Genomic DNA, 144,179 nt, shown 5'->3' on the forward strand with positions numbered 1-144,179 from the left:
GTAAGTATATTTTATATTTAAAATACAAAAGGCTAAATTGGGAATCCGTCTTAGGGTTTACCTGTATTAGGATGTCTCAAGATACACTTCAATACGAATGTAAAAAATAAGTAAACTGAGACCAGATACGAAACATACATAATTATATTCCTGAAGATAAAAATTTGTTTAATCTCAACATGTCGCGCAATCAAAATAGACTGAGAATAAATAGTACTATTAACAAAAAAATACATCTGGATTATCATAAAACTGGTCCGCCGTGCGATACTATGGGCAAAATAAACTTCAGCCATGAAAACGCGTTACTGTGATCGAACTGTTCATCCTGTGGGATAAAGAACCACACCTTGCTTAAGTATCCTCAGGAATGCCATTACCTAAGCCTATTAAAATGGTTGGTAATTTTTCAATTGTAAAACTCCTTACTTTCTCAATTTTTCAGCATGCTCACGATGCAATTCCCAACGAAGCGCATACGTGCGTGAACGAAGCTGCCTATTTACATTCCTCTCTATGCAAACAGAACCACAATAACAACGGACGAAAGATAGTATCGCCGGCCGGCGGCCGACCGGTGTGGTAACCCGCGACCTTCCGAAGGCGGACAGCGTTCGCTGCTGGTCAAAGAGCAAAATCTGATGGGCAATGAAGAAAGGAATCGGGGACAAGCGGCGATATTGTAATTTCACACGGTGCCAGTCAAAGGCTGAGTGAAAGAGAAGCAGAGAGAGAGAGAGAGACGGATAACTCGAATGCTCAACACCGCCGCCGTGTCCGAGTTTGCTACGATTAGCTATCCGCTTGCAGATCTAGTACCAACCGAGGTTTTATTGCCATCGACTCGGGGGCAAGGGAAATGGTAGGAGTCTGACGCAAAAGATAGATATATTCGTAGTCACGAATATAACAAAAGAAGATCCTGAAGTGGCCTCTAAATGTGTTGTCAACCACCGTGCATTTAATTAACTCTTTATAACCCAATGTTGTTTCTAAGCAACATCAAAAATGTTTAATCTTTTAGCTCTACCCAGGAGATATCTTAACTACCTATTATTTTGTAGAGTAAATTTCAATAACGAAATATTTAGCTACCAGGATAATTATCATTGAGTGTAAAATTTTCAAGATTTCAAAATGAAACATCTTGAAATTTGATTTTTCCCAGAATCAGCTCTAGGTTAGAAAGGGTTAAGTCTACAAAAGTCGCCACTCGCGTCGTAATTACTGGTTTTAACTGATATTTATATATACATAATTATGTGATCTATCTAATGCATAAAAATACAATGCTATTCCTCACAATTGCAACCATCATACTGAAAAATATTGGAAAAACGTGCATCGCAATGTACTCGTCACCACGCCGCGGCCATTTTTGAAAACCGATTAAACTGCGACCGAAGTGGCATCATAAATCTGTCTTCTATAGGATGCAATCGGGCCCCCTACATACTGTCGCCTTGTTCGCAGGAATGGGTTCGTTCATTAATTTATTTTTAGAAACTATCGATTGTATTTAAATGTAAAAATTGAGCTGACCTCAATTTTTAATTTTGATCAGTGTCTTGGTATGTGAGTATTTAAGAGTTAAGTGAAAAATTTTTGGCCAACGTTTCTGTATATTTTAACGCCTCCATCGGAGTTATCAATGAATATGATAAGTTTGGTATGAAGGCTTCCTCCTGGGTGACTTACAAAAATGATTCCAAATTCTAAAAAATTGTTCACATTATTGACATCGATTAATATCTGCACTCGTATTTTGGACCCGAAAACGGGAGCTTGAATCCCCCCGAAACTGTCGTCCACAAAATGAGTCAACGCGGCGTTAACCCGAAAAACAATTATCAATATGACAACATTAATCGAGTAGCTGTCCGTTCGCGGATCCAGTACCAACCGAGGTTTTATTGCCATTGACTCGGGATCAAGGAAAGGGCTGAGAGTTTGAGGCAAAAGATACATACATTCGGAGGAATGAATTCGTTCACCATGTTTTTTTTACTAGCTATCGATTGTATGAACTGAGTTTTTTCTACCTCTTGACCACAATTTTAACATTGATTAGTCTCTTGGAGTTTTGGTATTTAAGAATCAAATTTTATATTATACTTGGATATTCAAACACAGGGATATGAAGGTGAATTTTATTTTCCAATATCGCGGTTCCACAAAGTGAAACCTGTAACTTTTTAAGTGAGTAAACAACCCTTTTATGACCACGGTTTACTGGAAATGTTGCCTTAAATTGGGGCCTACACAAAGTTATTATATGTACCGATGAAAGTAATTTCGTAAAGCACATGCATTACTAGGATGCTTAAAATTATTGTATTATTGTACTTAAAATTATCATACAAGATTGTTCTTTCTGTCTCATTTGCCAAATAGTGAAGCAGGTTATGAGGAAATAGTGTTCTAAACTTTTTAATTGGGCACAATATGGTCAATTTTATTCAAATTTTACAAGGAATATTTTTCTTGGTATTAAAGCGAGTTTTGAACTCCAAACTAACTACCTGAAAAAATCCGTTTGTTGTTTATCCGAAAAGGCATCTTTTCCACATAGTATCGTCTTACCAAGCATCTTCAGAAAACTTGGAAAGCTATCGACGTATTCCGTATGGATTTACGTGGTGTAACTTAGATATTTTCGTGAATGGTATTTTGGAATTGCGAGATCCTGCCGAAAATCTTACGTAATCTTTGTTGGTGTGATATCACTACCTTGGTTTGACAAGGTTCTAACCGACATTTTTGCAAAATTTGGTGTTTTCACTCAAGATAACTAAGTTTATGTTTCTCTATGTGTTCACCGGTTTTTATTCCTCCATGTAAAATAATAACAGATTTAGAACAGTGACTAAGTTCCAACTGCAAGGAGAAAAAACTAATATTTGGTGTGACAAGGTTCTAACTGCATTTTACTTATTTTATTACTCATATAAACATGTAAAAAAATAAAATAAATAACATATTTTCTTAAAGTAATAATTACTAGTGTATCTAGTGGATCACTAGTGTATGTGCCAAAAATAAAAAATAAATGCCTATTTATAATAGAAATAGAGCAGTTTAAAACTTTGACAAGGTTTTTCTCAAAACCAGCTGAAGGTCAGTTAGAACCTTGTCAAACCAAGGTAGCGAAATGTTGAGACTAAACTAAAGAGTGCTCCTTGTTTTAATCGTAGTAGTAAAAGACAAAATTATACAGATATTAATAATAAATCACCAAAATACCTGTTCTTCAAGAAATAGTATTGATGAATTGAGTCATGATGACTACGACGGTGATAAATTGCATGTCCAGGAAAAATTAGGAAACAGGTAAAACCCGTATTTAGCTTCCATTTTCCTTTTTAGGAAATGTTGAGTTTTTAGACAAAATAATATTCTTTAACAACAATTAATAGCATTGAGCACTACAATTGGAAGGACATTTACATTTAAAGCAATCTCATTCATTTTAGTATATTAAGTTCAACTACCAAACGTCAATACATTTAAAATATCGACTTTTCGATGTATTCACGTCATAAGCGGGGGGCTAATGCCTTAAACAAGAAAGAAAAGCCATAGAAGCTAAGAAAGAATTCCATTTAATTTCATCATGAACGCCAAATTCTACGAAGTACCTCCAAGCGAGTTTAGCAATCCTTCTCCCCACATCCCTAATCTGAGTCGGATCACCTGTCTACTTGCAGATTCAGCACGGATTTTCTATTTCTAACCGACCCGGGAGCACGGATGGAAGGGATAGGTGGACGTCCATAGGAGATATGGATACCTTGTCACAGCACGTACCTTCCCGCCTGCCTACCCACTCAGATCGGATCCGCCCTTTTCAAACAGCGCCCGCGAACCGTGACGCTTAACAAATTCAGAGCGTCGCTTCCCCCGACCGCGATCGGCAGCTGCCTCGCGAACTCACGCTGCACTTGCAATGAGCTCGATATCCTCCCCCACCCCCCCCTCTGTGCTTATGCACGGGATTGCACTCGACCCAAGTGATGCAGTAAGCAGTGCGTCTCTCACGCTTTTGCCCCCGAGGTGGACTACTTCCGCCAGCCGAACTCTCTTCCGCAGAGAAGACGAGATAATGGGCTCCGGGAATAAGTTATATCATATTCCCGAAATGGAAAGGCATGGCGACAAAGTCACTGCGGCGGTGTTTGTGAGACGAGTCGGAGGGAAACAAGGAAAAATAGCGAGTCATGAGTTCAGTGGAAAGCGAACAGACTTGAGCAATGCTATCGTTTTATTTCTCCCGAACTAAAACGAAGTTTCCACTGCACATTTTGACAGCACTCATTACTTGATATTCTCTATCACAACATTCACATTTGTAGACATTTTGATTATTTTCCTCAAAACTAATAATATCTATGCCATCCTGGCAATTGTTCATATTATATAATGTTAATTATGTTTATTACCCAAATTGTAAATTAAAAACAGACAGAGACAAAATTTTAGGAACTTTACGTAACCTTGAATAAGAACCTGTGTTTAGGTTAGTATCTGTTAGGTTAGTATAGTATTACATAATAACTTCCAACTATTTTTAATATAGTAATGGGAAAAATACATTTTCTAACATTAACAAAAATGGCCACCATTACCATTACCAATACGATTGGCTAAATATATTATCATAATCATCAAATTTGATTTTAAAAAGCATTTATTCAATTTAATGATAAATATACAGCCATTTTTTTGTAAAAATATGAAGATTACTCCGCCCTGCTGTATTGAACTGGAAATAATTTGTAGACTTTTGGCCTAATGTAAATGAAACTTTTTCTGAATGGTGACAATTTGGGCCTCAGTTATGTCTCACCACCCTAAGATAAATCACATTAGCTAAGGGAACATCATGTATATGCATATCGGATAACAATATTCTATGTTTAAGCCATTTTTTGTATTTATTTTTTAAGAACAAATATCACATACTATACTGTAAATGTATAAATTTTCAAGCTGTTACAGCTTTATTCACGGTTTTCAAGGTGTAAGGTGGCGTATCGGAAAGCATTATCAAAGCACAGTGATCAAGATACTGAAGGAAATACAGTGCAGAACAGCTACAACTCCTTGTTTAATGCTACGAAAATAACCTCAGCTATACGAAAGTTGCTATTATTTAGGGTAGCGTACGGATTGTGAACTAAATTTTCTCGACAAGGCCAAATTTGCGACAGAGATGGATTCCGCGTGACGTTTCACCACAATGATCTACATTATATCCGTGGTAATACGGAGCTCAGTGAAATAAAATGCTATAAAGGCTTGACAAAGATAAGTAGGTATCTCGTGATTTCCACTGGAAACTTATTTGCTGAGAATAGGTTCGTGCCTGAATTTCATTTGAAACTCTACCACTTAGTACTAAAAAAATAAATAGAAAAGAACTAATCCAGAAATATACACTAAAGCGTAATTTCTTTTTGGATTTGGAAATTATGACAGAAAAAAAATTCTGTTCACTATCCCTAAGAGACACCACACAAAGTTAGCGATAAGTCTTTCTCCATGCAATACAACAAAAAATTTTAAGTATCAAAATAAGCTGTAAAAAATACAGAGCATAAATAATGGTACCATTTCAGTAACCAAAAAGAAAATACAAAAAAGTTTGACGATTTTGTTTATCTCATTAGGGAAAAATAAAATCTTCGGAGACGTTTATAGAACAATATTTAACACCGCAATAAAGAGATTTCAAGATTCAAGGTTTGTCGCATAAATCCGGAGTAATTAATTGACTGATGTATCTTTAGATGAAGTTTCCCAGTGCCGCCTTATTTTCTTCTTTCAGCACATCAATTTCAAAAGTTTTAAAAATCTTCATCTAAACCATACTCTTAAGAGACGCCTGAGATATACATTTGAATGTATAAATGTTATCATGAAAAATTAGCAAATTTAGCGTAACATTTCACCCTTAAATATTTAATGATGAATTCCCTCAAAGGAAAAAGTTATTTGTGATAGTAATTTTAACTCAGAATAATGAATCCCCAATAATGTATCCATGGGCGAACTCACAGCGAAAAAAATAACCACAAAAATTCAGGTCCAGATACAGACAGCAAAACGATCACTTTCACTGAAATTCTTAGTCAGATATTTTCGTTTGATAGCAATACTTTCCCACAATATCGCATCGAGAGAGTAAAAAATGAGGATGAAGAGGACCGGCTCGGGTTTTCATAACCAAAAAAACAGGTAACTCAAGTCTGCAATTGGAATCAGGAAACTTCTGGAACCTTGCAAGGAAAAAAATCCATTGCCATTGAAAAAGGACGAGGCAAAAATTTAATTGCACGCTGAGTCAACTTAGAAGAATCTTTTTCAACAGTTCCTCATTTCACTGACGTTACTCGGACCACTTTTAAAGCGCATCATTTATTTTACGAAACGAAGGCATAAATTACATGATTAACTGAACGTGCATGGCGCTCTTCCGACATTTTACGAAACATTAAATACTAAATCTCAGTCAACATCAAGAAAGAATTATTTGTACAGGAAATGTTGCTCTGTAGCACGGAAGCATAAGTTCATCATCTCATAAATACTGTGAAATTTTCAAATAAATACTAATTAACAGTGATTAAGGTGAAATTTTAAAAATCAATGTTAAAAGGACTCGTGGCAACTTGCCGATTTCTAACTTTTCAATTCTGCCGCCTAAACGGCGATAAACTTCTCATTAATTGCCATGGGAAAAAATCTCTGGACCGGTGAACGAACCACGGACCTTTGATTTCTGAGCCACAACGAGGAAGACTAATACGCTATCCCAGTCCAACTTTTCTCATGGCAATTATTCCCAGTCCAATGATGTATTTACGTGAACTGGTACCTAAGTAAAAATACAATCACATCACTTGAAATTCATTTCACACAAAATGCGAATACAGGCATATTTTGATTACAGGTGGTGCCAGTATCGCGGAAAGGGACTTAGACGAGACAAAAGGTCAGTGACATTGCCTGCAAAGAAGCAATGAATGGTAATAATTTTTCATGGCTCCCTCCTGACTACCCGATATGTAAAAAGAGAGAGTGAGATACCGTAACTGCTGTCATGGAAGGTTCACAGCGGCTACTATGAAAGCGCAGTTCAATTCAAAGAACAAAGCCACCAGTTAATTATAAGTAAAATCATGTGGTGAAGAATATTAATAGCCATTAATAGAATATCAAGGGAAACATGACAGTCAAATAATACCAAATTGGCTTGCAATTTTTTATATATTATCATTTTTTAAGGCAAAATTTGTTTTTTGTAAGTTTGGTAATAGAAAACTTAAGTGAATTCTGTTCGGGAAGCAAACTACATTTATTTCAAAAGACTGTTATAATTATATCTAATATATTGAAGTAATTCACCAAGATAAGGCAGTAACTGGTACGGTATCAAAAGAACCAAGTGTGATGGAGTGGAATTTTTCCATATTGAAATAAACGCTTGCAATTTTCCACATTTATAAACTTTTATTCCGCTCCAGGTATCATCTACGTGTACATACTATTTTGTTACAATGTCACTACATCATTTTCAAGGTACAAAATGGTACAAAGCGGAACCATTTTGTACCTTGAAGGTGACTTAGTGGCATCGAAACCTATGTCGGAAAAAGAGTTTATAATCCCTGAGAATTGCAACTGTTTCTATTGAGAGAGTAACTGTCGAGAAGATACTTATATATTTACTCCTCGAATTATATAGTTTCAAAAAATATTACATACTCATATTTAAAACCATCAATTAGATATTTTAGTACCATAACTCGATTAGTATAAAATAATTGGTATGCACTGGGCTTATGCTACATTTGCTTATTTTTTCATCATAAAATTGGCACATCATGGATTTGCTTGACCGTTTATTCAAACTAGGTATGTCTTTGATCTAACCATTTTTACATGAGCCAAATTTGAATCATAGGCATTATCAATAAGTTTGTGAAGTCAATGAGACTTTTGTTTTAAGTATATAAGAATTTCTCGCGGTTTTATAACTAAGATTTGGGATGCACTTACTTTTGCAAATTACCGCGTTATCAAAGAAAAATGAGAAGGCAGCTCATACGATGTAAGTATTCGGAGTGGTGGAAGAAGGAAGATCAGGGGCCGTATTCTGTAACTCCAAACCGATCGGTGCGGCACCGATTCGTCGGGTGCGACGTCACACCGACTCCCGGTAAGAAGTCGTGCGATTCTGTACGAACCCGGTCGGTGCGGCACCGACGAGAGGACGGGAGATCGTCGGTAGCCGTACCGACAGCAAAGAGGTGTCGGTACGGCCACCGACTAGTGGGTTTCATGAATTCCCCGGTGCGCATTGTACGTTTTATTTTGTTTTTACCTCATCACCGAGTAAATAATGAGATTTTCTCCAATGTTATCTTTTTCTGCCCCTTCGAATACGCCTCTATAATTCACTGTGTCATCATCTATATTAATTACCTTGACAGAAATATAAGATAATGGTTAATAAAAATGAGGTTTGCTAACATATAATGACTTTCTCTCATTTATGTTACCGCACTTTCACTCGCTTGTAATAGGCTTTATTTCTCTCTATCATCATTTTTTTGCTCCTTTGACATAAAAAAGATATTTTTGATTAAATATGAGTTTTGCCGCAATGTTATCACTTTATATCACTCTGAATAGGCGACTGTTATTTCACTCAAGCATCAATTTGGCGTTTCTCTCGGCATAGAAATAAGATCTTTTTATTTAAGTATGAAGTTTGCCACAACGGTATCAGTTTCTTTCATTTGTAACGGGCAACTATATTTCATTTCATCGTCAGCCATTGATTCCCTTGACGATAAAAGAAGATATTTGTTAATAAGTATGAGGTTTACCGCAATATTATCATTTTCTCTCACTTGGAATGCGCAACTTATACATATGTATTTCACCCAATCACAATTTATTTACTTCCTCGTCATTACACTTCTTTTAATTGCACCCAGCTCCATATTTTTATAACAATTTCCTAACTTGTTCCTCTAATATTACATTTGCATTTGAATCCTACGTTCACGTTCCATAGTATGCTATTTTCGTCTGCTACGGTGCCAATGGCATACCATTCCGTTGATAATATTTATACGGAACTTACTTAATGACAACTATATTACCAAATCATGAATAAATAGCATTATACGGAACCAATATTTAAAAAAAGAAACTACGATCTCAAGGATAGTTTCAATAATTCATTCCAGCAACAACAATCTCCATCACATACAAACTTTATTGTGATGTTGTAATATTGTTTCCTTCGATTCTGTAGGTACAGCATTACTACCACACATTATATAAGCATTGTCAACAACTTATCCAATATCGTTTATCTTAATCTAGCAATAAGTCGTAATTTCCGCAAATAAAAAGATTGAGAATGACGACAACAAACTGTGCCAATGAGTCTTCACTTGTTTTTACCCTTCTTTCATTGGTGGAGACACGTCAAACTTCGGATATATTCGGATTTTCCCTGTTTGGGAAGGAAGGGGAACCGTACCGACTGGGTTGAAACCGACGACCTTACAGAATCGCTGAAAGTGTCGTCGTCGGTGCGGAATCCGTTGTCGGTACGGTTTGATGTCCAGTCGGTGGGCTTGAAAGGGAAACCGACCGGTGCGGCACCGACGAAATACAGAATACGGCCCCAGAACCCGTTGAGCAACACTGAGAGAGTGCGTCGATCGATGGGAGGAGAGGAGAGGCCTACTCCGGAGATGTGCTTAAAATGCCCGAAGCGACTCAATTTCACTTCGAAGTCCGCCTGATTACGAGGTCGGATTAACAAACACTGACATGGCAACGGAGGCAGATCCGCCAAAAACGAACGTAGGGAAATAAATCTGCGCTCAGTGACGGGAAGATTATACCTATCGGCGCTGCCTCCGCCTATTTTTTTATTATTTTCTAACAAAGAAAAATCAGTGATGTACTCCTGGAAAAGTTTCATAGAATCGTAGCTAGGATATACGTAGGAATTTTCACGATGAAGGATGCTTTTGAGTTGGATAGCGAAAAACACGGCAGTAAATTTAGCTTTGACCAGTGGGATGTTCAAAAGAGCAGCCTCAATCAATTCGCATGGAAACGTTATGCTGTTCATGAACAGATGTAGGCAATAAAAGACACGGGAAGTCATTGTAGCTCAAGAATTCCATAATTACCACAGCTTATGCACTGAACCATTGAGAAGATTAACCAAAAAGAATAAGAGTCTGAACTCCCATAGAGTCATACATTTGACTTATTAGCATAAAAATAATAGTACAAATGCATTAAATAAAGCGTAGCTGAACATAACATTTATGCATAAAAAAATGACGATAAAATCGGATGAAAAAAAGAGCTGCCCAAAAACATATAGCATGACAGATTGAATAAAAAAACTATCATAATACAAGTTTTTCTTCATAAACTAAAAATTTGGTAATAACTTCCCTGTGAGCCTAACAAGAGATGTGAATAAATGATCAACGGATGAACGTTGGGTGCATGTAGTTGTATTTTACTTCATATGATTATAAATATTCTCAACTCTTGGAACCTCAAAATTCTTCCACAACCAGCAAAAACGATTACAAAAACATATATACTTTCCAGGATAGTTAAGTATTAAGTTGGAGTTCGTTTCGGAAAGCAACGGCATTGAACAAAACTAGACTCTAGTCACAAGACCAACTATGCTCACATAACTATCAATTATTACTTTTTACACATACTTTTCTTATTGGGGTGGCTTGTAGGAAGCGCAGAAGAGACATCAGGAGGGAAAAAAACGAAAATCTCACAACAACAGGCGTGAAGAAGCAAATTAAAACCGATCAGTCCACTCAAAACTACTTTCTCCACTGCAAAAAATAAAAAATGGGAGCCCATCCAGATGTTTTAACAAGCAAATTGAAAGTCAATGGTCCGTGCATACTTATTTCCAAAGTATCGATTCCGACTCTTCCCCATGCTGAGTACGGGAAACGTCCTTCTGCCATGGAAACACCGGTTTTCGCTCACTCCTCAGTCATTGACGTAATATGTGAGTCAAATTGTGAGGGCTAAGGGCTTTTATTCCTCGCTTATGAACCAGAAATTAAGATATGGAGGATCAAACTAGACCAGAATGTTTAACTGAAATATATGCACTTGGCTCAGCTTTCCGTGAGATTTAACAGCGTAATGAGAGTCCTTATATGTCAGATAATTATGCTCAAGCAATCACTGACACCACCAGATGGGTTAATTACATTAGCAATGGGAAATGTGTCTTTGTTTACACGGTTAAAATTGTGTGGTCGACTAGCGAATATTTACACAAATATTACCTTTACGAATAAATATTCACAGATGATTCATCAGGTTCATACAGGCTATGTATTATTCTTGGAAATATTACCAAGTGCTTATACTTAACTGGACAATGATTATATTTCATAATCATCTACACCAGGCCATAGCCAGGAAAAAATATTGGGAGGGGAGGTTGAAAATATGGTATATTTCTGGAGGGTCGGTTTTAGGTAATGCACGTAAGACCGTATCTTCCAAATATTTTGGTCGCATAAATAAATCGCAGCGGTTACTTCGGACTTAATGTAGATATTACACCAAATTTTGCAGAAGTTGACCAATGTGAAACTATATAATTCAAAAATGAAGAGAGAGCATATACTCACCACGAAAAAATACCACCAGACTGATTATGTTTACACTACTTTCATATCACAATACTCAATTCAACGCCTCACTTATTGACGCTTTGAGTCAGTATTAAAAGATACTTTTGATTTATGCGAAGATGAAAATTGAATTTACCTGAATCTTTTTAATAAATTGCAATAAGAGAATGAATCAAGTAGGCCACAACTTTTTTCGAGATGATTTTGTTTTGGTACTGATGTTATCTATAAACACTTTTGACCTGAGTTTATAATGTTTATCCCCATTAGGTTTCAACTAAAAATTCAATTAATTTTAGAAGTCGGCATCGTTTAGTAGTTCAAATAAACTATGAAATAACATTAACATATTTTCTATCAGCACTAATGACATCTCAACTGGCCTAGAAAGTTAAAAGATTTGGTCTTATACTCGTAACGGACTTTATTTAAGCATATATAAGGAATCTAGTGCAATCTACGCAGTTAACCTACATAACCGTCACTAAATGAAATGCTAAATCCCAGATAGTCAATATATAAAATAAAAAGCAGTAAGGTTCAATGTCGTCAACGATTTTTCTTTCCATTACGATTTTTCTAGGACAATTTATAAATGTCAGTCACAATCATGAATTCTTTTGAAAAGAAAGACGTAGTTTAACACGGCAGGATTAAAAATAAAACGACTTAGATCCATCATAATCATTATAATTAAATAATCCAAACATTTGGATTCTTACTTAAGCTACCTAAACGGAAGTATTACTGGAGTACATAAATAAGATTCCTGACCCGATTGAAGAATTTGGTTAATCAAAAATCAATCTCCAGAATAATTTTGAACCTTTTTAAGACTGAGACCGAGTTTTATAGATGCTCGGATTTATTCAGTGCAAATCAAAAAGCACAATAATTAAATTGACCCACATACATTATGACAAAAACTAATTAAATATGAAAAAAATACATTTATAGATACACTGGATCAGATTCATTTACGGTAAGAAACGAGTGTTCGATAATTCCAAAGATTACGCAGTCATCTCCAATTCATTTAGGTCAACCCAAGTCTTCGAACCATTGAGTGGCGTGTTTGAATAAGATAATAATAACAGTACATCGATGGCTAAGTTCTAACAACACGTATCTCAAAATTTGACCGGTCTGATGTAATACTGTTAGTACTTTTAATAAACAATAAAATTCAAGCAAAACACAACTCTTTGCAGAAAAGTTTCTCGCGTTTTCCACCGGTTGATGTCGTCCATGTCTCCCCGGAGACATGGACGACATCAACCGGTGGAGAACCCGAGAAACTTTTCTGCAAATGATACGCCGGGAAAACCTAAGTTCATACACACAACTCTTTGTTTGCCAATGTATGCTTTTTTCCGTTTTATGTATTTTTGGTTTTTAATTTCAATGAAAATCATATTCAATTAAAAAAATGAATCGTTTTTATCGCACTTCTGAAAAGTTGTTATTTTTGAGATACGCGTTGTTAGAACTTAGCCATCGATATACAGAACTGCATATAACAAGTGACCTCTAACGCAGTCACGGGCAAATGTGCAAATTTAATACACCAATTAGTGTAAATAAATAAATAGTATAGGTGAAATTATACAAAACAAAAATCATTTGGCTTAGTATAGAACAAGGTGTTGACGCCTCCAGTCCACATTATGTTGGGTTAACGCAGTCTGAGGATAGTCATAAAATAAAACAGCTCAGTGGTATAACTAGTAGCATATCTGAACGGGATATCCGGGTTCGAATTCCGGAGAAGCGAAACGATATTTTCACGGCGAATTTCATCCTTGGTACATAACAGTATAGACCAACGGTTCTTGACCTTTTTATTTTTCTTGCCTTACCCCTCTATATGTATATAACTAATATTGTACCCCCAAATATGTAACGTGCATATTTTATTGCATAATTTCACTGAGGGTACGTGGCACTTTTAGTTATAAATCATTGTTTAAACGGAAACTTTGTCTTATTTCCCCATATAATATGCATTCATATATCCTGGTTAGGAGATACATAGTTCCTGGCGTCCCCCATTACCGATTATTTTCAGCGTACCCCCAACTGTTTCATCGAGGATTCCCAAGTGGTATGCGTAGTACCGGTTGGGAACCGCTGGTATAGACCTACCTCAAAGCTGCTTACAAGTAAACTCTATAGGTCACTAACATACGAAACATATCCATCGCCCTTGCGCAACGGTGAAAACATCGGATAAGTGGAAATTCAGAAAAGAATGAGAGGCAACATCCATGACGGATCGGAAGATATCGGCCATCGCACCGACACTGCCCCAACAGCACGCTCTCAAGCACTATCCTTCAATTAGACGTAATGTAGGCCGAAAAAGGATTTCCACCGCGGTCAGTCACACCGTGGGTTTACCTCGGCCCCAATGGGTGAGTAACATGCGTTATATCAATTATTCATGTATATTACTCTCATGCATTATTAATACGTACAATTACCGGAAATGTTACTTTTTGAGTAATTTTTCTATCATTTTTCCCTAGGATGCATGCTTGGTTCCTGTTGCTCACTCACTCAGTCATTAAATTCCTGGTAAATAGGTGAGGGTAAAATTCCACCCGAACTTGGTCCCAAGCGTGTTAAAACCAGGGTGGGAGCCATTCGCTTTCCCTGAGACCATTATTAAATTTTTAATTTAAGACTACGATTTACACATTGTAAAGTTGATAACAATTAACCTCATTTCCATTATACTTACCGTCTCCGAACTCAAAAACTTACTTTCAGAACCTAATCGACTTATCATTGACGCATCCTTTCGGTCCAAAAATTAGCTTTCCATAATCTAACCACAGGAAACCTTTAGGGAGACAAAAAATTAACGAATTAGAAAAAGGAAATAGGTTCATTTACCCAGGCGGGAAATCCTGAATACCCCAAATAATAGACTATACTACAGGGTAATGATAGACTATCGAAAAACGCTGATCATGAAAGCGGAACAACCAAGAAAATTGAGATTGAAGGATGAGTGATGCGCACTAGAATTTGTTTATGAGCTCTCGCTTTCCAAAATTTCTCCTAAAACGCAATGCAAAAGGTTAAATCCATTACTTGCGTGAGTAGCCTCTAATGCAAAACATCAAATTGGGGCTGATTTTTGGATTGTCCACCATCACGTATACGTAAAATTAATGAAAAAAATAGAACTAGGAATCACTCGTAACACGTACTTGGTTGCGTTAAAACTGATCACGCACGTTTAAAAACTCTCACCTGGCTAAATACCATTCTAAATGCATTGCTTTTTTTATTAAATCCCTGACTTTTTGCTAGAGTCCTTGAATATAAAAATATTTCGCTACTCCTTGATACATCACTTATGCATACATGGGCGTACCCAGGATCATAACTGGGGGTGGGGAGACCAGCCGTGGTCGTTCAAGTTGTAACTATTAGATACAGAAAAGGTTAACGAAACCGAAATTCAAGAAAATTATGGCACCGCCTTATTAGTTTATAAAATTATTTGCTTGGAAAAGAAAATGACTTTTATTATAGTTCCATGTCTTCCACTAATACCATTTTTCTTCAAAAGAAAATTTATGAAAACTTTCGTTTAGAACTAAATTCATTTCTTATAATCTAAATTTCTGGGGGGGGGCTGATGCCCCCTCCTGACCTACGCTGGGTATGCCCATGTATGCATAGTTAGTAGTGATGGGTTCCAAATTTTTTGTTCCGATTCGATCGCCGATTCGTCGGTCGATTCCGATCCCGATTCTGACATTTCGATTCCGAGTCTACCAACGCTCGTCTTCCGAGTCTATCAACGTACCTTCCGTCAATTCTGATGCTATAGGCTACAAGAAAATTAATTCCATTGAATTAACTTACATATGGCTATTCAAAGCATTTCTTCCTCCCGGTTTAAACATCAACCGATAATCCCTTAATTGCCTCAGCTCACTCTTTTCCCCCCCTCTTTGGACCCTACCTCCCCTCTATTTCCCCTTCCCTCATCTATCCTTTACCCTTTACCTACAGTCTTTTACCTAACTCCGAGGAAGGTGGTAATGCCACCGAAAATTCCGTTATTAATGTGAGTTTTTATTCATTATCTTGTGTGTTCTGTGATACGGCCTATCCTAGGGTTTTTTGCGTTATATATTATAAATTATATATATTATTATAAATATTGGTTAATGATTTTTTAAAATAAATTTGAGGCAGATTTTGAAGTTCCTCCTAGGAAAATTCTTACGTGGCAATGGATACACGCGGAAATTTGGTCATGTATTAGATCACTATGAAAATGATTCCACCCAATCGACATTAACCCATTATAGACTGAATTAACTTACTGTTGTTTTATTATTTTTTTCATATCCTATTCATTAATTTACAACTAATTAAGAGATATTATGAAATAAAACCCGAACAAATAATTCTTAAATACGTTTTCAAGAATGATCCCAAAATCGGAACACACCGAAAAATTTGGTATTACTTTATAACTAAATGTTCGATTGACTAAAAAACTAAGAGGGTTGCCCAGAAAGTTATGCACCATATTTTTTTCTTCGACATTTATTAAATGAACGTTATAAGAATCACATCCCGTTTACAGTGGTGATCCTGCGTGGAGGGGCCTAACGAAGCGGTTAAAAGGACCAAGTTATCTGGGGAGGAGGGATCATAATTATAAGATTAAGACCCCAAGGCAGCTGACAGGTAGACTAAAATTTTCATTCCTACATCGGGGGATAGAGGATTGGAATGGTATACCTGAGGAAATTTTTTTTGAGTCCTTCCCAATCCACGCCACTATATTTATCGATAGGATAAATAAAATTGAATTTTGAGGGCTTTATAAACGTATATATTTTTAATTTGGTGTTTCTTGTATTTTTTACTTTGGCCTTCGTTTGTTACTGCGTAAAAATGGATTTTGAGGGCAATTTAAATGTAGACATGTGTTGTTTTCTGCTGATTTGGTGCTATGTACATGGGGACATGTATTGCGTAAAAAATGGTATTTTGAGGGCTTTTTAAAATTTTTTGCATTTTATATTTTTGTCTTAATGTGCTTCCTAACTTTATGTTAACACCCGACTTCATGGTCAACTTGTAACAAATTATGTAATAATAATAATAATCTCCGTCCCGTTCTATGGTCCTCCTCCAGCGGGAAACAAGGGCATGTTTGCCCTGTTGGTTCGAATCCTTCTTCTGGTGACGGAGCCATTTCTTCACTGAGTAAATCACATCCTCATTGCCCTCAAAATGTCTTCCTTGATGGTACCCTGTCATGGCCCAAGCAAGTCGAAGTTCGAGGGAGCCAGTTCAGGGCTGTACAGTGGATGGGGTAACACTGTCAAACCCTGTTTTGCCATGTGTTCAGCAGTCCTCGTACTTGTGTGTGGCCGAGGGTTACCATGTTGAATCAAAACATCTCCTCGGGTATATGGCACCGAAATCGCTGGAAGCACGTCTTGAGGCTTGTTAATGTGTTGGCATTGCTTTGGAATTGATGGTTCTGCCTCTTGGCATTAATGGCAATGCAATAGCAACATCAGCTCGCTGCTACGTGTCAGGTGCGACAGCCGAGGATAGTCTCCCTGAGCGCTGTAAATCTTGGACCACCGCCGAACTGCCTTCTGATGTCCTCGTCTTCTGAACCCAGCGACTATACGAGATACGAAATACATTTTCATGAATTTTTACAAATCTGTTCCCAAGTGGGAACATTGTACTGTAAATGGTTAAAACGATCAGAAAACAACGCATTCGTATGTGTTTTGTTTTGAGGATTGCATTGGGCGAAAATTCAGATTACCGTTTGAAGAACGGTCGTACATAAATTTGTGGTTTGAAGTAGGTACTAGTGTAAATCGGATTCGATTTTTCACATTGGTAAATACTCATTTTCGATTCCATTTCTTGGTCTAACATCGAGAAGTCGAGGAATTGAGGAATCGAGGAATTGAGGAATCGATTCGATCAAACAATAATAGTTAGTTTTTGTCGATCAGAGTAGGTACCATTGGCATGAAAAATCACAGCGACTAAACATTTCTGATAGATTTGGTTATCAGAAGAAAAGAATTAACTTTTTCGGCTCCTGGTTCAGGTTCTATCCCTGAAGCACGCGGGATAAAACCTGAACCACGCGATAAGACACGAAAAAATTAAATTTTTTTATTAACCATGGACTGCGAAACCTAAATGAAGTATTAAGAATAAAAAATTGATATCCTTACTATTTTTTTCATTCGGAAAATAATAGCATGAAATTAATTTTATTGAATTGTATTAAGAAGAAACATGTTAGGTTTAAGGAGTAAAGCGCTGTAAAAATTGAATAAGCGAATGTTTAATGGTGAGCAGCGGAAAAGCATTGAAAATTGTTAGAACAATATAAAAAAATTTTAATCAAAACATTTCTGGTTCCTTTATGATACATGTAGCATTAGAAGAAGTGCTCATTTGAGACGGATATGAATTCGTCAAAACAGATTCATAAAAATTTTGAAGGTAAAATATAAATAATTGCATAGTAAATGGCTTTCTAAAGACTACAATTTTATTTTTGCGTCCTAAGTAACAATAGGATCAGTACTTAAACTGAAGTCAATCCAAATAAGACGCAATTTTCAAGTTTTGACTTAATTTGAGCAGTAAATGAAGTTACTAGCAATAATTCAATAAAAAAAGCCATAAAAAAGCAATAAAAATAATATGAACTAATTGAAGTAATAATCAAGTGACAACACAAAGAACTCCTTTTCGCAGCCATAAAAGTAAAAAACTAATACTTTCGGCGCCAAATCAAGCCAGAGAAAAATGCTAATGGAATATTATGGGGATATCGCTGCTTCTCGAGAATTTAATCCAAAGGTTCTAAAACACGACGGTTGCATATCTTTAGCCCATATTTTCATTAACACCGAGATATATTTTTTGCAATGACATGAAACTGTCGTAAAAAATCAACCCATAGGTTTTTTCTCAGTTGAATATTCATCGGCAAAATTTACATTTGCGAAAAATAGGTGAAATATGAAATTAATTCAGCATGATTTCAGGAAAGTTCTCGTTTTAATGAAAAACCTATGCATCAACAAGAACAGGACCTTCACTGGAGTAACATTGACATAGAGCACGGATATGGAAATCCTTATAGTGTGTGATAAAGAGAGCATAACATTTCCAACGACTTTTTTAGACTCTGGTCAAGAGTAAATGATTTCATTTTCCAAGTGTGGGCATTTTCATTCGACAACTGACATCATATTTCGCAAATCATCACTTTTCAATCAAGGTAGGTATCATCATCTCCGCACCTATCTAATTTCAAAATATGTGACAGTTCTCTCGTGAGCTATTGTCTGTAGTAGAATTGATTAAACGGTAATACAATCATAAATTTTTTCTCTACTATGTAGCGGACATTATTGACCTAGTAGGAAATTCAAATAGAACAAAAACATTTGATTTGCTCTATTACCATGACTACAACTTTTATGTGGTGGTTTCTAGTCTGCCGGAGAAACTGGATCATTATTTATTTATTTCCAACCTACCCGTAAAGAACACATTAAGGTATTTACGTTAGAGGATTAACAGTATCAATGCTCTGAATAGGGACGACCTACCCAAGTGGAATTCGAACCCACGACCTTGGGTTTGACAGGCGAGGACTTTACCCCACCGCCACCGAGGCCGAAAAATACTGAATCAAATCATGGACCTTAAATTAAACATTAACTTCAAGCCATAAACGAACTCATGGTGCTTTGTGGAGTAAATGATTAGCATTTTCTCAAACACTTAATCGAATAATGACGACTGCCGTTGCATTGTAGGCTGCGACCATAATATCCTTTGTTCGGAGTATCCTATATACCGCTTAACTATTAAAGACAACAGAAAATAATAACATTGCAATTCAAGAGTCCTTTTTGCATCTTTAAAAAAAACTGTGAAATACAGGGAAATGAACGGCAAACGTTGAAGACTTCATCACTAACATTCTAGTTGGAAAAATACAAGCCAATAAGAATCGTATTTTCAATGCAGGAGAAAATTCAATGCTAAACGATGTGCGGTTGAATTCAAAAGTATTGCAACGAAATGAACGACGCCACTTTCGTAAATGGAGTTTCAGTATTTTCTGTGGTACCAGATGGGGAAAAAGTTGTAAAAAAAATTCCCTTTCCCGCAATATTTTTACGAGTACATTATTTATGGGAAATTTACGCGGGATAAGTGAAATTTTCAATAATAAATAGCTTATGCTAGATACTAAAAAGTCCACCTTTAGAACTTATATTTCCTTCCTCTTGCAAATTGCCCGATCCATCGAAGGATATTTTCTTCCCATTAACGCTGTAGTTTTTTTTATGAGACATGGCGAACTAAAAATATAAAAAAGACCTACCTCTATATAAACCTACCTCCTACCTCCAACATAAAATATTTAAACTCTAAATCCTTCATTTCTGAGCAACGAAAAAAGAGGCGCCACTCAATTCGTGGCAATCTTTTAGTGGCAATCTCGTGGCAATACTTTTGAATCCCACTGTGCCACTATTTTAGCGCAATCGAAAATTACACATGTGAATTATATAGCCTAAATTGAAAATATGATTACAAAGAAAACTAATGAGATAAAGAAAGCCCAAAAGCAGGTAAAATAAAACACACTTAGTGTGCCTTACAATAAAATCTCCGGCAAAGTAATCACAAAAAAGACCATATTTTATATTTATTTTCAAAATATGCATATTCTATAACATCAGTATTAGTTTCAATTTCAAATACATCTCTGATGTGAGATGAAATTAAAATCAGTAATAATAATGAAATGTAACTTTCAGTATTTAAATCGAGATTTTCTAATAACTTATGTAAGTTCAATGTCAATTTGCAGTCGGCTACGTCTAACGATGAGCTAAAGTCGTTTTGCAAGCAATAAAGGATCCCTAAATAGAATACCTATTTCCATACTACTTGATTACTATACATTATATGGTACATCTGCTGGCCATATTTATTCACATGGGACCTTAAGAGAAGATTAACTTGACGTGTTTGTGGCGAGAAAACCTTATTGAAACAGTTAAACCGTTAGGAACCCACAATAGCAACACCCTTTCCAGCATCACGGCGATATCTTCTACCTCAAGAAACAGGGCGTGTTTGCCTTTCAATTTGAACACATTTATCAACGGGATAACGTTCACCGCTACTGTTTACAAACACTACGGAACGGAACAAATCGGCGGCCAAATCCAATGCGAAGATATATTCGACCAGAGAACGAAGTTCGAGAAGTCTCCCTTAGGAACATGTGCAACAACCGTTAGAAGCATTGCCCCGTATGACTCTGCTTGGCTTTCAGCTCCACCTGACACGGATAAGTGAACAGTGTGAATGCCCAATAACGGTGAATTTCGAGCATTCTAGGGCGAAGGATTATTGTGGCTCAGAATAAAAGGGAAGCAATCGTTACAAGTCCAAATATCCTTTCATACCAAATGTGTACCACTTTCGTAATCTGCGTTTATTATTTATTTTCTTTTTGCTGTCATTAACCACATCAACATGGAAAAAAATTTTGTCTAAACAATAAAATACACTAACATAGGAATTGAATTAGAAAGCTCATGACTTCATAAAAAATCAACAAATATTTCCGGCTTTTCAGCTACCATCTATTAAAAAAACAAAAATCGATCGTTAGTAGGAATAAAATCTGTGGAAATCACCAAGTTCCAAGTTTATCACTATTGTGGAGTCTTTCACCTAGCCAAGGGTTTTAGTTTACACGAAAATAAAAATTGAGAACTTATTGAAGCGTTGGTTAAAATATCTCATTAGTAAATCAGTAATTATTTTACATTTTAGTATCATACAGTACGATCATGAATTTACACGCAGCTCTATTAAGACATATGGTGGGAAAACGATAGTATATTAGGCCTCTAATTTAAATTCATGGTGCATTCTTTGCTATAGCATTTTTTTTGCTTATTTAGTTTAGAATATGTGACTTTTATTTGTGCTTTTAGCAAGTCCGGCTTGGTGCATACCTGTATTTGCCGCTTTTTACTTAGATGTCATGCTTTTTCCATGTTTGGTTAAGTCATGAAATGGAATAACATTATACATAGCAATTCCGAAAATGTTCGGTATATCATCATTGTAATCGTCTGTCTTGTATTTAATGTGCTAGCAAACTGTCATTTATTCAAGTAATTTATTCTTATTTTTGTTCTTATGGATTCTTCCCTGAACAATATATATTTTTATATCTATCGGAATTCCTCCTCTTATTGGAAATTGAATTTAACCTTCCAGCATAGGTATCACATGAATTCAAGCTATGCCAATAAGGTTTCCTGAGAACTGAGAAACGGGCAAAAGCAGGACGTTCCCACGCATACTTTTATACTCGCTTTTATGGTTTTATAAACCACATTGAAACTCAACCCGCCCGGACAGTGTAATTCGTACACTGGTTACAAATAACCGAGAGACATTAAACTAAGCATTACGATTTCCTCAGACCAGAATTCTCAGTCCGCTGACTCAGCATATGCACTACCTTACAAATGCAGCCACCCTCAGCCGGTGCGACGAATCTCATATTCAGAATAGTAAAATTTTCCAACTGCCAACGCTTCGTCACCGCCTTTCCCTTTCACTTAAAACGGCCTAAAAGCCGTGAAACCTCTCGTTTGCCACCTTTATTACCAGCTCAGCCGTATCTACGACAAGATCGTTTAAGCTTAAGCACTGGCGCTGAAAAGGGAAGTGGGGAGAAGGTTTAAGCAGGATTGCGTTAAGTTGAGCCTATTCAAAGCAATTGCCAAACCTTTGGCCAGAAGGCAGGTCGGAAAATCGCAATTTCTTGTACCTCAGCCAGAAAAACTCTGAATAAACTCTGAACTCCGTATAAAACCTATATCACAAGCAACCCCAAATGTTTGGATCAATGAAAATGATACTAACTGAAACAAGGAGTGAGTTGCTCTGTCAAATAAAGCCACGCTTATTTTCTTGTAGAACTTGTGGAATTAGTAAAATAATAGGTTTTAATAAATTAATAATAAAAATAATAGGCTTGCATAAATAGTTAGGCTCGGTGATAGCCACAAGAACGAGCCAACCTTTTACCATCAAAAGCTCCGAAATATGCAATGGTGTTATACCCAAAATGTGATATGTATTTTTTTTATTCAAATCTGAATATCCATAACATTTTTTCTAATATAAAAACTTTATGACCACCTATGACCTGCAAGTATGAGTGATAAAAGGATAAATCAACTGCCAAAACTGTAGAGGGAGGAATGGTTTAGGATTCACAAAAATTACTGCTCACAGTTTAATTGTCACTGAGACGGTATTTCAGAAAAATGAGAACATTTTTCAGAAAAAAAATGATGACAGGATTATTTTCAAAAAATACGCGAACACAATTTAACCTTTTCCATGCTTGTCGAAAGAGTAAACTTTAAAATGTAAGAGGATACCGGAAAATAAATATTTTAATGAGGCGAACTCCACAATTTTGGGCCAATTATTTCAAAAGGTATACTTAACGGCATTTCACTGCCACTCTGTTCTCCATGGGTATCTTACAATTAGCAGGCGCAGCGAAGGTCTTCAATTGAGGAGGTTTTAAAAGGCACAATAGGAGAGCGGACACGCATTTTCATTTTCCTTTCCGAGCACAAAAATGAGCCTTTCTTCAAGACGGTAATGAAACATGGCCTTATTCGATTCCCTGCCTCGTGGTTCCTCCCTATTCACCTTGAACAAACGCATGACTGAAAAGTTTACGGATCGAGAGGCAAGCATTTCAAGTCTTCCTCTGAAATTATTAGCCACCTCCAAACCCGCATTACAGCCTGAAGCTGTGAATAGAAATTTCACTTTCAAACATCTTCAAAAATGCTGAAGGATTGCCAGATTTCTCTATCATGAATTTGCTGTGAACACCTTCCTTTGAAAGAATTCATTAAGATAGGGCTCACATCAACACAGTAGTTAACTGGGAAATAAAAGAGTAACACCTTGGTTGGTTCACTTTTATTTTTAAATAGGTTTGACCCGGATTTTATAACATTACTACATCTTCAGGATATGCTATTATGAACGGAATTATGTTATGAAACCTGGGTCTTGACTAATTAAATATACAAGTCAACCTAACAAGCTACATTCTTTTATTTTCCACAATGGAAAGGTTCCACATATTTAAGTCTTAAGTTACCATTTATGGTTAACTGGGAATTTCAGTTTTGATTATTTCGCTAATCTTAATATTTTTAGTCAATTATTACGATAATGAATAAGATAGATTAAGCACCTTGATAGAGGCACTACGTTTCGGAAGTGTAACCGGTGGATGAGTTACTAAATATTTTCCGAAGAAGGTTTAATATGAATAATTTTTGACACATGTACAACAAATTATCAAAGTTTTAAGCCTATTACGCTTAACAATACGCTAGCAATATAAATTGATAATCACGAAAATGCATCAATATAATGTCATTTGAGTAATTCAAATGCGAGCGCGCCGCATGAACTATGCTGCAGCAGCCACTTTTTGATGGACCAATAAATTCGATTAATTTTTGTATTTCGTGACCATAACGAGATTTGCATTCATCCTGGGGAAAATCCTTGCATCCATAAGGAAAAAATATCCAATAATTTATCCACAACAAAAGATTGAACAATAATACCTCTTACAACACTATTATCTCTGACCACATACTAAGAACAATAATATCTCTTACACTAATGTTCACCTGCCAAAAGCTATACAAGAGGGAATTAATACTTTACTTCGATCCAAATCGAATAAAATCGGCTTACATTGGCATAACAAATACTCTCCCGCCTCCATTTCCCAGAATCACTATTTATATGGCGTGTCAGAAAATCCAGTACTACCGTGGACGCAAAGATTCCGAATGAAATAAATCGGCCTCAAGCTCGCATGCAACTGAACCTGCTTCCTCCCACTGAACAACATTCGGTCTCCTTTCCAAGCCCGTTTCCTTTGAAAAATATTCCGCTGTCAACTCCACGCTGACCGCGAGGCCAAAAACACAACGCAAGTCTCGAGAGAGCCGTGCTCCTCCACTGGTTGGTTGGCGACACAACAAGGGAGTCTCAAAAAAAGTCCTTTTTACGCCCGCATTTTTTGACTCACCGCCCCGAGCAAAAGCAAGGTGCAACACTTTCCGTTTGCCGGGTTGATTCCGAATGCACTTCTAAAAAATGTTTCCACTTCTTTCCAATGCCCCATTTCCTTTTCTCGTTCGTTAAACTACTTTGATCCATGAGCGATTGCTTAAAAAAAGCAGTGCAAGACGAAATTCGGGTTTTTCCACTTAAAGAGGGAAAAGGGGAGGCGGGAAGACATGACTTTGGGTGCAAGTAAAACTTCTTCCATGTAACGTATTCTGAAATGAAACCATGATGGAAAGAATATCTTTTACAGCTACCTCCAAGTCCCGACCATAGAGATAGCTGGTTTTTCGGGTTCACTCCCACGTTGTTTAACTATAGAAGACCTCATATTTTGATTTTTCTAATTCTTTCAATTTTTCAAGCCTTTTACCATTTATTTATACTTAAATGGCTTTTCTACTTCTCACTCTCCATCTTTGAGTAGCTACTACAAAAATTCGAGACGACTAACTCCCTATGGAAGTATAAGGCATCGAAAATGTTGCAAGACTTGACTTACAAAAACCTTATCTGCTAGTAAAAAGCAAGTACTCAAGAGTTTTGGATATAACTTCCTAAAATAAAACTGACTATCCAGTAGTTACACTCCACAAAGCCACTCGTAGGCTAACTAGAGGTACGAAAAGTTCACCGGGACTCGAACCTCAAATCTCTACGTAAACGAGAGAATTCTCCAAGAGACAAGAAATTAATTCCACATTTCAATACGATGGAGAATTTGATAACATTAATGTTTAAATTGATAGCATCAACTTCGTTTTTAGAGGCGGAATATATCATGAAATTCAAAACAGTAAGTAGGTAGTGAAGCAAAGGACATTTTTTATCTTGAATCTATTTTGACACGTTGCGTACGGATGGCGAGAATTCTCGTCATTTTCTTCCCGAACGTGCCGGACGGATGACGAAGATTTTCGTCATTTAGGCGCGTCAACCTAAACAATTTTATAACGTACAATACGTATTCTTTAGTGCGATTTCAGTCGTTGTTCGTTATTGATAATGAATTGATGCATCATAACGTTTGATTGGGTAAAGTTATATTCTAAACATTAGCTTTTTAACCATGTTTAAACCAAAGGCATATTTTCAATCTCAACACCTCCACCCAGAATCTGCGTTCCTAGGAATTTAAATACCCCGGTACGCAACGTGATGAATGATTTTAACTATCCAAATACTCCCTAAAAATACCAAAAATGTTCAAAATATATATGTTAAAACTTTTACTGCTCTAAGGCTCACGAATGGTATCCTATCGCACCCCATAATGCGTCGATTGAGGTTACTGGAGGAAAAGTATGTTTATGCAGATGTATTTAAGAACATTATTTGCGTCGAAATTTCGGTATATCTTCCCTCTACCATAGCGAGTGTGTTATATTATCACAAATTTTAATACAACGTATTCTTAAAATTTCTCTTGATAAAAAAGAAAGTAGAAACTTGTGAAAATGCTTTCTCTCTGAAATTGTAGCATGAGAGTCAAATGAGATGATAACCAAAAATCTTACGAATAAAAATGTTTACATGAATTCCCACAGAGCCCGAAAAAAAAATAAAAAGAGCAATCAATGAAGAAAAACCTTTCCACAGATAATTTTATTTAAATCAACACCGTGTACGTTCTTCTACGGCTTTACAATTTACTCGCAATGGAGATGCAATTATCCGTCAAGCGATGAATGAAGGCTGGACCCGATAAATTCATTGTTTTTTATGACGCCAACTCTTCATTTACGTTCGCGTGCTGTGCTTACCGGAAAAGCAGAAGGTTTTTGTCAACGTTCTCTCGCCGCGATAACTGCCTTTGAGCGAATGTCCGCGTGCCAATTGACAATAAAAAACCGTTAAATCTCCCAACACCTTCCTAGCTATACCTAATCGGTGCACTATTCCCACTTAAGCGAAAATTTAGCCGTTGGAATCAATCCTTTGCTGCGAATAGTAACTCTGTCCGTGCGTAGTTGGGCCGCGAGACCACCATGGAAATGAGACCTTTTTTGTAGCGTAGCAAAGTCACATAAGGAGAAAGAGAAAAAAAAAGTTGATACCGTAAATGCTCTACACCTGCGACGAATATCAATAGGGTGATCAACAAACCTTTCGCGTAGCTCTAACTTTAGCGTGGCAAAGCGGTTTCCAATAAAAAAGCCCAGCAGAGAAAGAAACTTTTTCGCACGGCTTCAATACTAGGTAATACAAGAAGATAAATTACACCACAAACCAAAATGAAATACGTCCCCAGACAAGCAAAGTGTTTGAGAGACGGGCCATTAAATAAATAGGGATACATTGCGCATGGATAGCACTACAGACGATAAATTGTAATCGTTTCTGAGAGATACACATGAAAGCAATCTTATCAGAGCAAATAACACAAGAGGTAGCTATTGACATGGCGACGCAACCAGAAAGAGAATTATGCATCAACGTAGCTATTGAACTACACTGCTCCACAGGTCATGAATTGCCGCATTAGACAAGACCAAAAACAGCATTTTTTTGTAAATTATACTCTATATACCACTGGATGAACGATGGATGGCTATTAGCAGTTCATCAAACCTTCTTCTCTAATATCGCCTACTGCGACTGCACTGTACCGTAACAGTGAATCGACTGCTTAAACAAATTATTGGCATCGCAAAAATTAAACACCTAAGTCAATAAGGCAAACGAGTTTAAGAATATATCTAACACAAGAAGCGACTCATTATTAATGCTGAAAAATGCGGAAGAGAAAGAGTTCATTTTATGAGTTGATAACACTATTTCCAGTATTTATATTGCTCACTTAGTTCCTAAAAATATAAGAAGCCAGTTTGTATTCAGTAAAATCCAGTTTCCAAGTTTGAGCGCTACATACTTTCTTAATTTTCGTTTCAGTGGCTAAGACATTAGACAAAAGCAACCAAAATCCTTCTGCTATTGCTTGCATAGAACAGATAGAGTCTATGGCAAAAATTAAACAGGTTTATCTTCAGTGATAGAGTTTACTGCGTGGAAATTCGAGTTGTTGGGCATATAAATTTACTGAAACTTTATAAACCTTTGTTTGAAATTAAATCTCGATCTAACTTCCTTTAAAACGTTTTTGCTTAGCCACTGATTGCTAAGGGAGGAGGCGACGAATGATAAAATGGTATAATTAAGCTAACTTCGAATTTCAAGCATCTTAAGGATGCGGAATAGCAAAAGTGAACGGTCCCTAATGGTACCCATAAGAACGGCAATAAAATAAAACGTAATGAATTAGTCTAACCTCGTCACTATTAAAGAGAAGAGGTGCCGGGTGGCCGACAGGGTACTTAGTACATGATGAAAAAATGGAAATGAAAACACTCAGAAATAAATCACAAAGCCTGGAGTAAAATGGCTCATTGAATATTTTAAAATGTTGGAAAACTCATCTACCTACCAAGCTTACATCTCAGTCACTAAACAGAAAACCTTTACTACTTTACGTTACTGAAAAACGGGAAAATCAAACTTTCTTATTGATCAGCGGACACCAAAATTGCATGGCATGGCAAAACGGCATGCAAAAAGTAAGGGTAGATATTTTTTTTCTTTCAAAGATAGAGAAGTTTCAAGAGATGGAGAAGTAACATAGCAACAGCAGTTTCCATTTTATTGAGGTCAGGTAACAATATAAACATCTGCGGATAGCCAAGCAATAATACAAGTAGAAAAAAGAACTAATCTTCACTCAAACAATCACTTCATAGTGATTATTTTTATCTGACCCTAAAATTTTGTCGCAATGTTTCGTCTACACATCTTCCACGAAAATTTGCAAAAATTGACGTTTGCGCCATACCTTTTAACTCCGCCAATGCTTGCAAATCATCCCAACCAAAGAAGGAAACCATGAGGGATGCAAGGAAAATTTTCATCCCTGTAATCATCGCCAGGCACACGCGTGCAGCTAAAAGGCGCTTCGCCCTTCTCTCTAGCTCCCCATACCAATATGAAGTCGAAATTCGAATGTCTTCCCTTGTGAAACATTCATGCCGACAAGTAGACTCGGCCAGCTGTCAGACCGGTCATATCGCCACCTCAAGACAACGTGCATATTCCCACAAAACTCGAATGAAATAAAAGCACCGAGACATGAGTGGGTGCGCATAATCAGAATCCGCCTTCATACTCTTCCCGAAATAAAAGGTTCCCTCACACGAAAAAATATCTGCAATCATCTTCTCAAGGGACGAACATGTTTCAGGAAAAGGACTACCAAATAACAACCTTTTGTTACAAAATTCGTGATTGTGCCATTCCCATTGGATGCTTCTCAGTTTTAAAACCGCAAAATATTTTTTGAGCCGCTCATCAAACTAGGCACACGAAAGGACAGCCCAAAGGGTTGGAATTTGAGTGGAAATGATTGCTTTGAGGAATGAATCACTCCGTAAGAGGACGTGTGATAATCAAATCTGACCTTCCGACGCGACGATTGATCCCTGTTACATCCACGAAAAATCCTCAACACGTCAATAACCGTCCTTTTATCGCCTGAAAAGGCAGAAAAACCTTTGATCACATACAAGGGAATAATGTGGATGTTTCAACAGGTAGTCGTGCGAGGTTTTGCAGCAGCTGAAAAATAATTACACATTACTCGCAGAGCCTTCTATCAAGGAAAAAGAGCATACATTTAAATAGAATAATATTGTATAATATGGCTGTGACGTGATGGCCAAAAGCACACCCCGAAAGGCTGCCAAATTAAATATGTCTTTCGTCAAATCAATGATATTTTTAAAGGTCAAAATTTTTAAAAATTCTGATACCAAGAAATCTGGAGGGGCCAAGGGCGGATCCCGGATTTTTTCCGGGGTCACAAGGGTCTTACAGGCAAACGAAATACTTGAAAATTATAAAACATACTTGCAATAAAAAACAAGATATATACAACAAGTACTGTTCGAAATATTTTCTTTACTTTAATGTGAAAGGTATTATTATGAAGTTAAATGATTGAGGTTCCGTATTACACAACATAAAACGAACGTAATGATAACCGTATTTAAAATTTTATCTATTACTTAAGAGCCTGGGGGGCACGTGACCCCGTACCCCCCCTACTAGAAGTGCCCCCTTAGGGGGTGGATTTTTTCCGAAGAAAGATCAGCGTTTTGAAGCCTATATTTATAGAAAATCGCCACATTTACAGTCATTACCAGGAAATAAAAGAAACAGGTAATTAAAACGAGAGCAAATTATATCTATGGAATTATAAATATCGAGGTATCAAGAAATTAACGTCAACGCAGAAACAACATTATGTGGCACGAAAGTGAAAAACGTTTTTGAATATGCACCTAAAATTTGGGCACGAATAATGGAGGAACCACATTTTTCCGTTTTTATGAATGTCAACCTGTTTTAAATAGGAAATTTTAATTCTATTAGATGATAAATTAAAGTTTAAAATAACGAATTTTTCCAAACTCAAAATCCAAGAGATTATGCTTATAATTATTCATCCACTTTGTCTAAAATCCACTTAAATAAAACGATCCTATACATACATTTTTATTCCCTCATCCACTCTGATATAATACCCAAAGGCTGTTTCCGATGCGTGAGGCTAGAGCTCGCCCCGAACAAAGTCATTGGCGTGTGAATTATAATAGTCTATCTCCCAGGCTAACCCGTGAATTGCAGAGTTTCAATAACCAGGAAGGCTTATCGCGTGAATTTCCTGAGGAAGAATTCAGAGGCTTTTCTGTCCAAGGTAGAATCCTAGGATAGCTTATGGCTATAAAATGGAAACTGCTGTATGCGGTTCTCTATCACTAAAATAAGATGAAAAGTATCTAACCTCGCATTATTTATTTGCGCATTATTTATAATTTTAAACAGGAATTTCTGGACAAAGCTCTACTTTGGGAATATTTTTATCCTCATATTGTGTTACAGAAAGCGGATTTCATTGCAACCAAAAAGTTATAAATGTCGTGAGCCACAAATTAAATATTTTCCGATTGTGTCTCCCTTCCAAGTTCAGGAGACGTTATTTTATTTAATACTTGGTATCAATAAATTTATCAGCACTTGGTTAAGCTTAAAACTTAAACTATAATGATAAACAAACAACTGCTAAAAGCAGCAAAAGGAATACTTCGATCAAGATATAACTGAATATAAGGGTAAGAATAATCTCAAAATAGATATATTTCAACATATTTATTTTTAAATTATAGATAATGCGCAAATTTAATAAGCACCTTCCGGAAGGAATAAACTGTTTTCATCCTATTCATGACACAAATTAGGCATTTTAAATAAACATATAAATTAAACAATACATAAACGAGTTTATAAAAAGAATATAATTAAATACTTTGCTCATTTAGAAAGGGTATATCACCGAAAGATGACACCTTTCGAATCTACATTTTACTTCGCTTTTCCCGCGTGGAGAAAGGAAGATTAATCCTGGAATTCTGACACCTCTCAAAGACACGCTTTTTTCCGGAGTTATCAAATTCTCGCATCACATTCTTTAGGATGGAGACAGCGAACTCATCTTCACAACAAAGTTCCCTTTCTGAGCGTGGAGAAAGCTGCACGTATTCGTCGCCGAAAGGGATCTCATCCTCTCAGAGCAGTATCTCTCGCCGAGCCAAAGCTGCGGAATGTCATTGAGAAATGTGGCGGAACGATGCCACAAAACGACCCCGATAAGCCAGCAAGAAACTTCATCATTATATACTCCTCTCTGACTTCCTTGTTTCTAAACGAATGCTACATCATAACGAGAATGGAGAAATGCTAATGTAAAGATTGATGGAATCTTACAGCCTGTATACAATATACATTCATACGTACGAGTTGATATCTGATTGCTTGAAATTTTTTGATGGACCTGAACGGAATACCTAAAAATACATTAATCAAATTAGAGCAATTTCTAGTTTCTGTTCATGCATTCGCAAAATTTTGGTGGTTATACGATACACTTCGGCGTTCACTCTCGCGTTCATACAATTGGGCATTAACTTGTACGAGTTAATGTATCTTGTAAACAGGCCTTGAGGAAGAAGCATCACTCCCCGTCGTCTGTATCGTCGTATTTTATTAACAATTTAAGTGTTTAAAACTTATGATATCATCTTGAAATTCCCAAAGTGTAAAGATAAGACCCTTTTTAATATTTTCTTACAAGTCAAATTTTAAAATTTAACATAATAATTTTCTCAGATGAAAAATACTAAGTTGAAATGCTAGTAAATGTTAGCAAGATGTCACACTAAATATCCTGAACATTTATAGATATCAATAATTTTTCGGAAAGCAATATGCCAATCAAAAATGAATAATATGCCCAGTCGATCTTATGCTGTCCGCTGAATGGAGTTCAATACATGGGTAAAGAGCTTTAACCTCAAAAGCAGAAGTTATCTCGTCACCGAACTAAAACTATTTGAAATACTAGAATACCATTAGTGTCACCATAAATCGGCATCTTTAATTCCAATTACATCAAAAGAGGAAAATCGTTCTTTCGAAAATCCAAATCCATATGTAAAAGGGATATCCCATACCGCCTCTATGAAATAGAAGTGCTAAGACCCACCAGGAAAGATATGATCAGTTTCTAGGAACCACGAAATCCAACGATTTAAGCTAGTGCTCAAATTCTTCTTTCAAAAATCCAATAGTATGAAAGGGATATCCCATACCGCCTCCATGAAATAAATGTTCTAAGACCAACCAGGAAAGACATGATCAGTATCTATAGACCGCGCAATCCAGCGATCTAAGCTGGGACTCAAAAAACAATAAATGTTCGCCTTCTGTGTTTCAAGACCGGAAGCCTAATTTAAATTTCGTGTGTGTGGTCGCAACAGTGGTTCCTGTTCCCTTGGCGAGCGTGGGCAAATGAGGTAAGGAAGGATCTTCCACGGCGATTCTTCGTCGAGACGCGGAAGTCTGCCCATCAGCCATGGAGAGAGAGAGCCTCTCTCGTGGGAAAGGCGCCACGATGTAAGAAGAGTGTGGAGTGGCAGTCGCAGGGGGAGGAGGGCGAAGCATACGAAGAGATCTGCAAAATGGGAACGGCTGCGTGAGACAGGGCCCATCGGTCACGACCCCAAGGGGCTGAGACGTGTGGGATAAATGCCCGCGTTTCGTTAAGAAGGCGCATCTCTCCCGCTCGAACCGTCATGGATAAGGCCGTTTTACACGGTGTACGGAATTGCGCAGGTTAGAGCTGCATTAATTTCTAAAACGGCGTGGAATTGCGCGAATGCATGAACGATATTAGAACAGGGGCTATTTTGCCGCCTCGCATCCACGCCTTCTCGCTGTGTTCTAGCAATTCACCGCTTTACGCGACGCAGTTTTGATTGCGCCTTCGCACGTACGTCAGATTGCGCAATTCCGTGTACCGTGTAACACGGCCTTTAGAGTTCTCCTGAACAGGGAGTCGAACCATGGACTTTTGACTTTCTGCTGGCATCAATTTATTCCCATTCCGCAGAAAATAGAGCATATCGATACCTCCACTGCAAAAACGCTTAACAATCGCCCGGCGAATCAAATCCGCTCATCTAATAGCCCTAATAGTACTAGATGAGAGGATTTGATTCTGTGGGCGATTGTTGAGCGTTTGTGCAGTGGAGCATGGGAGAACCCGGCGAGGAGCAGGAGGGGGCAGCTGCCCCTCCCCCACCCTAGAAGCAAAAACCGCAAATGTCTCTAAGGAAAATAATATTTTTTCAAGCAAATAATTTTAAAAACGAATAAAGAGCTGCTGCAGTTTCCTTAAAATGTTGATTTCATTCACCTTTTCCATGCTTAAATCTTACCTTTAACATGAACATTCATGGATTTCTCCCTGGGTACACCCTTGCAGTGGAGGTATCGATATTGGCCTTTTACGTCGGGTTTTTTCAACAACTTTGAATATGCATGAACACGAACAGCATGCCCTAGATAGGGGTTACCAACCCAGACGGGGATCGAACCCGCGACCTCTTGTTTGGTAAGCGGGGACTTCAACCGGTAGCCACAAAGGCCAGAAAATGAGTGCCGGTACAATTGTCACATATTGCCATGGATAGGGTAATATGATTAAAGTATTCTACCGATTAAGGTGGTTTTGCAAGGAGTATTTAAGGAGCATTCTGGCAGTCTCCTTTTCTTTCATGTTCTTCCCTCTTTAATTCACAAAAAGGCCTATTCCCTTTCATTCTATCTAAAATTCCTCTATTCTATATAAAAAAAACCTCTAACACCGTTTTCAACATCCACTCCCCGCTCAATACCCTCGCGGGGAAATCCACAACTTCTCTTTCTCTTCCGTATCTCACCTAGAAGCTGCCTCCCCACATCCACCATGTTCAACACTTCGTAATTCCTCTTCCTCTCCGTCTACTTCATCTTCCCTTTTCTTCTCCATAAAGCGTTACACATCAGATCAAACTTTTCACTAACCTTTTCATTAAACTTATACATCACGCTTCTCGCATTAGCTCCTTCCTGTCAATCGAGGCCTCCTTTGCCAACGCGATCATCTTCTTCATATCCCTACTGCTACATCCGTTTTCTTCTAAAGTGCTCCCCAAATAGCTGAATTGCCGGCTCATTTATTTACCCAACTACTTTTATCTTGTGTCTCACATTCATAGTAAGCGATGCTTTACAAAATCCCTTCACACTGGTCTTGTGATTTATCTTCATCCCATATTCCTCGAAATAATGGCTGCATTTCAGCTTTTAAAAACATTCGCATTCGTCTTCACATAAATTGGCATGGGAAAAAGATCCCCTAAACCGGTAATCGAACCATGGAATTTTAACTTTCGACTGACAGCTATTACAATGAGTGTCGGTACAATTGCTATATATTGTCAACGAGCATATATATAGGTAGTGGCCTGCGAAATGGCCCGGCCTGAAGATTGATACATGGGGCAGGAGAATTTTTTCCCATTGATATTGAAGTCAATATCATAGGGAAAGCTTGAAATATCGTGAAAGCTTACACGAAATCGTCTGTTCTTTTTTAACACATGGAGATGGTTCTTGTCAACGACATTCGTTTCACAAATTTGAAAATTGTACAACATTCTTTGCTCAATTCTAAAAACTTAATACATAAGACACAGGGAAATGTTGGTTATCGTCTCCTCTTTACACCCCGAAAATTTCAAGTTGATAGCATTGCTTTTGAACGAGTGATTCGTCATAAAAAACTATGCATCTCGAAGAGGTGTCCTATCAACCAGATGTAGTACTAACTCAGCGCGAACTGTTACGCACGAAAATGTGATAGCAGCGATAACTTTGAATAAAAACAATACTTTATACTGCATGTAAAATTCAAATAAATATGCAATTAATGCAGGTTATGAGTATTCCTTCTCCATCGCCATGGTATTATAAGTGAAATATCGCAAAGTACATGTTGTAACTTTAGGTATTCATCTATGCATTATTCCATCTAGTTTTCATTAATGGAGATATTCAACAAATATCTGAGCCAATGCCCATTCGTTATTTTGGTACAACATTGAATAAAAGCATGTTGAAAACAGAAAAAAAAACTTTTTCAATTGGTTTATCCTCAATTTTAGCAATAAAATAAACTATGTCACGTAGTAATCGAATAGATTCATCCTTTCCTGGAACACGCTGAAACTTTCCTGTGCCTCGTCGCTTACGTTAGGGTACGGAAAGAGAAATCTTGACATCATAAGGCGCGCTCTTTGGCGAGGTGGCGTATCCCCTTAAGATTTGGTAGAGCGAGTGCTCATTTGGGATGGATCCGTCGTCTTGGTTATGGATGGGGTGGGTACTATCGAGAGAGGAGGGGAAATTGCAACGTTTGAGCGTGTGGAAATGATCTCCAGACTATAAGGCGTCTTGACCATAATTGCGAGTTCAGCGGGCGAACACGTTCCGCGTCTCGATTTTGCAGCGCGAATGCCATGGGTTCCCACGAAACATAAAATAACTGATGGGTAACATGAATATGCATTAGCTGCATTTATAAGGATCGCTTCGTTACTTAGTTACGAAAAATGTTTCCACACATTGTGTAATCATGATAGGGTTGCAATCCTAGGGTTGGTTTGAGGCAGCACTCCATTCTTCTTGATCTCTTTTAAGTTCCTCTACTTCCTTATGGATAAGTTCACGATAAAGATATGATGTTGGAAAATATATGCCTCTTATTGCTCCTTGATTTCACAGCAAGGCTACGCTAGTTCCCGCTAAAATAAAATAGGAGATGGTAAATATGGATTTACCTAAACAGCGGATGTTACAAGAAGATGATATTTGAAAAATGGTCTGCATTTGATACTTATTATGGAGCAAGGGAAATGAACTGAGGTATGGTTAAGTATGGAATGACAGCTTGACTTTTTCGAGCACACATTCAATGACAGAATGAAAAGAAACAGGCTTTTGCAATGTTAAGTAATAATGAGGCAATTGAATAATATGAAGATAATTTATGGTGATGCAAAGGTCGGATTGAAAGTCAGCTGTGTTTAGAATGACTAGATTAACGACAGGCAATGCAAATGCTTTTCATCGCAATGGCATTAAAATACATGTAATGAGTAAAAGTGATGCATATTAGGCTAGGGATGTGAAAAAAAAAGTTTGGTTCCTGATGCTGAGGTTGCGTTGACACCAAAAGTATGCGTGTTGGTTACGAATTAATTGAATAAAGTAGAACGAGATCAAAATCATCAGTTTATTTGAGAAATATCCGACAATGGGTGATTATTTAACAAAAATTATAATAGATCTAGTGATATAATAATGGCAACAAATGATTAATAAAATGAAAGACTATTGCAAATTTAAAAAATAAAACAAGATCAAATGTAATTGTTAAAATGGAGCTGAGTTGGTACATCAACGGCAATTTTTGTCGTAATATATGAAACAATAGCATGCATCAGGATGGGGGAATTCGGCCGATATAATCGGTTTGGAATTTTTGCAAATAAATTCGATAGAATTCGATTACTGACAACCAAGAGCACCTACACGAGTTTCAATTCTGGATATTTATATACTCACTCAAAGATTCAACCCGTTGGCTGTTTCATAAATGAAAAGGAAGTGTTTACTCCAATAGGGGTGCGATTTCACTCCTTTGAGAAAGAGGGGCCACCTGTTTTCTATGAACTACCTCGCACATCTACGAATTTTGTGAGGACTGTCCAAGACTTCACCCAGGATCATTCCGTCAACAGTCCAACGATCTGACCAATAGACCACCATCATGGTTCTAAGTATTTTATGATCGGTAAAATTTCTATCTAAAGCTTTCAAGTTTTTTAACTGAGCTTTCTCAAAAAAACTGTTATGAACTACGATTGCCGAAGTCAATAGTTTTTACTTTCTCGATAACACCACTAAATCCTTCATGCCAGAAGAAGGAAAGAGATCCCCTAACCCTTCCAAGATCTTACAATGCACTGCAGATGCACTTTATACCACGCCATCCTGATTATTCACATTGAGGATATTATCTCAGATAAGAACAATAGGATGTGATGCTAATGAGCCAAAAATATAAGCTAATTCTGCGCATTAATTTTTGACCTGGTCAATTAAAAATACTAGCAAGATGCATCAATAACTACCATTGAAAAATGTGCAATAATAATGTGAAGTGGATGGCTAATACCAAAGGTTCTAAGGAATATTAAATATATTAAACATGACGGCAACATCCGAATTAACTCGCTTGAGAAACTAATGAAAGCTTCAAAATCAAAACCAAATATTAATGATGATTGATTTTACACATTAATTGGCAAGGAAAGTAGAATTATGACTGCAAATTAACGCAATGCGTCATAGCTAAGCTTACCTACGCATATTTTTCTCACAGTCAATTTCTCATTAGCATCATAAAGCGTTTAAAATAAATTTAATTACAATCTGGACAGGAAGAAGTGATTTCCCATGAGACATTGATGAAATATTTTTCTCTCACTTTTTGTGGCGTAATACGATCCAGATAGCTGAAGGAAGCACACGAAGAACTCCATTTGTCGGGTGTTCCCTGGGAAGTGATTAGCAGTAAATAACCATCCTCCTTTTGAATACCAGCTGCCAGTAGGCTGAGGGATAATTTCATAGGAGAGAAGGGCAGAGAAGATTTCGGTAAAACACTGAACCAGCATTCAACACAGGCCGCAGTCTAACGTCTAAAACAAAGTTACGATTTACTTGTATCTCTATAACTCACATGGGAAGATAATACTATTACACTCAAAACAGATTTAAAATTACAAGTCATTTCATTTTTTGACAGCGGCTAAAAATAATATTTCAAAGCGTAAAATATCTAATGTGAGAATGAGGTGAAGGAATCAGTCAGTTTTTATGGGATGTTCTCTAACGCATTGATTACAGAGTTGAATTGTTCCTCATTAACATTATGCACAGATACATTAGAATATTAGCAAAGTTATAATTAATCTCAGTCAACCTACAATCGCGAAAGATAGACAACTTATATTTTTATATTTTTCTTCTGCGTACCTAATTTAAATTTACAAATTAAAAATGATTCAGAGCTGCACTATTTTTGTGTTTAGCATTCTGAAAGTCAATGCTATTTTCAGTATCTATCATTTAATTTTATTTTATATGTTCGTGGACTGAAGTTTGGGAGTGGAATTCTTGACTATGTTGAATATGTGAAGGAGATTCTTGAGAATGTTGGCGGTAGATCTGCCAACCATTATGTATCCTCTCTCTTCACGGTGGTGAAATGTATCGAATGACAAGAATCGTGTGGGCGTACTGAGATCTAGGGCAAGCAGATGAGGTAGCGGTAAGCAGCTAGATTTATCATCCATTCTCGAAGAAGACGCGCTCCGATTTTTCCGTTGTTCCTTCGCTCCATAAGTTATGGAACATATACCTTACCAGGCTATTCCATCGGTGTCAAATTGCTCGGAGAAATATCGGAGAAGAACGTTCTGCATTTCAAAATTGGAGGATTTAAGATGGTAATCATGTTCTGAATGGATAATTAAATTTTAAATAGAAATTGAACATCCATTGCTAGTGGAAAACGTTGTATGTGAATGGGAAGACATCAAAATATGAATAAGCATGCAAATTTTTGTGGAAAAAATGAATGACGCTGAAATCTGATTATGTTTATCCATGTAGAGTGAACTTTTAATAAGCTACATTAGTTCGTACAAGTTAATGTCTAAATGTATGATCGGCAAAATACCCAACCCCACGCCGTGTAACTACCCAACTTCTACATCTACATACCACCCCGCAAGCTGCCTAAAAGGCGTATGGCAGGGGGTGTTAGGACACCAGCCATTTGCACATAAAAAGGAAAACTTGTGCGAATGCATGAACAGACAATAGAATCTGTTCGTATTTGAAAATACATTTGTACATCTACCCGTTCCGGTCCGCCAAAATCGTTCGAATGCAATCAGACGTTACCTCGTACGTGTTAATATATCTCGTATATAGGTATATATACAGCGAGTGAGTGACTCTATGCCACTAGGTATTGAAATCACCCACTCGGAGATCTCCAATAGTACCTACCTTTTCAATGACCTTTAATTTACTTTCCCGCGGATTATAATCTTTGCATGGGTTTAGATTCCCCCAATTCAACAGTCTGCCAAAATTTTCATTTTCCCCGTTCCCTCCTTAGAATCGACATCCAGGAGTTGGTCATTTGGAAATTTGTGTCGCTACTGAATTTTTTCTTCTGCGGGCGGATTTTAATGGTTTTTTCGGCTAATAGATCCCAATGCCATCTTCAACACAGGCGGAAAGAGTAGTTAGCGGAAAATTATTGATGTACTTATCGGAAGTTATAGATGCTTATTAATCGATAATCTAGATATTGTCGATACTCCAAACGGTGAGTCTCTAAACCGATGAAGACGAAAGAAAAGCCCTTAAGCTTAACTTATACGTCGGGAAAGCGTAATATATTCTCGGTATTTTAAAATTCGCTGATAATTCAGTAAGTACCCTTTTCAATGTAATATTTGAAGAATTTAGTTAAAAAGTAAATAATAGTTGTTTTTCCCACAGTATAATGAATTCGTAATAAAATGCAACATCTCGCATGGCAAGAATTTCATTCACAGTAATCCTCATATATGTTGGCATATGCTTTGAAAGCCACATTTTTTGACATAATTTAAAAGTGTGAAACAAGAGCTCCCCAGTGAATTTTTTATATCTGAAGTGAATATTCGATACCTCCACGAAGTGCATCCTAAAGTTGAAACTGCATTTGTTATCAATATCTCTTTCATCTAGCAATGCAATGACTTTGAAAAAGTATTGCCATTGCAATCCTTCAAGAGGTTCAGTATGTCGAATATTTTGTACACCATACACTGTGAGAATTAAATTTCAAAGATGCTAATTGTGTGAGCAAATACCATTCAGTTTTGGGTCATCATCACGATTCGGTTTGTTAATAGTTACCGCCCGCAGAATTCCCTCTGATACGAATGGAAATTACTGATCAGATGCAGTGCGAGCCCATATGAGTTTTCTATTGAGCACCATGTTTGCTCTTATTCGAAGTCACTTCTCACGCTTGACACAAACGCGCTCGAAAGGCCAAGCGGTGCTATAATTGGGACAGAATTTATGAACGCAGGTGACTCTGGAATCACTATTCTTCCCTCGTATCCATCGACCCAGCTATTCTCACGATGAATTGATTTGATTCATCGTAATTGAAACATGTGCTCCTTGTGGCATTTGAGATTTGAGCAACGTAATCGTTCGGGACGGCCGGGCAAAGTTATCCAGGTTTTCAGACATTAAGTAATTCCCCCAGTTTTTCATGCTGAGAGCATTTGAAGCACTTTTCGAAAGGTTAACTCTGTCATGTGTCCACTTGAGGAATATCTAAACATAGGTTTTGAATTCGGTGCTGCAAAATGCTTTTTTTGTAGTACCTTCTGGAGAATTCTGTCAAGTAAGAGGAGGATTGTCTTAATGTCTGATTTTACTCTTTCCCGGCGAACAACATGTAAAAACTCGAGAAGAGTTTCTAATGTCCGTGCTTTGCGAGTAGTTCAAATTACTGTCAAATTCGAGCTAAGCCCAATGATATTCATTATTATGTCTGCTAAGTGACTACTTCAGCACAAAAACATATTTGGGAGGCTTTATGTGAAATCAAAATGTCTTCAGACTGTGATATACCTGGTTATGCATTTTGTGGTCATTATGTTACCTTCAAATTTTCTTACCGGACAATAATTTTATTTCTCCAATCATTGTCTATGCTTTTTTTGAATTACTATGTAATTTATTTATTTCAATGATAAGTTCCTGTTTTTCTTTTCTGAGTTCAAATCTTTTAACTCAAATTCAACCCATCCAAAATATTAAATTAACAATTAAGTAAATCTGTTCTGGAAAAGATAAATATAGGATAGGTAAAGATACACAATTTTTTACATTTCAGTAAACTCATTTATTTTGGAAGAATCTTACTTTTCTGAAAATATGATCTGTTATCGCTACTTTTCGTTTGTCAAATGAGAGGTAGCTACCTTCCTACATCTCGACCGATAACCCCCTGCGCCCAAACTGTCAATAAATACCCATGGGTGAGACAAGACCATAAAAAGCATTCCGTAATAGTTCACTCACTCAGTGATTTAACTTAAAGGTTGGTTTGGAAAGGTGGGGGTAGAGCTCATCCCAGACTAAGTTACAGTCGTGTTAGTAACAAATTTAGGGCCGAAGGGCCTGTTCATTTCACTGAGCCACCTCCCATTTGGACCTCCTCCCATATATTTTTTCTAACTTTATGTTACCATCCAACTTTATTGTCAACTTGTAACAATTTTTGCTGCAGTAATGATGATTTTATAATGCACTATTTAGGAAACTTGGTTGAAATTTTCTGAACTGTTGGTTTACTTTCAAGAAGCGACGGGAAAGTTTTCAAGCGTAAAATGGACCTTTTTTTGCATGAATTTAATGTCACCTCTTTAAGGAGTAAAAAGTATTTCAACGGATTTATTTAAAAATCTCAATAATAAACAGGTCGGTCTCCAAAGATCGCTCATGAAAATAAGTATTACATGATCGGGGGTGTTTTCCTTAATCAACTCCTTCACTAGCCTACGCCAATTAAAAGCAGATGTTAAAAACCTTTTCATTACGTATTCTCGCTCTAAATATTGTACCCAGATTTTACGATCCCGTGGTATGTTTTTTACGGGAAAGGAGAAAGTTTTCTCGAGTAAAGGCTATTAAGATGTATTAAACTAGACTGCATGCTATCAATCATGGTGTTTTGGATGTAGTATGATTATGTTGACGACAAAAATGGGATGATCTTTTTTGCAAGTAATACAGATTAAGGTAGCATTTACCTCTTTAAAAATAACTTTCCTGTAGTTGAGCTCATGAAGCTTTATAGACATAGTATCTAGTGCAAAAACGATTGGGGGGGGGGCTATTATGTTTGTGGTGGGCTTCTATTCAGTAAAGCCCATAAAGGAAAAGCCACCTCCGGTTGTACGTTTTCCGGATGTGTTTTTTACTTTCATCTCTCAGGTTTTTTGTTTTATTATTCTCCGCGAAAAGAGAAATTTTTAACCGAATGTCGCCAACCTCAGACTTATACTATATGCATGAAATTTCTATCTACGTATTTCCTGTTTCAAATTCTCAAATTTTCACCTCGTCCCCGAATAAGGTTAATTACATTTTTTTTAAATGATGTTTCTTGGAGTTTAGGTCTAATGAAACCAAGTTATAACCAACGTTTCGATTTATGTAAAATCATCTTGGAGTTTAGGTCTAATGAAACCAAGTTATAACCAACGTTTCGATTTATGTAAAATCATCCTCAGGGCTCTTAACTTTATTAAAGTTAAGAGCCCTGAGGATGATTTTACATAAATCGAAACGTTGGCTATAACTTGGTTTCATTAGACCTAAACTCCAAGAAACATCATAAAAGGTTAATTGAAGAAGAATTTTAATTGAAGATGCTGATTCGTAATTTTAAAACAAATCCATTGGTGTTCTCAAAAGCCAGCCTCTTCAAAGAGTTTTTACCGTCTTCAGGGATGGAAGAATGCGAGGAGATGCTACATTGAAGACAGGGATTGAACGACAGCGGTGGATTCTATCACAAACTTTCTTAGCCAAATGATGCCAAAGGGTTAGAAATTTCAGTGTTTATTCGCTGAGAACTCGAAAAATGAGACCTTTAAAATAAGGCTCTTCTAGTTTTTTTTATGCTTACGGAATATAAATTTAAAAACTAAGTGAACGAGCCCAATTAACATTCAACTGAATATTTTTGTCGCTACTTGGCGACAAAATTGAAGAATATTCGAATCAATTTATACTGGTTAAACCTCTCTGGATAATGCGCCGATTGGAATGATTAAGTGCATTAAGACCGAGAACCATTCGAGCATAAGTTTCACGATTTCAGCAGATTAATACAATACCGTATTTTCTTGACAGGAGGGACCTCATGGGAGTATCGTTATGTAAAAGAGTTTAAAGAAGAAGACATTTAAGGGTCTTAATCTGGAATGTAGCCATGGTGCAGAAAAAGGGACACTTAGGAAAGAAGAAGAGAGAAGACAAGCTGTTCGAGATGTGAGTCTGAAGAAGAATGGAGAAATTGAAGTGAATGGAGAAGAGAAGGGACAGCAAAGTGCTGGACATGGTGGGTGAGGATAGGCAGAGCCTCTAGGTGAAATACGGGCGAGATGAAGGAGTATGGATGGAACGAGTACTTAGTGAGGAGGGGATGTTGAAAATAGTGTTAGAGGGGAGAATGCTGAGTTAACGAGGGAGAGGCTTGGACTTATAGATAGAATAAAAGAGAGAAGACCTTATTGTGAATTGAAAATGGAATACAAATAGGTAGGGGAGGTTTCCAAAATGCTTCTAAAGTACTCAATAGAAATCGAAACTTAATCGGTAGATTACTTTAGTGATAGTTTTTTAACTTATTTTTTCATGTTTAGACAATAGTGTGGTTATGCTCGAAACTCCATTTACTAGCATTATTCCCTCATGTGCTTTAATCGTTTCATAATTCCTAATGCTACATTTACATTTACATAGGTAAAATAGGCAGAGTTTCTGCGCACGGTACACTGTGCCCCTCTACCCCAGTCTTGATAAAGGTGTCACGGTGTACGGACACTACAGTATCAGTTTTGCGGCGAAGGCTAGACCGTGAAGAAAGCGTTTTCGTTCCGGTAAGGTAGTTTGAACCGAGCTAGAATATATAAACGAGGTAAGTCCCCAAATCATGCATGGATTCTTTTTTTGTTGGACAATTAGTTATCAATTTAATTATATTAAAACTATCTCTAGACAGGAAACTCTCTAAACTAGACAGGAAAAATTCCTCCGGCATATCTAGTCTCGGCTATTATATAATCGGAAGTCGAAATAATTTTCAGTTCAGTACCAAGCGAGTAAATCAAAGGGTCAAGGGACTCTTAATCAGCCTATTGTTCTACCCATGCTCTTCTTACTTTTGATTATAATTTCTCAATTCTTTATCCATTTGGCTTCCTACAATTCGTGAATTTATCTCTCGGAATTGTTACCATTGAAATACGAATTCTTTCATTTTGTTTCTCATAGGAACGAAGAAAAAAGACTACTTTTATGGATACTAAACAGTAAGCTTATCTAGTTATTTAACTTACTTTTATTATGGTAAAATATTGAGGTATTCGCGCTATTTTTAAATGGTATTATAACATCGTTAAAGAGTATCTTATAGCGTTTCTCGACTAACAATAGTAAAATTATAATTTCCACCTGAATGAATGACGTTGTAACGAAAATGATATTAAATTACCTCTATCATTGGTTTCGTTATGAAATGAAATCTTCGGCATATCGAGTTATCAGTGAATACATTCTGTAATTGGAGTCAAATTATATTTATTAACATGAAAATGGCGCTCAGAGCTATTGTTGGCGTAAAGAGCTAGTAGAAGCATTTAAAAATATGTAGTGCATATGTTTTTAAAATTTTCGTGAACATGTTTATGGTGAAATAGTTATTATTATAGCTTTTTAAGCGATGCATGATACGCAGAAATTATTTTTGAGTTGTAAAACTGTGATGGAATCTGCTTGAATTCTAGAAATCAGGTAAAATATTTGCGTAACAGTTGTTCCGATAAAATCTTGACCTTCGACATGCCCCGTTTTTTGTCTTTTTTCCCATGCAGTTGTCAAGCACTAACAATACGTGCTAATACAAATGGTTTCCCGTGCCGAAACAACGGACCGTAAAACCCAAATTCAATTCAAAGTCGTCATTCAATCTTTTCCTTCCTGTGAAAATCGGGCCCAGTCGTCTCGTTTCCATGGGTGAACATCTTTTGTTTCCCTTTATGTCATCATGTCCACTGTTACGGTCAAATTCTTCGCACCACGCCTCCACCGTGTGGACGGGCGACCTAAAATGTATTTCGCAACGATCCTATAACTTTTCTTTAACGTGTTTATAAATGGGGTCCGAACACGATTCGATTACCCGACTTCGGAGCACCCGTCTCTAACTCTCTCCTTTTTCATTCAGAGATTATCCAGCCCATTGGGGCCCTCTTCCTCCTGATTAAGTCTGCTTCGGGGCTGTCATCCATCAATGGTCCGCCGAACCTTTCGTGAGTTAGCTCATCCAGCCTAGATCGCGTGCAAACATAATGCCACACAATTCACGCTGGACGTCGCTCCGAGGGATCCACGGTTTTCGCGCACGACGAGCCCCAGTAAAGATTAGAACTAGTTTAGATCGAGCAGGATGAAAACATTTCCTTGGAAAATACGTGACGTAAAAGAGGGGTCCATTGTTTTCTAAGTAGAGACTTTCTTACCTGCTAACACTTTCCAAACTGATAACTCGATATGCCCAAGATTTCATTTCATAACGAAACAAATGATAGAGATAATTTAATATCATTTTTGTTACGACGTCATTTATTCAGGTGGAAATTATAACTTTACTATTGTTAGTCGAGAAACGCTATAAGATACTTTTTAACGTTGTTATAATACCATTTAAAAAATAGCGCGAATACCTCAATATTTTACCATAATAAAAGTAAGTTAAATAACTAGATAAGCTCACTGTTGAGTATCCATAACAGTAATCTTTTTTCTTCGTTCCTATAAGAAACAAAATGAAAGAATTCGTATTTCAATGGTAACAATTCCCAGAGATAAATTCACAAATTCTAGGAAGCCAAATGGGTAAAAAGTTGAGAAAATATTATCAAAAGTAAGAAGAGCAAGGGCAGAATAATAGGCTGGATCAAGAGTCCCTTGACCCTTCGCTTTACTCGCTTGGTACTGAACTGAAAATTATTTTGACATCCGATTATATAATAGCCGAGACTAGATAAGCCAGAGGAATTTTTCCGGTCTAGATGAAATAACACTTGCCACTTGCTTGTTTTATATTGATTGTTAATTTGCATAGTTAGCAGTAACCAGAATACAATTTGTACGATAAATTGGAATTTACTCGTGGATAAATTAAAATTGAAAGCAAGACTTCTTGAAGTAGAACAAAACAAAAAAATACAGTACTGCAAGAAACAAAATCTGGGAGTATGACCAGAAATCAGTTCCTCCTCTTTTACTGCACTGGTTTACACTGGCAAGTTTCAACAGCCTTTTTCCGAGTAATTCAGTTGAGATTTGAAATCATCACCGAAACACCAACCGTGAAGAATATCAAAATATGAATTCACGTGTGAAGTACTTTCTGTTAACTAGTGACGGAACTTTCATGCCATAGCCATAATTATGCTATAAAAGCTTCAACGCATGATAAATGAACACAAATCCGAGGGCACAGAATCTTGGCGCTATATATGCTCATGCTATTCCATCATGGCTGAATTATAGCGACTCGATGCATCTGCTCACATAAATAATGTGTGATAATATATGTTTTAGCCTTTATAATTTGAATACATAGCGCATAAGATGACCGTGATTTAGGAAAAAATAGTTCTATCTCCACATTCCTGCATGATAAACACGCTACGCTAAAACATAAGGAAGCGCCAGCACTATAATCAAACTCCAGAAGAATTCAAAGTTATAACTCATCGCAGCATAAAAGTCAACTTTTAATGTAATAGTTATAGCTAATACTTTCGACTGTTTTCCGCCTCTACGGCATTGAAAGAAAGGTTGATCTGTTCCTGCTTTTTTATTTCTTCTACTGATATAAGGGACGAAATTTACATCACTAAAATTTTAAAGTCAGTAAAAAGGAAATTAATCGTCTTTGCTTCACTGCATAATTTATTATGAATATTTCAATTTCATTGAAAATATAGGAAAAAATATAGCCAGCAGAAAAAATGACGCTACTTCATCTGCGATCTCCCAAAATTGAAAGAAAATCAAATTTGAATTTAAACAGTTATGTTGCTTAATAAAGTGGCTGTCCAAATTATCCTCAATTCGTTCCGTAATAATGCCAATACAATCCATAGCTTTCAATTAAAATATTTTTGGAAACATCTTCTTCCAAGTATTTTCAAATTTCATATTTTATCAACCATAAAAATATGTTTAAGCCTTACTTTTCTTGTTGGAGTATCATGAGGCTCCTTTGAACACAAACGCGGCATAATTGGATGAGCATTGCGTTATGGATGGTTGCTAAATCCTTTTATCATTTTATTTTAAATGAATAAGAGATGTACTCCAAATTGAATTATAATTTTACATTGTTTTTTATTGTTTATAGATCTTAAAGGAGCATAATGAAGATAAATATTAAGATTGCGCGCAGTCACAGTCAGAAAATTACTGTAGAGTAAAGATCTCAACAAATATTTCGGAAGGAGCTCTGAGAGATAGCTTATCGATAAAATCAGCACACATGATGAAATAAATCATGGTAAAATAATATCCTGAGTTGATGAAAATAATTCCACCCAAGACTTCAAGCAGGTATTGAGTCGTTGAGGGGTGTTGGAATCCTAAATATACTCCCGTTTAACTCTGCAGCCACTTTTTGCGAAATACATGTGTTCGGTTGTGTATTTTGCCCCATACAAAGTCGAGCCTCGCCACCTGTTGGCGATACCACGAACATTCGAGTTTTCGATTTGCTTTTGTTTTTTGTCTCTCCGCGAACGGGAGTGAATTTGTGTTGTGAGGAGTCGTCCTGTGAACTTCGTAAGTGCATGGTCGAAGAGCAACTCTGCGAGTCATGGCCTGCCCGCGACGTGATCATCATCGGTGAGTGGTATGCGCCAGCATGGCTCGACTTTGATCGAATAATTGTAATAGTAATTCGTAATATACAGTCCACAATTCTTATAATCACGTTCGAGAGTGATCAACATGCACTTACTGTTACACGTAATATTTGCACTAACTCAATTTTCTCACTCATAACATTACCCATGATCATTTTATTATTACGTGAAGAATCGTCAAAATTAGACAAGCCTTTGACAGCTGTTGGAGAAACATCCCAATCGGGTCACGCCCCTTTTAACAAAACATTATGCCTAGACAAATAGAGATATACATTGCCTACGTGACAAGCGCGGAAAAGGCTCATTTTTTGCAGAAACGACACGACCGCAGTGCGCTATCTGAGGTTATCCAAGAGGGAGTAGGATGAGAGAAAACTGGGCCACGACGTGGCAGATGGAGTGCTGCTGCGGTCACAAAAGGAACGTGCCTGTAGGTAAGAAGAAGCTCCCGAGGATACGAAAGTGAACGGCTATAAAACGATGTCAAAAGGAAAGGGAGGCTAAACCCGCCAATGAGGAGGGGGTGGGATGATTGGCAAGGGGAGATGAGCAGTAGGACCTCGAGAAGGCGAGAAGAGAGCGGTTGCTCATGCGGACGTTGAAGTCTCCTACTGCAGGACCGGCCAAGGATGCTGAGCTCATTGAAGGGGGAAGAGTCTGCAGAGTTGAGAGCTTAGAAGCCTGATCAATACTGCGATGTAGGAAAATAAGATTCACTTCGTTCGTTCAACATTGACATTTTTTCTCAGAACATGCTTTAGACGCTTTGTAATGACATAAGTGTCGACCATGATGATGACTATGAGTCGTGGTCATGGTCGGCATTCATTTTTATTGTGTACCGCACAGTGTGAATTTTATTTTTTTTAATTAAGGCAAGAAACATTCGCGATTAGCCCTCTATTTCTCCATGAAAACTACTGGCAATGCTGCGTTCAGAATTAAAGTTTATGAAATAAAATACACCAGAGTGAATTTTTAACTTTGGGATTAGCTTCGCACAGATATTAGCGACCAACTTGAAATATTTGTAAGCATTTTAAACAAAGTAGCTTTTTAATAATAATTTCTTCACTTCATTGCTACGATGGTTTTTATAGTTGTAAGTGTTGACTATGATGCCTAATAGTAGGTATTATGGTCGGCATTAATTTTAAGTGCGGAACGTACAATACAACGTCACTATAGCACAAATTCATCCTATATTCCAAGCCTTTCATAAACTGATGTGTTTCGTTTTGCTAAACAAACATATTTTTTTCTCATCGAAAAACGATATAAAGAATAAAAAATAATCATCGAAATATTTTTCGGCGATGCTGAAATAACTTTACTAAATTTTATACAGGTGAACGTGACTATTTTTGCATACTGCAGTGAAAGAATTGAATATTGCATCGGAAAGGAGAGAACTCATTATGAGAAGACAGACGTCTTTTGAAATTATTGAAATCACGGGCGATTTTCCACTCCATTCCATTCTTCTCCAAATAACTTTGTTCCCTTACCACACATAATTTTTCACCCCTTAAACACCGAATGGCATATTTCTCCCTTGACTTTCTTTGCTGTTTGAAGTGGTTCCTTTGGTCACCTTAGCAACGTGTTGAGGAGGTTCTTAGGTTACAAAAGGAGCCAATTTGGCTGCTATTATCCACTTTGCATATTTTTTCAATAAGAACCTCTCTCCTCCTTTACTATCGCCATCATGCCTAATCATGGAAGCTATCATCATCCATTCCAATCTCATCATCCTATTACGTCAACTCCCAGACATATTCACTTTTTTCAGCTTAGCTTCTGCTATTGTTCAACCTTTACTGCCGCGCACTGAATTTTCTTGGCAAGTACTTCCAGATGCTACCATACCTTTCGCGTGGTAATCGCTATCTTAGGAGCTATCTCATTACTCTTGAAAGTTACCAGCAAATATGGGAGCTATTATCGACTGGGTTGATGTGGTGGCTCTGTTGGCTTCCAAAAAATAGTTTGGTTCAAATTTCGTCAGTGATACTATGGGGTAACACATGCATTTCTCTCTCCAAAAACATTAAAATATAGACCTAATATTGGTGACTTAGCGCTTAATATTTGGGCCTCACGATGGCCAACCGTTTTCCTATTATTAAATATTAAATAATTACTATCGTCGAATTTTAAATAACAATTATTGAATAAACTTAGTAAACACTTTCAATGCAAGAGGACAAAATAGCACAAGTATTTTATTATCATATAAAAACTACATACGACTCAAAAAAAATGATTTTTAGGAGCGATTTAGTTTTCCTTACTCACCAATACGTAAGAAAATGAGGCGAATCAATCACCAAAATTTTTTACGGAATCATTTTAATTTGCACACAAGGATTAAAATTTTACGAGGTAAATAACACGTAACGTAACCACGATTAAACTTCAGACCTCCAGAATCCTCTGAGAAGAACTGGATTCGAATCCCGATAAAGTTAAATTATAATTTTCCCACGAGCAATTTCGCTCCTTATAGAAAAATACAAGCTCCAATACCAGCCGGATCCGGAGAATATTTCCCTTTCTCCCCTTGACAGTTTCAGCTGTGTTTTATAATGGATCTCATGAAGAGCACTCTTTTTTTTTTTCAAAAATAGTGTATAAACAATAAACGATTTTTGTAATCACAAAATAAACAAATAACCAAATATTACAATAAACAAAAAAACAATTTTTCCTAAAAAATGCATAACTTAACATGAATCACACGGAAATCCAGCCGGATACGTCAAGCTTGGCTCCAGACCAGAGGCACTCCTCGATTCCCTAGGGAGACAAGTAGTCCTCTCTCATGGACAATCGGAAGTGATGAAAAATCCCTTGACAAGAGGAGTTGAATTGGTGGAGCATGAAAACCCTTTACTTAAACCTTTAATTTTCGACTGCGTCTCGGCGGGTGATGATGAATCTTAAAACAGTCTTTTGCTACCGCATCACCAACGATGCGGCTCTAATCGGTGGAGGACATTATAAAAGATACAAAGACCCCATTTACATCATTATCTCCCCTATGCAAGATCACGGAAAAACGAAGGTGATGAAGATACCCTGGGTAGCGTAAATATTAACATTTTCCTTCACATAAAATTTCCATTACAATAATTTGAAATGCAACACTACCGAGTAACTGAAAAATGGGTATACATGTGGTAAATCTTTTTCACTATCCAGTGATTGCGGAATCAACCGCTTCAGAGTTGAATAGATACAAGTGAGAGACCATCTGAATTAACCGACCTTAAACCAAAAAAATATAAAAATTTCAAATATTTTATTGAATTAGCAGCCAAATATGTATCGCAATGGCACGGTTGTGCTAAGTTTCCCACCAGTTATTTGCTATATTAGAGATTATTTTGTAAATATCAATTATCTTTGTTTTTCTTCCATGGTACTTTCTGATTGCAGTGATTGAGCCTTGTTTTCGTTTTTTTTTACCTCTACCAAATGACTTTCCTTATTTGTGGTGCTATTGTAAAATATCATAGGCAAGAAAGTACCACGATAATAAATTAATTGAATTGAATTCACGAGCATATCCGGATATCCGGTGTGACATGAGGCATGATGAGGCTGAATTTCTAAATATTAATGAAATGAGACATTGCAATATTTCCACTGGATTTTATTTTGACACGACGTGTTCCGTTGTTAAAAACAACATTATCAAGTGCAAAAAACTTCCATGCACTTGATAATGTAACAATGCCAGGCGTCGTGTCTAAATAAAATCCAGTGGAAATATTTCAATGCCTCATTTTACTAATATCCGGATAGGTAATAGGTGCATCTAGCTTCGTGCCAAGAGATAATCCTCAGCAATATCACGAACGATGAAAGCCCTTTTCGTCGACGAGGCTAGGAGGGGGATATGGTATGAGAATTCTCCTATGTGGATGGGGGTGTATCAGGTACCAACAGTGCGCGGAGGTATCCATTCAAAATATCCCAACGTACCACAAAAATATCCCAAAATATCACAAGGATGCATTTTTTCCTTGTTTTTCCCGTTTTACATTTTTACCATCCAGTGGTTGCGGAATTGACTGCTTACGAGTGGACTGGACATAAAGTTTATCGAGAGAAGTATGTCTCAAAATTTTCCGATCTAAAACCAAAAAAAATATACAAATTTCGAATATTTTATCCAATTAAATCCAAATATGTATCGCACTGATGCGATTTTCTTTACTTTATCATAATTTATTTGGTATTTTTGTACTTATTTCTCAAAATATCAATTAAAAATCTCACACAATATACTAGCATACTTTTCTTTCTTTCCTTGTTTTTTTTTCATTTGTCTATGTATTTCCACTCATTGACCCTTGTTTTTGGTCCCCCTATTAATTAGTCTACCTGAATTGTAGTGTTATTGTAAAATATCATGGGCAGGATAGGCCCACGATATTTTATAAATTGAATTTTCAAGCATATCCGGATAGACAAGAGATGCATCTCGCTTCGTGCCATGAGAGATATTCCTCAGCAACATCACGGACAAACGGAGGTGATGAAGACTCCCTTCGTGGACGAGGTTAGGAGGGGTAAAATGGTATGAGAGACCTAGTCGGTGGGAGGAGGCGGATTAGATACCAACAGTGCGAGGAGGTCGCGAGCTGCGAGGAGAAGGGGGGACAAGCGAGGAAGGAGGAGGGGGGGGAGGTCGCCCTGGGGAGAAAGAAGGGTGGGGGACGCTAGAGGTCGAAAGGGAAAGAGGGGAGGGGGAGGATGGCTTGGCAAGTGGGATGGGGGGAGGGGGAGGAGAGACAAGCCGGAGGCCGCTCTTCCCTGCTGGCTCGCGACTCTTCGCTCCAGAATCATTCCACACCGTCGACTCTTCGGCGAAGCACGGGCGCGGAGGGAAGTTTTTACGCAAAGCACGGCCCTCGCATCGAGAAACGTTGTGTGAATGTTGTTGTGGCGAAGTACGGGGCGAAACATACCACCACCGCCCATCCTGGGTTACGTAAACTATTGGTACTAACCTCAATTTTTAGCTCGCCCAGTTCGATAGATACGGGGACAAAATCGACGCCCACTGGGATTGCAAGCGAGCGCGGCTGTTTACGTAGTTTTAGCCCGACGAACTATAAAGTGCTGAATCGTTGGGAGAACTAGCAGTGCACTACTATTCACTTGTCAATATACCGGATATCTGAAACTTCTGGAGACTCCTTGAGGAGACATCTCACCTTTTATCAACACGTCCAAGAGTGTTCCTGTCCTCGCCAAAATGTGGAATAACACTGAGGTAAGTAAATAAATTAATATATTATTTTCATTCTCCTAAAGGAAAACAAAAGGGTCATTTTTTATCAACTTCACCTGAGAAAAAATCATTGGAAGGGTGCATCATCTCCTTCGGTCTTCCGTATTTTGTCAATTTTTCTCACGCATTACTCGATCAAACATATCTGTCATTTTAAAATTTTCAGTGCATATTTCAATTTACCCTAGTCAACATTTTTCACTGTATCAAATATCAAATATTAATTCAAAGCAAATATTTACGAATGATTTTCATATTGGAGACAGAGGCAAATTTTGTCGAGGGTACACATTTATGAGTTGAAAAACTCATGACGATAGTTAAATTTTAAAAGATGTATTTCCTCGCGAAAAAAAGAACGGTGGAACGAGAGTGATGCCTCTTCTTAATACCAAAGGGAACAGAATTTGGTTAGTCTCTATGACACACAGATACGATGTACGATTCTTCCTAATGTTGTCAACATGAGTATAATAGGAGAAATAATCACATAAAAGAGCGATTTAATCTAATCCCTCTTCCCAACTACAACCACTCTATAAACAAATAATTGACTGGGTCTAAAGTTGATACAATTAATCAGGCATTAAGGAATGTTTCTCTGGGTGTTCAGTCAATGAAGAAAGAGTCAATGGCGTAATTCGTAACGGCGACATCGCTGAATTTTTATCGTGATGATAGACAAAGATTTCGTACGGAGTGAATTACCCATCACCGCTATTTTTAAGGACTTCTGTGATTTTATATCTAAAAACCTATTCCATTATGAACACTTTTTCTTTCATGATAGTACAGAGGTTTAAAAATACTTCAGCGGCTGAATTATAATTTCATAGGAAGAGCTTGGAATTCTTTGCCTCGTCGGATTTAACAATAAAACAAGGGTATTATAAATCCATTCCTATACACATGAGAGCATGCGCCATAGAAGTATTTACAAAAATAACACTGGCTCAAATATGAAATCATCAGTATGAATATAACTGCTTTCATAAAAGAGTGGTCTTTTATGCACTGTTTACTTGACTTGAGCTAATTTCAATTCTGGAATGAAAAAATATTTATGATTCAACGCCTTAGAAATATCTGTTTTAAGATTTTACATCCAATCGCATTGAGAGGGTAGGGTGGATACCAGACAGGGGGGAGGGAGATTAGAGGCCCAAAACGGATTATATTCTAGAGTACCAAACCCGCGGATTGTATAATAGGATTGGTTAATGGGGATTACATTTGCAGTTACTTTTCCCCGTTGCCTTGGGCTGGAGTTTCATGACCCGCTAGAGTTGGCTTAGTTATGTAAACATACACCAGCAACAGCGACCCACTAAATGGCCACAAACAGAGTTTTCACAGTTCAATGCCCATTTCTATCGTTCTATCATCTAAAAACTCTTCAAGGTAATTTCTAAGAAGAGCTGAAAGGAAATATTGCAGAGCAGGGTTCACCAACCGATAGCTCTAATGCTATATGCGAAAAAATTTAACGCACATCAAAAATTAACTAAATTATTCTATCAGTGTAATAAAAGTGATTACTGGAGGAATATTATTGTTGAAGTTAAGCGTGGAAAGCTCCTATTTAAGAAAGTGAACTAAGAGAAAAATACATGTGCAACAGTCCCGTATAGCCACGTTAATTTAAACAAAGAGGAATAAAAAATATTGCCGAATTCATACTGCTTGCCATTGAATGAAACACAGAGCAACTGATTAACACAATTACATCACAGAAATCATAGGCGTACTCTAACGCTCAATTACACCATCATACACACACCGCAAATGAGATCCATTAAAAGCGGCAGTGTAATCGAGGAGCGAGCACAACACCGGCTTAAACAAACGACGTGGGCTCCCTCGGCAACTCTCACTTTCTTCAGCCGGCGCGGGAAGCCAAAAAAAGACTTTGGTGCGGCAACAGTAGCTTAGCAGAGTGGCGCGATGTTTTTCAGCCTCGCAAACGAATGCGAAGCTGAGATTTTCGCTACAATATTATTTCCATTCGTGTTTATTTTCGGGAGTTACAAATTACGGAGTAAGCAATTACATTTAACGCTTTCGGTACGATTCGCAAGAAGCTTCGTTTTTTTCTGATCCATGTGCTAACAAGAATCCTCGTTTTTGCTCGTTTTGACTCATTTTATTTTGCCAATTTAATTCAATTATTTCTGTTTTGTCCATATGTCACGGACTGCTATCATAAATAATATAATTTTGCATAATTTGTACACTTTTAGAATGTCTGTATATATTTTTTGCTTAAATAGAGTCACGATTTCAAAATTGCTACTTCCATGCTTTCACATCAGACAAAAAATGATTAATAACATCATACCACAGTCGGAATGAATATTTTATTGCAAAAATATTAAAAAGGGAAAGAAATATTGGCCCATCAAAGATAATTATTAACTTTGCATTATGGATGGTAAGCAAGAATTCTCGTTTTCGCTGTTGACCCTTTTTATTTTTCCAGTTTAATTAGATTATTTCCGTTTTATTTACATGTAATGGGAAATTTTAATTAATAATATATTTTTCATAATTAGTAAGCTTTCATACTCTATATATTTTTTGTTTACATAAAGATATGATTTCGAAGTTGCCACTTTCACGAATTTGCATCATACCAAAAAGTATAATTAACAGTAAATCCAAGTGAGTATAAAAATTCTATATTTCTGAATTCTATATAATTTAAAAATTATATAGAATTCAGAAATAATGGCATTAAAGAGAATTATTGACCTCGCATTAAGAATGGATATCATGAATTCTCGTTTTAACTGTTGACTTCTTTTACTATGCCAATTTAATTCGATTGTTTATGTTTTATTCATATGCAACGGAAATATCATCAATAATATAAATTTGCATCATTTTTACACTTTTTGAACGTCCGCATACAATTTTTGTTTAAATAAATTCATTATTTTAAAGCTGCTACTTTCACGCATTCGTGTAACATCAAAAAGAATTACTCACATCATGCCTTTTATATGAATATGAAATTATCATGGAACATGGCGTAGCCCACTGTAAATATTTACCTAAATCACAAAAATTAACATTTTACACCATAAAAAATATTGAAGATGCATCACTTTCGCTCTCCCGGTCTTTTTCGTGACGTAATACCTACTTGCTTAGAACTTAAGCCATAACCTTGACATTTGTAGAATGACCAGTAATCTCGTGGCAGCATATACCAGCATTACAAATTTGCAAAATTCAACCAACATTTCTAGATTTAAAACTGTCATATTAAAGGCGCAGATAAATGATGCGAAAATTCTACCAAATACGCCCAAGAAATTTCAAGACGATAATTTCTAAAGATTAATAACCTGCGTAACCTGCGTCACAAAAAAGACAAAATACGACACATAGAGCGGAAGTGATAATTTCTATTAATCCAATATACTTCCTTATCTATTGCAGACCGCACGGATGAAAAGGAGTTAGTTTTTCTTGTTTCTAACGTCGGCGCTTTCCGAATATCTTACGCCTGCGGAGACCCGAGAAAAGTTTAAATATGTTTCAATCTGTTTCACAAAATTATTTTCTCTTTTCTTTTCAACCTTCGCAACTAATATAACTACTTAAACCTTCCTCTAAAATATATAATTCATAAAGAAACAAAACATACATAAGGAAATGCTAAAATCTTGAAGGTAAAAGAGGAGTCTCCGATTTTTTTAGCCATCTTTTGCTGAATAAAATAAGTATAGAGCAAAATGTTCCGGAAGAAAATCTTTAAAATCCTTTTACCAACTGTATGAACAACAGAGCTTCTGTATAAATATTCTGCTCGCGTATCAAGAGAAATAAAACAAAATGTAGACAAGACAAACTCCTCTCTACACCAAAGAGAGCTGTGGGGACTTATTTGATAATACTCCCAGGTTACACATGCTTCAATCTAGATTATCCGAAGGCTCACTATTAGCCCCAAATCCAGGAAATTATACTTCTTACGCATGAAATTGTACATCAACATGAAGAGATCTTACTTCACTGTTTTTATCGACGCATGTCAATAATTGTTTCCAGTTTCCATTTTAAATGCAAAAAAACGTCGAAAGCAATTATTTTAAGGTATGTTACCAAACACCAAATAAAATTTTCTGCCGAAAACATTTTTGAAAATATAACAAAACTATTTCCATCCAAAAGGAAGTTCTAAAACCTTTCAGAAAATTTAAAGTGAGATTCCACATATCCAATTATACCACGCTACGGTAAAGGTCAAATGCATTAGCAAAAAAATCTTGAAATTCCACTCTAAGCGCGTAATATCCCAAAAAATAATAACCCGCATGACCTATTTATCCCTGTAAAAATATGTTACATGAAAAAACAACCTTAATATAACTGCAAACGGCTAAATCCAAAAATATATGTTGACAAAACTAGTTGCAATTCTCCACGATTACAAAATGTATCACGGTTTCAACGCTTCTACATCATTTTCAAGGTACAACTGGTAGATTAACATGAAGAGGTTATGACCATTTGTACCTTGAAGATGATGCCGTAGCATGGAAATCTATTTCGTGATTTATTTTACAATCATGGAAAATTGCACGGATATATTTATTTCAATAAGGAAAAATAACACATCATCACGCTTGAATCCTTGTATTTTATTTAAAAAATAAATTCTGCTATTTGTAGAGAAAGAGAAGATTTACATAGATTAAATTTTTTATAGTTAACTCAGGCAACATAATTGATGAAGTATTGATGACTACTAGAGGAATATACATTGTTCTCCGTGCGGCTGCCACGCGCTACAAGAGACATGAATGAATTTCGACCTTCTTAGTGTGACTGTGAGACAGTTTCGTCATCAATATGGTCCACGCAATGCACATTTGATGGGTGTTGGTCGCCACGGCAGGCCACAGTCCGATGCTTGGAACGCGAACCGGTTTGAGAAAGAGCAGGACGCCAAATGTCAACAGAATCACTTTAAATATTCACCGACTTTGCCGGGCTCTCTTACATGTTATACGAGTTACTCGCTCACCGGCTCATGGTCGGTGGTTTCATTGAGAAGCGTGGGGTGTCCATAGTCCATCAAATCACACTAGGAAGAAGGCAATGAATAATATAAATAGAGGACTCAGTTGTTTTCTAGGAATTCAATTCCAAAGTTACTTGCCAAATCCATAAACATGAGAGGAAAATTTAAGAGTTCTAAAGGGTGAGGTTAATATTAATTAAAGAGTGAGGGAAAGTTAAAAATTGCTCTCAAAGTTATGGCTCGCGGAGCGAACTAATGTAATTATTTTTAGGATACCATATTGAAGTATGAAACTAGCGCCAAGATTTAGTTTCATCGCTGATTTATGATTTCAAGAGCCTTTTAAGTTAAAACGCGGAAAAGGCATTGCAATATGGTTTCTAAGAAATTGGTCTTTCCTCATTCGCTTATTTGACTCGGTCATCCTTAAGGACGCAAATAGTAATTGATTATTGTTAGGATTCAAAAACATAAGCTTGAAAATATTTTTTTCTGTCGTTAAAAATTTTTTTGAATCGTTGTTTCTTTCACGCATCGTTTCACCTAATTATGATACTCCCTAATTGAAACGATTACGAGAAAAAGCGGGTTCGGAATAGTGAAAATCTAGCAACGGATAATTAAATTCAAACTGCATTATTTGGAGCATAACTTTCGAAATCTTTCACAAAATAATTTCTTTTGAGTTCAAAAAAAAGCTGATAAATAAAAACTAAAAAGGGATTAGAAGCATGCAAACAAAATTTAATAATGTACCTTATTGGATAATAATGTGCCAACTTAATCGGAATTATTCACCAAGGAAAATAAAACCTAAAGGACAATGATGAATTAGCACAAAATTTGAAAATCTCCATGACTTCTGATTCAAAAAAATCTGAGATATTGCTTACATTTCAAAATTCTCCTTAAGACCTGGTTACATTAACACGATACATTAACACGCACGGGTTAATGTCTAAATATATGAACGCGAGAATGAACGCCAAAATGCAGCGTACAACCACCCAACTTGTGCGAATGCATGCACAGAAAATAGAACCTGTTCTAATTTGGTTCATACAATCGTACGTGTTCCATTCCGGTCCACCAAAATCATTCACGCAAACGTACATTAACTTGTACGTGTTAATGTACCGTCTAACCAGGCCTTTAAACACGACGGTCATTAAAAAAATTAAAACACGAATCACACTTGTAAAGGCGAGACGACAACTTAGCCTGAAGTTATCAGTGATATTAAGTATAACAATTGTTATTAATTAATACTGTGGTGAAAATGAGATGGCTCGATTGTATTTTACAAGGCTTAAATTTCAGTACAAAATGGAGTGATGTTTAAAAGACATAAGTACAGAAATCATACCAAGAATATACCGTGTACATCAAATGGTTCAAATCAAGTCTATAAAATGAGCGTTCCTTTTAAGATCACCAATGTCAGACCAGGCAATCAATTGCTGATTAAATTAGATATGGTGCACGTGAGGATCGCCTTATATCAGATCAAATTCGTTCTGGGCAGTTAAAATCCGTTAAAACCAGTTAAAATCCGCCGGTAAACTCATGTGCCATAATTATGGCTTAAATATTAGGATTAGCTCATAACAGTCCTCTATTTCTCCCTACCCAAAAACAAGACAACTGCAACATTATCAAGACTTTTTTCTGAGTATACGAAACAATTGACTCTCTCTATGGCTACGAAATCTACAGCGCTTCTAAAAGGATGGCAATTTAATAAAAATACTTCATTTCGGATGAATTTCTATCTCCCTTTTTGTACCATCTCAGATATGGACAAATGAATCCATTAGCCTCAATACCCCACGCCCAAACCTCATACATGAAATACCTAGAGCACATAGCGTTTTTCTGAATCGGCAATATCAAAAGAATGACCTGAATTCCACTACCCCAGAAGAGTAGGCAAATCCAATCATAAATATGTAAAAACCTCCAGCCCACAACATCCCTTGGCAACCATCAGAAACGGAAAACGATGAGAACAAAAATTGCACGGCATATCTGAGACTTACGGCGATTTACGTTTACCAGGCACATCATTCAGTACCATAATCAACTTGAGTCTCTTTCAGAATGAAAGTCCATTCGTTCACCGACGTCGCAAGGTGAAACTAATAGGTACCCAATATCGTCCTAGCGAAATTACCTTATTTCCCCTCCCTCAAACCTTCTCCTTGGGAAATGCGTAAAGCCGTAATCGTGAAATGAATCCAGGAGGCAAGCCACGTTACTTTTCTCTTCGAATAGTACATGTAACAGAGCTAGATATATACGTTTGGGTAAATTGCCAATTGAAGCACCCGTTCAATTTCCTAGCAAAATTAAAAAATACTTTTTATTTTAAAGATGGCGTGTAAACATAGGCTACCGGCTAATGCAAAAACCACGAGGCTTAAAAAAATCACACATTTATACAGAATCTTCTTAGTTCTCCACGTTTTTCATAAACTGCAGCATGTAAAAAAACTCCAGATTTATTCTTCAGTCGGAGTTTAGAGGTCATGTGATGTTGTCAAAACAACTATTCTTCGACAAAATCATAAGGCGAAAGTTTTACGTAATTGATAACATTATTAAAACTTATTCAAATTCATTTGAAAATGTTCCTGCACCAGTATGGAGAATAACATACTTCCCTTCTGTACCAAAATTTTATAAAAATTTCACCTTTTAATGGGCGTTCGTAGCTTTACAGCGCAGTATAGCGTGTGCAGACAACTCTACAACTATTATGCGTATTTTTTAGAAACAACAGCGTGTTTTCAAACCGCAAAGTTTTCAATTAACCACTTCCTTCACGTACATACCAATCTACAGAACCCATCACTTAAAATGTACTCTAAATCCCCCGTATAGATATGCTACACAATTTAATATTTGAAAGAAATGAAAGGAACACCTCTATTATATCCATAGATATGCAAAAAAAACTGCTTATTCCAAATTATTTCCTCGTGTACTTGCATTTCAGAAAGTGAATGGATTCAATTTAATGCATATTATTTGTATTTCTTCGGAGAAATGTCGTGATTTTTCATTTACTAGAATGTTTTTTTTATTTTAGTTTAAAAAAGAGGAATTGAATCTTTCGTGCAATATAATTATTTATAGCACTACAACTACTGCAAAAAAATGTATTTCTCTTGAGAGCAGAATCACGGCAATAATACCTGCAATTTACTGATGAAATAATCTCGGGTTTTCTACCGGGTTAGTAGCTTGTAGACCGGCCTTATCCATGGATGGTTGCATGTTGGCCGACGTCCGCGAGTCCTGACGACGATGGCAGAAGCAGCCATTAAAACATCGGCCTACAAGCAACTCACCCAGTGGAAAACCAGATATATTTCACCATTATCATATGCCGGGAAAGAACCAAATCATATACTGGAAATTAACGTTTTGCTGATAACTCGCCACATGACATTTAGCATTGGGATTTATCTTCTCCCGTCCCAAGTAATCTCCTTCTCCGCTCTGAGCTACCCTACCTCCTACCGTCCAATAACCACTCCCCTCAATCCACTCTGCTTCTTTCATTTTTTTCAACTTGTCTCCTCCGAGAGCTCTGCTTCGCTGACCAAAATGAATTCCTTTCGGACACGAAAAGAAGACCGTTCGCTCTCTTCACCATCACCCAACCGACAAGAACTTGGTCAAGGACGCTTTTTTTTAGATCTTCTTTCGTTTTTGCCCTCCCAGCTGATTCCTTCATTTTTTTCGATTATGAATTTTTGATGCGGTGACTTAATGAGAATCTGGATTCCTCCAACTGATTCGGATTGGTCGCCTTTAAAATGAATGAATTTAATTCCGTTTTTCATTGTAATACTCTTTCTTCATTTGATAAAACGGCCCTTACTCCGTGAAGTTCTTTGTCATCAGCTTTCAAATTTATTTTTCTGCCCATTATTAGTTCTCCTTAGTGTCTTTGAAAATTCTGCGAAGACATTGTGTCATGTCATCTTTTTTTGAGCTACACCTTTATCTGCCGGTTTTGAAGTTTGCTTCGTACAAAATAAGCTGTAGACACATCTGCGAGACATATGATACAGCTTCTTTAATATAAAATAAACTATTTTTTTACCTCTTGTACATGGGGTTGATGAAAAGAATCTCCCGGCGAAAGCATATGCACACAAGTACATACTTGTCTTAAGGAGCAAAAAAAAAGGTACCTCCTACCTCGATGATGAATCTTATAACCACTCCTGATGAATAGTCATTGGTATACTATCATTTAGTTTATTTTGACGCTATTCTCCAAAATATTTAGCAATATACAGGTGAAGGGCTGTGAAGGCTGAGAGGATTTCTTAGAAAATACGTTCGTAACCGATGAAATGCCTTTCAAAATAAGGTCGACTTCTACTTATCCGTTCCGCAGGAATTCTTATTACCGAAAATCTTGTCGGATCACTGACCTATATATTTCAGAGGCATAGTCACATTTCTCGCTAAAGCATCTATGTGTTCACAGAAATCGAACAAGGTAACTCCATCCATTGATCTGATTCCCAGTATACATTAGTATCTTCACCCGCCGGGTATTCAGGTGTACAAGTAACTATTTTAAACCTGACCACCGTCTCCCGAGTTATGATGATAGTCGAGTAAACAGCTGAAAAGGAAACAGCACTTTTGACCAGATGATAATCTGAGAATAATGCACTTTACATTGGTCCCAATAATTTGTACCAGAAATTCGGGCTGCCATTTTTCACTGTGAGTAGCCTCTTGCAAGCTCAATATAACAATTATAAATGAAACGGAACGCAAATAAAAGAATATGCATGGTGACAGTAGGCCATTAATATACGTGATTTTGCACCACAGCATTCATGTCTCCAACTAAGACTCAGCCTATCGCAGAAATAAAAAATGTGTCACTCAAACTGTAGCTTATAACAAAAGCATCATAATAGTTTCCAAAAAACATTTCACCCACGATTACCTGGCAGCGAAGTTAATTTGTCGAGTGAAAATGTATTTTCAATTCACCAAACATAGTGGTATTGACCGCAACCTAAATCAAGAAATCGTTCAATTTACTTCCATAAGTCTTTTGAAAAATCAAATACCTACATTTGCTTACGAATGCAAATCATGATAGTTGAAGAAAGCTAAGAAAAATATTTTTAATTATGCTAAAAAAATAAAAGCTAAAAAAATTTTATATTATGCACTAGCAAAAACAGCAATACTTGTTTCAATTGAAGACTAAAGTAGCAATTTTAAATTCACTTTTATTTAATTTATCATAAGGCAATGATACTATGGCGAACTTAACTTAAAAAATATTAGACAGCTTTCACTGTGAAATTAAAGAAGACGAAAGACTGAGATAGAAAATAAGGTATTCTATCAGCGATGCGCGCATAAAATGGAAACGAGAACGGCTAATAGCACGGTGTTGCGTTGGCTATGACAGCATAAACCTTCAAGTACAGAAATAACCATTTTTTACGACGCAGGCAAAATGCGACTAGATAAGATACGATTAATGGGATGGCCACCTGGAGCCACAGCGGATGATGTAAATCAAATGCAACCGCAATAGTCCAGCTTTAAAATGCATACGAGAGTTAAAGCCCCCAAAGACCAATAATTCCCCACCATTAAAGTCATGGAACTAGGGACATATTTTTCCCCTGAGGTGAATACAAAGAAGCCTTTAAGTTAAAGGTGTGCGGAAGGAGACTTTTCAATGACGTAAGCGAGGCAGAAAATTTACTAAGTAAAAATATATACTGGTTGAAAAAATAACAGATACTTGAAAGATGAATACTGAGAAGTACGTTGACGAAAATGTTTATAACCAGTTATAACATCTTTCAATAGTAGCCAAATGGCTGGAGCATTAATTTTTTTTCTTTATGTGATCCCTGAATGCATATATCATGTGAATTTTCTAATTCTTAGCATGAGTAATTATAAAAGCAATATGAGAATTCCATTACCTCAGTGGAGTTTATTCCTTGCAACTGATCCTAAAATAGTTTTTTTGGATAATTATTATCATTTTCAACCAAAAATTAGATACTAAAGCCTGCAGGTGAACTAACGAAGACGCATTACACTATGTCTACCGGTCATTTACGGTCATACATAACAAATTTTAACTTTTTTGTGGGCTAGATACTTAGATCAGAGTATATAGTGGTGACCCGTTTCAATATTTTCATCCGTGATGATTTTTAATATTTAAACTCAGTTTTATCTTTTTCATTAGTAAAACTTTCATGTGCTAGGTACAGTCAACTCCTGACAAAGATCTACTTCGTATGCCTTGAATATTTTAAGATGATAGCGTAGGTTGTAGACGAATATCTAGAATGTCAGGAATGAAGGCAAAGCAATAACTCTTCGACGATTAATATGCTCGTGTTATCACGTGTTGAAGTTTCCAAAGTATCGTAATTGATTATCAAGCGTTGAAGTCTCCAAAAAATGTCAAGGCATCAGTAGGTAACAGTTCAGCTTTGTTCAGTTCAGTTTTGTTCAGCTCATGGTAACCAAATATAACACAAAACGACATTGGACTTCGTTTCATCCATAACTTAAATATAACTTCTCAAATAACGTAAATTATAATGTGTAATGGCATGCATGGCGCACGGTAGATGACGCTGTTGCTAATTTTCCATACGTTATCGAAATTAGAGAGAAATTCTATTTGATGGAAGAAACAACTATAATGAGATCATGTGATTACGTAGAGTTTTGTAGGAATTAATAAGTCCTGAGGATCAACATTCCAGGTATTTGAATAGTGCTAATAATTTCAAATTTTGAGAACCATCTCATACTTTGACTTAATAAGGAGTAATAGTAAAAATAAGTAGTAGTAATAGTAAAAATACTAAGAATATTTAACATCTGCAATGTACAAGGCACAGACATTTAAGAAACCATTAGTAAGGCCAGGCAAATACCGAGCAGTATATCCGAACCCACCTCTAACATCTGCTGCGAAACGAAAACCAGTAGTGGAGGAAGCTATATTGGCTCACCTCGAAGGCAAACAGCTATGACCTTACCAAACGAAAAACACTAACACCCCACAAGGCCACAGGCATTTTAACATGGATTCGTCAACAAAAAATGTGGTAAGCATCATAAGGTGTCAAATAGGAGACGTCTTTTGGTGAAAAACCCATTATTTAGGCACCACATCCGGTTTAAAAAAACAGCGATAGTAAAAAATAATAGAAATTAATATATATACTCCGAGATACCATTATTTTGCTTAATTTCTCAGAAAAAATCTTTAGACCAGAATTCTAAACTTACGAAAATTAGGAATTTATTAAATAATCCCGTAAATGTCAAGGCCAACGAATGACCGAGTGGCCTTACGTTTGCCATTTGGAGGCAAAATATGGCTTGCCTTGATACCGATTGTGTTGCAATATACTAAAAAACGGGATCAACCAGACCTCAGAAAGGAAAATAAATAACCCAATAATGCCATTAAATTTTAACAAATTATAGTTGAATACATAGCTGTGACAATTACTCTCAAAAGTGATTTAAAACGTGAACATACTCGTAGTGTACCGCTGAAAATATTTTAATTTTTTTACCGTGTTCTTTGGATTCGGCGAAAATTATAACAAAAAAATTCATCACCATAAAACTATTCATAGGCAATTACATCTTATCTTCGATATTGGTAGCTACAGCATTGCAAGAGTCTCGCAGAATAAGGCAAGGCTGCAAAGCCCATGATTCTTGAGGACGATATGCAGGATCGCAAGCAGGTCATAAAGCAGATTATAATCAGGAGAAAGTTGTATAAACTCCAAATTCCACGATGTTCCACGGCATACCAGAGGGAGGAATTATAAAAAAATCCCGTTACTAAAAAATCTGCGGATACATTGTAAAACTTCTTAAGAAGGCAGGATTATGATTATTTACCATTTCATCAATAACGATGTTGTCATCAAATTAATTAAAAATAATACCAACTATATATTAATGAAATTCATGACTGATCAGTTCTAAGTCTGAAAACCAAACATTTAGGAATACCATTAAATAATTAGTGAAGAATCAAAACCTTAACGTTCTTAGGAAAAAAAAATAGAAATAAACCAAGTAATTCCATAAATAATACAATGCGATATTTCACAAAGTTTCAATAAATGTTTCCACAGAAGAGAAAATCATTAAAGGTTACTTTTACTGAAATACCGACCGAGTCATTGGCTGTTATAACGCACTTGACTAATAATATATCGATGGCTAAGTTCTAACAACACGTATCTCAAAAATAACTTTTCAGGAGAGCAAAAAAATTATTTATTTTTTCTTTAATTTTATGTAATTTCAATTGAAATTAAAGACCAAAAATACATAAAACTGAAAAAAAGAGCATACATTTTCAAACAAAGAGCTGTCTTTTGCTAGAATTTTACTTTTTATTAACATTATCAGCAGTATTAACTCAGACCGGCCAAATGTTTAGATATGTGTTGCTAAAACTTAGCCATCGACATAGTAGACACCATAATAGATACGAAAAACATAACTAGGAGCTCTATAATCATTGTTTCCGGCAGCTCACTAAATTTTCCCCTAACATTCGAGCTTACATCCAGTCCAAAAATTCAAAGCAGGACTGGAGGAGGCTTTCTTCCTCCCAGACTCTAAAATGTTCCGCCTTATGATTTTCCCACAGACAAGAAGGAACCATTTTGGCCTCACTGTTTAAGTTTCTCTTTGCATTGCTCCATCAAAGGGAGCCATTCTGTGAGTACATTTTCTGATGAAGTTCATTGATTAATTATGCAACAAGGACTACAAAAGAGAGCAACTGAACGCTACAATGCACTTCCCAGTCCATTTCAAATATTTCAAACCCCTCACACTTCCCTATTTCTACACCTATCGTTACTTTTTCGTTTTTCAAGTTAATTTTTATCGGGTTATTGCTCCTTTCAAGTAGAGTAAATTACCAGCAATTTCCTTCTCCATTCTCAATTTCCCCGGTTCCTTTACAGAAGCATCATGGACTGAAATGGTTGATGGTATTGGGGATGTATTGAAACAGGAGGTATCAGCTCTTAGTAAAGATGCACTTTTCTGCAGTATAGCCTTTCCTTCTAAAACTAGATACTCGAAATTCAAATATAAGGAATTTGCTATGACCATAAAGTACTCTTCAATAGTTATGAACTACGGGGATTATTAGAGTAGAGTGAATCTCGCAAAATTTCAAATTAAAATTTATAGTGCGACCGGCCTATCATGGCGCGTGGAGGATTTTCATGCTGATAAATGAAAAAAACCTTGTGTAAGTCCACAGTTTTTATTATCGTTCGACGCGTTTAAGCGAATCAGCTTCGCCATCATCAGGTACAGATTTTCATACTTCCGAGAACTCGAGGTATCGTCCCAGATGACTCAATTAGTAGAACGATTTTGTTTATTAATGTGGATACTTTTCATTCACTAACTACTACCATACTATCCACCTCGCATTGTTTTGTTTAAAGCTTCAATGTGTTGGCTAAATAAATTGGTAAAATAACTAAACACAAGTAATAGTTTTTTCCAAATCATTCATAGCACATCATCAATATTCCTACCTTAACATATTTAAGTAAATTTATGGTAATTAAAAAGCGACATGATGTTAAATGCCGCGTGGTATAGGATTTTGCCCCGATTTTCTAGACTAGCTTAAGGTCCTTTCTTCAAAGGAATGATACTTTCTTCCAAGGAAACATACTTTCGTGACTATAAATCGGTCACAAAAAATTGGAGCAAAATCCGATATACCGCGCGGCGTATCTCCTTACGTCACTTTTTAAACCTCACGAGCCGCGAAAGCTATAATTAAGAAATTTTATGCTAGTTTTAATGCATTTGGCTCGTAAGTACAAGAAATAAACACAACATCGTTCACATTTGAAATTTTGAAGAAGACCTTTCATGAGACTTAAAATCAAGCATTACAATTCCACCAGGCTTGACTGCTTAGTCACAAACAAAGAATCGTCGCAAGCTCCAGACAATATTTTCAAGCTCAACTGTTGCTTGAGTTCCCCGGATTCCCGCACTGCCACCATTTATCCTGGTTCGTTGAAATAAAAACTTGTCAAACGATAGCGTCACTCAGGAAATATGTGAAATGGGATTTCCCATTATAGTATTCCCCATTCAACGACGGAGAAGTGGAGCCAATTAAATATTGTTCTTACTCATACGTAAGTTTTCCGTGGGCTGTCGTTCAGTTGAAATCGCCTCTTAAATCATTAACACATATTTTCGCTAGTTGAAAACGTATACTCTACTATATTATATACTTCGCTAGCTAAAATAATAAAAGAATATTTCTTTAGAGAAAATTCTACTTTTGGTACATTCAAATAATAATTCCAAGCTTTAGTCCAAAAGGTTATCGGCAATGATATTGGGAGAGTTCAACATAGCCTGTTCCTCGACACCTATTTCCTTATTTCTACTGATCAGTTAGTTCATTTTCCATCATCTCCTTTTAACAGACACAAAGCTAATGCAAATATTCTCTAGCCTGTCGCTATTTCTCCTTCTCCAAGTCTAATACCAAGGGTAGATATTTTTGCTTCCCCGACCATTCTTTTGGCTCATTAGCCCATTCATTTGTCATGTTTTCCAGTGACAGAATCATCAGACCCTACACTAAAACTACATACAAACACGCTCAAAGTCACAAAATTTCTGAGAGTTCTGACGGAATTCGAATCAGCTACGCCAGGATCCGGAAGTGATGATGTGATACCTACGCCACCGGGGACGGTGAATGAACTAGTTACACTGAATCCTGCTACACTTTTTGGAATGGAGTTTATGTACATACATGAGACAAATGATCATCACGTTTAGTATTTTTTCCTGTTATTTCCCTAAAATTGTGGCATTTAGCGATGTGGGTTGGTGGCTCTCTGGGTAGACCCAAGAGCCACCAAAAGCTACTTTTAATGCATTCACAGAAGAGTCTCGGGTCTAAATGTTGCTCGAAGCCTTTGGACATTTCACACAAAAATCCTGGAAGTAGGAATTGGCCCAGGGAAAAAATTACTCTGAATATATTAAACCACACACCTCCGGGGTTACCTCTACGCTCACCTATCCTAAGCAACCTTAGGGTTGAATAATTCATTATATATGGGCACATGCTACTTTGATGAGTCATAGATGAGCTACTTTTGTTTAAATCCTTTTTTTTAATGCACTGCCGAGCATTGCCTTATTTTCATTGAATAGCAACCCCTACTCATGATTGTGAACTCTAGAGTGCCTAATTTAACTGGTTTTCTGTGTATTTAGGTGTAATTTATGGGAAATACACCAAAGGATGAAGTTCACCATGAAAAAATATTTGACTTAGCCGGGATTCGAACCCGGATCTCCCGATTGCCGGTCAGGCGTGTTAACCTGTTACACCACCGAGCCATTTTTTTTGTTCGAATCCCAGCTAAGTCAAATATTTTTTCATGGCGAACTTCATCCTTTGGTGTATTTAACTCTGCACCCGTGCGCGTGACTTCGTACAAAGTCACTTGTTCCTGCAGTGCTTTGTAATTTATGGGAATAGAAATAAAAACTTTCATCATTACCATTGTAATCAGTGAGTGAGTGAGGGCATCAAAACGTACCATGATATCATCATTAGTCAACAATCCTGAGATTGGTTTGACGTGGCTCTCCATTCCTCCCTCCTATCCGCTAGCCTATTCATAGTGACGTATTTCTTCTATTTTACATTCTTTCTAACCTGTCCTATGTAACTCAAATGGGGCCGTCCCTTGCCCTTCTTCCCTTCAGCCTGTCCATCCTAGATTGTTTTCATCAGACCATCATGCCTCATAATGTGACCAACTTAGTATTCCCGTCTTCTCCTTCAAGTTTTTAGAAGACTTCTCTTTTCTCCCACCCTTCTTATCACTTCCTCATAACTTACATGGTTGATCCATTATATTCATCATTCTTCGGTAGCACCATATTTCGAGTGCTTCCACTCTTAATTTCTCTGCTGCTTCAGGTAAACCAACGTCATGATAAAGGTTTGAAAAACACTAGAGAACAGAGCAGCATCTCCCGCGGTTGATGGCGCAACTGATGTAAAAACGTGGCTCTGGTGGTCGCTTCTATCGTGCATTAACTCGGACGAGAAATATAGCCAGCTTTTTTTGTCGAGGTTCATCACGAGGATGGTAATTCGCCCGCCGTATTTCCTGCTGGAGACGAGGCCACGAGAATTCCCCCCACTCGCCACGTCTGCAAAGAATGAATATACCTTGTCTTCTTCTCACGCCATCTTGTAGGCTTTAAGAAGGCCTTGGAATCGTTAAAAACTGCCATAACACACAAACAGGGAGACCGTGCTCGAAAACGTCCAACGGACGACTCAAGGGCCGTCGTGAAAAGGTTGAGTGGTTACGAAAAAAATGACCCAAATTAATCGTCAAAGATGAGATACAGATCGAGGCAAAATCTTTATGGGCGCGAGCTAACAGACGTTCTGGCAAGTACAGCCGCATCAAAGCGCTTACACGAAATGATACCTGTATTTAAGCGTATCTTATGGCTGGAAGCAAGACGATAGGGAGGAAACGCCTTCTTAACCCCTTTCGCTGAAATAACAAGTCTAGTTCCTCTTGAACTTCCGATGCCAAATCGCGCAATAACATGTGTAGCACGGCATGAAATTTGCATAAATTTAGCACTACTTGGGGAAAAATAAAAATATTTTGAAATTTTACCAATTTTAATCATAATGTACATAAGGAACTCATATGCCATGAAATATACTGCGTTGGAAAGAATAAAATACGAGTAGCGATATCTGTATTCTCGATTTTTTTACGGAATGAGGATTTGTTCGTGAACATTAAGGAAAAATAACAAATTTTTATTTCACTATTTTTCGTTGATTATAAACCACAAAATATCATTTCATTACCTACGACTCCACTTAAAAAAGAACAACAGAAAAAATAAATAGAGGTTAGGAGCACGATAATAAGTGGAAGGGTTAAAGTAATGAGTATTGAATTGATACAGAAAAATTCTTATTTTCTTTCTTTATTGATAACCAGTGTGGCAAATATTAAACGTCAGGGCCATATATAATAGTGAATGAATTGAAATACATGAGTGGCTTGTTCCAAAAAGAGATGACAGAGGCTTCGATCCATGTGCCAAAACAGGAAGGGATAAAAAAAAGTATAATGAATGCCTCACAAACTTCCTTCAGCAACAAATCTTTGGTATTCTCAAGTGGATATCAATGTTGGCTATTCATACAACCAAATTTTTAACATTGAAAGTGATGCAGAGTCGAATGGTAGATAGTTTTGGTACGGTTTCGATGAAATTATTAAAATATCATGAGAATTCAAATTGAAAAATAGTTTAAGCAGGTTTCGTGCCAAAATAAAAATTAAAATATAGATCAAATACAGTGACTATAAATATTATGAACTCAAACTGATTCTCTTCTGGTCAAGACTGGTTGAAATGAGACCCTTTTCTCACAACCACGACTTCTAAAACGCAATGCACAACCCTCGAAAAGACCGATGCCAAGTTGGCATCAACTCAATTATTTACAATGCAAGGCTTCAGTAATCCCCTTCCTAATGCTATACGTTGACCAGATTCCTAAATTATGGCTTGTGGTAGCATAATGAGGTAAAAAGAGCTGGGCGTCCTTTTGAATACGCATTATGTGAATCCCGTAATCATATTCGCGGGATTGATGATCAGCCGCCGCCAGTCGTGGGAGGAAGCCACCCATAGCCCCACAAGGTCAAGTGGGCAAGACACGCGCTTGTCCTTGAGGAGCCCTTGTCCAATTGTTCCCTGGGCTCAGCGCACCAAACCAAGGACGCGGAAATAGACCAAATAAAAGAAATAATAATACGCGCGCGCGGGAGTTGCTGCGTTATCATTTGCGGCGATGAGGATTTCGGAGAAGCCTAATACGGCTATGATGGGGCGTGTCATTATTGTGAGATGCAATCATTTTCTCTCTTCCAAGGAACAAATATATACCCACTCGAGGAGCTAAAGAACTAAATTTTGATTTAAAAAAAACGATGAACTCACGACAGCTTTGAGATGAAGGCGGCGTGCGACTGAAAAAATTCCGGGAATCCAAGGAAGTGAAACTGGAATTTCCGAGTTCACTGAAGAATGGAGATTAGAGCAAGAGATTATGGATAAAAATGTGTTTTTTTAATCAAAAACCCGGTAAAATGCTTCAGCCCTTAGAGCGAGCAATGATTTATGAAATTCTCGTAAGGGGAGGGAATGCTTGTAGTTCTATTTGCACTGAATTTTCGAAAAAGAAATAGATTCGAAAACTGAAGCTTTTTTGGAGTAAAAAACGGTATCTGGTCCTATTACTGCACTACATTTTGGAATAACCTCTATCAATTTAAAAGCAATTGCCTATTAGTACCCACTAATACTCGACTCAATTCATTAAAAAATTAATAACCCGATACAACCCAATACTACATCATCAAAAATGTATACATTTTCAGCTCTATTCAGGAAAAATTTAATCAATGTGTTATTTCGTGGTGTAAAGTTTAATGACGAAAAATGTATCTGCCACAATAGTTATGATTGAGTGGATGGATTTCGCGTTTTTAAAATGAGAAGTCTTGAAATTTCATTTCTCCCAGAAGCAGTTCTTGGTTAGAAAAGGTTAATACATAAGTACTAATCACAGGCTATTTCCATTTTCATGCCGCTATTCATAATAATATGTCTGCTCGGTCTTCAACTTGCCACTTGTAGATGAATCTAACCATATGTATACCGCTACTTTCTTCGATAAGACAATCTCACATGCTATTTCGCTTTGCACATACCCTGTCATAAAACCAAGTATTTCATTTTGTGAAGCAGAATTGAGTCCCTCGATTACACCTACCCAGACGATGCAAGTCCTTTAGCTCCTCGCTGGTTGAAATAAAATTTTCTCAACAGTCAAAATGTGCTATTCTTCCGAACAGAAATTAATCAAAGAAATCCAATCCTTTGATAGAACGATAATGATAAAATTATGTTGAATATGCAATGCATGAATGGAATTTAGGTTCATTATTTGAATTTAGGGATTAAATGTGAAATTTATTCAAAATTGATTTCTCTCAAAGTATCTCATGCTACTCATCGCTTTCGCTTCGCGCGGAACTCCTCTTAGGTTTCGAAGTAAGTCTTCAAGAGGGCACACAAAATTAGCCTCGGAGCATAACAGCAGTTCTCTTCCTGCCAACGCCCTAGCAATGTCCTTGCATGAAATCAAGGGCAAGGGGGGGAGATAACGGAGTTGAAGAAAAAAACGATACTAACGACCTTCATATTAAGCTCGGAGTGTTTATCTCGTCTCTGAAAACGAATTTGAGAATCCGCTTAATCTTTATCTTTGGATCTAAAACCTTTTTATGCAAAAATGCACTGAAATACTTACTTCGGGGAGCAAAATTACGCTTAAGTCATTCTATCCATTACATGGAAGGTCCTATCAAATTCCAAGATATCATTTTCTATCCATGATTTTTATCCTTGCACTTAAAAGTTCGATGTTAATAATCAGGCGAGCTATTTTATTAATCATATTTTTTAATACTCATAGATATATACATAACGCAAATATGTATAACACAGCAGGAGCGCTGCGAGGGGAGGTTTTGGGATATAACCCCCTCTCCCCCCAAAGCTCAGAGAAATTTTAAGGATTTAATCCATTTTGCTTAATTGGATAAATATTACTTTTAGAATTTGCGTAAGGATTAATAAAAATATAGAAATTAGTAAACCCACCATTATGAACCATTTATCTTACAAATTTCTGGGGAGGGCCCCCGCACCTCCCGCTTACTCTGGCGGTTATTACATGCCCTCCATATCCCCCAAATGAATTGCGCCCAAACCCCCCCCCCCCTTTAAGCTTGATTCCTGGCAGCGCCCCTGTTATACATAATAGTTTTCCTGAATACTGCATCCAAAGTAATGATGGCAAAGCTAAAAATAAGTCCATCCACACAGAAAATAAATGTGGAATGTTTTGTTAGCAATTTAAATTCCAATTGGTGTTAAGTTTTCAATTTTTATCAACAAATGGCATTAAATACACATATCCATGCTTTAAAGTATCAATCTTTAGCTCACACGTGTCATTGCCGTGGCTTTAGCAGCAAACACCAACCGACAAAAACATCAACTGATACGAAATTCAAACATAAACTGTGCAACGTCTATTAGGTTTAATAATTGATCTAAAATTGTAATAGATCTTGTAAAAAAGTTAACAAACTTTCAAGTTTATTCCAATTTAATCCTCTTCTTTTTGCGTAAAAATAAATTCATTAAGTTTAACCACTGAGAAAGTAGCAGAAAATATAACGTTTTCTTAGGAAGAAAAATACTAAAGCTGAGAATAATTCCCCGAACACCTCGGATAATTTGCATATTCATTGAAGTTTTTCTATTCCATGTTACGGAAAAATTCTTCAAAGCCATAAAAAAAGCATTGAGGTCATGCAAATGCGAAGATTAACATAATTCTCTCTTTAGAAAAAATGTATCAGTGCAACTCATCTGCACGAAACTCGTGGTATGCCGGGGAAAACTTTAAATAATTCATGAAGCCTTCTCCAAATACTTCCATGAGGACGCGAATATTATGTTTATTAATGCAAGAAAACTCCATATTTCTAGTCTAGATAAGCTTCTTGAAAGAATGGACGGAATTTAAAAACAAAACTACGCTTACCCATATAATTTTGCACTACCCAAAGTGAAAAATTTTTCCCGCATCTTCCTTTTCCATTTCAGGCTTTCCAGTTCCCTGTTTATGCACCACCTTTTCCGCTATGCATAATTTGCGGATTGTATGAGAAAATTATATTTTAAAAAAATACACAGTAAGCATATAAACCGGCTGACTTTCTCATATTGCTCACTTGGAAAACTCATCACACAGGTTTACGAATAGAAATTTCCGGAAAATAGCCGTGCACCTTCAAACCTATTAGCTACAGATCTATTTCCCAACATTCCCCCTCCTTTCCTCCTTAAGTAGCAGTAAAGTACTTTTACTTGCTGACGACGCTGTCTTCTATCGCGAAATAAGTGATCACTCTGACTATGAAATTCTATCTACTATGAAGTACCTAGAAGTTACGATAACCTCGAACCTCTCGTGGGGAACACATGTAAGGAATATTTGCGGCATAGCCCTGAAGAAATTAGGATTCGTGAAGCGTACTGTGTGAAGATTTTCGGATGAGATAGTGAAATAAAGGTGCTATTTCGCACTCGTCTGACCACACCTTGAATATCCAGCGAGCGTATGGGATCCGATGCAGAAAGACCTAATCCGCGAACTGAATAAAATACAAAGGAAGGCTGCGCGGTTCGTCAAAACCGCTACGGGAGTAAAAACAGCGTTATCCATATGTTAAGTAAATTAGGCTGGGACACCCGGAGGTTGCGCGCTAGACTTAGATTTCTTGAACAATTGAAAATGGATATCTTTAAGAGCGACACCCCACTACATTTCCAGGTCCGACACAATCCATTAATTAAGAGGCATTCTGCCGAACGGATGGCTATGGGAATTTGTTTTTCCTCCGAACCATAATGGACTTTAATAAATGCTAGTCTTAATTTCGTTAGAGCATTTCCTTTTATGTGCAAATGGCTGGTGTCCGAACACCCCCTGCCACATGCCTTTTAGGCGGCTTGCGGGGTAGTATGTAGATGTAGATATCCTTGATCGTTAATGACTGATACTTGATATAAAAGTTCACCAGCTTTAGCATCGACATTGAATTTTTCCTAGTCGCATTTTCTGCTAATCCACGCCTCTGATCTGTAGGCATCATGAAAAGATAATTTTGTATATATTGTCAAAAGATGAAATAATGTAACTCGAAAAAAAGGATTGAGTCAAAAATGTTTGGTGATGACATCAACTGAAATATTTACAGAAGCAACACCAAGTGAGCATACGGTCGTATATAATATAATCAACTATAATAGATACGCAAGCAAATGGAATTCATACGAATCAATTCAATATGTTCTTTGATATTTGGTGCCAGAAATCGTGAGTCATTTCTTAAATAGCCTAACATACAACCAGTTAGATCGTACAATTACTTGCTTTCCACAGAGCTACGAAGTAAACGCTAGGGTTATTTGGCAAAAGAATCACTAATGTACAAAATTCAGGGAAAAAGAGAATACAGGTGATGTGCTTTTTGCTTCACATAGTTTACCCAGGAACGGAAAATGCATGCCTGTTTCTGTTGTACCTTGTGTACCATTGTTCATTAAATAAGGTTAAAACGACTCGATTATAATAGGTCCACTGTAGTCACGTATTGGTTTAGATTGCGAGAAGATTATCGAAGCGGGAGGAGCAAAGGAATTATTGGCTGCGTTCGGGGCGTAGAACGGCTGGAGATGCATGAGAAGATTTCGAAACGATCTCTTATGATGATGAAAACTCAGTAAGTAGTCAATTTTTTAGTATCACGCACCAACAATGAGACGTTAATCTGCTGGTCTATATTTTCATTTATTATTCACGCAATAAATAGAGTATATTCTGAATGAAGGAGCAAATCTCGTGATTCCCTAAGGTAAAAAATTATCACCCTACTTGAGGGAATTTCTAATGGATATTGGTTTTCATAAACTTCGGAAATTAGATTTCACAATTCTGGAATCATGATTTGCTGATATCGCTACTGAAAAAGCAATGGATATTATTTAATTAGCCAAGTAATACTGGTTATCATAAACAATTTTAATTACTATTAACATCAGGTACGCAGAGAGGGGGGTGGATTTTGAGGATAAAACCCCCCAGAGCTCAGAGAATATTTTAAGTTCACTCAATTTTACTTAATTGAATTAATATTACTTCAATAATAGAGTAAGGATTAATTAAACATCCCTCAGAAAGTCATAAAACTCACCATTATGAACTATTTATCTTACAGTATTTCCGGGGGAGGGCCGCCGCACCTCCCGTTTAACCTGGCGGTTATTCCACACCCGCATGCCCCCTAGTATTAGTTGCGCCTAAAAACCCCCCTAGCTTTAATTTCTAGCTGCGCCCCTGATTAACATTGCAAACACTGCGTTGAAAATGCCTTCAAGATTATATAATAAACTTGTTTCCACTTTTACTCCCGAAATTATTAGTATCATGGGAATTTTTCCCACAGTATAATATTACATTCAGCTATTTTCATGCACAAAAAACTCGTACACACAATACATAGTATCTCGGAAATTGGGGGTATAAGGTTGCGCGTCTTGGTTCAAGGTGACGAGTAGATTTTTTCCCTAAAAAAATGGTGTCACTTTGAGGTGATATCGTACTTTAAGGAAATTAACAACGCAAAAATGACAGAATGAGAATGAGGTAAAATATAATATTTCTCACTTTTAAAAAATCATCAATATATAAAGTACATAGATGCGGCATGAGAATAATATCATATCCAATTTTAATCATAAAAACATAACAGGAAACTACTGTAACTTGAGCATATAAATCAATTTAAAATACTCATTGCTATTTGATGCCATAAAAAGAGTCATAACTTGAAGAATCTAACATACAACCAGTTAGGTTGTAGCTACACCAATTTGATTTCAACAGAGCTATAAGGTATTTAGCAAAAGTATCTCACTACTGTGTTTCATTGTTTAAAGGTAATACATCTAACCTTTTTAAAAATACGGTTGAGAAAAACGACAATAATGGGTTTGAGATGGCGAGTGAATATATTCCTGAAAAGGTGGGAGAAGATGAGGAAGTCAAAACTCTTGGCTGCGTTCGGTCCGAGACGCGTGAGCGAAATGCCAAGCTAGAGAACCCGAGAGTGTGATATGTGAGTTAGGAGAGGAGGGGGTTGGAGGATCTCGTGAACAACTGGCTGGATGAGCCTCCTACATTGGAGCCGTGTAGGCAGATGGGGGCCGCCGTTGTGTAACCATCAAATGCCGGTCACTGCCCTTCCATGCACGAGTAAAATACGATGGCCCATAAACATCGACGTTATTGCCGTTTGCGACAATGGTGGCCATTGATGAAACCCAAAATTGCGAAACTACCAATACTCAAGCAAGTCACGGTCTATACAAAAGCAAAAAGGCGATCGTGATAAGCCAATACTACAACATTCCATTTCCATTCCGGTATATGGTGTGTTCTTATGGTAATTTTTGGTTTTAAATTCCAATTAAAACGAGATTTCTTCATTGAAACATAGTGGGGTCAAATTGCAGAGGGGTAATGAAATATATTTCCACGAAAAAACCGAGACTCATCACATCTTGCTCCAGGTAATATTTCATGATCGCTATATTCGCGTACATTTAAATATTTAAATGAACTACATGCCCAAAGCAACGGTTAATACCATTTTTCATTAAATACTTTCATTAATTGTAAGTAAACCAAATCCTTTTTCAAACGCTATGCGGACAAAGTCAATTCTTTCACACTAAACTACCGACTGGGGCATATAAAAAAATGAACTCATGAAAATTCATGGATTAAAGATGCTTTGAAATTAATTTGTAAAGGGATTCCACCCATTGCAGTAGTCTTTTAACTGCTTTCGAAAGAAGTATCCACACCCTAACAGTCTTCAGGATAGCAGTTTGAATTCCAATAAAGAGAATTGAAATATAAGCACAATAATGCAGCCAAAAAAAAACTATGATTTCCCCTAGCACACCGAAATAACCCATAATTTGGATGAGTGCCCGTCAAATATCCCTCGGGCTGAGTGAGCAAGAAATTTGATCGCCGAAGAAGAAAGTTGAAAACAAGTATTGCCAATTTATTCACGAAACTCCGACAAAAAACTTGACATATTACATTCGGTTAAAACTAAAAACTAAGACCAAGAAGACGTCCCACTGAAGCTATTCACTAAGGACAAAATGTTTGGAAAAAGAAGTTAAGGATACCCAAAATTTCAAATGAAGCACCATTTTATGTTGATGGAGTCTTAAACCAATATCAGGTAAATTAGGATATAATGCCGTTTTGTAAAAATTTTATTAGCTTTTTTGACGCAAAGAATATCATATTTTTTAAATACACCTGTCCCTAATAATTCACAAATCTGGTGTTTGCATCGTCGGATACTTGATAGATGCTAACAATAATTTCCATATTTTTACCAATAGGTGTTAAGTTTATATTTTTACACTTAAGCACTCTAAAAAAACATAACACAAATTTCTACTGATTCCTAAACATTTCAGCATTGTTTTCTAACTTATTTTAACAAAAGCAGTTATTACTGTTCTAGACATATTTTAAAGTAAACTGAATAATAAGGTGTTGCTGTACTGCGAAAAAGACAGTTATATCTGAGGCCTCAAAATAATAAAAATTGTTGTTACCTTACGACGCGCCGAATGTCATTCAACCATTACATCTGGTTAGTGTATAAACATTTATTTCTGAGAGCACATTTTTATGGACATTTCAAAAACCAGTAATTGCATTCATGAAAATCTTCCCGGACTTAGGGATCACCCTTCCAAAGCTTCGATTTTTGGCCGCTAAAGATTTAAATTTTGCATTGGCACTTTCTTCTGTTCGGGAATAGGCGCCATATATATTTAATTATCACCTTATCAGACGCACAGTATAGGAATTCATACCCTTAATATTCACGTTTATCTGATATCCTCATGCTTACACACTCCAGCAACTATTTCAAAAGATAAATACAGTCATATAGCAGAAAAACGATTCAGAATAATCCTCCACCACAAAAACGTAATTTAATGTGTAATGGCTACTGATATTTCGAAAGTCAACAAAGAAAGAATGTATTTGAACAGCCAAAGCAATCGGAAATCGAATTCTAAATGCCCATCTCAATCATTTCTCGCGTCTAAAAAAACCAATCGAATCACAACCGCAATGAATCAAAACCCAAGCAGCAGCTACTTATTGGCTCACCCCGATCTTTCCTCGAGGAAATGGCTTCAAAACTCATCAGTAGAAGGTCGAAAATAAAATGAACCCAGAGAAATGTTTCTCACTCCATTACTAAGTATCTTCTTCGTCCGTTGACACGAAGAGCACTCTCAATTTCAAAAGCAGGCCGGTAAACACGTAGCCACGCAGTCCAAGGAAAGCGAAGGCTTCCGAGGAGTATGGGGAGTGCGCCTCTGCCGCGGCCACCTAGTGGGAATCCTGAGAACCATAGGGTAGCGGTTCTCCGACTTTCTTTTATTTCCCTTCCTCTCCCACGGATCTTTCCCAATGACCACCTTTGGAGGAAGGCCTACCTTTGCGTATCTCGCTTCCAACTCGTCCACCTTCCGGCATCATTGTTTTCGAAACACATTAAATGACAGCTACTGGATTGAAATATTAGCCTTGAATGAAAAGGCACTAGCACTGAGTACGTCTCTTTACCCTCCCACATGCAATACTAGAAGAACTGATATTTTGGAATTGACAAAAGAAATGGCTTTTTTTTCTAGCAACAATGCTCTTCCACCGGTGTCAAACAGAAACTAGTGATTTGCATAAAAAATCGTCAATGTTAATCTCGCCTCCCTTGAAAATTTAAACCATCTGCAGTATTAATTACTATCCAATTTTCACCAAGTCGCTCTTGGTGCTTTGAACTCTTTGGAGAACATGGTCAAATAGTTCCATATCTTATTATATAAAAACGTAAATGAAGCCACAAATAACTCCAATAAAACTTAATACTCATGACGAGAGGCCAAGTAACTAATAACCCAATTTTATTCATTGAAAAATTTATGTTAAGAAAAATCGATTCCATCACACCAGATTTAAGTTTCTAACCCTGCAATAAATGTTTCAATTAACTCATATTCTGATTAAACAAAGGTAACCTGGTTCCGAGAGAAGTTGCTGAGGGTTATCATCTTGAAAAATTAAACATAAGTCACCACAATACATGAGAATCATTTGATGATTCCGTGTAATGAAATAGGGCTCATAAAATATGGACATAAACACCGTCACAACTGACGGAAAACTATTAGGTACCACAGGCACATTCCCCTTCGGAAAAAAACGAAAATTAAAAGATGTGGTACAACAACCCAGGAGGGAAAAATCTGTAATCGATCTTTCTAGCATCCAAAGATATCACTTTAATAAATTAAAGTAATTATCGAAATAGAACTAACTAGACGGATAATAACTTTGTAGTCCGCCCTATTAATGAAAATCGCGTATCTTTTTGGCGTCTTCAGTGATTCAACGCGTATATTGTAAAGTTATACAAATGAATTAAATAAACTCATAATTCACATTAAGTAGAAGTTGGTAGACAAAGTATTAAGTTTCCAAATAACAAGATTCAATGCATTACCATAAAAAATAATTGTAATTGTAGTTACCGTATGATTTTTTTAGCTTAACGTATTAATAGAAAGCAGTTCCAAGAACAAAGTTTTTAAAAATATTTTGAGCTCCCGCATAACTCTTGGTGTGAGTAAAAAACGCCAGATATATTCAACGTGAAATAATAGGTACGTCTTTTGTGGCATTCCCAGCAAGGCCATCTGTGGCCTTGATTCTCAATGCCAATAACTCATAACCAGTTGCCAGTGGGGAAATTTCGAAATTCGGAATAACTTTCCATTGGACAACCATGGCAGAGAGTAAACAACATAAAGGCAAAAAATATATCTATATTATTGGCAATCACTATTTCCCCATAACTAAGAGATACTCTTTCTCATGTTTTTAAAGTTTCCATGAAAAAATGAATCCAGGAAAGCCACATACAAACAATTACGACACATTTCCTTGTTGTTTTCGGCATATTATGCATTCATTATCATCTTATTCTCTGGAGTTAATGCAGAGGTAAGAATTCTATGAACTCATTGTTCCTCATCGTTAATTTCTGATTTTCTATCTATACCAAGAAAATAATTCGCAATCATGACAATTTTGGCAGAATGCCGTTGGAAATTTCATTAAATAATATCTTTTAGCTTTAAAATATTTTATTGGTGATTTGCCCGAGAGAATACCCGGGTTAAATCGACCAAACTTGTCTCAATCACTCCACGGGCTATCCACCGGCGGAAATGAATGGTGCGAAGAAATATTTTGCCCTTTGATTCACATTTCTGTGAGAGTTCGAGTAGATGGAATATTTGGTCCACGCTCCTTTCCAAAAGCATTCCTCACCAGGATCGCAGGAAGTATCGCGTGACTAAAGAAATTCCCTTCGAATGCTGTCAAGAGTAGGACACACCGAGCTCATTACCGTCAAACAAGCGATGTGAGTCACATTTATTGTTCAATCTTATCAATCGACACAGTCGTTAATTCTATTGGGTGCGCTACGTCATCAGAGGCCCTGAGAGTCTTAAAGTTCTTGAATGGATAGGGAATATTTATCATTTATTCACAGGAGTGAAAATTTCCACTTCTGAAATATTAGAACATATAAAATAGCTATATTAAAAATTGATAATGACTCCCATAATCCATTGAACCTCTGTAAGAACAATAGTAATAATAAGATGTCTATATATCGGCAAGGGTGAGACTAACAAGACCTCGTCCACCTAACCCCTTGAGGATTTGTTGTAAATGACAGTTCGGTGATGAGGAATAACAAGATTGTGATTCCCTCGTGTGTGTGTCATTTGGACAGTGTCAAGACTCCTAAGCTCGTTTGATAGGAAAGGGAGTGTTTTTGTGTGTAGCATTTGATACGGGAGAGAGAGAATATTCAGCCGGCGTCGAGAGTCGAGTTTTAGCCATAACAGTTTCGGTCATATGGTCCGATAGTCGTAAGTTAAATATTAATCTAATGCATATGATCTATTCATAGAGCGTTCAAATAAAAGTAAAGTTCACAGAATATTCAAATAAAGGTAATATTAAAGTAGATACGAATTGCGCTTTAAAAAATGTAGGGATGACACATTTATATTTAAAAGGGGATAAATTCATTGATTAGTAGGTTTTGTGATTTTATTCATATGCAATGCTCAAGAGAGATTTTCATCAATAATTAGTCCTAAGGTTCTGACTTCATCGCAAAAAGGAATCAGGGAATCTGTGAAAACGTAAATTTGGCAGTTCGTCCCTCTGCAGGTTGGTAAAATTCTTGGGTATCCAATTAGTATTGCTTGATATTTATTAGGATTTGTAATATAGCACTCAAAGGACTTATATAAACTTTATCCCTCGAAATTAATTTTTTTACAGTTGAACAAGATAAACATTGCCTGGAAACCTATCATTCACATCCTACTGAGCCTATTTTTAAACATTGAATTGTACTAAAAAAATACTGCCTCAGCATTTTAAGAATCAAACGCGGAAAAATAGAGCAAAATTACGGAATAACCCGTATTTCTGTACACTCTGAGTTAGAAATTTGTAGAACAAAGAAATTCCTCTCAACAGGAGCTTGCACAATGCCACACAGGGTGGAAGAACGTCTAGGTATGTCTAGAGTAATAAATTAATGAATTTAACGTTGCTGAAAATTATCCAGTCACTTTAATCTCACAACCGGTATATTTAGTTAGACCTCGGCAATACTTCCTTCTACACCACATTTGAAAATATCCCTTCTCGAGGAAGTAAAATTTGTATATTTGAGATGCAGAAAAATGATTAAAAATGTTTAACTAATATAAAATGAAAATTTAAATGTGATAAAGAAAGTTTTTTGCGCGTAAATCCTCGCGAAGAAAGAAAAATCACGATTTTGTGAGATGGTCACCGCTGGTATCAACACTGACTCAGCGCAGTGGGTAACACTAGACCAATTCTAGATCAATCTTTAAGCGGTAAAAGTTTCGTAGTTTTGTTTTCTTAATATGACGCTACTCCGTTATTATCACATATTCTACTTCAGTGATACATGAAATTAATATAAATTTGGCAACGATATTGTGAAATTCCGATATAAACAGAAGTTTTATCACTTAATCGCTTGATATCATAGAGTTTTAAATTATTTTCTTATAGTATTTCTTACAGCATAAAACAAGATTTAGGTAAATTATTTATTACTACCGCGCGCTCGCGTTTTACACAGCCTTCCCAAGGAATCCATTACAACGACACATGCATGCTAATCAACCCACGCATAAAAATTTCTTGGATGAAATACAATGGTATTTGCATAAATGAGTCATCAGGAGATTACACATCTCTGCGCTCTTTAAGATTTCCATACCACTTCATCAAATTCCAATTTCATGATCAATGCACTTACTACCATCAAAACGCAACTATTACTTTGTCAGAGAGAAGATATAATAATTGCTATCGAATTCATAGAAAACAATTCTTTAATTGACTTTGAGTTTGTGGTTGAATATTGCTTGGAACAATTTATTCCTAGAGCGATAGCCAGAATGCAACCTCTCTAATACAACAAGCTTTGGGATGTACTCGTATTTGTTGTTTAATTCAATGGTCAACTTCCTACGATTCCCCTAGACCAATTTCAGTGTCAATTCTGTCATAATTCAACAATATCCATCTCATACAGCAGGAAGTAATAGTAAAGTATGACTACAACATAGTCGACGTAAGTGGTTTGAAAGGGTCAAAAGATGATTTCGCCAATATCATGGTAGGCTTCTCTCCATTCCTTCGCTATACTGTACGATATTCCTTCCAGCACAACTTAGATATCAGTCACCGCTGCAAATAAACAACAAAAGAAATTTTCTAAACATTATTTACAAAGGGTTACCTTAAAATTTCACTATTTGAAATACATTTTCCAGGCTAGACAGCAAATAATAGAAATACCATTCCACGACTCCAAACAACTTCCTTTTGAAAAATTTATATCGTTCGGCTTTCGATTACCAATCGACTCAGGGTGTCCAAAATTATTGAATGGGCTCATTACTTAAGCTGCTTTCACCGTAAAGCAAATCTAAATCAACAAATACGTTAGCAACTCACCATTATCAGCTATATTGCTTCTGCTAAATACTTCTTGAGGCAATAAACTTCGGCATTAGGAGGGCCAAACGTATTCTCATGGGTAAAATTTACGAGAAAGCTAAGCTTCTTCTCCAAAAATGGTAATAACTTAACACAGCTAAATGGGTACTTATTATTTAACTAATTTTCATACCTCTTAATTTTGTATTCATCGGTTAGGTGAAGATATTGAATTTGAAGGTGTATGTGAGCATTGTAAAATCTCAGTGCTGGAGATGTTGCCCGCTTAAATTAAATATATATTGGAGTCTCCCTAAACTAGGATAAATATCGAGAACTGTTACAGCAACCCTCAGCAAAGCAATGAAATCATTCAGCGATAGGCGGTAGTTAGTTCGGTGATGTTTACTGCACTGGCATAGAAAAACATTAAACAAACTCACCTCTCTCTCTCCCATCTCATTAGAGCGGTCGTTTACCCTATAATACTCGGCCTATATAGAACACAATGTGAGTATGCACCGTGATCTACTGACCCAACGCAGCCAGAATGTCAATAATCTCTTTTGGGTCATGAAGAAACAAAAGAGTGGAGGATCTCTCCGGTAACTGAAACAATTGAAGACCTCATGCGCCGAGAAATGCAAAGAGATATACACCAAGTGTCCTAGAATATGAGGGAAATAGAGCTCATAATTCCCATAATAACGCTTTTCCTCTAAGCGTAGAGATGAAAACTTTCTAGCAACATAAATGTATCTTCCTGAGTTTCTCTAGAAAAATTAACGTACGAAGGTCAAGGAAATAACGGCTATGCATAAACATCATAACAGTAAGTAAAGAGTGAATGCTAATTTATATGAAATCGCACATAGCTACTAAGCATGGTGGTTTAATACGTAACAAAATTCTATCGAAATTTAAAATTATATTGGACAAAACGATTAATTTCACGGAATCAACATTTTTATAAGGGTTGCATATTAAAACTATCAATTTATTTTTACGTAATATATTTTTGTTCCACGCCGTGAAGTATGCACGTAAATACGCTAAATACATATTGCGCAGTGTGATTTTCACCCCAAAAATATTACGTTATCTTTAGGGAGACCCGCTTTTCACAATTCTACTTTGTGGTCTTATATTTTTAGGAAAGCAATTTTGGAAAAATGTTTAATAAATTGCTGTTACCTTTGATTTTCGTATGAGCATTTAAGCTTTGTTCTCCTATTTCTATTTTTTTAATTTTTTTGGTCTAACAGTTGTTAGCAAAACAGCAAGTCAAATAAATAACTTTTACCTATTTAGGCATTTAAATAAATCCCTTGATATTAGCAAAACAATAAAGACTCTCCAATTGATTTCACTAAGCGATACAAATTGCTATTCTGAAGCATAGATATGAATTCTCTTGAAAGAAATCTCAAAAATAAAACATTCTTGTAAAACTTTCTACGAAAACATTTAAAAAAAGAAAGAAATTGATTCCCAGTCAAATGCAAATGTATTCAAAATTTTGTTTTCTCTGCTATTCATTGAAAACATTTGTGGTCAATTCAAGAAATAACTCACTTAAAAGAGAAGCAAAACTAACCTTGATAGATAACATCCTTTACTGACTGCGATTTAATTATTAATAAGAGAAAGCCTAACAGCATGTTTCGAACATGAAAATGCCTGATTGAATCCAAAAGATCTGAATGCATAAACGGTACGAATAGACTAATCTTGATCCACAGTCGAATTGATTCTAACTATATCAGATACGAGTTGATATGATCAAACTCCTTAAAACGCAAATCCGTGGACTAAAAATAGTTAAAATACTGCCAGAATCAAGAATAAGCAGAACTAAATATCACACGTACTTGAGTAAGATCTCATGTAGCTTTTGCGATTACATCAATTTCCTTTTAACAGTTGGCAAATAATAAATAAGGGAATAGCTGATGCATTGCCTCATTCGGTCCCGCGTCAAAATCCATTGTTTACGCAATAGGCGCCGCAGTCATAAAGGTCAGCAGATCCGAGATAATAGTGGTTTTGTAAAAGCTTACTGAGGCTCCCAAATTAGGGCATGACTTTGAAATAATCCTTTGGAGTTAAGATTGAAAAATAATTTAGTACCATTTCAAACTGACGGCTTTGACATTGAAAATAAACATTCCGCTCTGGGCGGTCTCCCTCCTCAGCTACTCATACTCCTCAAAAATGTTTCCTTCAAGGATGAATAAAATCACAAGGAGCTTGGTATTTAGCTCGCGCTGGGTCACGTTCGCGACATATGACGTGATGGTTTTCGATGGCCAAAGATGATATCTGAGTACAAAAGAAGCCTATTTTCCGATGTCAGACGAAGGAAGACACCATTTTCAGCTGTATTGCTTCAGCCAAATACTTCTTGGGGCATTAAACTTCGGCATTAGGACAAAATTTTCGAGAAGGCTAACCTTGTTCTCCAAAAATTTAAATAACTTAGCACAACTAAATGGGTACCCATTATTATTCTTATTTTCATACCTCTTAATGTTGTATTCTTCGGTTAGGTGAAGAGATTGAATTGGGAGGTGTATGTGAGCATTGGAAAATCTCAGTGCTGGAGTGTTTTATAACAAACTTAACACATGATTTATTTGCTACATAGTAAAAAAGGAAATGATAAATAATAGTTTGTTCGTTGAGAAAAATTACAGATAAAATGTGTTTGCAACAAAACTAACGAATAAAACAATAAATAGATGATGAAATCCACTGCATGAGGAGAATAGTAAAAACTTTTCTCACCAGAAATACGTACCTAAGTGCCGCGATGGTTTAGAGTCTAAATGGATAAGATAGTACATAGAGCCGTTATATATCCATCAGGCAAGTGACATAAGTTACTTTAAGCACAACTTCATGAACAGGGAAACTATTCTAATGAGAAGTTAATAAAACACACTTATGCAATACGCCATACAATACAATATGCTTTCTTCAACCATAGCCACCTAACACGCCGCCCGCTCAAAATATTTCACACTGGACAAAAACCTCATTTCTTTCTCTTGAAGATTACTCTTTAAATCGATTCTCCATTATCTGTCAATCATAGGAAGGAACCTTTCCAAAAATACGCTCTCCATTTCACACCTCATCCCGCAATTACGTCATCTGAAGCCAATATTTCGACCGTTTCCCAACTTAAAAGAGCATCTTATTTGAAGAAAATGGACGGTTTGTTGGTGAAAACAATCATTGTATGGATATAATTATGGATGCACGTGAATCTACCATAAATCTTTTCAATAAGGAATAAAAGGTGCCTGCTTTTAATCGAACGATCTTTGAGAGAAATAGATTTTCCTCAAAATTGCGCTTCATATAATCACTCTAAACCTGTCAAATTAAAGTATTGCATTTTCATCGAAATATCCCTTTCTATCTAAAAAGGCCAGCCACCAAATCACTCCTTAATCATCTGTCCGTCAGAGGAAGGGCACTTCCCCAAAGCACGCTTTGTATTTCGCACCTTGGCCCGCACTTCATGCCTTGGTTGCCTTTATTTCGTGCTTTTCTCTTTCAGAGCGTGAGTGTTTCAACACTCTTCGGAGTAGAGAAAATAAAAGAGTACAAAATACAGCTGGATTGCCTCACAAAACGCCGAACTTATGAGCTCTTTTCAGACAGGGTGTATCATACCCATCAGAGAGTTGCATCTGGCCTCAATTTTTCTTTTTATCCCCCCAAACCTCAAATTTTCGATGAAATTGATTGATTTTATTTCAAATATTCATTTGAATGACAACGCTCCAAATCAATTTTGGATGGCCATTTTTTTTTATAATTGGTGCTCCATAAATGACAAAAAATACACTGCCAGAATAAAGAATAATGCAAACGCCTAAAAAAATCGAATTTACCTCTTTTTCTCATAATTAAAAATATTTTGAATAAATTTATAACGAATGATAATTGGGTCGAAATATATTTATAATAAGTGAATCGCCTTAGGACAAACCGTTGAAACAATCTGGAAGAAATGATTTGCTAAATATGCACATTGATTATAATTTAGGCCCGACGTACATTACCCTTGAGATAGCAATAATAGAGAGAATATAATTTAAAAAGGCTACCTTAACTTAATATGGAAACTAATGGCCAAATTTGAATGTGAAAGTAAAACTTTTGAGATATCTAGAACAAGGCACACGGTGATCGAATGATAGTAAGGGAAACTTTTCGGAGAAATAAAAGTAGGGGTCAACAAGAAAGTGTTTATTGACCTTGCGAAGTACCAGCTAGATAACATTCAAATCTGCAGAAAGTCACCTTACAAAGTAAAAGGCAACTGCTATCGGAAAATCTCTCTGACTTCCAATCTTCAAATATTTTCTCTGCAGTAAAATTACTTACCTATAAGTCAGACGAATTTACACTGGTAACGTAGGTGATGAAAATACGTCACGGTATCATCACTCTATTTGCGAATCCTGAAAATTTTGCTGTACATCTCGTAAATGTATAGCATTTATCTATTTTACCACTTAGCTAAGCTTTCCGGTATTTTTATTACGATGAATAATGAACTGATTTTATTTTTTATTTGAGTTCCTTTTTCATAATAATTACATAATTATTATAAAAAACATCCCACGCCGCTACTTGAACCAAAAATCGTATTCAATGGACCAGCATGCTAGCACTCTTTAATTTTACTGTGACTACCATGTAGGCATAAGGTTCGCCGCCATTCCTTCTTCCTAGCAATTTGAAAAAATAAATATGGTCTGGGTTAATTTTTCCGTCACGTAATTTAGCTAAGCTAAAAGTGTGTGAGCTACACATCAGGGGTGCCAAACCTTCATTGAAAATTTTGCCGGCTAGCGAGTTTTAACATGCTTCTGCAATATACAGGGTGTCCCATTTATCTTGACCACCCGAAATACCTTTTTGTACAGATGCATATTCCAAAATGTGTCAAGCAAATGTTCATTAGCCGTCAGGGGGACATTAATGAGCATGATTGCCTTCCTTGTAGCTTTGTTATTTACAAAGATATGAACAGCGGTATGCCTTTTTTAAATGGCACCCTATATTTTTTATTCGGCAATTCATTTCCTCTTCTAAGGATTTATTCAAAAATGTGGCACAGTGGACCATTAACATAAGCAGAACGTTATGAAAACACAAGAAACTCGTCCACTTACTGGAGTTAGCAGTAAACAAATGACGAGCAAGTCAAAACATAACACAAAAGTCACTTTGAGCCCAGACCACAACCGCGTCCACGCCTAGGGTGCCATATAAAAAAGACATACCACTGTTCATATCTTTGTAAATGACATAGCTACAAGGAAGGCAATCATGCTTATTAATGTCCCCCTGACGGCTAATGAACATTTGCTTGACACATTTTTGAATTTGCAGCTGGACAATAAGTCATTTCGGGTGGTCAAGATAAATGGGACATCCTGTATATTCATTTAATAATGGCCAAAGTAGTGCAAACGAATTCACGAAAAATAATTCATGATGCACCTATTCCTTCAGGAATCACACATTCTCATGGGGACACGCGGATTCGAGCTCGATGGAAACAACATCTGGTGGCAACAGTCCAAAGTCTTGCGCTTTATCACTCGCCAACTCATAGATGGGTCATCAGGGGCGTAAACCGCGAATGCGAGAACGTACGCCTTGTTCTCCGGTGAGACTCGAGACCAATGAAGTGTCGAGATGAAGTGATTCGCACACTTGAGTTACGATCAGCGATACTCGCGGAAGACGTCTGGAATTGTGGATACATCGACAGGCATTTTTAAAACAGCCGCAAGATTCCATTGAAATGCGCAATTATTCTCCACAGCGTGCAACAATTCCAAGTAAAAGAATAATGAGTACAACAAATCGGCGTAAAAAATTGACACTTCGACGTCTTTCTTTTCACATTTAAATGGCAACGTGGTTTAAAAAAAGAGACATTTTATTCGATTGTGATAAATTATGTCGTCATTACAGACACGAACATTAACCTCGTAAAACGCAACAACCAATCCTTAGGAAAGAAGGTGTGATCAGTTTACTCATAAAAAACATTATAAGCATTTCAAAACGGCATTGAAGACAATAGTAAAGTGAAATGCTGCTACTAAGCGGTTTTTTATTCTCTGAATGCTCAAAGTATTAAAATTCTTCAAGTATTTCCCGCATCTCATCTAATTTTATTTTCCTCATTTTTATTGAAATGAAAGGAAGTTCCACTTTTCCACAATTCAATAATTTAATGCGTACGACGCGCCTCGGCTCACAGAGGCGTCATCTGGTACGAGACATTTGCATTTTATTTATTTTTTCCAGATTTTTTTAGAAGTAGTTATTAATTTCTCTCCCTGAAACGTATATATTTTTAATTATTATCCTTATTGTTGGTTTTCCTGATTATTTTTCTGACTTTTTTTATTAGCAGTTACGCAATTCTCTCCATTAAACTTTTCATTTTTATTTGTACATATTTTATTACTAATTATTTTCTTTCTTCCATAGCGGCGGGTCCTAAGCTGTTCGCTGCACCTAGTCGTTGCCCTGGTTGTCTTCGTGGCCGCCACAACAGTCGTCTCCAAACCTATCATGGTCCCCTCCGGCAAGATTGGGCCCATCGTGCCGCCAAAGCCGACCACCAGGAGACCCATCCTGTATCCTCTGAGGGCCCCTGCCCCCGTCCACGAATACCCCGATCCGGCCCTTGAACCACCCGAGTTCAACGGAGATTATAACGAGATCGAACCAGTTGGGACTTACAACTCTTATCCGAAGAAGTTCGGCATGCAGCTGAGGAATCCACCGCCACTGCCCGTCGGAGTATACTCCCCGAGGACCGTTGCTGCCATCTCTGCCAGGTTCAACCAGTTGGCATACCAGGTGAGGATCGATTAACAAACTCGAAAAAAAAATCTCGTATGATTCAAAATTAAATTTCCATCCATTCTAAGCCGGGAAATATTCTATATATAAATGAATGTGCAGTGATAAATTTACTATATGATCATCGGAAACTGCACGGTCTTTTCCAAAATTATGGAGGCTGCAAATTTGATCCACTTTTTTAATTCTTTCACCGAATATGTCTAAAATCATCAATTTCACGATTTTATCAATTATCGAAAGATTTTTGTTGATTTTTCAATCTCTTGAACACCCTGACCTATCAATACTAGCAAAGGGAAGGTTCCCAACGATAAAAACCAGATTGCGATCAAACTTCTCTGTGTGATAGAAAATAAAATTTATGAAATGTATGTTCCTGCTAGTTCATTTATGGATAATCTTCCATTGCTAGGCTCACGAAAGAGCGTGGAAGAAGAGCGCACTGCCAATAAGAAGAAATTTTATCAGCGCGTTTTGCATAACTGTAGGCGTTTCTATCGCGAATATAATATATGGAGAAATATGATCAATTGGACTCTGGAGCAAAATCGCTAATCACTTTTAATCTCATTTTCCATGCGAATTTTGAACGCGATTTGGTAGTGACGGTTTGGTTGTTATACATTGGTATATTTTCTTGTAAGCATATTTCCAATATATTTATAGAAAATGTTGATTGCATTCCATTCACTCCATAGCATTGCTAGCTCCCCGCATTTCTACCAGTGGCGGATCCGGGGGGGTCCGGAACCCCCATAATCCATATTCCTAATTTGCAGAATGTAACCATTCAATGCGCCACGCTTTTCCTGTACAATAATTTTATGAAGTCGAAGCTTTCTTGACTTCTTAGGCACTTCAACAATTTAAGTTCAAGTGTTTAGTTACAAATATTCACAAAGAAAGTTAATTTTTTTCTTTTAAAAATAAATTCCTCTAGAATACACGCGCTAATAGATTTTGACCCATATGAGTCCTAATTACCACTCAAGCTCCGTTAATATCAATACATTCACTGCAGCGGGCCTAATGGTAGCACTCAAGAGGTAACAATGCAACTCCGAAAAGAAAGTCCCCAATCAAATTAACCCCTTCGGTCATTGGTTACGTCGATTTCCCTTCACCTTCATTGCCAATTTAATTCCCGCGGCCATGACTTGGAAGTCGACCGGAGAATCATTCGTACGTAGACACATGAACATGCAACATCATCCTCGAAAGGTATTTCGGCAATAGCTCATCAACTCGGATGAGTGAAGAAAGATGTTCAAAATTCATTCGCCCACGGAAATTAATTGGGAAAACCTTGACATGACTAGAAAGCATCGCTTTGCATGAATTCGTTGAGAATTCCCCCGCGTTCCACGAGACGAAAAGAAAGCCTGTGTTTAAACTGTGGTGGACAATCACCTCGGTACTCACTGAAAACTGCTTCCGGTCCTTGGACGCCCTTCCGAATACAAAAGAGATGGAAATTCCACGAGTATCCCTCGACTTATCTTAACCTCACGGACGAACTCGCCCGTTTCTCCACCCATCCAAAGGGGTAATCTGAAAAATAACGGTGTTGATGAGCAACTTTCAATTTCGAAAACGCACGATCCGGTGCAAGCGTGACGGAAGGAATCGACCGTTCAGATGAAAACTCATCACTTTGCCTTCCTTGCATAGCCATCAATATCATGAGATTTTTGCAAACAAATAGATCATTGTGAAAATCAGCACCCATTACAATAGGAGCGTCATAAGGCAAAGGTCAGAGGATATGAAAGATCGAAAAATAAACGCCAAACTTTCGATAATCGATAAATATCGGGAAATTGATGGTTACAGGCATCGCATTTCCGTGAAAGAATTGCAATGGTGAATATAATTTGCAGCATCCATATCTCTGTAAAATAACATGCTTTTTCCAAGATCAAAAAGTGAAGTTATTACCTCGCAGCCATTTACACACAACCTGTGTTGATGCAACTAGTTGACAGTAACGCCTATCCCTAAAAAAATCAACCCTCAGTACAGTGACAAATTGAGACGATAATTGAATTAATAATATCGCGAAATCTTCACATTATTAACTGTGAATTTTAAAGCGATTTCTAAAATTATTTCACAGACTAATCAAAGGTTTTATAAGAAAAAGAAATAAATAATTCAGTAAATCCATAACACAAAAATTCAGATATTCATGGCTTCGAAACGTTATTTTGTAGGGGAATGACATAGTTTGCAATCAGGAAATAATCTTTGATTCTTCCACGACTAATAAGAACGCAATAATATCTTAACCCTTTGCTTTACGTCTTAACATTTTTCCTCCAGCTTCCCGAAATCAAGAAGAAAGAAAGGAGCGTAAGCATCATCTTTGCGAAGAACTGAATTAATTTCTAAGAGCACGCAATGCCGAAACCTAAGTAAATACTACTCCTAACCAGAAGCCGTATTACGCAAAATTACGCCATTCCCTATTCACAGAAATGCAGAAATTTTTACAAAAGATCCACAAGAAATCTTAAAAAGATGCATACCAAAAGTCGCCATTATTCAATTCTGACATAAAGTGTCAGGAAAATCCCGTAACTTTTCCTTATGAAGTTCTTATTTTTTTTATTTTTTCTTTATTCTGGTACCGCCGAAAACGGCAAATATTGGCTTTTTACATCGGTGGTTTCAACAAGATAGCAATTATACGTGCAAAAACAACCTTGTCTTGCATTGGGGAAACCTGGCCGGACTCGAAGCCGCGACCTCATTTTTGGCAGGCGAGGACTTTAACCCACCGCCACCTAAGGCTGCAACCAATGAATACAGTCGTGGATACAAATGCAGGATATATATTCTAGACCCCACAAGTAGTGAATTCATTAGCCTGCTTTTTTATTGCAAATTCACTTCTCTTACCTCTTCACCTCTCTCATCCTCTTCCAGCCCACTAGTATATTTCGAAAAAATCCTATTCGTAAGGACATTAAATCCTCCCATCGTATTTTCCAAGGTTGCAAAATCTCACAAAAAACAAATACGGCTCAAGAAAAAGAATCACTGGACATAAGATTTATTTTTGCCACTTAACATTCTTTCCCCACCATCAAAAAACGAAACGATAATGGAAGGGGACCGTAGCATCTTCTTAGCCAAAAGACGAATAAGTTACCCGGTCTACCTCATGTCAAATTCTAAATGAATACTACTCCTGACGAGATGCACCACGGCATTCACGACCCACAGAATGGAGTAATTTTAACATTACCCATGAAAATTTAAATAATTATCATTACAATGCTGAGACGAAGTCTCACGAAAATTTCGAGACTTTTGCAGATGAAGTCGCTGCAAATTAAAATCTTCAACCTGAATCTCTTTCTTGTTATTAAACCACTATAAATTAGCAATATTGTTGTATGTGGACTTTTGAAATAAATAAATAAAATAAATAAAAGTTCATTATTAAAACTCGGTGGTTTACTTGCCTTCCTTTTAAAAAATCGCTATAATTTCTCTCATACTTTTCGAGGACAGACACTGGTAGACACCCTTTTTAAGTATATGCAAAACGCCGGATAATTAAATACGCCCACCGCTATCACCAAAATGCCGAAGTCCTACCCAAAACCAAAGTCAGCGATATCATGATTTTTCCAGTCCGAAATTGGCAATATATTGACATTAAAGCCATAAAATTAGGATACTTAGAAATAGTGAGATTTTACAATTTTGGTCACAAATTATCAAGAAAAGTTAGAAACATGGCCAATTGAAATCGTTTTTTATTATGATCGTAAACGAGAATTCCATTACAAAATATTTATTTCATAATGTACAGAATACTTAAGACTCTTTTCAAAAACTCTTTACCTCACCTGAGCCTTCACCAGAACCGGTACACTTGGTAATTTTAAGCACATGCAAAAGGCAATATACCTGTAATTATATTCAGCAACCGCATTCTCAGAGACATCCACAGCCTCACAAAAAACAAATACGCCTCCAGGAAGAAATCCCAGAGGGGCATGAGATTTATTATTGCGACTAAACATTCTTTCCTCGCCACTCAAAAAAATACGATAGGAGGAGGGTGAGGGTCGGAGAATCTTCTCCCGGAAAAGTGAACGCAATTCACGACGGACCGTATAGCGAACAGCCAGCGATCGTGAGAGCACGAGAGGGACCCAAGAAGTGGATTGATAGCCTTATACCATCCTCCCCCGCAAAAAAAAGAGCATCACTTCACCCGTCCATTCAAAACTGTCCAATTAGGGAAGGAGGAACAGCGGGTTCTTCTTTCTGGAAGAAGGAAAAAATAGCGAGCCTATATTAGGAATAGAGGTATTGCATAGGTCGTGAAACGGTTAGAGGAACGATAATTCAAATAAATTGCCGTTGCTATGGAGAGAAAGAGATGATGCACAGTGCATAAAATCAGTCCCGTCTTCGTAAAATCGTGATGCTGCAAGGTAATGAAATGGATGCGAATAAATTATAAAGCTCCACTTCCTTGTTTCATTTCTCGAATTTTATAGCATTTAAACCTAGACAGAACTAATTCAATTCGTTCACTACTCGTGACCCATGATGCACTATTCATTTACAAGGTATATTTCATTTCTTTTCGACCTAAAACGAGCAATTGTATGTCACATAAGAAACATGCATCTTAACCAGCATTTTCAGGAGAGTAGATAAAATTTAATTGTAATTTTGGAAATTAAATTTACTAAGGAACGTGTTTTTTCCAAAAAAGGAAAAAATTGTTTTTGAAGTTCTCATTGAAATCCGAAATTCTTATTGAAATGTATTTGCGAAAGAAAATTTAATTCGTAAAATGCATTTTAGTCGAAAAGGCAATAATAATGGCAAATTACTTAAAAATATAAATCTTAAGTTACACAAGAAATGTGCATCTCTAGCAACATTTTCTTGAGAGGGTACAAAATAAAATTTTGTAAAAAATTCGGAAATCGAATTTGCTGAAGAAAATGTTGTAGAAATGAAAAGGTTTAGGGCATTAGGTTCTTTCAAGAGCCAAAATGGTTCTGGCAAATTTTCATTGAAATATATGGGCGAAAAGCAATGTAATTACCATTAATGCATTTATATGTTATATTATTCTTTATATTTTAATAAATTCGGCAATGGTAATGGCAAATAATCAAGATAATACAATTAAAATTAGGTATCAGGTATAAAGTAGACGTTTATACGATATAAAACATATTTTTCAACTTGTTATTAAAACTGGAGATGGAAATAAATAAATCTATAAACAACTGCCCTTCCCCGAGAATAAACAGGAAATACCTTTGCTGTTAGGCCCTAGCTATGAGAAAGCTCATTCAAGGAAGCGGTTGCACCGTGTTTAATCTCAACTGACAGATTTATTTCGGTACTAAACATTTTTCAGCGCATAACCCTAATAATTAGGTTCACCTGAGAAGCGCAGGAAAACGAGAAAGCACCAGCATATAGAAATCAACTCATATAGTAGGAATTATTTCCAGAGAATTGCATTCGGTATGCGGGTTAAATATATGGAAACGCTTTGAGGTCAAAATGCTACATACAAAACTACGCCATATACTCGCATAATAAATCAGAAATATGATTCCATAAAAATTATATGATACCAGAATATTGCTCTTTAAAATATCACTGAAACTCTAATCATGGCAACGTGAGCTGCGAAAGCTTTGGTGAAGAATTATGAGTTCCATAGGCCCTTCTAAAAGCTCACATTTCTGAAATATTGTGATTACATACTACGTTTATGATGCATGAATTTCAGAGAGATGTCTTCTGTTGCTATTTTTAAATCCATGATAATATACAAGACAAGAAAAAATATCGAAGACCTACGTGACCAATATTTCGACAGATTTGATCCAAATTTAAGCACTCCTTGATTTTTTCATCGAAGGTATTTACTGATTTTGAACATATAACGTAAAATCGGAATCGAGATGAAGCCCATTCTAAAACCGTAAACGAATGCTAATAATATAAACTGTCATTCTAAAATTATTTAATTTAGTAAATACCCTTTAAGTCTTCAAGGCAATGCCATTTTCAAACTCATCGCTTATTTTATAAAGGGAATGGGAGCACATTTCCTATATGAATGATCTATTATTAAATGCTCTTTTGCGTCCAATGTAGCTGCCTCTAGCACCATTCATTAAATAGTGGGGTAAGATAGCTGTAATAACTTACGACTAGGCCCATCAAATTAAAGGGCTTACTTTAATTTATTTTTTTCTGCTATTATTCTTCAAGTTGAAAAGAATTAGAGAGAGTTTACATTACAATTCCGTTATCTACACAACATTTTCGTTAAGCGATAATCTACTTGGGGGTGAAAACATTCAATTTACAATTAAATTTAAGCGATTTTAATTGATTGAACAGTTATTTGTATTAATCTAATGCATAGTTTGGCTAAAACACAGGTTTTGAGGATTTTTCACAAAATAATCGAAGTCCATGAATTAATATTGATACCTCATGTATATCAAATCACATGGTGATCAATTTATTTCTACAAAAAAGATTGTTCTTGATAGGCAACACCTTAAAAGAATATAAGGATCTTAGGATTGAAGAAATTGGCTTGAAATCTAATAAACACTCCTATCAAATATGTGTACCAAACATGAACAATGTAATCACTTTTCGGAAATCATCCGCATATCTCAATTTCTTACTATGGATTCCAATCTTTGGGTTCGTCTTAAAAGAATACGTTGTCCCACTGATGTATGAGATGAATCACTGCGGCGCGCCGGAATTACATTTGGCGCAAAAAATACTACTGTAAGATACGAAATTCAAGCAGGCCTAGACTTTCCCTTGTTAATACGACACCGTTTTCCTTCAACCCTAAAAACTCGCACTCTTCCAAATCATCAGTGACTACGAACACCAATCAACAAGCTTCTAGACCATTTCCGGGCACGATTGTTCACCTAAAAGGGCTATCGCTGTGATGCATCCACTGTTGACCGCTTTGCTGCGTGAGTGATATATCGGAAGTGAATGGAAAGAGAATGCAGTGACGGGACTTACGACAGTGGGGTTCTACTTTCCTAGACTGATACTATCCGAGTAAATGCAAGCGATGCGCTATCCGTGGCTGCGCGAAAACGTGAGCTAAGCACTAAAGTCCCCGATTTCAATTTTACCGATAAAAAATAGAAAAAATTATGCACATAAATATATCCATGCATACAAGATCATATTAAAATGATGATACTATTTCTTAAAGATTTAATTTCATGGAAATTAATTTCTAAATACAGATAAACAATACGTACAACATACAGTGAACAAACACTAAGGTCACATTCCGCCAATCAGCGATATTACAACACACGGTAAGGTTGGAGGAGTATTGGATCAAGTTATGTGGGATTTTTCATTGCAATTTAACGATCGAAAGCCAAAAATCGATCTAGCCTATATTTATGATGAGTACTATGATGGCTCTGATTAAGTTATGCCCTTTCCAATGGTCAAACAATAAAGCAAAACTTAGGGTTATTGTGCTCTTTGCTTTCTATTTGCTGATAAATGCAAGTTAAAAATGAAATATTGGTTATGATTCCCACTAAATAAATAGTGGGCAGATAACAGCTCAAAGTTTTACGACAATTCTAACAAGCTATTCCGCCAGCACCATTCTATGCCAAAGAACTCGCTACAGAATACCCTCACCACGATATCGGACTAGTGATCCCAGAGGATTTAACTGAAAGGGATGTATTTGGATCAGGCAGCATTTCCAATGGATGGTAATGCTGTGATTTCCGACTGGCTTCGCATTACTCCGAATAATTCCTGGAACTTCATTAGAGACCTTAAGTTATGTCCAGAGACGGAGATAGCCATTAACGTAATCACCATGGATTTATTTCATGAAACAGAACCTCTTGCTAATGGACATGAAATGCAACTTTAAGTAATAGACATCATAAAACGGACCAAAATTTACAAATAAGTCGTATTCCCCTGGAGGATAGGGGTGATAGACCTAATTTGCGCCATAGTGGACTCTCAATTGTAACGAAAATTCCCATATCGCAACGTCATATATTAGTCCCGCCTTGGTGAATTTAAAGAAAAAACTATGTTATAGAAGTTAAAAACTTGTTGGTCGATGTCACCGTATCAATTTTTGGGTGAATAAAACCCTAAATAATAAAACCCTAGAGATTCTCTTGATAAAACGACCAGCATCCCTCGGGCCACCAAAAAATTGACGTAATCCAAAACGTTTTTCACTACAACGACGAGCACTCAAGACATTTTTGACGAAGAATGACAGTGTTGAAAAGTGTAGAATCATAACTTTCGTTTCATAATAAATATAATGGATATTTCATATTTCAATTTCGTTTTCCCGATCCCTATTGGCCACTATTTCCCTGTTCTTTTCAAGTCTCACATCCAATTCTCACCCTTCCTCTTTCCAGCTCGCTCGACAAACTCATAAAAAAATTTCAACTAAAATGGCGTATAGTGTTTTTCAAGCATCTATCCAACACGAGATTTCAGGGATGATAACTCTTCGGGCGCACCCACGGCCATAGTCAGATTTGAGCATCCTTTTTTGGGCACCAATCACCGAAATACGAGATTGTAGGACGGCTGCTTCGGAAAAAGGGCAAGAAACTCGACACCAAACCGCCTGAAGTTCTGTATCCATGATGTTCTTCTTAAAGATGGACGTCCGACATAATGGGCACAGGCATCTGAGTCTGCTATGTGGCGTCTCACCACCCATACCAAGCCAAAATGGTCGTAATGAAACCTTTTCAAAAAACTTGAGGACTTCAACCCCGATAAGGAATATGACGAAGACTTGACTATGGGCGATAGCGCGTTATTATGGCCTCGGTGACAGCTCATGATTGCATTTCAAATTTTCCAAAGCGGCTGAAGAACACGAATCAGATTCTTTTCACACATTACCTCACAAAAATATATGATTTCACACGTTACGTGTGTTAGTCTAAAAAATGGTACCCATAATATACACAAATCTATGATTTTATTTTATGCCTAATGCTTTCTCATTCTTTAAGAGAATTGCATCAATGTTAATTAACAAAGGTAATTTCAATTAAAGTACTGCGTTAAACTGCTGAGCACTAAGGAAGTACAACTTAGATGAGCCTTAGATTTAGACAGAATTTTATATCATTATAAATCACTACTTTATTCATAATCTACTCGGGAGAAAACATTGCACATACGTATACCGAAATTCCCATAAGAGCTTATTTAAACAGTTTGATTGCCAATTGCAACTTCGGGAAAAAATCAAAGAAATCACTTTTTTCTATTGAAGCTTTCATAAAATTGACAGTACCTTTCTTCAACGGTATAACCTTCTTAGTAGGACACATCGTCCTCAAATACTGGTCCTATTTCCTCGCGTATTTTCAAAATTGACGCAATCACAATATAATGCGAGCGTGTATTTAACGACGCGAAGGTCCAGAAGTAGGCGAGGAGTCGAAAGCGGAAAAGAAAAGTATCTTTATTATTAAAACTCATTATCAACAGTAAAATAAAGTTGGTGAACGAGCCCATTCTCGGCAACCGTCAACCCAATGTATCCTTAAAATTTCAAGATACCAGCGTATTTTTTTAAACAAATAATACGCCATAAAATCAAACCGCTCGAACAAGAGCGATGCGTCCAATTAATATCCATTCCCACGTCCGCCAGAAAGGAAAAAATCGCACACTTGGCCATGGAAGATGGCGTGTAATATTAGCCACGGTGACAGTTTAGGATTGCATTAAGTCAAAGATCACGCGAAACACGATCTCTCCGACCTAATGCCACGGGTCGCCTCGGGGCTCACTCAACGAGTATTCATTCAGCGATGTCTTAGAGACCGCGTCCGCGCGCGTTATCTTGTTCGGTGGCCTTCAAGTGGGAGTAGGTATTACGGAAGGGTTGGAGAAAGTTTCAGGGGAAATTTTTACATCATACGGCAAAGGGCAGCGTAGGATTTGGGCTGTTTCCTCATCTGACAAGTAGCGGGCGTTTATTCCCTCATTTCTCGAAGAAAATTCCATTAGGTTTAGTGGGTGAGAGTCAATCGACCCAGCTCACAATACTACCGTGAACTCAAACGATTAATCTCATCCATAACCATTCCTATGCTTTTCACGACCTCGGGACCTCAAATTCCCTTACCGCATTCAATGAGAGGATATATTTCCAACGCACGAATTCCATTGTTAATTGTGCTTTGCTTCAATGGCTTTACGCCGTTAATCGGATCGACGAAAAGCTACTGCTGTGATGGTAAACTTTTTCGCGACGGTGAACCAAATTCAATTTAATACAAAAGGTAAACCGATTTTTGAATCGAATTGCAACTTTTCCAAAGATACTAAAACGTTTTATACTTTCCTGATGATAACATTCAGGTATTCTTCTCGGATTCTACTCCAGGTTGAAGCAGTCGTACTGGCCGACGTTTCGTTAAAAAATGAAAGACAAGTCGTTCTTCGAAACGTCGGTCAATACGACTGCATTAACCTGGTGTAGAACCCGCGAGGAATGCTTGAATGCTTATACGTTTTATGCCATGAAGGTATAGGATGTTATTTAATTAAATAATACTATTTGAACAATTTATTCCATAGGTTTTGTCAGAGACCATATCAAGGGTTACTATAAAATTTGAAAAAAGTAATTCATCACTGAAATTTGTTACCGACTCAATTTCTGAAGAATTATTTCAAGAAAAAAGAAGTAGATAAAGCCTGAAAATATTTATTCCACTCTAATCTGCACCTTGGTCAAAGCAATTATTATTTATAATTAGATCCATTTTAATTTTAACTCGCGATGAAATCGCTCAGAGTGCTCTCCAAGCTCCGCTTGCCAAAATAATCGCTCCGCGTGGCTATTTCCCAAATCCTCCTAATATCTGGCCCTTTATGAAAATGATGGATAAATGCGAAAGAGAAGGAACGCTTTACAAGTGAAAAAGGGCCAACGAAATTCCACAAACATTATTCCTCATAGCAGCAAAAATATACGGATCAGCATCGCCGGGAATCGAACCTAGGCTGGAAGGATGGAAAGCGAAAATGCCTAGTATGGCAAGTTGCAACAAATCTGTCCTCAACAGCCAAAGCCGAAAATTAACTAATCTCGTTCCATTGCGCATAGATTGAGTTATCATAAGAGGCTAATTAGAAAAAAGGATTTATCAATAAAACATGTTTTATTTAATTATTGGGCATGAAATGAAAAATATGTTCTTTGGATAAATTAAGACACGCATATTATCATAAAATAGAAAAATATTTTCAGAGTATTTCCATTATCCATCACGACCTATTACTGCTGAATTACACTAATTCTGTCCGATGAATCGGATGGTATAAACTGCGAGGTTGAACATGATGGTTGGCTAAGGAGTATAATAACTGAAAAGCTAAAACTACAAAATGGAACATACCCTTCCAATAATTATTTTTTAAATCTTTCACCAGCACTCAGGCGCTAAAAAGACCTTTATTCCACCCGAAATCACAAGATGAAATCTACGGCGAAAGGGTAAAACACCAAAGAAAGGACTGTTCTTAAGCAACCCTAGTTAACAAAAGCTTACACTCAGTCGTCATGACATTTTGAATTCACCCCTACTAAAACGATTTCTCACATGGCTAAGCATTGCTCAAGTACAGTCCACTCCGGGGCGAAATTATCGCACCCGTAGATCATTTATAGTATACCTATAAACGATATATCGGGCATGCATTTGCCTTTTTAAAAAGGGGCAATTCATGAAAACATGGGGTGCTCCAGAACGAATAGGTACCCAGCACTTGACCCTCCTCCACCGAGTTGCTTTAAGGCCACACCGAAACCGGTTCGCTAAAATACGACGATCGACGACTCGTATTTGAAAATAAAACTCTTGGTCGTATAATCCAGGAGGTCCTCGCATGACATAGACCACACCCATCTCACTCTTCCCAGGATTCCCTCCCGCAGATCACGTGCCGGTCCACCCTCGCGCCGAATTACTTGCAGAGACCGGTGGGTATATTGGGGGGGGGGGGGAAGAAAACACTTTCTCATCGGTCAACCTTTTTAGACGACGAGGAGGGGCTCACGCGAAATGTTGTGTTGGTTGCGCCAAACATTTTGGTCGAATAGGTCGACGGGAAGAGACGACTGGTCCGCCCAGGCACCAGAGCGAGGATTGACGAGAGAAGAAGAAGAAGAAAAAAAAGAGATCAATCCTCGATGACCCACATGGACCAGAAAATTACGAACAGCATCATCACTTCTGGGTACAGGGTTGCACAATCAAACACGCTAACGTAATAGATATGTGTTATATTTCAGTCCAGCCTCATCAACGACGTTGAGAGTCGTTAATTTCCATGGAAAAAATTTCCCTGGACCGGTATTTGAACAGCGAATCTTTGGAAAAAATTTGCATAAGAAAATATGATTCTGGACAGTAAGGTCCGTGGTTCCACCCGAAAAGAGAAATTTTTCCCGGGGTAATTTATGTGCAACGAAGGGATATCTTGATCTTCACCGATAATCAGGAAGGCGGTAATCTCTGAAAACATCGATAGAGTAAAAAATCTACTAAATATTTTAAAAATTACAAAAACTTTGCACCTCAATCGCGATTTTTTTTTTCAATTGAATATTTGACTCAAATAAGGCAAGGAGCCCCGTGAGACTCGATGGCTGCGTAATAGACTTAGACTGCTTGGGATATAAAGACTAAATATGTTTCACAAAAACACGGAGAACATCCACTTGAAGCCGAGCAATATTTCTAAGTACCTACGATAAAAACGGAAAAAAGGTGTTTTTCCGAACGAATAGGAATTCTTTTTCTCCCCACAACAAGGGCATGAAGGAATATTAATTAAATATTTCAAACGCACACCTTTTCTTTGTAAACGGCTGGCGTCCTAAAACCCCTCTATTGAGGCGTCTTGCGGGGTTATAAGTAAATGTAGAGTTTGTTAGCATACGCGTTGACAACACACAAATACGGAGAAAATAATAACTGAATAAATAAAATCCTAAAATATGATAGATCCATCAGCCCCGCAGAAACAAAGGCATGACCTTCATTGTCTCTGCTAGTACCAAGTGGAAAATAGTATGCTAAGAAAAGATATCAAATTGTATTTCTTTACATATACTACTAACACCCAAAACATTTCAATATTTCAACACAAGTCCATTGGCTCTAAAGCAAACCTCGAGGGGATAAAACAATCAGAATATGTTTCCATTGTGGTTTACCACCCCCACTTTCTCTGCTTCCCTGACCCCAGCGTCTTTATCACTGAGTGCACATGTACCGTATACATACTTTGATTCAGGCGACAACCTTTACCAGATCGTCGTAACATCGAAACCGGTTGATTTTCCACTGAAAAAAATAACACATGACACTCTCGGTAGTATTCACCTTCATGTTTGTTTCCGAAACAACTTGGAGTCTTGAATACACATAATCTGAATCTGGCCACAAATTTACGCCTTATTTAAGAATTCTTTTCGACATTTGCACCTATTGGGCAAAAAAAGCCCGCCATGTGTCACCGTTTTAAAAAAAAACTTTAGATTTTATAGCCTATTGATTCAAAGATAGACCTTCTGTGGCATGTTCCATGGCTAAAGATGTCCATAAATCTACCGCCAACTATCAACTGTGAAATCGAGAAACACTCAATGTATTTTGTGAAAGCTGAGATAAAATCTAAATTTTATGAGTGTATTTTCTATCCTCTGTAGTCTTGGTGATAAAAATGCTACCACGGAATCCAATAAAGTTAATTGAGGATAGGTTATTGTCTTGTACAATGGCACAGTAATTTTTGGATGTCATATTTCTCTTCCAACAGAACTGTCCTCCCGAAAAACTGTAATTTATGCACAATATATTCGGGAACTTAGATAATCCAATTTTAAATCCTGAATTTAATAATGTCGGTAAATATTTCATTACTAACATCTGGATGATAAATATCGTGCCCTGGCACTTAAGAAATAAACCGAGGAGGGATACCGGCATTTTACATTGGCACAATAGTTTTTTCGTGATATATTTCTCTTTCAGTAGCAATGCCTTCCGAAAACGCCAAAAAAAACTGTAATTTTTTTAAATTTATGGTCATAGAACCACAAAATTCTGGCATTATGGCACATTTTGAAGATCAAAATTGGAATTGGTGTAATAAATATCTTCGGGAACGAATATTACGTTCGTTTTTAAACCTCTGAACCCTTATTATTTTCCGCAGAGGGCGTGGTTTAGAACGCACCGAAAAATTCTTCCTCCTCCGCCGAAGAGTTACCGCGTACCCATTAGGTTTCAAGGTGAAACTTTAAGGCACTCAAGAGATGATCACAGTTCGATATGCGTGGGCGTTGGAAATAAATGGATTTATGATGTTCCTCCATATCCCTCTCTGCCAGCGCTGCACTGGAAACCCTCTGATTACATCGCTATTCAAATGTAGATGAAGAATGTTCCGCCCAAAATTTTGGCACGTCGGCTTTCGTGAATCTCTAATAAATAAATGGCCGCGCTGTGAGTTGCTGCTAGAAAAAAAATTGCCGACACTTTGTTCCCACCGCGGTTAAACCAGATTTTCGATTACAAAACTTACATTTGAGACAGCGAGTTGAACCTCAGAGTAAGAGTGGGAGATTTCAAAGTGAAGCACATGATGCAAGGATCCATGAAGCAATATTTATACACCCTCATTATTTACAAAATCAGGTTTAATGTATATCCAATTCAGTTAAGCATAAACACATATGCTGCTCAGCCCAAATATTAGTAAAACCAATGCAATGCATTAAATATGCCAATTATATTAAATTAAATTAAATAATAATAAATTAAATTGCTACGCCAAGATAAGCCTAAAACGAGCTCTGTAATTTATAGGAATTCATTTTTTGTATCCTAACTGGAAACAGCTACGGCTAAAATAACATGAACTCATTTATTATTGAATATACTGGCAGTTGAAAACTTGTTGGGCTGTGTCACCAGGTCAATTGACACGGAAAAAAGGTAAAAAGAGAAAGTTTTGAGGAAGAAATTCTGACTATATCATTCAAATCTTTTTTAATGCAATCTGAAATTTCATAAATATCAATAAAAATAACTACTTCAAAAATACCATAGGAACAAACAGGATTATGAGCAATTTTTCAAATTAAAAATAACACAACGAAATGAAAGATATTCATAAAGGATATGGATATATATTTAAATAGGTTTCAGTAATTGTACTATAGAGTGAGAAATCAGAACCGCACTCATGAGGTTGATAATAAAAAACACAGCAGTATGTTGGAAAAATGGAGAGAGCATTGAGCAACGGAGGATCTCGGAGTTGAATGCGAGCGCACCACATCCACTGAAAAATACACGTGGCGCTATTTTTTGGGTGTCTTAAGATCTTGAGAAATCGCAATTGTCTCAGGGAAAATAGCTCGCCCTCTTAGCCGGTGCAGCTTACACACAAACTCTTACCACAGGAAGGGTTATTAGCATCAATTATCTGTACAGGCAGCGCATTGTGCTTTAATACCGGTGATTCCAAAAATACTGTTCGCTAAACCGAATAACTTAAGTTTTGAGTGCTTCTCACAAGTATAAGAGAGACATAGCCACTACGTTTACGAATAAACGTTGATAGACATTTTTACAGCTCCCAGGGCTATTAGGAGGATAACCGGAGATAAATCTATGCGAAACTCAGGTATGATAAAAAAAGTAGCTATATTCAGGCACCTTATTCCAAGAGTTCCCGGGTTTTATTAACTTTCGATTCAAAAAGAATTTTCATTGGAATAAAGTTTTTATAAAGGGCATTTTCAATGCTAATATTTATTTATCCCATTATGATTATCAATATTTATTTATTTATTCCGTCAGCAGCAAACTAGATAAAGTAAATACAAGTATTGCCTCTTTCCTTCCACCGTACCTTCGCGTACCCACCATCATCGCTGATGATGCTGGCAGAAGTATCCACGGAAACGTCTGCAATAGTCAAATATTTGTCTTTTTTGTAATCTATTACTTATTTTATCATCTTAAAATTTTCAGAGTAGTTAGAATAGAACCTTGGCAACGGTTGGCAGTATCTAAAAAATGAAAACTTTTTTTAAGATAATTTTTAGAATATGAGATAGAACAAATATTAACATAAGTCTACTTCAACTAACCATAGAAATTTTAAAGTGGAAGCATATGTTCTTAAAAAGAAATACCTCACAAAAAATGGTCGATCGATTTTGATCCTCTTAAATGCTGTGCTTTTTAAACTGATTTTTTTGTGCATGTTTTCTAATTGCTCTGCTTTCCTCTTTAATTTTTCTCGACGCTCAAAGTAAATGAGTTAGTCTTTACCGAAATTAGGACATATTTGACGCGCGTAGACTCCATTTTTTTATCGCACATGGACCACCAACAGGTTATCTTTGGCGCTCACATTAACATGCTCCCCTTGGGACACATCTGGCCCCTAATCACGACATGGCGTGAGGGCAAAGATCGAAAGAGGCGGGCGTAAATGCTCATGCGATTCCTTATTTGTCCTCGTTTTCATCCGGGATCCACACGGCATCACGCGTAAATATATCTTCATCGGCCCAGAAGACTGGTCCTCCTGCGACGGACGTTTTCGACACCGTGGCCGGAGGGGACTCCAGTGAGTTTTCGTCTGGAGTGTGGGGTCTTTTGGAGGACGCCGGGTATTCCTTCGAGCAAGGAGGGCCAGCGAGGTCCATCTCATGGCCACCGGTCAGGCATCGCAAACAGACTCACGGCCGGTCTTCAGGAGACGTGTTAGCAAGCAAGCAGGCCACGCCCTTAAGAGGCCGACAGCCTTTATCCATAAGGAGACAAACCCATCTGTCTGTTGCACGCTGTCGGGGATCTCCGAAAGGGCGGAGTCTCTTCGCTCATGTACGTTAACAAAAGGATCATTATTTAAGGTTTTCCTTTGCGCGCTAAGACCTTCTTATATGGAGCAATAGTTATTAATTATCGAACGAATTCAAAGGAGTTCTAAACCTGCATGATGTGATGCGCAGTTAAGCATTGAGGAGACCTCAACGCCTGCAAAAAATTGATTGGTGTGACGATTTAGTTTTCTTCATGGTTGAATGTGGTGTTTATTTTTACTGGCTATACAACATTACTGATGGATGTATTGCAGAGGTCTGTTGGCATAAAATCCCCCTAAAGTAAAGAACTTCGACCATGTAAGATTAGATGAGTCACTGTGTAGAATTTATGGTTCCAGAGCACATGCGTCCCATGAATTATTCTAACATCACATAATCTAATTACGTTTCCTTTTGGGTCTCTATGGAGTCGTGGTCATTTTTAGTAAAACTTAAATATACTAATACCAAATAAATTCGTAGTACTATTTAGGGGATATATTTGGCAGTTGATTATTGAGGTCACTAAAACGGCTACGTTAGATTATAATCACGAAACAGTTTGTTCCAGGGTTGAATAAAGCCTTTTTTATCTCAAATTATTTTACATTATCAAATTTACTTATTTAATAAATGTTATTTCACATTACATTTTTGGCAATTAGACTTATTTTATTTTCAAATTCCTGGGTTGAATGGAAACCAAAGAGAAAATAATTTTCCTGGAAACAAAATCATCACTCATTACAGTTTACACCAAAATGAAAATACAAATGAATTCTAGAAAAATATTTTAAAAGTTTCACAGTACTAGCGGGAATATGCTAACACACTAGACTCGGAGGCTCCTGGTAATTTTTGCTATGAAAATTCCGAAGGGTTCGCTGGAGGAACTATTGTTAGCTCAAGATACTCAATTGCGGCAGAACATACAAAATCCTTTACAATTAAGGACAAAAGGCGATTTATAATTTCAGTATAACGCATGGAGAAACACAGAGGAGTCAAATGACTTTTCTAGGCCTGATAAACAGAAAAATATCAGGGAGATACAGTGCCGAACATAAAGTTGACCGGTTTTTTCCCACAGAAAATAAATTATGCCAACCAACTTGTGCAACACTCAAAATGCTACGAACATAAGTTAATCTTTTCGCTGTCTTATACATTTCTACAGCTTGTTTTTCGTTTTGCGGACTCGTTCAGAGGTTTCGGCACTCACTTAGGAATTCAACCCCGAAGGTGAGGGTAGAGTTTACTCCTGGCTAATTATTAGACCTGTGAAAGTGGTTTCATATAGCCCTCAAAATTTGCGATGATTTTTCACTCTTTTTTTCTAGCATGTAGTTGAACTTTTAACTTGCGTATTCCCTCTAAAAGGTTCAAAAAACCAAACAAACAAAAAAGCCACAAAGATATTGAAATCCGGCCCAGTACCCATTCCGTGAACAAACGTTTTTTCTATTCTCTCGCGGGTGGGACATCCCGGCGTGCATTAAGCCGATAATTGCCTTTCGGTCAGGAGAGGGGAGGGGTGCCTCTCCAAATGAGGTTCCTCTTTCTATCTCTCTCTATAGGCCTTCTTTTCCTCACAGCGGCTATTACTAACAAATAATACATACTAATCAAATAATCATGTCTAACCAATATCCAAGAACTTTCCGTCACATGAAAGACTATAGGTTAAACGAGAAAGGGCGCTCGTGGTGTAAATGACACCCTATTTTGAGACATTGTAGATACATCGTGGTATCTACAGAGTTGTTAGTTCTCATACCTTCAAGTTTCATACATTTTGACAAAATACTGCCAGTATCCCATAAAATGCTCATTTTGCTTTGGGATCGGAACGTGATAAAGTGTCCAAAGGTGTCACCTACAAACCACGCGCCCTTCCACGATCCTCTCTCGAGCCATCGAACTTCCCTCGAGCTTTTTTTTTGCATGAGAGCTAATTATTTTTTTCGCTTTTAGAATGTATAACATTATACTAAGCATGTTTAATAAGATATTCCATGCCTTGAAACACAAAGATGTAAAGTTAACATCAAATAAGTTACCGAGTGTCACATAACCTACAGAGAAACAAACCTTAGTTGAATATTTTTCTCCCATTATCAATTTAATGGTGATGGTGTAGAAGGAAATAGTTGGTTTCAATTTAATATGGTGGACCTATTTAAAAAAGAACACAACATAACTATGTTATTCTAAGGAAAGAGAAAAAAAATATTTTCTTTTGGGTGTCAATGACACCCCACGCGCCTTCTAACGTTACATTACGCCGCGCGCCCTCTCCCGGATTAATACCAGAATTTCTTTTTGGGAGTAAATCAGGTTAATAAGGGGTCTAACGGTTAGAGGGATACACGAAAAACAGATTGGAATTAATTAGTGATGGGTCGATTCCAAAATTTTATCGATTCCGATCCCGATTCCGATTCTGACATTTCGATTCCGATTCTACCGATACCGATTCCATCGATTCTGATGCCATAGGCTCCAAGAAAAATATCACTTAATTCCAGGCAACAAGAAAACCACTTTAAAAATATTACTCTGTGAAAGAGTCAGTCAAACAAAAGCATCTTTCATATCATCACTATGTAATTAAAATATAATAGCTAAATTTCAAAACAGAACATTCCTGAAAAGTGATGTTACATGATAGGTATTACTTTTGAATATTAACTCATGTTTAAATTTAAAATAAAAGTATCTCCTTTAATATCTATCTTTTATTGATAATATCTTATCATTATCAATAATGTCTCACAAATTTAGTCTCCTTTTACAGACTTTAAATTTTTGCTCAGATATGAAAGCATCTTCACTCTGTCAGCTGACAAAGTGAAGATGCTTTGCTTTCTAGGATAGCCTAGGATAAAGCCTGTAGCATTTTACATCACATATTTTTCCTGCCGAACTAAATGTCTTTCCCTGAACACAGTGGATGGTGGTATGGCAAGAAACCTCTTCGCTAATACTTTCAGCCTTGGGTAGGAGATACAAGTCTTTCAGTATTTCCCAGGGAAGGAATTTGGTGGTGCATTCATCTATGATAAATAAGCTTCCACTTCAGCTTCAACAGTGTTTGCTATGGTGACTTTGGGTACTTTTCCAAATGCATAACTGTATCTTGACCATATACCTGTCACAGGCTCCCTAGTCTGCATTTGCTCCTTTGGAATATAAAAGGGATTTCCAAGTAGCACTTTTTGATCTCGAGTTGAGTTGAAAATTACTCGCAAGTATCGAGTCAAGTATGATAATTTCTGAACCAGGCAATACAGCAATGCATACTACAATATATTCTACTCCAATTTTCTATGATGAATGTCTAGCCTAATGTAAGAAGGAAAATATAATGAGGATCGTGCCCTATAATGAGCCCTGAGTATTGTAATTTTCACAGCTATAATAAAGATTACATACTACGTCTATGAATCATGTAATATTTGGCCCTTTCAAATTCTCAAGCAGAAAATCCAATTATTCTATATGCTCAGCCAGCAGGTTTTGACATCTTCATGTTACAGTATTACTGCCTGCAGAAAATTGGCTTTTGCTACACACTTGTGTGACTGGGCAAGTACTTTCCTACCAAAATTGCAAGATTTTAGAGACTTTGGAATTTTTATTAAAAATAATATCAACGATTTATTTGGACCTTGAATCTTCATGGAATTCAAATGGACGAAGCGAACGAACTATATAGAACTAAACTTGAATTTTGTAGAGCCAAAAAAATTCTATACTTCGCACGTCATTTAATCAGGGTTAAAGTCTCTTGCTTCTTTAAGTTCAAGAAAGAAACTAAACGCTACAAATGAATATCACATCGGACGGATGCAGTAATAAAAAAGGCTAAAAGATGCCTGGTGATATGAAAACTCCCCCTTCCGCGCGACTCACCTCGGCGAAGGTGGAAAGGGAAAAAGGGTATCAGTTGTTGCCTTTCGTGGAAACAGTTCATTTTTCTCTCTCTTAAGCATGCTGACATAATTTCTTCATTTTACTTCAATACCCGAGCCATATTTCTTATGCGTGGGATGGTTCCGAAAAATATCCAATCCTTAGTATTTTCTTTCGAGTAATGCGCTAAATGGCATATTCGATCTATACATAATCCTTTTTAACATCCTCAGTTTAGTGTTTTCAGTAAATTAATGCTTTACACGACGGTTTTCAAGACTAATTTTTTAAAAAACTTGAAAAATCGGCCTCAGTTACCGAGCCTCAGAGGTCCGCGGCGTGTAGGTCAGCCTTGACGCGCGATTAAAGAATCGCTATAATTTCCTTCGTCGCAAACTTTTTTCCAAGATTTCTACTTAGTAATCTTTAGAAATCTCTACTTTATATTGTGGTTCAAATTTTCCGAGTTATAGTTTTCGTAAACGAAAGATAATATCTACTTTATGTCAAATTTCACGTGAAAAACGGGTCGGCCATTTTGCGTTGTAAAACCAGACAGATGAGAGCCAAAATCTTCAAAAGTCATTGAAAATATAGGGAAAGCACCAGGTCAAAGGAATATTGCGTTTCTTTATTCCATTAAACTCATACCAACGCAAAACCACCTGGATAAATTCAAAGATTTTTGAGGAAAAACGATATCTCGCGTGGCATTGAAAAATTGGTCATGTTTGGGCCTCTGTATCTCACTAAAGGGTCGTATTTATGTAAAACGGCATATAAATCTATATCTGGTAATAATTTATGAGTATTTACGCTAAGTTTCAAGTCTCTATCCCCAAAAAGGTCATTTTGGACTTCATTCCAGCTTTTTCCGATTTCGGACAAGTGCGCGCCGGGTAGGAAGACGATCGGCCGCCGCGGCTGCCGTAAAGGTATTCGGCGCCCATGTCGACAACATATAGTGTATTCGGCAAGCTGAAACTACCAGGCCAAGGCATTAGGATGACTTATCGGCTTTAAAAACGGCATTATAACACGAGTTTCATGATAGCGCTTCCTGTCGGCAGATCGCTGGACCTACTATACTCGAAAGCTCTATAACCTTAACTACTCGACTCGACATTCGTAATGCTACTCGAAGCGCTCGAGTCGAGTACCAACTACTCGACTCGACTTGAATTTTCGAGTACTCGCACAACCCAGGAAGATATGTGTTTTGTTATCACAATTACGAGGCGCGAAAATTCAAATGACTTTTGGGAACGCGGTCGTATATTTTGTGGTTTGAAGTACTACTGGAATCAGAATCGATTTTTCACCTTGGCAAGTACTCGTTTTCGATTCCGGTTCTTGGCCGAGAATCGAGGAATCGAAGAATCGAGGAATCGAACCGACCCATCACTAGAATTAATATTAGAACTTGTAAGTTCTAAAATCGCTCATTTTACGATAGTTATCAATGAGATGTAACAGAGAGCATAGCAGGAACGTAGCCATTGGGGGTGGAGGGGCTTTTTTTTTCCTTGTGGTGACTACGTGATCTACTGACGAGACCACTAGCACAAGTGCACTCCATTCCCCCTCTGATCCTCCATTTTTCAATGTAGTTATATTTCATAATGTTCTAATTCGCCCTATGCCCCCTCGATCTTCAAGAACGAAATTTTTGGCGTCTCCTGAACACAAAGTCCATTGGAGAATGTCCCCCTATCCTAGGAGGGGCCCTGATTAGGTATAAATGGTAATGCAAGTAAGATTAAGATAACTGACTAAGAAGAAATTAACCTAATTGCGGACCGATATGATGAACTTCGCGGGATTCATTATTTGCAGAACGGAGAACTGCGATAAAAATGTTCGCCGCATAGCCTAAACTATAGGTGGTTCCTGAGCGACTACGCTCATTTGGGAGTTCTCCACAAATTAACTGGTCTCCTTGGAAATCATAATCATCACAAGAATGAATCTCCTACTAGACCAGGGAAAACACTCAGATTCTCTATATAGAAATAAAACTCGCTGATTTCTACCGTCACAATCTCCACTAAGAGGAAGAAGAGAGGACAACAATAAAATAATGGAACTTAAAGGTGACAAGGCATTTATGGTGATGAAGAAGGCGTCACAAGAAAGTAGTTATGTAGAGCGTGGCATCATGATTATAGTTCTTTGAACGTTCCGCTTTCGGTAGGACAGTTTCGCTTTTAGGCCCAACGTCACGTTGTCCCCCAAAACAATTAGAGGATGTTCAACCGCCCGTCCTACTTTCGTACAATTTATTTTGTACACAACTCATGAACGTTTACAGAGCGAGGAAATACTTAAAGCCAATGATTTTCTTTCAGCATACATGTGCCGTAGCTGTATCAAAAAATTGTCTCATTGTCCTTTCCAGTTGTCACTCAAGAAAATTCGCAACGCCTCGTCTGCAGATGCAAAATTCGCCTCTAACACCCGTATCTGAAACATTCTAGCCTAATCTAGGAATATATTTTTCAAGAATAGAAAATTGAAGCCAAATGCACAATATTGTAGTTTTTAACGAACAATCAGCTAAATATTTCTTTAGTACCACCTTCATAGTTCATATAGCAACCTTTAGAAGCTGCATTTGCAATTTATGCTATTTTCTTTTTTGTATCCTTCCATATGATGGCCAGAGCCGGGCCACGAATAAATATGATTGTAAGCGTTGTGTATTAGGTAGGTGAAATACAAATATACATGAAAACCAGCTACATATTTTGATAAGGTATTTAAAACATAAAAAATCCCAAATTTAAAATAATCCATCAGTTTCCTTAAATGATGCAATCCACATTACTCCAACTCAATGTGTGTCACGCCTCATTGATTTACATATTTTTATGGTGTATAATATTTTTCTATTTTTTTATCTTATTCATTTATATGTTTCTGTCTTTTCGTGTATTTTATCCTTCTAAGTGCTGTGGGCCAATTTATCAACTTTTGCTCCAAGGGTAAAAAGGGTCACAAGCCGATAAATCATTTAAATGTAGACCAAATTTAAAGTCATAATAAGTTAGCATGTTTTGTTTTATCATTTATACAATGTATTAGCATATTTTAACCAACAACTGATATCTTTTTCATAAAATAAAGAAATTATTACATCGGTATCAAAAATACCTATTAATTTCATATTGTATTTTTTCATTAAGTGCTACATAATTCTTAAATGTACTAGTTTTGTCTAGTTTTGATATTTAATAACTAAAAACTGCTTATAGTTTAATTTTTAGAGCAAAAATGATACAAAATTTACTTCCAGACATGTCAGTTTTCAAAAATTTTCCCAGACTCCCATAGTTGCCTGGGGTCACCATCCCAGCCCCCCCCCCCCCAATAAATAGCATATTCCTCGTTACATCGCTGTGGAATACTGGAATACTATAAACTGTACCTATTATTTGAGCAAGGATCAAATACCCTCTCCTATTCTCATTGCCTAAGCCAATAATGAGAATGAAAAGTTTTTTTTAGTCTCCAAAGAAAAAATTTGAAAATTCTTTTGCAAAATAAAAGCCAATAATTCATGATTGTGTGCTATAGTCAAATGCGAAACAATTCCAATATTTTTTAAATATTCAATATTCCAGTAAAGATATTTTCATAAATTATAGCTAAATGATTCCAAAGTTGATACCTCATAATTAATGAAAAAAATAAGAGAATACTTATCCATGGAAATGAAAAAAATTGGTTCCAAAGAGTATGTTCAGATTGGGATAGAGTCCCATAAGGTACTTTTGCAATGGGCATACACATAGGCAGAATTTTGGGGTGGTTAGGGGGAGCCTGCCCCCCCAACTTAAGTAATAATTTGTCCCAAAAAAGTACGAAACCTGTATATTCAAGTACCATGAAAACAAAAACATCAAAAGTTTAACTAAATTTTAGCCATACATAGTACTTAAAATGCTGTTTTCAGAGGCTAATTTAAACAATTTTCCAAGAATACTTAGGGGCTATGGAAGTTTCACTGGGGGGTCATCCATAGCTTCTAAACCCCCGGCAGGATTGCTACCCTCCAACGTAATACTCTAAACCTCATCCATTGGCATATGCATGCTTTGGTACCATAAAGTAGTGTACTTAAAGTGTCTAATTCAAATTTCGTTCTCTTACAGCTCTCTCTGAAATACCCTCAGTACAAACTACTGTTCTGAAGATCTGGATCCAGAAACAAAGAGGAACGACACCAAGAAGTCTAAATCATCATGCTGTAAGAGAAGCTATTGTTCTCAGTGACGAGTGAACCCAGCATGGATAGAGAGAGAACAATGACCACCACTTGCTCAATTTTCTGATCGAGTCGGTAATGTTGACTCAAAAGAAAAGTATGAGCTAAACTTGATTTTTTTGAAAGTAAGACCGACATAAAACAAGGATGCAGTTTTCTTGCATCTTTTCAAAATGTTATGTTTATACATATCATTTGTGGAGTGCAAATGCAATCAATCAATAATTATGTTTGCAATGGGGAAAAAACAACATACATAAGCATGATCTATGAGCCCCAGTGACCAAAATGGATAATAATATATATTTCCTTTGATCTTGATTTCAAAATTCAGTGACAGAAGAGAAAAGGGAGTAAAAATGTGTGATTTTTATTACCAATTAGGTCAACCGCACAAAAATTGTCATTAGATTTTAATCAGTGCCAAAATTCATAATGAAAAACTTGCCACTCAAAAAATATTTTTCTTTGGTCAATCGACCCGCATGTATAATATTTGTATTATAAGTAAGAATCATCTCATCTGATCATCACATTTCATAATCTCATCATTAATTTTTTTCGTATATAAACTCAATTTTTAAAACTAAAGGGAGATATTGATAGCATGTTTCCCATCATATGATAGGATTGCACACTTCTACTGTAGTTGGCTAAATTTTGGTCAGTTTTTACCTTATTCTTCTTAGAAGTTTATCCATTATGTATTTTTCTTGTGCATTCCTATGACATAACTAATTCCATCTGCAATCAATTCCAAGCATCACTCCCATATACGTCCAAACAATGTACAACCAACTTGGATTTCAACACAAATAGTATACATTAAACAGCATCACCTGCTACATCCATTATTTAAAATCACGGATTTAAGCCCCCTGAAGTACAAATACAAGTGAGTTTAAGGGCATGGCTAGCAAAGTAGGTGCCCTCAAAAGCCAATGGTTCTACACAGAATAATTTTATTCTATAAACCTGCTAAACAGAGCTATGATGAAAATTAGTGGTTTTCCTGTCCCCTGTGACAGGGTCTAATCTCTCTGAATCATGTGTGCATAAAAAGTCTTTTGTGCTTGGGGTTACCTAATATTTTAAATTAGCCTTCCTTGGGGCTGCTTCATGCAAAAAACAAAGACAGTTAATCACACTCCATCCTAAAAAGGCTTAAATTTCATTTCCACATAATTTACATTCAAGGAAATCAGCAGCAATACTGATGCGGTTGTAAAACTATAATTCATTGTTCCTTTATATTATATTTAATATTGAAGTGAATGAAATTTAATGTGATACAAATGGAACTCAATCTTTTTCCATTCAAGCACACAATCTTTGAGAGAAAGGGCAATAAAAATTTCAAAATACACAGGAATTTTCTATCAACGGAATATTTTTTCTTTCTCTATAATGCCGTGAAGAAATATTTATATAATTCATCTAAATGATTCCAAAGTTCATATAATTGCTTTAATACTATCATTCATATTGGTAATGATTTATAGCATCTATGCTGCATGGCTGAACACAAAATTATGTTTAGACAAGGCATTTGAAGACAAATTCATTAATTCTTTTTACAGAGAACCCAGCAAATCACTTGCAAACATCAATCTCATAAAATTCTGTCAGATACACTTTTTTACTGAATCCAGAAAAACTTCTGTTATGAATTAATGGTATACTTCAAGCTGTGAATCATGTTGTACACTGTAAAATAATAAAATTGTAAATAATAATGATTATGCTGATTTCATTTGACTTGACAGAATATGGTTTAAATGTCTGTTTCATGTTTATTGATATGTGACGAGCGTGGAAGTGACAATGTGTGAGATTATTAAAAAAAAGGAATAAATACTATCAAAAGGGAATTATGGGAGTAGATTATGAAGATATCCATGTGTCAAATATCTTCAGCAGGTACATGAGCTGTTGACTGTTAAAAAAAAATACCACAATGTATAATGCCACAAACCAAAATAATACTGACCATGTGCCCGTTTAGCAGATCCAGGATTTTTTTCTGGGGGGGGAGGGCACAAGGAATGTGACAGGCAAAGGATCTTCTCATTACTGAGATTAAAAGCAAGATACAACAATTACTGTATGAAATATTCTCTTTATTTTAAAACAAAAGTTAATTAATATGAAATTAAGGGATTGAGACTCCACAATACACAAAATAAAATGGCAGTAGGTATGTAGAGATAAACGTGTAACAATGTTTTACTATGTTTTAAGTGTCAGAGGGGGGGGGGGCATGTGCACCTATACATGTGCCCATCAAATCTTATATTTGGAAGGCAACCCCTGTCTGCCATGTTATTCTTTGTTTGGCAGCCATTATGTATAGATAGAGGTTTGAGAAGAAGGCACTGAAAGTGAAGAGCTGATCCCTGGGGTGGTCTGGGGTGACTGGGATCAGCTGGGGCTCATGATGGGGTCTTTCTCACCTATCTATGCGTGGGGAAGGATTTTTAAAATCCTTAGGAAAATGCATGCCGATAAATGGATTGGGACACTATTCTGGCTCTTAAAAACTAGATAAAAGTACATAGGTAATTGAAAAATAGCAATTTCATTATAAGTTACGATGAAAGGTGAGAATTTCACATCTTACGAAATATTATAATTATAATAACATTAATGTATTATGGTTATATTTTACATTTATTGAATTTGCTCCTTGAAACTGCATTGAAATCCAAAAAAAACCTCAAGAATAACATTTTTGAATAACCCTATCAATAAAGTATTAGGTTCTCTTTTTTCTTCTGACACCTTTATTTTATTTATTTTTTATGTAATCTTTTTAGGCTGAGTGCATTGTAAATGAAGAAACTAATGAAAATGTTGAATTTTATTACTACAAAAACACTTTGGTTCAAGTAATCTGAGCCCTTTTCTACTGTACCTTTCATATAAGCTTCACAATAGATGCAAGCATTGTGTGGGGCCCCCTAAGCTCAAGGCCCTCGGCAATTGCATAACAGCCCACCTGGCCAAACTGTCCCTGGGTGATTCCCTAACCTTCCATCCCCACAAAGTCAATTTTTCACTTAAGATGCCTCCATGAGTCTACAAACATTCACACCAGAAAAGAAGCAAGCAGTGCCAGGAAATAGTGAAGAGGAAAAAACAAATTAGTGAGAAGAAGATGCAATTTTGGAGGTCCATATGGTTATTACTACATATCTTCTTTAATAAAATAGGTACCCAAAACTGATGTTCCACACTCAATGATTCGATCCGCAGGTTAAGTTCAATAGGTGAGAATAGAGATCAACCCAGACTTGGTCACAGGTATGTTAAGTGCACACATACTGGGAAAGAGGGTTATTAAAGGAATTTTCACTGTGCAACACTGAAACTTATTGAAAACCCCCCCTTCACCTGAAACACCATAAATACCAACAAATTTATTTTTGATTTCTGGGTGCTAAGTATTTCCTTTACAGCTGCTATCAGCTTAATACTTCCTTACTTGTTTAACACTTGCAGAACTTGAGTTTCTTCCTCTTGTTACGATTGATGTTGTCAATTTCATCATGTGTTTTTTAAAGCTATCACTGCTATTGCATGCAGTGACAGTGGTACTGAGAATTATTAATGATTATTAGTTCAGATTCAGGATGGGGAACTCAACCTAAGATGTGATAGAATTAATAAACTCATTAATTCAATACATCTTAGAATGTATCACAGTAGAGAAAAACCTAGCATGTAACCATTATACTTCCTTTATGAATTTCGATTAAGCATTTGATAGAGTGGACTAAGTTACAGTTAAAAAGGTGAACACAAATAATAGGCAGCTCATTCATAGCCTGTACATGGTTTGGACAACACAAGCGAGAGTGCCCAATGAGATGGATGAGTAAGCATTGGCCATGGTGAGTAACAAGGTTGTCCACCATCACCATTGCTCTTTAACATGTATGCAGAGGAAATGGTGAGGGCAGCATGGGATGAGTAGGATGCAGGTAGGAAGTTAAAAGGGAAAATTGATGTTAACATGATTGAGATTTGTGTATGAACAAGCATTGATTAGTCAATCAGAAAAAGGGTTGTAGGCAAAGGCCGATGACTTCGGTATACTGTGCCAGGAATATAAATTAAATCTAATCACTAGGAGGCCAAACTTGAGTGGTTTTGTAAAATATTGCAAGCGAGGAATGTGAGCCCTGGCATTAAAGTAGATGGACATAAACTTTAGCACGAGAAAATGTTTAAAAGTCCATTAAAGGAATACATATGAAGCAGTAAGGATATCAGGAAGTGAATTCCCTAAGCAAAGGATGCATTAATGAATAGGAAAGAGCTGATGAGAGGACTTCCATGCAAGAGAATGAGGAAAAGGCTGGTCAGGAGTTTCATATGGGGCACTTAGCTTCACAAAGCAAAGAAGTAGCAGACACTGAGGGAAAAGAATTTTAAAAATTGGGATCATTAAATAGGTGGGTACATAGACGAATGGAGAAAGTTAAATAGACAGAGAGAAATGAATAATAAGTAAGAGTTAAATATGGAGGAAGCGATGAAACATTAGGGAAGATTCATTTCATACAGAAGGTTTGGATGGAGCAAGTTCTAAGTAAAGAAGAAATGCTGATAATATTTTAGAAGGAGGATAGTTGAGAACCCAGTGATAGGGTAAAATGGAATTGATTTTAAAGAAGAATGGATGTACAAAGCCCTTATTGCGAATAAGAGACATATATAATTTCAATTTTAGGAGGGAGGCATGCTGGAGTTATTCATCAAAGTGCTAATGTTAAATAACCTTTACTAATATATGTAATAGCTTTAATGATAACATCTAGATTTGAAACCTCAATTCCCATAAACTCTACTTTCGCAAACAATGAAAATATTCTGAATGTAATGAAAGGCATTCTCGGTTGATTGAGTAATATCATAGCACCTTCAAAAACATTAACATTAGGTGGATTAGATAGAACATCAAATACCCTGCCACTACAAGAGTCCCATGACACCCTACAATGACCATAGTAATCATATTGCCAGCTGTAAGGCAACAAAAAATCTAAATTTGAAGAGTACAACAAGTATGGATGAAAATGACATTTAATTTCCATGATAATGATGAGGACAGAAAAGCTATAAAATGTTTCACAATAATAAAAAAGGAACTCAAGTATTTTCAGTGGTCTCAGTTGAGAAGTAAAGTAATGCCTTGGTTAAGAGCTGTATTACTCTACATTACTGCCACATGTGCCAGGCTCAGTTTGCAGATCATCTTACAATGAACGTGCATCCTGTACCACTCCATCAGCAAAGATTTTCCTATTGCATAAAAAAATTCATTCATCATAATGCGATTTCTGTTTATTTTCATCACACAGGATACTTTCAGTACATCTCATTTCCCCTGGATAATTTTTGTAATTTGCCACGCATTTGTTTATTCTTGAAATGCAGATAGGCAAAAGCTTTTTTGACTGTCATCTCTCAGTAGTAAGATTTATTTCATATTTTTATTCTAAATGTGACACCTCCCATACACGGACGCAGCGAGGAATTAAGGTTGGGGGGATTTAGACACAATTAATACTGGGGGCCTGAGGGGTATGGAATACCTGCCAAGGTAAACGGTAGGTGCGGAGGCCCTCCTCCAGATAAATTTTAAGATAAATGGCTCAAAGTGGTGAGTTTTGCGGCTTTCTGATGGATATTTTATTAATCCTTACACTATTTAATAAATAATATTAATCCAATTAAGTAAAATGGATTTAACCTAAAAATTTCTCTGAGCTCTGAGGGTGTGAGGTGGGGGGGTTATCCCCCAATCCCCCCCTCACTGCACCACGGCTCCCATAGAGTCCAAGTGATGTATAAGATCTCTGAGCAAAAAAGATATAAAAATATATCACCGTGACGAGTCTGACTTAAAACAGTGAAAACATGATTTCATCTAGCATATCAAATTCATCTGAGGAAGAAGGGTATTTTTACGGGGATAATCTCCAAAACCATGACATTGCATGCAAAAGATGGCAAAATGCCAACGATTGAGATAGCAAAGAAAGGACATAATCATGAAACCTCTAACCCTCAGTAAATTCTTATTGAGAACTATATTCTGACCAATTATTCATTTACTAAACAAAATAGCGCAATAATCCTAGTGAAAAAATACTTGAGTGATTCTCAAATATTTTTAAGAAGGAAGAGTAGGAATATATACAGAGAGGAAGGCTGTAGAATAGGGAAATAAACTGTAGACTATAGCAAGCAAAAAAATAGTGTGGGATACACTAAGAGGAAGGGGTACATATGGTGATTAAAATAAAAGTTGAACTCACATAAGTGTGTCTAGTTTTCAACACTTATTAGGCAAGCTTGTGTGAGAATTGCCTATCTTCAGAGGCCTGCCTAAAAACTATCTTAACCATGGCAGTAATCATGTTTGGCTCTGAAAAGTGCAAATTGTTGCATCTTAAAAAATTTCTGCAAAAACATAGTCCCTTAGATATGTCAATTTGTTTCCACACATCCCACATTTTATGCACACAATGAAATCCCCTCTGATGGGCTACAACCTTGCTGCGGTGGAAAGGCTTCTGCATTCCTATGACCCCTAAACTCCACTGGCAGGAGAAATACTTAATTTTCTCAAAGAATCTCTCCCCTGAAAACACAGATCTTAATCAAATGAGCTTCGGATTGTCCCATGGGACTCAGACCACAAAGGTGGGTATTGTAGGTGGCAGCTAGGTTGGGGGGGGTTGAAACCCTAGCAGAGACTTATCTTCCGCACCCAAGGAAGATGGCACAAATATCCAGAGGATATGAAAGAAGAAGACAACAATGAATCAAGGGACATGGTATGTTAGCGCAATGGAAACGATAGATATGCTGGCAAATATAAAAAGGGAGATGGAGAACAGATATTTTGGATGGAGAAAGGGAGAACAGAAATTTTGAGACAGTGTTGGGCAATATGGAGGGATAGTGGGTATTACTGTAGTGATGGATACTTGGTGAAACTTAGTGAAAAGGAGGAAAGTGAACAAGGGGAGGCTTTGGTATTCATTAGGAAGCTGGATAAAAACATAGGTTAGTATTAATCAGGTAAGTGATAGGATTCTAATGGTAGAAACTGAGGTACAACCCACCATGGTTTTGGTGGTTGATGTGTGCATGCCCACAAGCAGCAGCAGCAGAAAATAAATAGGAAAATCTTGGGGAAGAAAATTATAATATTGATTGTGGACTGAAATGCTTCTGTCAAGGAAAGGAGGGAAACAAATGGAAACAAAATTAATACTCATTAGGAGCACTTAGTGGAATTTTTCCATGCTTTAAAGTAAATACTTTGTGTATCAGAAAGAACCTAACCTTGGGTTGGTATCTATGGACTTCCGGTCCATGAGTAGTGGTGAAAGACATAAGGTTGGTACCGGTGGTCACTTCTGGTTCCCCATCACGATGAAGTGATAATGTGTATGAGTATTAAATAAATACATAGCCATCCAGTGCCGGCCTGCTCATTTAATACACATCTTCCTCCTGAACCAGTAATACAACACTTCGTAATATTCCACATGGTTTTTATTCAACCAGATCAGTTTCAATGCTGTCACATAATTTTCAAGGAGTAAAAAAGACTGAGGGCCACAAATCTCACATATTTATACCCTGAGCTTGATGAGGGGGAGTTGATTTAAAAAAAAGGTTGGAGAGGAAAGTATGGTGAATTTTACCTCACAGGTAGGAAGGAAGGTCTGTGTTTTTGAAAGAAAGAGGAGGGAGAACTCTTGCAGGTAAGAGGTGAGCACTTCAGAATGACATCATTTGCTATTTTCTCCTAATGCAACCTGTGATATTACCATATTTCATAATTTTCCAAAAATCTAATTTGGCACCTCTTTCTCAAAATTTAACAGACTCAGACTAAACTGAGATGCACAGGTAAAGCATTATCGGCGATTAGAAATTTTGCAAACTTGCAAATTGAAGGTGGCAGAAAAGTCAACTGGATATCTAGAGAGTATAAAGTACATCTAGTAAAGGATGAAGAAACTGTGGATAACGGAGGAAATGGTAAAAAAAAATTGAGGGAGTTGCAAGTGAAAGAACATGGATGCAAAGCTAGGCAAAAGGATATTAAAGGAAATTGATAATATTTTACAGCATTGAACCAAGAAGTAGAAGAAGAGAGACTAGGTAAAAAGTTTCAAAAGGAAGGAAATGTAGGCATGATGTACGCCAAAATAAAAATGTTATTAGGTGGAAAAAGAGGTCAATCTAGTCTGTTTTGAATTTATGAGGCATCTAGATTGTAGTATTTCATGAATATTGTTGTAATTCCACAACTGATAAATAAGATAGCCCAATAATGCAGTTACTAAGTCTAATATCATATATAAAAGTGGCATTGAGGAATTTAAACAGACAAATATAGGTAACTGGAGAATCCCGAAAGCCGTTGACAACAATGCATCTCGCTGCAAAAGCCTACGTTCCAATGGAGAATCCCAAGTCTGATGGAGCTACCGAATGAATGCAAATGAGGTTTCTTAGACACACAACCAAAGAAGTCCTCCTAGCAATTATGTAGTAGAGTGAAGTTGAACTTTCCAACAAAGCTTTTGAACTTGGAACCTCCCCTGGCAACCAAAGAGTCCATCAACATCAATGAGGCCTTTTGACAAGGACACCTAGGTACTCAATGCTACACGCAATGTAAAGAGAACAAAGAACTTGGATGACTTATGGATTCAAGGGGGAAAATACTCATTAATCTTCTTAGTGCTCTGGGCCGATGTATCGGCTTTTGTTTCTCACCTGAAAACTGCCATGAGCTGAAATGTCGGCTTTGAGGTAGTTAATTGTTCAGTTAATTGTTCACATTGATAATTATGCAGCAACTAAACTCTTGAATTAAAAAATCAGGATTTAATAACATAGCTAGCGATTGATATAATAAGAGATAAATAAAAAGCAGCACATTGATGTACCAAAAGATTGTGTAACAGAAATTTTTTCTCAAAGACATAAAATTTTATTTAAATACCTCTGGCATTTCTCATCAGTGTCACTCCAAGTAGATGGCAATAAGAGGCTAAAGAAGTAGAAAGGGAATCTGTATTTACTTTAACATATACTGATGACCTACGTAAACTGTTATCATACCTTAACTAATTTGGCTTTAAATAAATTCAAATTGTAGACATTTTAACTACCAAGGTAGTTGGAAACAATAATGGAAGGTTTAACTCGGAGGTGAAGAACTGAAGATAAATGAATTAACCAGTGTTTCGGTTCACCACAATGCTCGGGTTCAATTATTATGAGGACATTTTTTATCTAAGAGAAAAAATCAAAGAGAGGTAAAATACTACAATGTCTCTTTATAGCATCTGTTCTTGTTTTACCATTCCTCACCCTTTCTCATCCATTACACCCAACATCGGATCCAGGATTGGGAAAACTAAGGGGGGCTAGGGAGGCAGGGTCTGGGGATTCTGAGGCTCCTGGGGGAACCTCCCACCAGTACTGGGGTTTCGAACAAAATTACCAATTTATATAGGGTAAACTGGTATGTAATCCCTCTCCCTCTCTAGACCTGCCACTGAGTACACATATCCAAATGTAGTGAAATGACTGCATATGTAATGCACATTTAATAGCTAAAATTCCCAGACAAAAATAAATAATTCACAACAAATATTAAATGCACCTTTTAGGTGTGTACAAAAAAGAGCTTTCAATGTACATTTTCCCTAAGCATTTAAAGTAGAAATGAATGTTAATTAAAAGCACATATTTAAGCACTTTGGCTCTGCTGTCTATAAGACAACTTATGCCCAAATAACAACATACAGCTATAAGATATCCCTAGGAGTTGATGGAATCAGTGGGTATCATGTCAACGAACAAAATACCTTTTTGACTCTGTAATAAACCACCTGTAAACTGATTTTTATTATGCAGAGTGAATACAGTGCTGTTAATCTCAACAAGCAGGCCATGTGCATACCCAGGGGGGACCAACTGCCCCCCACCCCCCTAGAAGCGAAAATAAATTTAGTTCAAAACAAAATTTATGAACAAATTTTCCTTTAGAAAAAAAATGATATTAGTATAGGACAAGGAACTAAAACAAAAAGCATTATTTTTTTCAAGCAAATAATTATAAAACTAATAAATGGCTGTTATAATTTCCACAAAATTTTGGTTTCATTAACCTTTTCTGTGCAAAAAAGTTACACCTTGAACAACCACGGCTTAGCCCCCCCCCCTCCTTGTTTTGATTCTGGGTATGCCCATGAAGCACACAGTGAATTTGTTTATTAATACTAAAAAGGAATTTGACTCATAAGCTCTGTTATAGAAAACTATATTAGGCTGGCTATTCAATCAAAAAAAATAAATAAATGAAGACTTCAGATTCTGAAGTAGGTACGTGGTTTGGCTAAAATAGGCTATATAGATTATCTTTGAGTGATAGAACGATATATTTAATGCATGACTTATGAAAAAGAAACATATGATATAAAGTGGCAGTTATTTTATAATACAGTTGACATTGCTGTTTCTAACTGTGAAAAGTGTGTTGTTATTGAACGTGTAGCTGACTTCAAGTAGCTAGGGGTACATTTTGACCATACACTAAAGTCGAATGAGCAAATATATGGACGATACAGCCTCTGGGACAATGTCTCTAGGTTCAGAGACAATATCTGGTCTATCTATTTTTATACAAAACAAATATCCTCCACCATTTCCACGACAAATATATTACACTCTTGCCAACTCAAAATTAAGCAATGGAATTTTTTGCTGGGGAGGGACGTTTAACCCTTAGACTCAGGGAATGTTTTGAAACATTTTTTTAAGCTGACTGTGAGAAAATCTTTTTAAATGTCTGATCGTTGCTCAACTATCTACGGCAGTTTCCCAAAATTTGTATTGCTATCTGAGTAGAGCCCAAGAGTACTTTCCCTCACTGTAGCAATTACTAATGCGGCTTAAGCCATTTGCCACAGCAGGGGGTGCCTCACGGCATTTCCAATTGTCCTGCCCATTTTCTATTGTTTCCTTCCTGCTCCACACTGCTAACCCAGTAAACTAAAAACCCGGTTAATGGCCAGTAAAATATCGGCCGTCCACATTCCAATAGTGAACAATGGGAGAGCATTGGAGCTTGCACACGTACCGACCACGTGCCAGCACTGGCAAAATGCTGATTAGCTGCCGGCCAATGTCACTGCAGATCTCCGGTGCCGGGCCAGTGCCAGCCATATGTACAGTGGCGTACGAGACCAAATGGGAGTTTGTACACTCACCGGATTGTTACCGTCCAACCGCTCATTTTCCTCTAGTTCTTGCTACGCTTCTTCTCTTTCTAGAAGAATTCAGATCTATCAGCACAACAATAAAGTGATCGTTTGGCTGGTAAAATTACGATGTGTAGGCAGGCATCTCACCGGTAAAATATTGGCTGATATTTTACCGGCGGTTCAAAAACGGTGTTTGTGCAAGGGGCCTTAGTGCTACACATCCTTCTTCCTGGAGTGCTGACAAGAAATGCCAAGGGTATTTTCATAAAATTTAGCGACTAGGAAAAAAACAATATAAAGCTATTTTATTACATATCGATAAGCTTTTATTTATTTATTGGGGTTAAAATGGCTAACATTGACAAAATATTTTTACGTTTACTGAAATATAATATATCAATGTAATAAGTTATAGCAAATTAAATACCAGACTACATAGGCGGATCCAGGGGGGGGGCACGGGGGCACGTGCCCCCCCCAGACCCTCAAAAATATGCATGATTTTTAATACGGTCCCATTATCATTGCGTTCGTTTTGTATTACGAGGTATCCTTGTGCCCCACCCAGAACAAAATCCTGGATACGGCCTTGCTTGTGCCCCTCCCAGAAAAAAATCCTGGATCCGCCCCTGCCAGACTACGTAAGAGCTGATATATCAGCCCACAACCCTTTTCACCCAAGTGGCAAAAGCTGAAATATCGGTCCGCCACACTAAAAGGGTTAATATGCCTACGACAAGAGCCCAAATGTAGGCCCATCCGTTGGTAAGAAAGAAGAAAGGGTTGCCCTGATTTATAAGGATTCACTCCTTGCAAGACAATCGATCAGGCTAGAAGGAAAAATATTTCTTGGTGCTCTCCTGTATAGGCTAGTACATAGTACTCATAATCATGTACTCCCACAGCCAAAGGGGTAAGAGCACTATCAAACCTGTCATAGTACTCTAGAACTGAATAATAAGTACAATGACATTTTGAAATTCCATTACTCTTTTCCACTTTTTTGCAAGCAGAAAATTTTACCTTTGCATTATTTGATTTCATATAAAGTACACGTTGAAAAATTGTTAGTTACAGTTAGCAGTTTGCTTGGATGTAAAAGACAAGACAATCCATATGGAACTTTGGAATTCACTCCAATGTTTTGCCTCCAAGGCCTTATGTTACCAAATTCCTGAGAAGTTTAGTATAGTTAGCACCAAAAATCTTCCACAAACTTCTTTCAACAGATTGTATAAATAAAAAAGGTTATGTTGTTTTTATACAGTGGCTCTCTCTTCAAGAATCTTCAAAAATTCCATTGCAATGGGCATTGTGTATTTTGGGATGGTGGCCATATCACTGGCAAGTGTGTGTAATAAATATCGAATATTGTATTGCTTACATGTGAGACTAACTGGTTGCTTATGCTACCGCCAATCTACAACAGATATGCCATATTGTTTTTCTTTCTTCCCATTCTATACCTTAAACACATAATAAAAATGACTTGCAGCTAATCCTAAATCCACCAAGTGGGTCCAACATTTGACTTCTGGATGAAAAAGGTTTGCAACAAGATTAGTGAATTTGTTCAGTGAATTAACAGCAGTGGATGATAAGCAACAACAGTCTGAGGTGGTATTGGTATATCCTTAGGTACGGTGGGCCATTTAACATGTTGGGTACAGATGGTGAGAATTCTCATGATTTTTTTCCCGAACGTTCCGGATGGATGACGAAGATTCACGTCATTTAGGCGCATCAACCTGAACAATTTTAAAGCAACAATACGTATTCGTTAGTACGTTCTCAGTTGTTGTTCGTTATTTGTAATGAAATGATGCATCATAACGTTTGATTGGGTAAAGTTATACTCTAAACATTAGCTTTTTAACCATGTTTAAACTAAAGGTATTACGCCCTATTAGGCACATATTTCCCAACTCAACACCTCCACCCAGAATCGGCGTTCCTAGGAATTTAAATACCCCAATACGCAACGTGTAAAATGATACTGAAACCCGTGAAGATGCCCAAATTGGCTATAGGCTGCCATCTGCAAGAGTGGTCTGTAAAGAATAAAAAGTGTACTTGCAACATGGTAGCATTTACTTTAATGACTTCAGTACTTCAATGCGGAAGGCTAGCTGAAACCATTACTTCATTATTCCAAAGAGTCACAACTTGACCACTCAATTTTATTGCTGAGAATTTAGTGAAAAAAGGAATAAAATTAATCTTAGGATTGTTGATCAGCAATGATGATTATGAATAAAAATGTGGAACAAGATGGACTGAACATAAATTATCTCATTTAATCGCATTTTACATACAAAGTAATGAACTGATATAGCACGGTGTGATTTTTTAAGTAGTGATAGACAGGGCCGCAGCTAGGAATTAAGGCAAGGGGGGGGTGTTTAGGTGCAACTAATGCTAGGGATCTGGGGGGAATGGAATACCCACCAGGGTAGGCAGGAGGTGCAGGGGCCCTCCCCAAGAAAAATTTTAAGATAAATTACACAAAATGGTGAATTTAACTGATTTTTTATGGATACTTTATTAATCCTTTCACTAATCTCTAAAGTTATATTAATCCAATTAATTAAAATGGATTAAACATAAAATTTCCTCTGAGCTCTGGAGGGGGGCCCTCTCCCCCCTTGCTGCACCACACTGGTGATAGATGCATGATATTTCGATTCCTCAAACCAAAGAGGGTATTGTATTTCCCAACCAACTGCATCTAAAATTACTGGGTAGACTGAAAAACCTCATTTGCCAATGAAAAGGAGTAGAATTCCACACACAGTAATTGATTTAACTGACTAATTGACTAATTTAATAACAAACTCCAATGACAGATTAATGCAAGAGGAGCATAGTGAAAGGGATAGATACAAGGAATCATACATTTGCAGAAGTATGGAGAGGAAGATGTTCAATGCTTGAAAGAGAAACTGGTTGAAAGATTAGAGAGGACAGGTGATGCCAAAATAAGTGATAAGAATCTTAAGATGGCTATAGTAGGGCCACCCACAGAGGAGACGTATACATACACGTCTCCTCTGTGGGTGGCCCTACAAATACACCGGTATATATGGTACAAATTGCACCGTTGAAAAACATTTGATTTTTGATAAAACCAGAGACTAGTGGACAGGAGAGAAGAAAAATGTTCATGGAGAGGAAGCTGTGGAGGGCAAATAATAAGAAGAGGCATTTATAAAGGCAATCAACTACATACAGCTGGATAGACTGGTGAAGATCATTTTGGAAGGAAAGAAAAAGAAGGCAAAGGATAATAGAAGACTTAAATAGAAGCGCCTACTTGATGCAGACAAAGGAAGGAAAGTTGAAGAAAAGCATGCATGATGACCAGAAATGAAGAGTGGAAGGATTCCAAATGTACTGCTAAAGAATAAAAATAAAAATTAGATAGATTCACCAAGCAGGTACGAAGTGGTGTTAAGATGATTAGGGGAAAAGAGAAGTCTTCAGAGAGTTAGCATACTTATCTTGACATGTCTGAATGGTATTGTCATCACTGGGAAGTATGGAACAACCCCATGTTAAGTGGGTTCTGGAATTATGAAAAATATACATCTCCAAGTGACATTAGGAGGTGTTCTTAGCATCAAAATTTCAATTGCAATTGGATTTTTTTTAATAATTTTTTTTAAATTTGGTATCCTTTTCATAAATGAGGTGCTTTTCCACCACCAAACCTGCTATTTTATGCTTCCGAAAACCTCAAAAAGAAAGCAGAACAACTTGATCAACTGCATCCTCAAGCATAATGGCCAGTGAAGGGAATATTAGAGGGACGACTGGGTGACAATAGGGGCAAAGATACAGGGCAGAGCCTTGAATAAAATACAGAACTGACACAGGTAATCAAGGATGCAAAAGAGAATACATATTTAAGTGTTAAAAGACTGGCTCATAAGAGAGCTGAAAGAAGAACTGAGTCAAACTAATCCTAGATTTTTTGCTAATGATGATGACGATGATAATTGGTTAAATAAATTGCAGCTCCAGCAATAACTTTACCTCTATAGTTCACATAGGCATAGGATATGTTATGCCAATATCATGAAAAAGAATGACTGTATAATTTGGCAAAGTAAATTGCCAAAGATAATTCAAAGATACTTAAATCTCAGAGTTGAGTTTCCAAAAATAGTGAAGCCAGTTCAGCAGCAAAGCATAATTTTCTGAACAATTACTAACACAAAACAGCAAATTGTGCTTGGCAGTGGCATAGTCAGGGGGGATCCGGACCCCCTGCCCCCAAAATATAAAAATACAATTACTTTCCCTCATAAAAGAAAATGAAATATTGAAGAACCATGAATTTTCAAAAGATTTCTGTGACAAATGAAGTTTTTTTTATTATGAAAAATGTTAAAATTAGTTTAAAACCCTCTACTTAGTCATTTGTTTTTAAAAAGTTTTCCTCCTGGTTTTGGGCCCCCTCGCCTCCCCCAAACGAAATTCCTCACTACCCCACAGGTGCTTGGCCTGTAGATGGCAAGTGAGCTCATCATATGTTTTGTTATATGCCCGAACCCCCTCAAAAATTTGTAATGTGTGTGAGGATAAAATGTGCCAGGCTTGTCCATTTTCCCCGGAGTGTCCAGATATCGATATTCGAGTTATCAGGGTTCTAATGTAGATCATATGAATCTTCTAAAATGCTTAAAAAACTTAAAACTCCCTACTTATAAAATATCCCGGGGCAAGATCCCCGGTTTGGGCCCCCCCAATATGTTTTGTAAGTCGGAATCCATGCATTGTTCATTAAACAGCCAGAATTGCAGTATCACAAAGTCAATATCATAGGTGGTATTTGTTTCAAAATTATATTTGCAAACTGATGGAAGCAAAGCAGCAAATCTCAGAAATTGGAATTACACAGATGTATGCTGGAGGTAAGAAGGTTAGTAATGGAACTTGGGATATAACTTCCATTGCTAGTCACAATAACCAGTATGGCAGTCAACATTTTAAAACAATAAATACATCTTACAATGATGTTTGAAGATGTTCATAGCATCGAGAACCACATAGTAAATGCATGCTTTGAATGGATATCTACTTTCAATTCTTAAATAAAATTATGAATGGGATCAAAACCCTCTAAAAACCCCTAAGTAATCTGGAGGGGCGTTGCCACAGTGCCACTGAGGTATGGCCTGCACTACTTGCTAGAGACTTCCCTCCACCCCCTTCCCACATTTGGCAAAGTCTTTGCTCATGATAGCAAGATCTAGCCTCTGAAGAAATGTGCTTACACTAGGAAGGATTTAATTGGCGTGACAACATTTCCAATCAGAAGTGATCAATTTATTTTTCACTCAGTCCATGAATTTAAGTACAAATGAATAAAAATAAAATTAAAAAAATAATTTTCAGTGTATTTCTAATCTTCCATTGGTAGACCATGTTTGGCCATTGAAGTGTCTTTAATTTAGGGGTTGTGCTACGATGAAAACAATTTACTGTTCCAGATAGAATTTACTGTTAGATTGCATCCAGAGCTATTATGGCCTCTGTAGCATCGTCTTTAATCATGGATTGTTGCTGACTTTATGACATACAAATGTGACAATGTGACATATGCAGCCAGGTATACCAATAATCAGGCCAGGAACAAGTGTGAGGCAGAGGGCGGCCAAGGGACGCCAAGTTCCTTGGTCGGCAGATTTCAGGGGGCTACAAAATTTGATAAGTTCATTTTAAAATGTGGGCATCCATTAATTACCTGAGGCATTCAGGAAGGGGAGGGGGTCAAGCCAATTCTCACCTAATCTCACGTGGGTGTCCTGGCAAATATCAATGAATTTTTTTTCCTGTAAGAAACGGTGTAAAGTGTGATTCTAAACAACGATCTTAGTAATCGTAAATAAAATTGCCATGGGAATTAAGAAACCTGTATAGCGTAGTGGTCTGTGCAGTGGCCCGAAAAGCCAAAGGTCCATGGTTTGATTCCCAATCCAGGGAATTTTTTCCCATGGTAATTCATGAGTATCGTAAATTCTAGTCTTATTTAATTTTAATTAATAATAATTTTAAAAATTTGATTTTTTTATTAATTAAACGCAATGAAGCAGTGGCGTAGCCAGGGGGAGTCCAAGGGATCCGGACCCTCCAGAATCCCCTCTGGCCCAGCGATTTTCCTTCATAAAAAGAAAAAAATTTTAATTTTTTTTATTATGAAAAGTGTTACAATTATAATTGTAACATCCATTATAATTATTCCAATAGGGTAGTTTCCTTCATCAAAGAAACCGAAAGGCATTGATTGCGATTTGTTACCCACCATTAGTGTATTCATAATATACAAATTATTTCGTTTTAGAAATACCGGTTTAGACGAATGGCAATGGTCCATTTTTATCCTCATTTGAAAAGGGCCAGATTGGCGCCCATGCGATGCCACTCCACGTGACGTCACAGGGACCTAGTTTCTATAGGAGAAGATAGGAGTTATACATCGTCTGAGATTACCAATGCATGCATGAGGCGCAGAGCTCAGGGAAACATGTCTTAATAATCACCTATTAAAACTGGCTAAGGTCGGAAAGTTTTCTTCGTTTGATAATGTATTAATTAACCTTTTTTAAGCCAAGCGCTACCAGCCAGCAAGGTACTCAGCTACCCGCCAGCATCCTGCGTCCTATCAGCGCTCAGAGTCTCGATCAAGGTCACCTCACAAGGCGGGAGGGGGAACCAGAAATACGTCACACGGAGAGATTTCCTTACCCGTCGCGTTTTCGCGCGCTTGAAAATGTTCACTTTTCATTTAATCGCGAAAAACAGATATCGTCATTTAAAAATCTAAAAGCGTGAAATACGTACTCCAGGAGTAATAATCTTCCGATATAGGCAATAAAAAAATAATAGGAAACCACCCTATTATAGCTGTAAACTATAGTTTAAGACCCATTACCTAGTACCCTGTTTTTCAAACATTTCCCCCCTGGTTTTGGATCCCTCCATACGAAATTCCTGGCTACCCCACTGCAATGAAGCATTGATTAGTATACTTACTCTGAAAATATGCATTTTGAATTATAGTCTCACATGCGATTAGAGGGAGGGGGTCGAGCCAAATCTCACGATATCTCACTAAGAGAGGAGGGGGAGTCCAAAAATCGCCAAAATCACCTCACGTTATTAATAAACGCCCCCTTGTTTAATATTTCTAAAAAAAACGAATATCAATAAAACTTCTTTATAGCAAAAATACGATATGTAATTTCAAATATCGCATCTCAAAAAATAGATTACGGATATTATATTTTTGTGGTGGGGAGTAGAGGTGGGAGGAGGATCAGGGGAGGGACGGCGGCTAACTGATCTTTGCCCCCCCTGACAAACTCCTAGTTTCGGACCGGTGGTGTCATGGTGACGGAACGCGCCGGAACTCCGTTCTGGCACTGGTTAACAAAAGGCATAATAGTCAAATAACACTTTTCTCAATTTTCTTGCCTAAAATTTCTAATATTCACATTCGTAACCAAAACAAAATATTAAGTAGGAACGTGTAAATAACGATTTGTAATAAAAAATAACACACAGAGTAATATTTCACTACTGTAAAAAGTTGAAAGTGGGAGAGTGTGTTCCCGCACTGCTAATTTTGCCATGACGTCACTGTTCCGGCCCTGGTACTAACAGGTAGCATGTAATCATCCACTTCCACACACAGAACCACAGTTACAAGGCTTAAGTCAAACACTGATCACTGTCATGTTTCGTAAAGACTGATTCGAATAAAAATGCCAGGAAATACCTCAGGTAAATCTATAGGAGTCACCTGCAAGTGAAGACGAGATGAGAAATTTCAATGGGGGGAATATCATTTTCCTTATCCAAGAATCAAATAGGGATCTTCAAAATTCGTGCCATGTTACACAACCAATATTTTCTTTTAAAAATGCGAGGTTCCGTTTGTTGCACGTTAATTTAACTTCATGCTCAAGGGCGTATCCAGGATCAAAACTACGGGGGGAGGAGGGGAGCCGTGGTCTTTCAAGCTGTAAAATTTTAGCATAGAAAAAGGTTAGTGAAACCAAAATTTTTAGAAATTTATCAAAGAAATCAATTAGTTTTTATTATAATTTCCCTGGATAAATAATGATTTTTATCATAGTTCCCTGTCATATACTCATATCATTTTTCTTCTAAAGAAATTTGGTTCAAAACTTTCGTTTTGAAATTAATTTATTTTCGCTTCTAGGGGCTGCTGGAAGAAAAACTTTAGGGATTCTTTTGTAGAAAATGCTTTTTTTAGTTTAATTTAATTTCGTATTCTTCTATCGGTTCAGGATAAGAGCTCATGGGTTTTCCAGTTATTTTCGAAAACGTTTTAGAAGAGACATATTTAGGGTGCCGCTGACCCCACTCCATAGAGTTATTAAATATACTCTAAGCCCCACTCCCTCTAGGGGCCAGGGGTTATAGTGGTTTGATGGGCCTATCACAGTGCAAAATTTACAATTCCACGATTTTTCCCCGAAAAAATGTTTGTTGACTAGATTATAATGATACTCGAACAAGAAGTCGGTACAAACAGCGAATTCTTCCGGTGCGCGGTTCGGAAAATGACAAGTTTTTACATTCGCATTAATTACTAATATAGTGATGACCTTAGTAATACGAATATTCAATTTAATTTGACGAAATCCTATAGCTACAGCATTTGGAAAGGAAATTTTAATGTCTCAATAACCTGTTTTGCTAGAAAGTCAACATTAATGCAATGCATCTGTAAAACAATCAGAAATGCAATGAAATACCGATTCTGAGCGTGCAATGAGTTTAGTAGCTGCACAATAATACTTTTCTTGCTATTTGTAAACACAGAAATAATAGACCTTAAATTTGATTTACTTCATTTTAAATCGAATTATCGGACGAGGAAGCTTTGGTCTCCACACCCAAGTGTCTTATGTTTGCAGCGGAAAGAAAACACGTAGCTAACAGCACACATGAACGGACTCATTCAACAGACGAGTAACTTTGCACTTCGATTTAATTGAAATGAAATTAGACTAAAATTACCATTCTTATTCTTCCTTTTACTCGTAAACAAATCTTACATAGTAGAGAAATGGACCTTATTTGTAGGAAATGTTATTTAGTTTCATTTCGCATTCTTGTATAGTTTCGCTGGTGATCACGGTTTTCGAGCTATTTGTGAAAAACTAAAAAAAAAACATATTTAGGAGTGCGCTGAAAAACCGCTGCCCCCCGGTGTCAGGAGTTATGGTGGTTTGCAAGGGCCTGTCATAGTATAAAGTTAAGAATTAGATTTTATTCCCTATAAAAACGTATGTTGCCGTAGATTAATAATACTGGAAAAAGAAGTCGGTCCAAAGAGCGATTTCGTTGGAAGCGCGGTTAGAGAAATAACGAGTTTTTACAGTCGCATCAATGACTAAAATAGTGATGACCTTACACGAAAATTCAATCAAATTTAACGAGTGTCTGCAGCCACAGCGTAATATTATTACAGTATTCTTCCGATTAAGGTAGGTTTCCATGGAGCACTCGAGAAGCATTCTGGGAAAATTTCCTTGCCTCAAGCACTTCCCTCTTAAATTCAGAATAAGGCCCACTCCCTTTCATTCTATCTAAAAATCCTATTATTTTCCTTCCTCTCCCTCGTTTGCCTATTATTCTACCCTCTAACACGGTTTTCATCATCCCCTCCCCGGTAAGTACTCGCTCCATCCATCCTTTCTGTCTCCTCTGTATCTCATATAAAAGCTACCTCTCCTCACCCATCATGTCCAGCACTTCCTCGTTCCCCTTCTAAGTCCACATCACATTCTCCGTGCTTCTCCAAGCCCACATATCAAATGCCTCCAGTCTTTTCTCGTCCTCCTTCCTTAGTTTCCACGTTTCCGCACCGTAAAGAGCTACACTCCAGATCAAACTATTTAATAACCTTTTCTATAAACTCTTACATAACGATCCTCTCATAACTCCTTCCTGTTCATGAACGCCTCCTTAGCCAATGCAATTCTCTTCCTGATGATTATACTACCTACAGCATATAGAAAGAAAATTTTAATGTCTCAATTACTTGTGTTGTTTCAAAGTCGAAAATGAGGTCCATTCGTATGGCAATCAGAAACTCCTTGAAATACCGTTTCTGAGCATTATTTAAATTTATCAGTCATGCAAAAATAGTTTTAATGCCATCAGCCAACGCAGAAATAATAGAACCTTATTTTCAAGCACTTCATTTAAAGTCGAATGAACGGTCTTTGAAATTTTGGCCTTCAAACTCGGGTGACATAAATTTGCAATGGATATAAATTGCGTAGCTGACTGCACACATGTAAGAGTTCATTCAGATGAAAACTGAATAATTCTACTTTCGTAAGTAACTGAATTTCTCCATTAGCTAAGAGGAAAAAACCTACAACATGAGATCAGCCAAAAGAGGCTATTTTTGGGAGACTGGCACATTATGGCCAGTCGCACACCTTGAATTCCAACGCTACAGCGCTAAACTTTCACCCTCTATTTCTGTATCGCGGTGTTATTTCGTGTATACGTATTCACGTCGCAGGATCACCTTCCTTTCAAACGGCCGAAATGACTGGTGACCATTAATCTTACTTCGAAAGGGATTCCCATAGTGTCCCGAGGAAGGAAGAGTTGTTTAATTTGCGATTTTCGCAAGGATGACACAGATACTCGAATTTCAACTCGAGGGCAAGAATAGTAACACTTTCGCCTCGACGAAACAAAGAGCGCCAGGTGGGAAGGGAGAAACCTCAAATTTGGGGTGAAGGAATATCTTCCTCCTCCAAGGTCCTACGTTTGAAAACAAAATATGGCAATCGCCCCCAAAGCCAACTGACGAGGCGTAAAAATGATGCCAGTTTCACGATGCTAATGTGGTGGAAAGTCGAGATGACGCAGGTTCAAATCTATTCGAGCATATCACCGTTCATTTTGAAGATCGACCTCGAATAGATTGGAGAAAAGGGGGAAGGATGAAAGAGCATTAATAGTGAAATATAGCCATTAAGTACCAAAACAATTGATTTTGTGAGGCTAAACTTTGAAATTTCAAAGTGAAATTCGTTTAGCATTTTACATAAATGAAAGGGAAAATTTTGTTACTCCACATAAAGGTTATTAGTGACCGGATTATTTTTATAATTAATTTTTTTTATTCCCATACCACCAAAAACCAGGGATGGCAAATGAAACGAAAACGTTTCGTATCGACCTGGAGGGAAACGAAAATACGAGGCCTAAATTTAGTTTCGTTCCTGCACGAAATTAAAATCACCTAGGAGTTAAGTTTATATCCGGGACGAAACTTTACTCCCGGTAGCAAAATTAAATTAATCGAAACTCCGCTGCTCAGAGTTAAATTTCGATCCCAAAAGTTGAGTGGAGGGGATACGAGGGAATAGTTTAGACCCATTACGTTTGACATAGGTGTATTGAGGTTAAAAAATAGAGCTTAAAAATTGAATGGCCGGGTTGCGTTCACAGTTCTCCTGTTAGTGGAAATAAGCTCTTATAAAAAAAAATTTTTAAAAAACCAGCCTTTATATTTAGATTACAGGGGATGAGCAACGTTTATATATGACACAAAGCAAAAAAACTCAGTGACCCCGAAAAACCAAAAGTGACGTATTAAAAAAGTCACTATATTTATTAAATTTTCAGTGAATGGTAAGCCCCCTATGTTTCAAAATGCCACCCCTATGCTTTTAAATGCCTACCCCTATGTTAAAAATGCCACCCCGTACGTTTTATGTAACGGTAAAACAATATTCAAACATTTACAAAACCTTACAATTGTTAATAAATATATGAAGGTCATAATTAGCTGTTGTACAGTTTTCACAAATTAAATGTATATGTGAAGTCGCAAAACACGAAAATCGACCATTTGGAACTTCTTAGATCAAAAACATGTTTTGGGGGGCTATAGGTTGACTGGGGGGTGGTTAAAGGGGGGTTGGAGAGAAAAAGTTATATTTTCATGTATTGTCATCGGAAATGAAGAAGTGTGCAAAATTTCAGCGTTTTTGCTTCACAGGAAGTGAGTCAAATTTGAGTTACAAGATGTGTACCAGACAAACAGACAGGTTGGTGAGTTGATATAAAGGCTGTAAAAATGAGTGCCTCGAGGCACGATCGTGTATTTAATGGCGGTAGGCCAACCCTCTACTTCATTTAACCATACTTCGTACTTGGTACGTGGGTCGATACTAAACTGTTCAACGGTTAGGAACGTGGCTCCGGTGCGAAACATAATCTGCGTTTCGTTTCGTCCCAGAGTTTTACTTTAGTTTCGACTCCGATTTCGTTTCTACCCTGAGTTTAGCTCCCCGCGGGTTTAAATTCATTTAGTTTCTACATTTCGATCCCAGGAACGATACTATTGAAATTGTACTGATTTTGACTTTCGTTTAGTTTCCACTGACAGCACTACCGAAAACAGCACATTGGTCATTTACAACGGTGTTTTTCAACAATTTGACAATTAAAAGTGCACTAAAAACCATGCCCTGAATATGGGCAGCCTATCCAGGTGGGACTCGAACCCGCGACTTCATGTTTGGCAGACGAGGAATTAACCCCTCCGCCACAGTTAAAGTTTGAATTAACACAATAATTTTAAGATAAAAAACGAGGTCTTCGAATTAATTTACTGAAACAATGCCTACACGTAAACACTCGTGAAAGTGGTAGGAACAGGAAAGTAGAGAGACACAAAAGCAAGCAAGGTGAAGGAGAGAAATCCAGACAAGAGAATCAAAAGTTTGAGTCACCTCCCAAAATATGGAAAATAAGTATTAGGTAACGTCGCAGCGTTATAAGGTCACTTATACAAGGAATTCTAGTGTATTCGGAGCCCAAACACCGATAAGATATTCAAATTCACGAATGGATGCCGTGAAAATAACGCCCGATCATAGGCAGATCCTGGGGGGGGGGGGGGGGGGGGGCACGGGGGCACGGCCTCCCCCCCCCCCCCCCGCCCAGACTCTCAAAAATATGCAAGATTTTTAATACGGTTCCATTATCATTGCGTTCGATTTGTATTATGAGATGTCCTTGTTCCCCCCCCCCAGAACAAAATCCTGGATACGGTCTTGCTTATGCATTAGAATAGCTTCTATATCATGCTGTCAATTTTTATACCTAGAAGCAATATTCTGCGTAGTGTCCAAATCTGAGGAATGCGTCATCACTTGGAAATTTTCATTGATATTCTGACCCATAGTGGAGCACAAATGTATGTAAATTGCAATTTTAGGAGGTTATTTTAAAAATATTTTACCATCAAAAGTCTTCGTAGTCGTAATGTACATCTAATTTTCTATAATGAGCCCTGATGTTTAGTTTAGTTCTTCTATGTCAATTGAACAAATAATTAGCTTTTACTTAAAATACTCGAACCCTTTTGATCTAAAAAAAATAGCATTTCCCAGTGTTTGAAATCGGCTATCATATGGAAGTAATTTTGTTTTTCGACAATACGGATTCTTATGTTATAAATTACTTCAGTTGCCTTGAAAGTTTAAACCAACAGCATTTCCCTTGCGTCGATGATAATTAATACCAATCCAAAATAATTTTCCCAAATAGGTACTATCATAAAAAATAAGATTTCAAAATGTGTCGTAAATACTTCAAGCTGTTGTAATAAGTATCATAAAATTTAACAAATCTATTTCAGTAGTCTATGCATCGTTGAAAGAGCAACTTAAAGTGGTATTTTTACGACTCGACACCAATTTAGTCATAGATTCCCAAAATAAGGACAACGTATTAACGTTCCATATTTATCCGGCTGGCACAAGGCTAAATGAGAACGAAGTATTCATATTATCGCCCCGAAAATTCACCAACCGACGTAGTTAAGGCGGAATGCCTTACCAACAATAAGTCTTAGGTAACGCCGCCGTGTCATAATACAAGGTCATTTAAGCGAGGAATTGGAGTGAATTGAGTTCCCAAACACCAGAAAGAAATTCAAATTCGCAAATGGATGTCAATACATGGAAATGAAGGCCAAATATTTGGACTTATACAACACTCGAGAAGAAAATAAGGGTTGACCCACTGCCGATGCTATTTCCAAAATCTATTTTAACTGATTGAAAACTTCGTATTGCACTATTATGAAACCCGCGGGAATCGCTCTAATAAAATCAGAGGCCACGTTTCACGCTTTAGGATCCACCGTGTGATACCTACAGAGAAGGAGAGAAATCCAGATAAGAGAATCAAAGTTTCAATCACTTTCTAAGAATTAAAAACCCTATTAATAAAATAGCTCCTCTATTATTCACTGAAATTCTAAACCAAGAATCAATATTCTATGCAGAATTCAAATCTATTCCCAGGAATGCGCCATTATTTCGGAATTTTTATTAATATTCTGACCTAGAGTGAAGCAAAAATTCCTGTTTTGGTAATTTTTTGAGGTTACTTACAAAAACATTTACACCCAAAAGCCTTCGTAGTCGTATATAGTACATCTAATTTCCAAGATAGTGGCCTGATTTATAGTTTTCAGACGAGTTACCTACGTTATCTCCAACTTTTTTGCAAAAGAAAAGGTTTGCGTACATAGGAAGCGGCTCTCTCATCATGCCAAACGAACAAATAATAAGCTTATCTTTAAAATACTTCTATCTACTTAATCTCACGGAAAAAAACTTTCACCAAATTGCGAATTCGCTATTAAAAGGAGGTTATCTTGGTTTTTGTCGACACTGGCAGCGTTAAGCAATAAATTATATAAGTGGCCGAAATGTTTTAGCCAACAGCATTTCCCTTACTACGATGAACATTCATACAATGAAGAACATAAAATTCAAAATTTTCACCAGCAGATATTATCTTAAAAAATGAAAAGTTTTCAACGTGGGTCGTAAATTATTTCAAGAAATCTTAATAAGAGTCGTAAAGTTTACCTAATATATTTCAATAGTCTGCGTTGCTGCGTTGACAGAATAACTTGAAATATTATTTTTACCACTCAAAACCAATTGAGTCATTGATTTCCTAAATGAGGACGACGAATTCACATTATCGGCCCGAAAATTCTCCCGCTGACGTGAGACGATACGCCTTACGAACAATAAGTGTTAGGTAACGCCGCGCCACCGCCGC

At 36.9% G+C, this 144,179-nt stretch overlaps 1 protein-coding gene across 1 annotated transcript; it reads left to right on the top strand.

Moving 5' to 3' along the window:
- Positions 1-53,133: 53,133 nt before the first annotated feature.
- LOC124160367 lies at positions 53,134-119,453 on the top strand. The gene is made up of 3 exons (XM_046536206.1): positions 53,134-53,579; positions 92,174-92,548; positions 117,602-119,453. The coding sequence occupies exons 1-3, from the start codon at positions 53,562-53,564 to the stop codon at positions 117,638-117,640; spliced, it is 432 nt and encodes a 143-aa protein (XP_046392162.1). The 5' UTR covers positions 53,134-53,561; the 3' UTR covers positions 117,641-119,453.
- The last annotated feature ends 24,726 nt before the right edge of the window (positions 119,454-144,179 follow it).

Source organism: Ischnura elegans, chromosome 6 (assembly GCF_921293095.1).
Source record: "Ischnura elegans chromosome 6, ioIscEleg1.1, whole genome shotgun sequence".
NCBI classification, from domain to species: domain Eukaryota; kingdom Metazoa; phylum Arthropoda; class Insecta; order Odonata; family Coenagrionidae; genus Ischnura; species Ischnura elegans.

What these genes read in the sequence shown, in the direction of transcription:
- LOC124160367 (XM_046536206.1), top strand. An exon ending in TCAACCAGTTGGCATACCAG is followed by an intron (nt 92,549 to 117,601) that starts GTGAGGATCGAT and finishes GTTCTCTTACAG; the next exon opens with CTCTCTCTGAAATACCCTCA.